Source organism: Orbicella faveolata, unplaced genomic scaffold, assembly GCF_042242905.1.
Source record: "Orbicella faveolata isolate gen_17 unplaced genomic scaffold, um_ofav_v1 contig_2, whole genome shotgun sequence".
NCBI lineage: Eukaryota > Metazoa > Cnidaria > Anthozoa > Scleractinia > Merulinidae > Orbicella > Orbicella faveolata.
The window spans coordinates 21,706,216-21,835,000 of NW_028301547.1; the positions used below are offsets into that span (position 1 = coordinate 21,706,216).

Below are 128,785 nucleotides of genomic sequence, written 5' to 3' on the forward strand. Positions count from 1 at the left end.
CGGCCGACAACAAAATTGCTCTTCGTCGACGAAACAGAAGGCTCTTTCCAGGTGCGTTTTGCTTTTGTGTGCTTTTTGCCCCCCTGGTTGCCAGTGTTAAAAGTTCATATGCATAATTGACTTTCAAAACAATTATTGAAATTCAAGTTGTTTTTTGTTACCCAAGTATAAAACCACGCACACGAATAAGACCCAGGATAACAGAGCAGTGTGGGTGGATCAACGTGAAGCCACCAGGCCGTGCACGCAAAACGCAAATTTTTGCTCGGACTCAACAGTTCGAAGATTTCTTTTATATACGAAGTTTCACCGATGTCTCTGTTTTTTTTTTTTTTTCAAAATCGTCGTAGGTCAAACACCACAAGACAAGCGCGATGAACCATGCTGAAGTTCCATGCTGATAAATTATTGATTTCTGATTGCCTACGTTATAAGGCCCTGGGCGCCGTTCGCACCAATCCCCAGCCACAAGCAATATTGTAAGGGCCTTATTAGACTTTCTAATCACGTCTCTAGAAAGATATAGAGACAAGCGACTTGTCCTGGTTGCACCTGTCTTGGCCACTTCATGCTAGGAGCCCATTACTAGGAGCCTCCATACGTACTATAACTAAGAGTCTACCCTTCCCCGTATCATTCTATTTTTAGAACTGTATTTACCACAGGGGTCTCTGGTTTCCCACAAAATATCTTATCTCTGCAAATAAAAAATGCAACGGTGGGCGTTCAGTTAGGGCGCAGCGCAAAAAATGGCTGGCAAAGAATGGGGGGAGAACCTTGGCACGGGAAGGCGCAGTGCCCTCTTCTCACCAAGCCCCTCTCTTCCTCTTTTGCTTGCCGTTTCTCATGCTAAGCCTCAACCATATGAACGCCTGGAAGAGGCCAGGCCAAAGGGGAATCCCAGTCCTGCCACAGTTATGTCCAGTTATTAGAAAGGGTAATTCTTAGCCCATGGGCTCCTGCTTGGGTATGATTGACTATTTAAATGGGGTTGATTGAAAGCTTCCACGAGAGCTGTTTCCTAAAGAAAAAGAAAGATATTGGAAAACGTTGACTCAAAGGGTTAGCATGGGAGGTGGAGGTTCTGGATAATGGACGCATGTTCATGCCCGACTAAAACCTGATGCAAGGGTTAGCCTGCTGGGGTCCCTGTTGGGCTCGTTGGCTCAATTGCAGACTTAATTTGCCTTTCTATTCAACAAATATTATAAGAGGGTACTCAGATAAATCTTTTTTAATACTGGGGGGAGAGAAAAAAGAAAACAAAAATTATTTTTAGTTCTGCTCCTAAACTACTCGTAATTATTCTTAATAAGGTAAATTATATCTACCTTAATATACAATTTAATATTACAGAGATTGTGTTGACAACATATTTGAATGTTACAATTTATAGTAATTATCGTAGTCAGCAGTTTTTAACAAGTGATATTAACTCCACTTATCAAGCCACCAGGCCCTGAGGAGTTTAAAGGGTGGATAATGCAATCCACTAGAAAACTCACTATCCAGAGGATAGTGTACTTTGCTTCGCCCATATCTATTGGATAGTCTTTATTTAGCAGTTAGAGTTACTAACACTTTGAACAACTGGTTCTGGGACCTTATGGTATACAAAGACCTGCTATAAGTGCACCCAGGAGGGAGGCTCCCATATAAAAATGACAGGGATGCTCGTCAGAAATTTTGAAAAGAACCCCTAAGAGGTACCAAGATCCTGTTTTGTGGGCGTGGCCTGAAATTTTTTCACCCCTAAGAGGTACTAATTCTAAAACAACACATTATCCCCTGCTATATTTTTTCGGCTCAGTACCCTAAAAGGTACTGTAAAAGCTCCCGTTCTGGACCTTTTGAGGTTGAACACCCTAAAGGGCACCAAACCTGCTTTTTTAACCCCTAAAAAGCATGAAGAGCACCCCTGCCCTTTTTAAACGGATGATCTCTCTCCCACCCCAGGGAAGGGCATCCAGTCTACCAGTATCTTGGGATAGGCAAAATGGGAGAGGAGAAAACAACAGAAACAACTAAACAATGATTGTTTGAAAAATTGATCCAGAACTTTAAAATCACAATAGTAAATCTTAATCAAAAATGCATACTCATAAAAATGTTCACCATAATTTAATTTATAATTAGTTACAAATAAGACCATTTTACAGAGGGTGAACTCTTCAATAAAACCTTTTGTCTCTTGATCTGATTTTATCCTTTATCTGTTCTACATACATTATCCTGCCAATGGATGTGTCTCCTTCATTAGCTTTGACTGTGTAGGAGTGACAGATCAATTGGCTCAGGTCGTGTGTACTTAAGGCATCTGCGGTCATGTGTTGACTGATACCCGTGATCAATCCTCGATTGACACTGCATCGACATCTCAATCAATACTTAATCAGCATTAATCCATCTATACTTGGTCAACACTCGATTGACATCTTGGTCAACAGTCTGACGACAGTCAACTACTTTTTGCACATGTGCAATCGAGTGTCGGTCGACACATGTGAGTCGGTTGACACTCTGCCAACTATTGAAAGACTATTGATTGAGAGTTGACAGAGATGTTGATCGAGTGTTAATCTAGTGTTGCCTGGGTATTGACTGAGATGTCAGTCAAGTGTAGATTGAGATGTCAATTGCGGGTCAATCGAGGGTATCGATCAAGGATATTGAACGACACTCAACCATGGATGCCTTGAGTACATATGATCCAATATCCAATGGCTCAAGCTGATGTTGTAAATACCGAGAGTATAGCCAGCCAGTGTTGACTTGACTTGACTTGACATGGACTGGCCTTTCACAACAGAAAGGCTGATTCACATCATCAGATCACCCATTATAGTGACTACAGAAACTCTAACTATAAAAATAACACTATAACTTAACTACTGAGAGCTAACAATAACTTGACTCAATTCATTGTGAAGGCCAAAGCAATATTACAAAGTTAATTAACAAATACTGAACTGACAAACAAACTGCAGACATTATAACGATAAGACTACACACTACCATCACTGATCTTTTGTTATCATTATCAATATTAGTGTATCATTTTAAAAAATTGTGTTCTTACAATTTTTACAAAAGCTTTAACAAAGAAAAGAAAATAATGACATTCATCTAAAAGCATACCCGTTTTCAATTAGTTGAAGTACCCAGTTTCTTCTTTGAAATCATTTCACAACTTCTCCTAACAACTTGCAAAACTAAAATCAATTTACTTTTCATGTTACCACATTTTTATAGAAATCTTCCCAGGGGCATGGCTCAAGAGAGTACCATCCGGTCATCCAAGACGAGTAGATTTTCATGTCAGGCAAGTAACTTTTCCTTCTTATTAGTCTATGGGTAAGGGCCTAAGCAAGTCATCTGCCAACTTAATCAATGTAAAAGTAAACCAAGATTTGTCCAGGGCAAGAAAAAATTCGAAAGCTGTTTGTCCGAAGGGCAAGCTGGAATTCAAGTTTTTCCAAGTCCTAATTTTTTTCATGTCAGGAAAACATTAGAAGACATGTTATATACACCTTAACAATAGTCACTGGAATGTCAAGAGCATGAGTAGAAGATGGCAAAGGGTTAATTAACCCTTTGCCATCTTCTACTCATGCTCTTGACATTCCAGTGACTATTGTTAAGGTGTATATAACATGTCTTCTAATGTTTTCCTGACATGAAAAAAATTAATGCGAGACACACAATGAGACGTGATGAGGGCAAGAATTAGCGTGTGACAATGAAAAGCAACTAAAAGACACATGTGATTCATGAATTTATGAAACAACCATTGTTAAAAGCAGCTAAAAGTATATATGACCATGAATTTTCTAAAAATTTGTGCACAAAACGTGATCATACCCCCACACCCCTTTGCTGCCCTCTGAGTACAAAGATTTAGGGAGGGGCACTGCCATATATGGGCTATATGGGTATGTGCCGCTGTGAAGGGTATGGTTTTCAAGCAGTTTACTCTAGGATAGGGTATATAAATCAGAGCGTTTAGGTCTAGAATAGGGCATCATTTTTTACAAAACTGACTACTTGGTTGAACAGTTTATCTAGACTAAGGAAACCAGGAATTGACACTCAAAAATATAAAAAAATCAAATCAGCAAGTTTAAATTTACGCAATTCAGCCTCAACAGTGCTGATAGATGGGGGGATTTGGGGAGTTCACTCTAGTTTAGGGTAGCAAAGTTCAGCTGATTAGCTCTGGTATAGGCTAAGGGTCCCTGGGTCCCAGCGGCACATCCCCACCCAGAAATTCCCAAAGTACCCCCCTTCCTGGGATTTAGACCCAGAGTATTAGAGAGTTAAATTTGCATTCTTTGTAACTTTAGTGCCACAACTGCTTGATGCAGGCTACAAGAGGTAACATAGAAAGCATTCTTGCTTCAAAGGAATGCTGATAAGTGAAAGCCTTCTATGTGGTTTTCTATGATTCCCAACTGAGTGAATTGGAGAGAGAATTTATACCCTAAATCTCAAAAAAATTTAAAGGCGGGATCATTTACCCGAAACATATTTACATTCATAATCTTCTAATTACTAACTAAATGTACAAGAATATTATGTTACAGGATGTAAATGCTTTGCCTTCTTAAAAAATATTACCACGGCTACTGAAATAATTTACCTTTCTTACAGTAAATTAGGCAGCCAAAGGAACTGGAAGTCTTACTGTTGGAGCTCGATCTGTTTTAAACAGTTCAAGTCGTAACAGAACAAGTATTTTTACAGGTGTTAACAATATCACACCCTTCGTCTGGCGTCTTGTTGTTGGTCTCTGAGATTTCCTCGGTTTCTTCCCTTTCCTCTTCGCACTCTTGGATAACTTGGAGATGGCATGAGTTTCTACTACTCCCGTGACTTTCTGTGCTCAACTGACGAGAAATGCCGTGTTTTGGTACTACTGTTCCGTGACATCGTTCCTTTAACATGTCGATACGAAGCTCACCACGCTGTGTTTTGGGTTTCTGGCTCTGTCCACTTCCCGTTTTATTATTTATTACTTTAACAACTGCAGGCCCTTGGAATTTACTTGGACGTTGCCAGTTTGGTTCATAATATGAGGAAGAAATCGGAAAGCCTCCATGAAAACAGTAACCAGCTGAATATGGGGACAACCCCGAATAACACTCCTCGTCGTAACTATATTTCCTCGCCGTCCCAGTGGGATATGAGCGTGAAGTGAAACTTGGCGATCCAGTACTTGAGTTTGAAACTGCACGTTTACCTTCTGCGTCCTTTCGTCTTTGTCTCTTTGGCTTGAAGTAACAATAATAGTAGCAACATCCGAAGACAGTTAACAGAAACAATAACGCGCTGGCCAAAGGCCCAACAAACGATGGAATATTCATTTTTACGATCAAGTGTGAGTATAAGTTAAATTGAAGTTCTAACAAGTTGTGTCCGCGGAAGTCACGAACTACAAATTTTCCATGTCGTCTTCCTTTTGTTGTGTTGGTTCAAGCCGTCATCAGTTGTTCATGTTACGTTGGAGGCTTAGTTTGCCAAATAAGATTGAATGATACCAAGTTACTTTACAGGATGAGTTTGTTCGTCTTTCACGCTGAATACTTGATACGTATAACCTCTCGGCAATGTTTTTCTTCTTCCGTGTCGTCAACTGTTATTTGTCAGGTCTCATTTCGATAGAAACCAATGCAAGACAACCAATATCACTTCCTGAACATCACAATTTCACCAGAGGTTCAATAACATCAGAACTGTACTGACAAAGTACGCAGAAAACTGCATGATCATCCACTGTAGCGCTTACGTGAGATTCCAAGGCTTTACATGCTAAAGAAGTCCCACACTCCATTTCGGTCGTGATAGTCACGTATGTTCGCCTCCTACGCACGCACGTAACACGCACACAATTGTCTGGACAAGTCATGCAATCTTTCTTCGACGGCTGCCTACCCATGCAGATCACATAAATACAGAGGGATATAAAAAAACAAGGGAAAACGACCGAGGGAAAACGATTCTCCCGTGGACATGGGGGGTGGGGAGGGTGGCGGCGGGGGGGGGGGGGGGGGGGAGAGGATAAAGCTCCACGCAGGCGACTCGCCGGATTCACACTTTTAGGTTGTGAAACCCTTATGTTTCTCTTACCTCTTGTCGCAAAGTTTGGTCTACCTCTTATATCACTGTTAAGGGGGTTTGGTACCCTAAAATATGGCGATGTTCATGAAAAATTCAATTTCTTGGAAATACAAGACTTAAGACCCTTGAGGACGTGTCAAAAACATTTTGAAACGATCTTGCCGAATTTCCCTCCAGTGTGAAATTTAAGGAAAGTACACAGTGGTATAAGTTTTTTCACGTGGCAACGGCCATAGCAACGACTGTTTACTATAAGAACGTGACCAAAAATATAGATTATTTTTAACTTATATGAACGAAACTATCTAGAAAAAATTTTTTTAAGACATGCACAACTCGATTGGTATAATTATATGTGAAAAACTTTGCCTCAAATTGCCATCACAGGCTCATTCATTTCCCCTATGACAAGGAATATTTCCCACAACTGCGGTAACTTTTTACAAAATAGAACAACCATTGCACCCCCTCCCCCGAGATCCAATCTGCACCCCCCCCCCCACTATTTGTGGCTCGTTAAATGCTTAATACTTCGTGTAAGAAACTTAAAGTGCATTTTTCTCAAAAGTTTACTTTTGTGCCGACTGACTTCGCGCCAACATTTCTACTTTGCAAGGCTTTTAAGTAGAATTCCCGAAACTTGGGCTGATCAAAAAATCGTAACATTTTAAGGTCTGTCACGTGACCTGAGATGATCTGTCCACTGGGTGTGGTAAAAAAATAAGGTTATTTCCAAATAAAGCTGTAAAAAGCACTGAAAATAAGAGTTAACTGTCAAAACTTAGGTTCATTGCACAGAACAAAACAGGAACTTACATGATATGTTTATTTGACAGTCAAATCTTGTTTTGTAAAAGAGCAGGAAGTGTTGGCGTCAATACTATAAAACACTACTTCAAAAGGCTGTGGCTGGTTTCCATAGCAACCATTTTGAGTAAAACTCTAGAAATTTAATTTCTCTTCTTGAGTGCAATAGCACACAATTGATCTTTCTTCACCATATTTAAACAAACTTTTTGGTCCATTTGAGGGTACCATACCACCTTAACTACAGTATATTCAGAGGTGCTGCGGTGAAGTTCACCACAACGTTGCTGCTTGATATATAAATTTCTTGATTAATACTTAGCAACTGGGTATTTTATTTGCTACACTAATGTTCTCAAAAGTGAGACGTTCCTCTTCACCAACGTATAGGAAACGAGCGATCCTAGAAAATCATAAAATATGGGATTTCCGGATCAATTGCGCATACGTAGCCGAGAAACGCGTGACTCGGTCGGCTCGTTCGTGCTTTACTTCCGGTCAGTTTTCTTATTTTTAAAATCGATCAAAATTGATCCTGTAACGAAACTCTCGAGCGTTGCTCGTCCCCTCAAACTTGCACAGTAAGGAACGAAGAAGACTCGAGGTAAGAGATTGTTCCGAAGATTTCAGAAGACGTTTCGAGGTCTACATAAGAGCCAAGGGGCCCATCAGGCCAGAGCTTATCCCGGATTCTGTAGCATGAAGTGACTAGGAGTATTTCTACCCCCCCCCCCCCCACACACACACACCCCTTGATGGGATACTAGTCCATGGGAGTGTTACCTCCAGCATTAAGTTCGCTGTTACCCATTTATGCGTACCTGGGTGGAGATAGGCAAAGTGTCTTGCCCAAGAACACAACGCAATGTCGCCGACCAGGACTCGAAGGGCTTGAACCTGGACCGCTCGATCTGCAGAGGAGTGTACTAAGCATGAGGCCACCGCGCCGCCCAAATCCGATGCTTTTAAAATCGGGCACCGTCATCCAAGTTTTTGATCCACAGGTATGACTCGTGACTAAAGCATCAGATTTGTCGGTGCACGATTATGTAAAAGAAGGCGCTACATTTACCGAGAATTTATTTACCTTTATTTACCGTTTATAAACGCGGCTGATTCTTACAGCAATTAACTTGTAATACTAAAAATACCCCTTAACTACACTGAGATTTGATTTATTAAAAAAAGATACAGTGGAATCCCGCATGTCTCGTACCCCCGATTTTTCGGACCTCCCCTCAGTCGAACACTGCAATTTTACCCCTGATTTCTCGAACAACCCTATTTTTCAAACCAATTTTCGTTTTCCTTGAAGGTCCGAAACATTGGGATTCTATTGTATGTAAACTCACTGGTCGGTTGTTTTTTACCATAGGTATGCTTTGGAAGCTAATTTGAACGCGGATTATGACTGGTTAACAGAATAAGAGAGTTAATTCACCATATTGGCCTTACTCCCAACGAAATCCCTCATAAGTTATTTTTAGGTCACTCCCTCGTTCGGAAATCCAGGGATGGTCTAGAAAAAGCCAATCTCGTGACGCAAAGTTTTCAGCTGGACGGTCCGAGTGGCTTTATGAGAATTTCGACCCTAAGGAATACTGTACGAAACTATTCACGCATCGCGCGTGGAAAAGGTAAAAATTTCTGTGCTGACTGGAAGAACTGGGTATCATGTCTAAAAATGACCTGAGAGGATCAGACCTAAATGGAGGAATAAAGTCTCTTAGACCTAATTCTAACTAGCGATATAGAGCGGTTTTCAACTGAGTGTCGTAAAACCAAAACCAAAGTAATCACTCTAGCCAATCACAAAGGACACAGACAATACAGCGAACCAATCAAAACTCGAAGTAATTACATGTAGCTGACGCAAAGCGCGGGAAAACGTGGGCGAATCTGTTATGATTGGTCTTGGCTTGACTTCTGATTGGATGAGAAAAAGGCGCGAGTTGTTTAAGCCAATCGTGAAGCGTAGTTGATGCAAAACCAATTACTTTTCGACACTCAAATGAAAACCGTTCTAACGACATAAACATAACGACATCAGAAGGACGTTATGTCTTTATGTTTGCAATGTGAACATCCTGACACAGTCACACAATTGCAACAAAACAACCTGAACATAACGACACGAGGATAAAAAAAAAAAGATCTTTTCCTTATGTTTTTATGCCGATGTTCACATAAACTATTTTGTTGTATAGCTGGTGTTTTACCCGCTACAGCGCACCCATTCATTGGCTAGTTCATGGTCACATGACATCTAACGATGAAACTGTTTCCCACCAAAAGCCATGAGCGGGCAGCATTGCGAAAACTATGACTTCAAACGGACACAGTTCACGGTTACCCGCGAAATGTTGACCGCTGTTGCACGTCATTTGTCAATAAAGTGATTATTGACCCATTTGTTTTGTTAAATATCAATCACTTAATGACTGGTCCCCATTGGAACAGTAAATTTTGCTTCCCTCCAATCTCTATGTTTCCCTCGACTTCGTCTCGGCAAATATTGAGCTTCTCAGGAAACAAAATTCACTGTTTCCCTCGGGACCCGTCATTAAGTGTTAAATGTCGCTGTCATTATGTCGTTTATGTCGTTATGTCGCTAGTGTGAACTGGCCTTTACTTTTCATCCTCTCTATTCAAATCAAACCCCATTCTCGTCCCCAGAGTCCGCGCTCCTCTTGGTCAGCACCAAGAAACGCTCACTTAGAGGAGCGCAGACTCTGGGGACGAAAACGAATTAAGCTAAGTCAAGTCCTCTCTATTCATGCGGGGTGACCCCTTCAGCACTGGGCTGAAATCAATAGGGGCCGCCCGGCGTAACTTATGGCTACAACAAGATAAAAAGCCTATCAATATAAAAATATCACAATATAAAAAGAATATATATATAACTTTAAAAAGCTTATTAAATCTGTACAATAATTGTTACTAAAACTAGGACTGAACTACATTTTCTAACTATCGATTAAAACCGGCTACAAAAGAACTGGTCAACGTTGTTTTCTTGTTCTTAAAAAAGAGCGACGCAGCTTCTTCCATTATTTTCAGGAATTTAAGAGAAAGGACCGAACACAGAATATGCGTTTTTTCCTAAACTTAATTTATGGTTAGGCAACTGAATGTAGTTTCTATGTCTAGTGTTGTGACGTGAATGTTATTTTTTATACGACTAAACCATTCAAAAATCTCAAGACTAAAATACGCCTATGGATTTTTCACTGTTTATAAATTTATCCAACCTAACATTGGATCGTAACCCTTCTTTCTATTATAAATGTTGCTCTATTCTGGAGACGCTGTAAGTTTTTAATGACAGCTTACCCCATACAGTGCCCGTAATCAGTTGTAGTACCAAACAGTTGTATACGCATAACCCTAAGCCCAATCCACGCTGAATAAGAAACATGTTTTGCAAAAGTGAACCAGAAACGTTCATAGAAATGCTTTGATTCGAAAACTTTTAAAACCTTTGTACAATGTACTCTGTCCTCACCTGCCTGAGGGCTTAATCTGGCAACCAAGCCGACTCATTTGTTACCCTTTGGACACCGATCGCATACAAATTTTGTTTTCCTACGGCTCTATATTTCTTAACTTTTTACTATTTTCATTTACTTTACTTATGAACTATATTTAATATTAATTGATGATCGATGATAATCATACATACAAACATAAACTTTATTAACATGCCGAAATGTTTAGGCGAGAGGAAACATCCCTCTACTAATCGGGACACTTAATATAATTAAAACCTACTAATGACCTACTAAATGACTAATCACTACTTAACTGATTACCAATCGACTACCGAGCGATTATTCATTGATTTCATTGATGTCATCACTAAGTTACGTCTGTATCTCAGGACAGCTGATGAATTACGTCGCAGAGTCGTTTTTATAACGTAAGGTCAGCTATCAGGGGAAAGCCACATTCACTTAACAGGTCATACAAATCTCCCACAGTTATGTGACGCTGCTTAGCAACGAAAGTCAGGGCAGCGTCAAGAGGGTTCAGAGTACGTTTGTCAAGGAAACGTATCTCTTTTGGAGTGAGGCCCAGTTCCTCAGCAACCAATTTCCACTCTTCTCCACCTACGACACACACACAAAATCAAACATTCATTCCTGTGATCTAGAATAAGTCACGAATACAAAAAACGTTTTCGCTCCACTAAATGTCTAAATCAGACACCTTTTCTACACAACTTACCACACAAATCAACTGTGAGGTCTCTTCTCTTAGAACCAGGGATATTCTGGACATCAAGGTGCTCAGGCATCCGAGGACCTAAAGAAAAGAAAAGAGTATAATAAGAGAGGGAAAAAAAGGGGGAGGGATGTTTCCTGGGCGCACGGACGTAGGGTCCCAGAGCAAACCATATCACGCAAACTTCTCCACCAACCCAAGACACGCCGGGTAGATCCCCTAGAGATGAACGAATAGTTGAAGGTGGTACTGCATGCAACCTCTGAGTATGTTGTCAGATTATAACGAGATTGGTTATTGACAAACAGCGGAAATTCTGTCTTTCAGATCATACTTAATATGAAATGCTTATAAAGCACAATTTAACAAACAAGTCACTAGAACAATTTAAACTTATTTAACGTCAAAGAACTACAACACACAAACGTATTTCCATTGGCCCAATGTTAACTGCGATGAAGTAAAAACCAAGATATAAAAGCCCTTGATTTTCGGCATCAGGCTGAAATGTTTCTTAAATGATGGATGTCTATAGGGAAGCAAGAAGCCTAAAGGCTTTCACGCGGGATGCTTTGGTCGATGTGCTAATGCCATTAACTTTGAATAGCTTTCCGCGTAGAAATAAATCCAAACGGAAATGCAAACATGTACATTCAGTTTTGCAGTTGTATTTTCTTCAACAAAAAGATAACAGAATGTGATTCGCCTTCAAATTTGTACATATTTGATAGTAAGAGTATACATATTGTCCACATTGTTATTGTTGTGTCAAAGAGACATAAAAATGCCCCCCTCCCCCCTCGGTTCGAATTTTAAATTTTCATGTAGCTTCAAAGTTTTCACTGTGGAAAAGAAATACACTGAAATCGCCTTCCCTGGCTTTGTTTATGTAACTCGTTTCTATGCTGTTGGTTTAGGTAGTGTTGGTAGTAAAGTCGAAGTAAAGCGATTTCAGGAAGTTTTGGCGTCATTGTTTTCCAGTGTTTTTGACCCAGGTTTTGACGGGCAGCGATGAGAAATATTCGTTTGCCTGCCGGCTATCAAACATGTTCTTATATAAAGGTGAAACCTGGAGGCAATGGAAGCTTTTCAAGCAAATTCATGGCTATTTTCCGCCTTCGGTAAATTCGTTGGGCTTCGCGATGGGTCGCGATGAAAAATGTCCGTGAGATTTGCGAGCTTAAATTCCCACTCGGTCCGCGATGTAGGAAAGCCATGGTCAGGGCAGCTACCGAGCATGCTCTTGGTGAAATCTCGGAACGATGGGAGCTTTTGGCGCGAATTTATGGTTAAAATAATATGTTCCTTCGACCCCGACATGAATTCAATTTCGCATACTTCCACGCAAAACAAACACAAAGACCCCCTGGTCCAGCGGGATACGGGTTAATTGGAAGATGTTACTACGAAGACTAACCAGTCGTTCCAGCTGGTGTAATCTCTCTCAAATGTTCGAGCACATCAAGCCTGTCTGAATCTTTAGCTGCCCTTGCTAGACAACGTATCAATTGTTTGGTTTCAGGTTCTGGCTCTTTCAGTGAGGCTTGGTCCGGCTGTAGAGTCTCTTGCAGTTGACGAACAACTTCTCTGGAATCAGACGTCTGGCACAAAAGGGATTCTCGAACCTCACAAGGAAGGGCAATTGCTTTACTTCCTACGAATGAAGGACAGTTCACAAAAATTAGATCTTTCTATAGTAGCTTTTCAGATGAAAGTATTCAGAGTTGATTGTGTCACATATTTCAAGTTGACATACTACAGTAACACACAAAAGTTAAGTAGTTTGGTCCTCCTGATCCAATTTGCAGAGGAAAGAATCCTTAAGCAGTATAAGCTGAAAGCTTTGAAAGCTGTCTTCACGAACGTATGAACATATACCGGCCCTTACAACACATATTTACACTAACAGAAGTGTTGAATGTATTTTTGAAGGGTCGGCCATTGAGCTCGAAGGCTCGGTTATCCAAGGGACCCTTTACCTAAACAATACACAAAGGGGTTATAAAGTACTATACTAAGAAGCTAGAATGAATATATATATTTCTCAAACTTTTTAATATTTCTTCAAGTCGAAAGGAAATCATAGCCATAATAGATATCTGATCAGTGATGTTGATTATCATAGATTTGCACGACTTTATTTCTCCCTTTTCTTCTTAGGTTTAGCTTTGATTAAGAGTATGCAGTGTTTAATCACATTTCCACACAACTAGAAGTTCTGCAAAAATACTCCGCTGCCTGTAGTATACAGACTCTCCTCTCTGTGTTTGGTAATGTGATACCACATGGTCTCTTGTGTTTGATATAATACCTTTAAAAGCTACACTTAAAAGCATCTTCACCAAAATGGTCTTTACCAGGTGGAAGAAAGTCTCCACACTAATATCCTTGGTTAGATTTGGAACAACTGTATATAGTGAACTTTCAGTTGCACGGTTCTTTGCTTCATTACGGAAGGAATTAAATAAACGTGGAAAGTGGTCCAATGCTTCCATCTTTAGTTCAGGCATTTAGATCCTGATCACTATCAAACTAGGGTACCTTGCATATTGGCCAAATCTCCTCCATTATGCTTATCAACAACTGTCAGCTGTGGAAAAAATAACAACAGAAAACAGGAAGATTGCATTCCGGCCTTATTACACATTATTATTCACTTAGTAACCAATGAATACATATGGGGTGTCAAACATGCATTTAGGACCTACCTTTAAACGATAAAACTGTTTTGTATTCAATGATAACATATCATAAATTTATCATTAACGTTGTACTTTAATCTCTGGGACTTTTGCATGAAAACATGAAAACAACTGTGATACAATCATGATAGTGTTTTGCGCCATTTACCTGATTTCGTGGAGGGGCAAACCATGGTGTAAACTGCTTGATGTCAACTCTGTTACTCTGTGCAACAGCTGATTTGGTGCAACAGACGACCTTCTCGACATCACACAACTGAGTCTCAGACCAGAAGTGAAGGCATTCCTCTTGCTTGCAGCCTTGCGTAGCATGCTTACGACAGAAGATAACCGCACCTCCTTGACAACAGACTGGGCAGATGAAGCTGACTTCATATTTCATATTCTTCAGCCAACAGAACTCATTTCGAATGGACTCAAGCATCAATTCCAGCTGCCTACGCACTGCATGAGCACAGGTCACCTCACATGTGTCATAGCTGACATCAGCAGAACAAGAGAGATTTGATTGTAGACTGTCTGCCAAGTCTTGACTCGTGCCTTGGTGAACAACAACTTCAATGGAAGATGAATGGCACAGAAGGATTACGGAGCAGTCTTCCTCTTGAGAGGTGTAAAATCTGGCGAAATTGTGGTACAGTTGAGGCTTCCCTTGTTCTTCTTGATCCCACTGAAAGAACTGCAGCACAAGTCGGGGAAACAAGCCAGGCGGAACTTGACCAGATTCAAATTTAAGGAAAAGTTGGGGAATACGAGCTGCTGCAACCAAGCTCATTATGCCCTCGGGTGGATGTGACATCAACATGGACGGTACCAGATACTGCTTGCTACATGAAGCATCAGATGAAGGCCAAGAACAAACCAAGCTAAATTTCTCCATGATCGCGATAAGACTCTCAAAGGTTTCTCTGTCGCCAAATAAAGGAGCCCAAACACGCTCTAAAAGTTTTTCCTCCAGGATTCCATCATTCTCAAGCTTATCCCAAAGTGTTACAAATTTCTTCTCTTTAGGGTTATAAGGCCTGACGGTTATCACCATTTTGAACACGTCAATCAACCATTGTGGGTCCAAGACTACCAATTTATCCAGCTCTGGAGTGTCATTGAAGTGAATCACAATTCTTTTGTCATGCAAAAAGTTCAGTAATGTCTGGAATTCTTGATCATTAAAAATGTTGCAAGCTTCAGATGCGATTGTTGTCGCTGCGTCTCGGTCTATCCATTTCTTACCACTTTCTTTCATGACCTGGAGTTCCTTCTCATATTTCAGCCACTTGATTGGAATTGTTTCCGTCATTTGAGGCAGTGCTTTAGAAACGACAAGTACTTCTTGACGCAGGCGCACGACTTCTGGACACTCGTGACCATGACCCGACATGGTGTTATCCACAACGAAGAGATCATGCAGGTGGATTTTGTATGGTTTGGTCTGCAGAGACCCAAATAACTCCCTGGCTAGTGTAATTGGATCAGACTGGCTTTTGTAAGGTGTATCAGCATGCGTACACACTAACAAAACTGCAGGAAGTCTCTCTGGTAACACCTCAGATTCAACATTTTCTTGATCACTTTCTTCTTGACTGGCCAGAGAAGCAATCGAAGACATCCAAAAATCCAAATAATCAAAGTTAGTTTTCAAACCAAAACTGTCTAGTAATTCCTTGTACATTCCTTGCTTCACAACAGGTTTCGCCTTTTCACTGGGATTTTGGCTGAGGTCATTCACCAGAAGATAGATCGCTCTTGGAGTGAGAAAAAGTGGGTGTGTCGTATAGTAAACTGATTGTCCAGCAAAATCCCACAAAACGGAATGTACAGCTTCTTCGTCTTCCACTTTACTGTCATTTTCCAGTCTCTTTGTAATCTCGGTTTCTATATCTTTTGGTATGCTGTCATCTTGTTCAGGATATCTGAAGGCCTGAACAGACTCTGGATCGTTGGAAGTCTCATCAGATCTGTCGCCTTGGTTACCTGTATCTTTTGTGACGTCTGGCATTATGCTGTCATCTTGTACAGGATATCTGGATGCCTGAGCAGATTCTGGATCGTTTGACATCTCATCAGATCTGTCGTTTTGTCTTACTGTAGAACCGGTTGGACTTGCTGGGACTTTGTCCACCATAGGGATGTTTCCAGACTGTTTGGTCTCTGGAACCCTCTCCTTAGGACTGGGAGCCATTTGTTCCTCCTTCAACTTTTCAACAGTTGCTCGTGCTGCATGATACTCATAGGAAATAGACGTCTCCGAATTTCTTTCTTGATCCTTCTCCCCTATCTTCCAAATCTCAGTTGACACTTTGAAATGAGAAGGATCAACATCTATCCCTACAGTGCTCTCTTCATCTGGGTTGAAAGGCTCTCCCCTGAGTGACTTCTTTAAGCTGGTCTTTCCTGATCTGTCCTGGCCAATCAACATGACTGGCACTCTTTTGTCACAAGTCTTTCCTTCAGCAAGGGCCCTTTTGTAGGCTTCCAAAGCCAAACGTCCTCGTACAGTAATCTCTGGAGGTACTACTGTGGAAATAAAGGGTGCCACATTAGGTGAACGAACTCCAGTCAAAAACAAGGAAAGCATTTCACTTATCTTTAGAAGACCTACCTAGCCTGATGGAAAGAACTGCTTTTAAAAACATAATGTGTATGTCTATGGCCTTGTAAAACCGCGTTTGCTAAAAGAACGGACCGCGGCAGCTGCACTTTCAGAATATTTTATTTAAAACAGAACTTTTTTCTTTTCCCACGCTTGTGACATAATGGACAGTACATCTTTCTCATTTCACCACCAAGGATAAAATGTTCCATCTTTCTTCATTTATCACAATACGGTATGCTGTAGAAATTGCTGATCCTAGCACTAAGAAGCACGAAAGTCGCCTATGAACCTAGTAAACTGCCTTCCTTATGATGAGTATTTTCATGGCACACTGAATAGAACACCTGCCCAGTGTTTGGGAGCTCTTCGGTTCAACTATCCTCGGATACTCGACATTTTTCTTTGTTTCACGTTCGATGGTGACATGATGAACATTTTATCTTTCTTGTCCCAATACCGAACTTAAAATTTTGCCTTTTCTTTCACTTACCGAGCAGGAAAGTGTTAACCTTTAAATGAACATAATTATTGATATTAACAATAGATTATCAAGGTAAGAGAGTGTATCCCCTATAGAGGCCTTCTACCCAAAGTAATCCCTCTTACTTATTTTTAGACACGGTACCCAGTTCTTCCGAGGATGTTACTCGCGCAATGCGTGGCAGCCGAAGCGACTTTTTTCTCGAAACTACCTGAGACGAAATGGCGGGAACGTCATTTCATATGTTTTGGTTTCGTTTCATACCAGAAATGTTTTCTGCACTCTCAGCCGCCTTTTTGTTCGGCCGGGCTTTCCTTTGTTTTGTGCTCGTTTGGCTGTTCATTATTTTGCGGTTTATTCGGTTTTAGGGAGTTTAAATTAAGCTGAACTTTAACGCAACGGCAAGGAGTACAATGGCTGTGTAAGCGTGCGTTATAATTCATTGTTCATTTTTTTGCCGTTGTTTACAAAAGGTCATAAAACAACAACGTGAAACAGCCACATTCCGCATATTCGAGAGAACGTGAACTATACGACGGCCAGCATTTAATTTTTTTTTCGAACTTTGAAGCTGTCTTACGTATTCTGTTTGGGATATTTCTGACAGTATAGAAAAACTGAATGAGTATCAAGTCATTTTTTAATCGACGTTGCCTTTGGCGTTGTTGCCGTTATTGCTTAAACTGCCTTTTGCTGCTTGGGCGGCGAGCGTCTGCCTGCACTTTCGACCATCTGTTTGTTCGGTTGCCTAGCTTGTGTTTGGGCGTTTGTTTGCTTTGCACGCGTTTGTCTAAACATTTCTCTCCCGTTCATTCAGTTATTATTGTTTGAGCAGGGGACATCCGTCTCTAATTTAAACTCCTATTAAAGTATAGAAATGTATTAAAACACAACGACAGCCGAAGCTCCATTCCTTGTAATCAAAACATCAAAGAAGATATCTCCACAGCGTTGGAGGTTTTCCTTTGCTTTGAAACGAAACGAAACGAAACGAAACATGAACAGATCCTCCACGAAAACATCCACGCAACACGCGGGTAATATCCGCGGAAGAACTGGGTACAATGTCTAAAAATAACTTAAGAGGGATTACCTTGGGTATAAGGCCTATGTGTGGGATTCAATCTCTTATCTTGATAATCTCTTGATAGTAATTATTACAATCTAGTGACAGAAGTTTATCTTCTGCTAGTACTGAAGGAAATACGTCACCTGGGCAAAAATATCTACGTATTGAGTTATCTCAATGAAAATTGCAAATGATAAAAATACAATTTACAATTTAACCTCCCTGTGCGAACACCTTCCATAAGCGACCACTTCTCACAAACGCCAAAATTTTGCTTGTCAAATCACTATAGTTAGAACTCCATGAACGCGACCACCTCTTGTGACTTGACCGTAACCTCTTTTAGGGCTGACGGTTTGAAATTTTCTATTGTTTTTAACCTCTGGTACGACCGACAGTCAGTCGATAGACGGCCAACAGTCGGCCGACAGTTTTTTCGGAGCTGTTTTTCACAATTGGCTGGGTGATTGAGTAACAAGACGCCTTACAAACGTGATAAGATCATAAGGTTTGTTCTTCCATGAAAATATCCGTTGCCTATTTGCGAGGGACTTTTGATTCATTTAAACGCTGTCAGTATTACAGCTTGGAAAATGCACTGGACGCACCGAAATTTCTTCAAATTACTAGATGTGCTCTTGTACTATAATACATTTTGGGTTTGAAATTAAACGACTACGGGCTTTGATCCAAAATTTAGATCCCCTGTGGTCTGACCTCTTGTAAGTGACGGTTTGGCATTTGGTGTGGTTGCTTAAGGGAGGTTCGACCGTTTTGATTTCAATTTTTTATCTATTGAAGTTATATTTACTACTAACTGGGCTGTTCCAGTTCTTGGAGAATAGTTGTTACCCAACGTTTAGTGTCAAAATTGTTCTGTGCGTTGCTTCCTTTTATGAACGCATGTTCCTGGTAAATGAGGAAAAAGAAATAGAGTAAATTAATTAGTTATAATGGAGGAAGGGCTGGAATAAAATAAGCATTTCTTTCTTAAGTTGGGGTTCCGTGATCTAGTGAATAATGTTACCTCCAGTCCACCACCCTGGAAACTCAGAGATATATGAGATATCTCAGTTCCTTCACAAATGTTTCCTTCACAAGGTTCTTAACTTAACTGTCCCTGGGAGGGGTTGTTTCAAGTCACGACAACAACCTTGCCGCCGATTTAAGTCTAGCTTAGTTTCGATGTATACTCACCAAAAGTAAGGCAAGGTTAGGTCCTTCAAGATAACGCGTCTTTAAGCTACAAGTCAAGTTAATAAAAGAACAGTTTATTATATCCTCAAGTTCGCCATCCATCTCTTCCTTACTGTTATTCTTTCATTATCACGAGGTTCCTATTTGAATTTTTTATTACAAACAAAGTTAAAAGCACTCAAATTTCATGTTAGTAGATATTCTTGAAACCAGCAACAAGGAAGATCACATAGGACAGATGTTTACTTATCACAGGGAAGTTTGAAATGTAGTGTCTCTACAAGGTATGGTTGGCACGAATGGCTGACTGTTTGCATGCCTACAAAATGTCAGTACTTTATAATGTCTGGGAAATTGGCTGCTAGTTTCTAACATTTCTCAGAACTTTAAATTCTTAGTGCAAACATTTGCGTCTTATTGGTAGATATCAAGAGCACAATGGCGTAGCACCATAGACATATGGAATACTAGACTTAAAACATACCATTGAACAACAAAATCTCTTAATTCATCCGAGTATGACCCATCAGCAAGGAGACTAGGTAAATGATGATAGGAATCAGAGATCTCCCATGTTGCGAGTCGTATCTGTTAAAAAGCGGACAACGCAATATTAAATCAAAATATTTCTAATACGTTTTATTAGTTGTCAGATACCATGAAGATCTGAAGGAAACATAAGCAAACATCAAAAGATTAGAGTGCTCTCCTTTAGGCAAGTAGAACTTAGGCAAGTGTGGTACAGTTTTGGCAGGGATGGCCAGCGCTGTGGTGCGAGTGCTTGCCTCCCACCTATGTGACCCAGGTTCGATTCCTGCGCCATACACGGGTTGCGTTTGCTTTAATGGTTCTCGCGACGGTTTTTCTCCGTGTTCTCCAGTTCAAGTTTCCTTTCTCCACAAAACCAACACTCAAAATTCCAATTTGACCAAGATAGAGGTCACCCGCATGAAAACCAGCTAAGGCGGATGTGGCTTCCTCTCTAAATATCATAATTCATTTTATTTTATTTCTTGAAGTAGAACTGTTTTGGGTAATCAATCTGAACAAAATGGTGTCCAAAACCAGAAATACAGGAAGAGTATTGCAAATAAGAGCGATGTTATTCTGCAAGGGCTGGATGTGGTCTAACTGATAGCTGAGATTGTCAGAATTACAACTGTTAAACTGAGAGAAGATAAGTTTTCAAGTTTTAAAGATGAAATTCCAACACCTCCATCCCCACCCTCTTCCATGTTTCAGGTGTTTGTTGGTGTTGGGGGTGGAACGCAGCAGTGCTGGTGGACGTGGCAGTAGAGGTGGAGGTGGTGGTTGTAGTGGCAGTGGTTGTACGGGTGGTGGTTATCAGGAAGATAGCAATCCCGACAAAGCAAGTGCAACTGGTGCCCGTTTTGTGAAGCTCGATTTGGCGTAGAAATTTTCGTAGAGCTCTACGACTCTACGCTCTTGTCACCAGTCCCCTCCTATGTACTGGAAAGATACATTACCTCCTACTTCACAGCTTTTACCGTAGTTGTGTATTGTTACTATGGTTACCTGCCTATTTCGTAAAATTTGATTTCAATTTGTAGCATATTCCTCGCATATATCTCATATATATTAAAGTGTTATTACGCCATCTACGCTCGACGCTCTATGGTTCTATGTACGGGCGTAGAGGCTTACAGTTATTGTAGCAAATGTTAAAGCGCACGGGTAATGTTTAGTGTTATTACGGTTTACAGTTTTTTAATAATCTTTTTAAAGTACAATTCTGTATTGAGTTAACCCTCTACGCTCTACGCTATATGTTCTGCCATCTACTTTCTACTCTCTACGTTCCACCAGTTACTCTCTTCAATCTACGCTCTATGCTCTGCGATCTACCATCTACCCTTTAAGTCCATCTACGCTCTACGTTCTACCAGCTACTCTCTTCGATCTACGCACTACGCCCTACGATCTACCATCTACCCTCTAAGCCCATCTACGCTCTATTCTCTATGTTCTACCAGCTACTCTCTTCGATCTACGCACTACGCCCTACGATCTACCATCTACCCTCTAAGCCCATCTACGCTCTATTCTCTATGTTCTACCAGCTACTCTCTTCGATCTACGCACTACGCCCTACGATCTACCATCTACCCTCTAAGCCCATCTACGCTCTACTCTCTATGTTCTACCAGCTACTCTCTTCGATCTACGCTCTATGATCTACCCTCTAAGCCCATCTGCTTGGAAGGTTATTGGAATTTTTTAATTTCCCTTTTTTAATTTTTTAGTTTTTTAACGAAGACTAGTGAGCAGCACACAGGAAGACTTCTTCTAGTTGTAAGCTTTTTCGTTTATTTCGCTCCGTTTCGTTTCGTCTCTGTCTAAGACTTCTTCAGGGAATGATTTAAGCGTGCCTAATTTTAACCTCCCATGGAAGTGAATAACTGCTGAAACATGCTGTTAACGCACGTTACAATAAATGCCTTTATGCACATGTTATTGCATGTTGTTATATTTTAATGGGCCATACGATTAGCGCTAACTATATGGCCCCCAAAATATAAAAAAAAAAGTTAAAAAAGAATCAAAAATTAAAACATTGCAAAAAGACATTTTTGGTTTGGAAGGGTCCCAAAGAAATCCTATTAGAGTTTCTTAGTTGTCTCTATAGAAAAAACGATCGTATCAAACTTACGTACTATGTTATTGACGAAAGTAGTATTTCGTTTCTCGATTTATTTCTTTACAGAGATGTTAATTTTAGCACTCTGCAGTTTTCTACCTATCATAAGCCACTTAATAAGTATTTGTACATTCCCTTTGAGTAGTTTCATCCCGCGAGCAACAAGGGGGCCTTTATTAGACCCGAGCTTATGTACTATACTAGAAATAACCCCACTTTTTAAACCCTTTAGCGAAACGCGAGAAATTCAGGAAGCGCCTCCGGCTTTGTGGGTTTTTACTTCCTTTATTCAGGGAAGTTAAATACAGTAACAGAACTAAATGGCTTTCGCTAAAACGTAAATCCGCAACGGTAGAATGGTAGTCTTTAAATCTACATTTAACTGTAGTCATGCTAACTGATGTGGAGGACATTTTGTTATAGTGTACTCAAAAAGTGCGGATGCTTAGGTCACGTGACTTTGAATGCTTAGTGGATGTTTTGCGACCACGTGAAGATGTTGTTTAATAGTTTTTAGGGTCGTAATTCGTCGTAGAGATTGCTGTTCATTTCAAGTTTGAATAACTGGTTTAACTCAGAACCACTAACATCAAGCTGGTTATCCAGAGACATTTACCAGACTGTATTGTCAGTTATAAATCTACTACTACTTTAGCACATCTATGTAAATAGTATGTTTTTTGGGGGCCATACAATTAGCGCTAATCGTATGGCGCCCAAAACATAACAACACGCAATAACATATGCACTAAGGCGTTTCTTGTAACGTCCGTTTACAGCATGTCTCAGCAGTTATTCACTTCCATGGGAAGATAAACTTACGCACAGTTATGTGCTTATATGCTGTTCAATGTTAGTAGTAATCATTCCCTGAAGAAGTCTCGCGTCGGAAATAAACGAAAAAGCTCACAACTACAAGAAGTTTTCCCTTGTGCTGCTCACCAGTCTTCTTTAAAAAATTAAAAAAAAAAATTAAAAAAAGAGTAGCATGAAGATGGTAGAACATATAGCGTAGAGCATAGAGCATAGAGGATTAAAATACTGTAAACCGTAATAACTCTTAAATAACACTTAAATATATATGAGCAGAAGCATATCACCTAGTTCTAGGTGATACGCTTCTGATATGAGATAATAAAGAAGGCCAATAAATTATAATTACAAATATTACAGTATCGCAGATGATCGAGAAACGCGCACTCGCAACCCAATATTTTTTATGACTCTACTGGTTTTTCAGGCCTCTAAGCTTGTGTAGAGAATAGTCAAAAATTCTTAAATTGATAAACTCGTAAATATGTAGAGCGTAGAGCGTAGATGGTGGAATATGGAGTGTAAGAGCTTTAAGAGCGTAGCGCGTTGACCGTAGATGGAAGAACATATAGCGTAGTGCATAGTCAGGGTAAACTCAATACAGAATTGTAAATTGAAAACAATTATTAACACACTATAATCCGTACTAACACTCAACAATATCCTACGCGATATAATATTTGCTACAATAACTATACGCCACTACACCTTTACGATGTACGCATATCCAAAAGAAACAGAGCTTAAACATTCAAAATACTACCGTAGAGCCGTAGAGCTCTACGAAAATTTCCATGCCTAATCAAGCTTCATAAAACGGGCTGGGTATAAGCAAGTGAATTACTGAATTCTTACCATGGCCATCCCTAGGAGCCATATGTGTAAGCCACTTTCTCGCAGCTCCGCAGAATGGAAAAGTCCAGGCTAAAAAGGAGAAAATAATTTACCATTAAGCCCTCCTTGAAAATTTTTATTTTCTAAAGTATATTGTCTGACAAATTAATACAGGTCTTGGAGTGTTAAGTTAAAAGCCTGTTCTAAAAGTTGAAAAATTAAACTAGACTTACCTGTAAGTTAAAGTTTGATTGGAATTCTATCGAGTTATCAAACTGCACCAAGGGATTACATGCCCACCCTACGGCATCCATCATACTGGCATTTGGCTATACCTTCCCATTTATCTGTTGTGCTACTGACATTACCGTCCCTACACAGTCCACTTTACTTAGACTTTACTTTATGGTGACAAGACTTTCACATTTGGCTATAAATACCGGTGATGCGCCTGCATCTAGCTATCTCATGTGATCCCTTGGTTCAGTTTGATGACACGATAGAATTCCAATCAAACTTCCACTTGCAGGTAAGTCGTGTTTAATTTTTCAATTCTCATCATCACTGCCCGAGGAATCCCATGGGATTTCAAAACCAAGACTGTCGCAGGAGGAATGAACAATGAATGATGTAGTTACTAGAATCAGTTTATTAACTGAAACATAGCACAACCGAACAGGTGTACATGACATTAAATAACATAGCAAGTATCTTCTGTGCAATAAATGTCATAAAGAAGCAATGATTATGACCGATACAACCTAGTTACGACAATCTGTTTATCAACTGAAACAGAACACACCACATGTAGGTGTACATGACATTAAATGTTAAGTAACATAAATGATAAATAAGGGTTCTCTCTATAAGATATTTCTTTAAGCTTTTACAGTACAAAAGCCACTTGCCAACAAGTCCAACTTATGCTGCTATCTGATTGAATCCTTGAAATTCGAGCGTCGAAATTTCTGCCTCCCAGCCTTTAGGTAGTTATGGCTGGATGTACACTACAAGTGTCAGAGTTTGTCTGCATCCGCCGAACTGCCCTCTTTGCTTCGGCCATATCCTTAAGATGTTCTGATATGTCATCCCAAAACAGCTTTGTAGAGGGCTTAATGTCCTGTTTGCATAACCTTGCGTAAGGGTGGTTGAGGTCGGGATTAATGACCTCTTATCGTTTCATATTATGTCCATTATTGGCCACAAGCTAAGGGTAATGCTGTCCATGACCTGGTCCAGGACCTGACAGATGTTAGTGGTTTTGCCAGTTGAAATGTCTCTCACCAACTGGTCCTCCAAAATCGACAGGGATGACAACCCCTGAACAAGCAGTTCTTGTACCTTCTGAAAGACAAAGTCAACTGTCCTGCTCCTACTAGAAAGCAGATCCTAAACTTCCTCCTTAATAGTTGTGGTACACAGGAACTTACAATGTTCTGGTGGAGGGTATTTGTTAACCCTTTCCTTCACCATTTCTGGCGACAGGCCTCCAGTAGCCATACTATCAATTAGACTGGCAATCTTGGCAGGAGATTTTTCTTTCTCCTGTACAAATGCCTGGGCATCGAAAAAGCCTCGAAATGACTTCAAGGACATCATTCTACATCTCTGAGTGAGAGCACCAGATTTTCTCCACCAAGTGAGAGTAGCTCAGGTTGAGCACATTACATGTATCTTAGTGGCGGAAATATTTAGTTGTGTATTGCTCGTGTTTGAGTCTTTCTTTTCTTCCTCCTCAACTGATTCAGGACAAAGGAGGATGTCTTCTTTAATACTGGCGAGCGTCACTGTCTGCGTTTCTGAAGCTTTGGTCACTTATGCCACAGTTAGTTAGTAACTATGCTTGTACAGAAGTGTCATTGAGACCTTTGAGGATCACAGCCATGCTGTTCTGTGAAGATTGATCCACGGCATCATTAGTGCCGGCATTGAACGTTTCCTACTTAGCGATCTTCTTTCGGACCCGATATTTACAAACTTGAAGGTAGAAATAAAGGATTTTCTGCGCGTAAATAATTGCATGCCATGCTGAACTGATTTGTGCGCGAAAAGCACTGGTTATGTCCATCATTTAGCTATCTCACGGAATCCCTGGAGCAGTAATGACGAGATAGAATCCTCTGTAACAGCCAAACAGATTTTTCTCAAGCCTGAATTGTACCTTATATAATAATTAAGTTTTTCTTTATTTTAAGAGTTTGAGTGCTTACAGCAAAGTAGGATAAGTTGTCTTGCAATGTACGGGTCACAAGAGCAGTTACCTTAAATTGAAAACCCACACGCAGCTTGAAATTTCCTTTGTCATCTACAAAAATATTGGACGGCATTACAGCTGTAAATTTAATAAACAACAGATAACAAAAGATAAGATGATGTACAATGATTTACTGGCAGGGTTTAATTTTTAATTACTACAGTGGAACCCCGATAATACGGTCACCAACGGGCCAATAATATTTATGAAATAGAAAACATGTACCGTGTTTCTATCGAGTTTTAGTAGAATTCCACCTGAACACTAATGCAAATCCTGCAATCTGATTGGCTGAGCCATTGCACACTCTCAGCCATTAAAGGGCAGTGGCTGGAGGTCGTCTTCGAAAGAGCGACGTTTTTTTCGTTTTCCCAAAGTTTTGGAGGAATATTTTGATGCAAATGGCTAATTAAAATTCCCGAGATGACTAAAAGGACATTTATGGTTTCGAGACCTTAAAACTTGGAATTACTGAAAAAATGATGCGCGCGTGCACACAACTGCAAGTTCAAATGACAATTCAATCCAAGCGATCTTCCTAAGGCACGAAGTTTAATAATACGTCGAGAAAAAACTGGAAACTGTTATTTGAGATAAATTTCAGTTAGAATTCTACTGAAACAATTGGATTATTCGCTCTCGATATCTATGAAGTGATAAAAGATTCGGCCTTCGGCCTCATCAACTATCACCTCGTAGAAATCTCGAGCTCATAATCTAATTGTTAAATAGAAACACGAGTGAAAGTTTGGGGAGAACGAGAAATGCTGTGGGAACACGAGCCGCAGGTGAGTGTTTCCACAGCTTTTTCGAGTTCTCCCAAACTTTCACGAGTGTTTCCGTAACTCGGTAGAAACACGGAGAACGTGTTTTCTATTTCTTTTAGAAAACACCGCAACGAAAAAAAGGAAAACAACTTGTTTACTTTGATTATCAAAATGTGAATTCTCTTTTCTCGCGCCATCATTAAGTCAACAGCTCATGCTAGTTCTGTGTTTCTATTTAACAAATAGATTCCATGTTGCCGTGCGTCTGTTAAGCAACAGATCACAGATGACGTCAAAATGTGGTAAGAACAAAAAAGTGGCACACGAGACGATAGCCGAATGTGTCACTGATGTTCTTGACGTCTTCTGTGATCTGTTACTGAACAGACACACGGCAACATGGAATCTATTTGTTTCATATAATAACGAAGCAAACTACTACAGATAAAGCTTTTTTTATTGCAAAATCTTTCAACATAACTCGAAAGCTGGCCTCTGCCCATTTTGGCGAACACGAAAAAAGCCATTTGAAGTAAATCTATTGTCTATACAAAATGAAGCAATCTCATTAGTTGCTATGCGTAGCAAAGAATTGTGATTGGTCCAGGAAAATCACGCCACCGTCAAACTTGACTCGAGCGTCGCTTCTCGTGGAATGAAAACTTACAGCGTAACAGAACGTAACTGCAAAATCTACAAATCTTTAAGAAAATGCTGGAAAAGTTAAGTCAGTTTTTGTCATCAGAGCAGCCCTGTGAGCTAAAAAGCTTGAACGTTGCCTTGAATATTGCACGAGTTAAAAAAAAATACGCTCGGAAAATTTGCGGTTGCGGTCAACCTGGAGGCTATTCGATATGGTTGGCGAAATGGTGCAAAAATTCACAAAGTTTATATTCATTCACATTTAATGTTGTTATTATTATTCACGAATACATTCACATTCACATTCAACAACTAAATTTATATTCAAGAAATATATTAATTCACATTTAACGACGCATTTCGTATTCACGAATATATTTACTCACTTTTACAGGATGTATTCATTCACTGTCAACGGTTTATATTCATTCACATTCACGATCGAAATATTGGTCGAACACGGTGCAATATTCATTCAACATTTTCTGCGCATCGCCTTCGCGCATCATTAGGCCCCAGCTCACGCTCTATAATTTCTGAATGCAATATGGCGGACGAAGGAAGGCTTATTATGTGATCTAATATGAAGGGGTAGAACAAAAACCAAAGACCCCAAATACAAATGTTATGTCGGCAGGAACTTTAGATCTCCTACAAGAGTGCGAACGGGAATGGAACACCACGGAAGTAGGATTGAGAGAGAACATCCAAATAAGGCTCGAGTGTAGCTCTCCAGTAATTACTACCTTTCGTCAGTATCATAGCGCAGTACTGAATGAAATACTGGCAAATATATGTCTTTTGCATGGACAATGGTGGATACGACACGACTCATCAAACTGCACAAACCTTGCAGTGTATTCTGTAACCAGCCCTGAGGTCTTCCGAACTCGATATTCAATATCGGAGGTAGTTCTTGGGGAACGGGGATGGCGCAGTGGTGAGAGCCCTCGCCTCCCACCAGTTTGACCCGGAGATGAGTTTGTTGTTGGTTCTCGCCATGCTCCGAGGGTTTTCCTCCGGGTTCTCCGGTTTTCCTCCCCCCACAAAAAAAAACAGCATCTCCAAATTCCAATTCGACCAGGCTAGAGGGTCTGAATGAAAACCCTCTCTTCCTCTCTAAACATTTTAATTCTAATTTTTATTTATCCTTCTGCAACAAAAATCGTCGGCTTTCAAGTGGACAAAAAAAGTTCAAATGCTTCTTGTTTCAAGGTGGACATTGAAACGTCGTATTGTGGAGTACGGGCTTCTCGATGATTTCGGATGAGCAACTAGACAATCTCGTAGAACGTTTCATGATGAGTGATCAATCAACGGGATGGAAGAGGGAGAGTACTGGCCACGTTGACCCTGGAGACCCTAGAATCAGCTGGGCTGTCGTAAGACACCCTCACATTTTCACCCCTATGATCACTTCGCACTCTTGATGGCCACTCAAACCTTTGCGTCGCTGAGGGAAACACATCTAGGACAATGCTACAGTTCTGTTATCAGTTGAACATTTAGACAAAAAAAACAACGCTAGTATAGTTTTTAACATTATTTTAGGAGTACCTTGTTATACATTAAAGCTTAAAGGAAAATCATCAATACCCTCATGAATGACAGTAACCAGGCTATGATGTCCGTCAATATGCCACAAGTTATTTGGAGCAGCCACAGAATACGCTCTCCTAGAAATTACGACAGCCCAGCGGATTCTAGAGTTTCCAGGGTCAACGCGGTCAATATACTCCCTGATTCCATCCCGTTGAACTCTGAGACCTATAATGATCGAAGATGTTCGGTCACCAAGGAATACCCGAACAAAGTTCCATGATCACTCATAAAACGTTGTATGAGACTATCTATTTGCTCATCCGAAATCATCGAGCAGTCTGTTATCTCCTCTAGCCCATGTAACGTTTATGTTCAGTTGCGTATGTTTGGGGTGTTTGGTCTTTGTTTTACCCCTGCATGACCCTTCATATAATAGGCCTTCCTTCGTTCAGAGATTATAGAGCGGGAGCTGGGACCTAATGATGCGCGAAGGCGGTGCGCAGAAAATGTTGAATGAATATTGCACCGTGTTCAACCAATATTTCGATCGTGAAGGTGAATGAATATAAACCGTTGAATGTGAATGAATAAATCCCGCAAAGGTGAGTAAATATATTCGTGAACACGAAATACGTCGTTAAATGTGAATTAATATATTTCTTGAATATAAATTTAGCTGTTGAATGTGAATAAATATATTCGTGAATAATAATAATAACAACATTAAATGTGAATGAATATAAACGTTGTGAATTTTGCACCATTTCGCCAACCATAGTTCGATTCGAGTTTTGAATGAAAGCAGTGTTAGTGACGGTGGAAATTTGTGTCCTCTGATTGGTGATTCTCAAATCACTTTGAATTAGTGTCGAAGACACCTTTTAGCTGCGATACAGTTGGCCGTGAGCTGAAGTGAGCTGTACTTTGCTTGCTGCTGTGCCCTGAAACGGACTGAAGCATTCGCATTGGAAAGCAAGGTTGTGTTTTATATTTTAACTGATTTTAAGAAGTGATCAATGTTTTGACGTTTCATTCCTGACATCAACCAGTGTGTCAACAGTTATTTTGAACTGAGAAAAGTTGAATTTTTTAAATAAATCAATCTCATAAACATTTTGTTTACTGGGTTTGTTAAATTCGAGGTAAAGCAACGGTTCTCGGCTTACCAAGACCAATTTTGTACTTGGTTTAGTATCGCTCGACTACCGACTGAGACTGCTCGATTATTTTTTGAGTCATTTTCTAAAAAAGAAAGGCTGTGTATTTCTTATTCCTTCTTCTCGCACCTGTTCAATGCTTCGACAAGACTTTTTTGTACCTTATCTTTTGCCCAGTCACGTAAAATATTATCTTAAATCTCAAAACTTTCCGCCATTTCAAAACACAGAGGGAAAAACTATGTAATGATGACGTCAATCGTGCATCTGTCCTCTAATAGATCACAGGCGAAAACCAATCAAAATGCGAGAATAACTTGGGTTATTATATCGAGTTTTAGTATAAATCTACTAGCGTTCTATCACGAATGCCGTCCTCTGATTGGCTACGCTTCTCACGTTCTACTCTGTGATAGATAGTGAGTAGTGTAGCAGCGTGCGCTGGGGGCCGCTTCTTTGTGTTTTCCAAGTGTCTGTAAAGAGGATTTTGATGAAAGTTTTGAACGACTAGTAGATTCATACTAAAACAATTAGATCATTCACTCTCGATTTCTATCGCGCGATAGAAATCTTGAGCTCATAATCTAATTGTTTAATAGAAAAACGATTTTTAACCAGTCAGCGCGTGTATTTTCTTAGGGCTGTTTTCTATTAATGGGGTATTAATGGGGTAGGATCAAATTTCACGACTAGTCAAAATGGAATTAAGTCTTAACAGAAGCTAACAGATACGTCACAATTGCACTTCTAAACAGCTGTTCTTTAATTTAAGGATCCGGAATGCAGAATGATATAATTTTTCAAAACTAAAACTTCAATCACTACATAAAATATTAACAATGGAAAGATCAACATAAATGCTTTGAGTGGCCACATAAATGGGGTAAAGTTATAATTAAGAAATAGGAAACATGTACCGTGTTTCTATCGCGTTATAGAAACACGAGTGGAAGTTTGGAAGAACGAGAAATGCTGTGGGAACACAAGCCGCCGGCAAATCTTTCCACAGCTTTTTCGAGTTCTCCCAAGCTTTCACGAGTGTTTCTATAACTCGATCGAAACACGTAGAACATGTTTTGTATTCTTTTAGAAAACACCGCGACGAAAGAGAAGAAAACAACTTGTTAGCTTTGATTATCAAAATGTAAATTCTCTTTGCTCACGCTATCATTACGTCAACAGCTCGTGCTAGTTCTGTGTTTCTATCGAGTTTATAAAATAACTGAGATACTACGCACGCTCTGATTGGTCAAGAGAGTTGCTAAACCTATGTTCTATTGTACCGGTGAACCATGATTCCCAATCTATGGCAGCTCTAGGCTGCAACTGAGAACTCGGAACTCTAGCGATAACAAATGTAACAAACAGTTAAGTCTTTCACTGGCTGAGATATCAATAACACGAATATCTTTTCACTCAACATATACATGGAAATTTGCAAGGAAAAACAGGACCAGAAGTTGGTCATCATATAAAGCTTTATCTTTTTTTTCACGGCAAAACTTTTACGCTGACTCTGGTTACGCTTGAGATTAAGATTAAGGAAGTTTTGAACCCTTATTTCGGTGCTTTCCACGGTCTGTGGAGGACGAAGTCAGCTGGGCTTGAGTAATCAATAGGCCCTTTGCAGCTGGGGTCACGTGACCAAATTTCTCCTAAAAAATTTTATTATGGGCTATAACTTAAAGAATGCCTGAAATGGAAAGAGCGCATCGAAAATACCAAAATGGCCAAGTTTGAGGCCCCTGGAATTTAAGAGTAAGTTAATACGACAGTTTGAATTTTCGGAAAATTTAGAAAATTTGTATGTAAAATGTTGCTGGAGAGCAAGGTCTTGCTCTCCAGCAACTTTTTCCATACAAATCTTCTTATTCTTTTAAAAATTCGGACAGTCAGAAAATCTCCTTCTTTCATGATGGGAGCCTCACACTTGGCCATTTTGATATTTTCGACATACTTTTTCCATTTCTGGCATTCGTTAAGTTATAGCCCATAATTTTATGAAAAGTAGGTCACGTGATGGCTTAGCAGCAAAGGGCCCATTTGGGTTGTCAAAAAAGCAGGGAAAATATCTCTTCCTATCAGAAATTTTGAGTTTAAACTCAATGCATCCATGCATAACACGATAAATGAATTTGATTTCCATAAGCTTAGCTTTCAAGCAATAGTTTTCATTTAGCAAATTACAGAGAGAGACACGGACTTTATAGCCTTCAGCATAAGTAAATAAATTCTGAATAAATTTCCGAAGCAAAGTTTCTGTTACTAACATTTATTACATTCACCAAACATTGGAAAGTTATCGTTAAACACTGCATTGAATCGTTTCGCCAAGCGCATGAAGTTTGGACTACTTGTACACTTTTCGTGCAGCCTTTCACTTTCGTGATGACCGATCCCACCTACGAATCCCTGCATTTCCCCGTGAGAATACTTTTGAGTTAATTAATATGCTTTTTGCCTTTTACCGATAACCTTTTCCTTTCCTTTCTTAAAACTTTCTTAGCATGAAATGTTTTCGTCACTTTGCTCTGCGGATTTCGTGCCCGGCGCGGAGTCTGTGCTTTCATTCTTTCAGTCGCTGTGATTGGTTTGTCGCGTTACATGTATCTCAAGAATTTGATGAGAATAAGTAACTTGATCACGAAAGTACAATAAATTTTCCTCTCATTGACAGACTTTTTCCATAGTTATTTCATAAAAGCGATAGACCACTTGGGATGTTGGGAGAACACTCAAAAACCTTGTAAATCACGAGCCGTTAGGCGAGTGATTTACAAGCTTTTCTCGTGTTCTCCCAACATCCCGCGCGGTTTATTGCGCCAGTAAACCCACAGAAAGAGTGGTCTATTGCAACTGTCTATTGCATAAATAGAAACATGATTTTTAACCAATCAGCGCGCGTATTTTCTTAGGACTGTTTTCTAAAGGATTATACAGGTTGGGATTTCACAATGTGGCCGTTGCCCGTATTAACAGAGTGGCCGCATTAAGAGGATTTTCTTATAACAAAATGTATTGGCGTTCCGCCGGGACAAAAATAAAAGTGGCCGTGATAACAAGGTGACGGTATTAATGAGGTGACCATTTCTCTTGGTGGTCAGGCACTGCATGCTTAAATTATAGTATTAATTAGTTATTGCATAGAGTAACATGCTTATTAAGCATTAAGTTCAACTTACATTCTCCTACAGTTCTCAGTTTGCACCTAACCAGATGGTTTGAGGCATGAAAAAACTGTGGGTCAGAAAAAAAATGAAACTGCATAAATAAGTCACAATTTTATAACTTACAGACTTAATTGACAAGTTAAAAAATGGAATTTAACACCTTGTGCATTGCTTGTGTGCAAATATTTATACAATAACTCTGCATGTGATGTAAGAAATGCAGCTGGCTTTCACTCTCAAAGGTTACTTGGTAAGTAATAAATTAATCTAAATTAACTAATATTTACAATTTCCTTCATCACTAATGTACCCTTCATTGAAAATCCACCATAATTATTGGCTTTCTGGTGAACTCACTGAAAACACTACTGCCAGGCTAGACGGCTTGGGACTCAGTGATACATTCAATGGTTGAATGGTGGGTAGTGGTGCATAGCATGAGGTAAAAAGACCATTGAACTGTAACACTCTCAGCACTTCTTCGCATTTTAGAATTTAGCTATGTAAAAACCAATGTATAAGAACCTAAAATTTAAGAACCTGTTAGGCTCAAATTTCCCAGTTAAGCACCCTTCACATATTAGAACCATTTTAGGCTAAAATCTCAATTATGCAGGGTCTTATTTTCAAAATATTATAGTTTTTTCAAATATAATACTAACAGTTCTTTGACTGTGATGTGGCTTCTGTATGTCAAGAAAAATGTGTGAATGATTCAATTTAAGGTCCATGAGTATTCACACACGAGCACAATTTGTTTTTAAACCAATAATTAAGAACCTGATTAAGAGCCTAGAGGGCCTAATTTCAGAGTAAACACCATTTACGTGTACATGTAATACAAGAACCTATAATAATCATAATAATAACGACAATAATAATAATCATGATAATGATAATGATAATGATAATGATAATAATAATAACAATAATAAACATTGATATTGTGCAAGCTGCATGAATATGACCCTGCACATTGACAAAAGTAAGCTATAAAACAATTAAAAACTAAAAAGTATAAAAAAGTAAAATGAACTAAAAACTGCAATGAAAACTAGATAAAGATTTTATACTTATATTTTCCTGTGCTGCTTTTATAGACTTAAAGAAAGCATTAGATACCGTAGATCATGCCACCTTACGTGATAAACTTAGCCATTACGGTTTTCGTGGAATAATAAACAATTGGTTTTCATCCTATTTGCAAGACCGGACACAAACAACACACGTTGGTCCACATATTTCTGAAAGACCTTAACGACTTGTGGTGTTCCACAAGGTTCCGTATTAGGCCCATTATTGTTTCTATTGCATATCAATGATATTTACACCTGAAGAAGCTAATCATAAAAGGGGATAAGGGACGATTTTGGTTGCTTTTTTATTTTTGCTCCAAATTAGCTGAATTTTTGCATGTGGTCTTCAATGTAATAGAAAAACGTGGTCCTATATTTTTGCCACTGGTTTTTGCTTCGCTTTATAAAGACGCCGCTACGAAAACCGAGTGGTTTTTTGCATACGCAATATCTCGAAAACGAAGCAAAGTTTAGCGGAAAATCTACGGGACATTGCTAAACATACCTAAACAAAACTGCATGCGAAATTTGGAGCGTTTTCGACAGAGTTCACTTTTGAGAAAAATACCTAACGCCCTTTTTCAGCCAAACCCTTCAGATAAACGAAGCCAGGGCCTTTGTTATAACAAACCGAGCCGATACTTTGTTATATTAAACCGAAGCGAGCCTTTGTTATTAGTCAAAGTCTCACCTTGGTTTATTATAAGAAAGGATTCATAACAAAGGACCGGCTCGGTTTCTTATAACAAAGCCCGGTTTCGTTTATGTGAAGGGCTCAGTGGAAAATGGGCGTTAGGTATTTTGCTCAAAAGTAAACTTTGTCAAAAAAGCTTCAAATTTCGCATGCGTTATTTTTTAGGTGTGTCAAACAATGTTTTGTATGTGTTTTTGCTGAAGTTTGCATCGTTTCTAAGACATTACGTATGCAAAAAACTTATATTTGTTGTCACGTCAGCGCGCGACCGCAAAGATGTTCATTTCACTTAAGGTCATTCCTCACCTTTGCATTGCGCATCCTTACTGCGCATAATTTATGGCGTCATTAGCGCGCGCTCGTGCACGCGCATATTGAAAACATGACGGATTTCCCTTGATATTGAGCTCTGTCAGTTGAAAAATGGCTCTAGCTCACAAACGAGCACGGGCACCCCAATTTTTTTTCCAGTCATTGTAATCAACTAATCATAAGCTTTGCGTGAGAAAAGACTGATCTAATTTCTATTGGTGAAAATTGAATAAATAAGAAAAATAGCAGACACACTGTGGTCTTTTCTATTTTGCAGTCGGTAATCACGTCAAGAAATTTGGTTCAAATTTTTAATCAAGGATTTAGCCTTCTGCCTGAATCAAACTTAAAATGTTTATTTGTGTTCGACACAATGCATTGACTGTAGTTCAATGCGTATTCTTTTGAGTCTGGGTTCACAAAGATTTTACAATTACTGGGAATGCGTTCTTATAATAAGCATCAAATAATGCCAAAATGGGGCATTTTCAATGCCTCACTACTCCTTAATGAGCATGGGCACTCCCCTTTTTTATTTCAAAATTGAAGTTACAATATGACAAATATCCAGCGGACAAAGTTTGAACAAAACTCTATTGTCACTTTTATTTCAGAGGAATTACCTTAAAATACAGCGAAATGTTGATTTTTCTCGCAACGCGTAACCTTAAAAAAATATTAATTTCAGCTCAAAAACAGTTAAAAGGTTGATTTCACGCTAACGCGTGACGGCAAGGATGTTGATTTCACTAAGAAACCAGCAAAATGTCAATTTCACGCAGCGCATAAGCTCAATAATGTTGATTTCAGGTCTAAATAGGTTAAAATGTTGATTTGACGTTAACGCTTGACGGCAAGGATGTTGATTTCACTAAGAAACCAGCAAAATGTCAATTTCACGCAGCGCATAAGCTCAATAATGTTGATTTCAGGTCTAAATAGGTTAAAATGTTGATTTGACGTTAACGCTTGACCGCAAGGATGTTGATTTCACTTAGAAACCAGCACAATGGTAATTTCACGCAACGTATAAGCCCAATGATGTTGATTTCAGGTCTAAATAGGTTAAAATGTTGATTTGACGTTAACGCGTGACGGCAAGGATGTTGATTTCACTTAGAAAACAGCAAAATGGGAGGAGCCCATGATGGGTCCCTGAAAATGGTAATTTCACGCAACGTATAAGCTTAAAAATGTTGATTTCAGGTCCAAAAAGGTGTAAATAAAAATAAAATAAAACAAATAAAAACATTTCAATACCGTGATTTCAATAAGCACTTTTCCAAATACGGCAACGTCTTAAATGGCTAAAAATCAAGAGATAAATACATATTTTTCGACAAACGCGATCGTAGCTTTATGACACGTACCGCCATAACTTCCAAGTTCAAAATGCGCTGGTACCTTTTATACCTGGTGAGGATAACAACTCTTGTGGCTCTTTAGTTTTGGATTTAAGAATTTGATGACTTCACGTGAAAACGATCTATAAATAGAGCTGACAGATTAACAGATTAACCTTTCTGCGCAACGTACGGGTCTCCAAACATCTGCATTTCCGCTGATCCCAGAAGCTCAAACGACACATCATGCCGATTTGAAATAACATCAACGCAACCTGGATCACAGATCTATGTTACAATCGATCGCTACTTGATGGCCATTATTATGTTTAAATCTAGTTACCAGTTCGAGAAACGTCCGCAGAACGTAATCGCAATGCATGCCGGGAAGGGTCTCTACACCTCGTGCGCGGGAAAGGTTATAGCGAGTTTCGCCCATAACGAGTTTCGCCCACATCGTTTCGCCCAGAACGTGAATGGTTTCGCCCAGAAGTAAAACGTCTACAATCTAACTCAAAAAACGTTAACCTAAACGTGCGTATGCACAGAATGAAGGTTTTGAAACGAACACGTTATCACTTTCACTGTTGAAACGAACAAGTTATCACTTTCACTGTTGAAACGTACACGAAAGATAAGTTACTGACATAGGTAATGGCAACATATATTTTGAAATGAGATTAAAACTAGTATAGTTCATGAGTGCGCGCGCGTGGAATAGCTTACTCCGACAAAGCGTGCGGTATGGAAAAGGAAATTAGAGGCCTGGGAGTTTTCCCACGTATGAACAGAAAACAAAATTCGTCTGGGCGACCGTGTCTATCTGGGCGAAACCATTCTCGTTCTGGGCGAATTCTGAATAATATCTGAGTCTCGGTCTGGGCGAATCGAGTTTATGTCTGGGCGAAACCATTCTCGTTCTGGGCGAAGCGCCTCATGGGCGAAACTCGTTATGGGCGAAACCCGCGGTTACCAATGCGGCACATCTCTTTTTTGTTCGATGGTATTTCGTTTGACGCTCGATCGATTCACGTGTTGTGTTCACGTCACAATAACCGATGTAAACAATCTGTTCCCAGATTTCCACTATATATGTATGCTGTGGGATTTGATTTTGACTTCATACACTATAAACAGTCTGCCTGTTTGCTGTTCAACAAATAAACTCGTAAAGACATGGCTAGGAAAAGCCAAGTATTGCATACATTTTAACTCGAAAACAAAGCAAAAACCAGCGACAAAAATACAGCACCACGTTTTTCTATTACATTGAAGACCACATGCAAAAATTCAGCTAATTTGGAGCAAGAAAAAAAAAGCAACCAAAATCGTCACTTATCCCTTTTTATGACTAGCTTCTTCAATATTATTGTCATCTATCAGTTCTGTGGCTGCTTAGTCCATTTTTCTAATATTCCCTTTAACACTGTCAATTCCACATACACATCTTATACAAGGGGGTAATTTTTGCCATAAATATGGACCTACTGTAAATATGTGATGCAAGAACTTATTTTAATCCAGGGATCTACAGTACAAAAGTTAGTATGACTTACAGCAATGGCTATTTCTCGTAGGAGATCCTCAGGCATCCTTCTACCGGGTGTGGCATATACTCTATCGTACAATTCACCTAATGATGCTTTCATTAGCTCCATACAGATCCAGACTTCTCCCTGGTTGATCAGATAATGAATCATGTTTATTGCATGGAGAAGAAAAAATTCTTAAGGAGCAATATCAGGCAAAACCTCTGCAATTCTGTTACACAATTTTGTTGACCAGTTATTATCAGGTTAAATGTAGTGTGAAATAGGTTCCAGTAATGAGCCAGCTCATTCATGTAACGGCTGATTTGCATTATGCTCTTTGATTATGAACAATATTGGTGCAGTTGAACCCTGTTAATTCGTGCACTCAAGGGAAACAACAGTTCGAAATAGCAGGAGTTAAGTTTGAATACATATCATTATTCTTAAGGACTTGTGTGATGGTTTGGGTAACCAATGTGAGCTCTGATTGGTCGATGGTTGCCTTTGGAAACCATTGATCAATCATAGCTTGTGCTAAGTGTCCAAACCATTCCAGAAATGCTAGTACTTCACGCTGGAGCTGCTCAGTCTCCCTAAAGTTTCTGTCATGGGCTTAAGGTTGCTTAAGAGTAACAAAGTGAGGGTGTCCCAAACTCTAAAATAGGATACTGGGTGAAAAAGTCAGGATATCTAGTTGAATGACAATGCTACACTCATTGTTAAGGCAGAAAACTGAAATTGGTTTTTGAGACATGCTAATTTGAGTGTTAAAAAGTCATTACCCTTTTTAGAACCAAATTTCAATATTAAGGATTTCCAGTAGGACAGGTAATATCCTTGTTTCAGCCATGAGGCTTGGGTTTTTGTTAATGGACTGTTAACCATACCATTATACAGTTGTTTGTTAAAGAAACAAAAGTTAGTTCTTGTAAGTAGAACAACTTTAATAAATAAAGCAACATTACAAATTAACTACCTCATTACAAATTAAAAAAACAAAAACAACAGCTGGTATATTTCGTCCTTTTTGCAAAGAACTTGCCAAGGCTAATGACGTCACACACGGTCATGTATTTCTCATTAGCTGATTGTTTAGAAGCATGGCAATGCATGTGTTGTTCCACAAAATATTCATGCCCGTCCCGTGGAAAGTTTTTTAGTTTCAACCTTCCCCCCCCCCCCCCCCCCCCCGCCCCCAAACTGCCCAGGAAATTCTTGTTTAGCTTCATACTTTCCTGAAAAACTTTTGGCTTTTGAAACCTCCCTTCCCCTTACAATTAATGTCAACCTCCCTTGGGGTGGGTATAGATGGATATTTTTTGGAACTGCACGTTCTGCAAACAGACAGCAGTAACCATAATATACAGACCACAATTTAACCATGTCTATAATTTAAACTTCCAAACCAGCTTCATCTTTATAAACTTGATAACACTGCCTGAGATTGATCTAATGTGACTGGTGGCCATGTCATGATCAAGCAACTCAAAGCATTTTAATACAAGATGGTCTTGTGACCACACATTTTTGGCAGATTGTATGTTAAAGCCAGATTTGAAATGACCTTATGTTCTGAAAATTATTCCCTCTTGAAAAGAATTTCCATGTGACCAAGAAATTTCCTTGATACAGAATCCAATGTCTGGAAGAAAAATGTGGTAAGGCATACAGAGCAGATACATGTACCCAATAACCTCCATAGAGAAGTTCAGTGTTGTCCTACTTTTGCACACTCCAAGTCAGATTGGAATCTGTTCAGACTTTGTAGAACAAGAAGTTTTAAATCATTTCGTCATTTATCCATCTTCAATCATAAATTCTCTTGATCTTCCAAACTAAAATTTCCAAATTCCTTCATATTACCACTAGTTTCCCTTTCAAAAATAAATTTCAAAAATTATACAGCACACTGTAAAGGGATCCTGAGGGACACCCAAAAGTACATTTGGAGGGAAACTGTTATGTTAGAATCGTACATAGGGTTCATAACTGTAAAGTCAGCAATTTCTTATATCTCAAGTGAACATACCTCTCTAAACAATGAACCATAAAAAGGCACAAGATATGGAAAGTTAGAGTATATCGTCCTCATTAAGACATCCAATTCCTTTGAAACCAGCTTTCTTGAGTGAATAGCCCTCATTCTCTGTTTAAAGTGCATTGTAAACAACAAATAAACTTTAAGGTTAAAACGTCTTGCTTTCTCATGAACGGCATTAAAAAAAGCAGCCACAAATGTCTATTATCCACACTTATTTAAGATGTACCTTGACTGCCATAATGTGGCCCGTGGGCTTATGTATCATCCGGTACACCCAACCAGATCCTCCATGCCCAAGAACATTTAACTCTTTTAAATCCTCTACATAGCAATTAAAAACCTGCAGTAAATACAGAATGAATAAATTAAATTTTCAAACTTACTTGTACTAGCTGTTACTGACAGAAGTGTTCTTGGTTTTAGTACAATGTACATGTTGGTCACACTTTACAAACATGTTCTTGCTTTATTTACACTTGGTCACTTAGCAATATTTATCGCAATTGTGATAAATATTGTAACCCTAGAATGTATCTCTGCTTTGGAGAGCAGGGATGGTTTAGTGGTGAGAGATCTTGCCTCCCACCAATGTGGACCTGGCATGATAACTGGGTTGAGTTTGTTGTTCAGGTTCTCGCCTTGTTTCAAGGGATTTTCTGTAGGTTCTCCAGTTTTCCTCCGTCCACAGAAACCACCACCTCTAAATTCCAATGGGCCCTTTGCACGATCCGCTCACATGGTACGGAATTAATTATGCTGAGACACAAGTTACACAGTGGGACTTTCAAAATAAAGGAACTCGTACCAGTCCAGCCTGACTTTCCTTTATTTTGGAAGTCCCACTGTGTAACTTGCATCCCAGCATAATTTATTCCATACCATGTGACCGGATCGTGCAAAGGGCCTATTCAATCTGGAAACAGTGGACGAAGAGCCTCTCTGTGGGATGTGCCACTGCAAATTCCTATTGACTGATAGATTTATTGATTTACTGATATTACTGATTTGCTGATTTATTGATTATGTATTTTATTGATTTATGTACAGTGTATAATAAGTCATTTACATATTTATGTATTTATACATGTATGTATTTATGGAATTATTTTTAAAAAGTATTCGAGAGAGGGAAGGGCATTGTTCTACAGTGGTAATGCTATAGTGAAAACTATATTAAGCGGACACTCTTGGGACCCTCACTAGTGTCTGCTTAATACAGGGCGGGGGTAAACCTGAAATTTGCCCAAAAACTCAGTTTCTTGTTTTCCTTGGAATTTGTAGCTTTGGATATTTAAGTTTGCTATGGACAAATAATTTTCCACTGATTTTCATGTTTTTTATCTTTTTAAGCAATTTCAAAATTCCCACTCTTTCTAATGGCATGGTTACCATGGCAACGACAGTAGCATTTTTCTGTTTACCAGTTGTTTATAATGTTTATTCTGGCAATCAAGCACCAAACGGGCAAGATTTAACCAGAGACACTTTATTAAGCCTTATTTGAAGTATTTCCCTCATATCAAACTCATTATGGGATTGATCCAGCGGCCATTTTGGTCAGCACAAAATCATTGGCATATTTCACACAGTGACATAGAGCTTCTTAGCATAGTAAATCAACATGAAAGTTATTGAAAATGGTCCGAGAGAAAGGAAGATCTGTTTACAGGAAGAAAAGAAAGGCAAATTTTTCCGGAAAGCAAAGACAAGAAGGAAAGTTCAAAGAACCTGCTCTTGTTGTTGATGAAATCACCTGCTCAACTCCAAGCACTTCTCAAGATGGAAATAAGCTTTCGGACTCTAACGAAACTGTTGGTTCTTCCAGAAAGAAAATGAAAATGGAGGCAAGATGAAGCAACAGGAACTTCAACATACAATGTTAATAACTGTTTGCCTGAGGTCTTTCTTGAAGTCTTGAAACCAACTTTTATGACTTTGAGGGACTCTAAATTGCTTGAGAGATGTGTGTTGGGAACAACACAACATCCCAATAAATGCATCAACTCCATGGTGTGGGTAAGATGTCCTAAACATAAGCACCATGGTGTTAAAGTAGTTCAGTGTGCTGTGGCATCGGCAGTCTGCCACTACCATAGTGGAGTTTCTAGTAGGCTAAATATTATGGAGAGGCTATCTATCCGTGGTGGTGAATGCACAAGAGAGGCAGCACATGCGAAAGACAGTAAACGGTTGACAAAGTCTGATTTGCAGGCTACGCAGAAGGAAAAGAGACGACGTCAAGGCGAGCAACTTCTGTGGACTCGTCAAGAAGAAGCCCTTCAAGAAGCTGAAGGAGTGACATATGAACCAGGAGGCTTTTAAATTACTTTTAGACACTCCTGTGGTCAAAATACGGACACTAGTGCCACTATAATGGTTACATATTTTAAAAAATCAACTTTGATTGCTACCTGTAAGTTTAAGGTCAAGTTCCTCATTATGCAATAATTTCATCTTCAAGAAAGGATATCTTGAGAACTATTTATCCGATTGATCTGAAATTTTCAGCATTAATTTTGTTCTTCTTGATAAGTTTTGTGTTATAGGCAGAGCAATTTTCCATATGATGTATGTACTTGAAGTTATCAAGTGAGACACCCCTTCGATTTCCTGTGTCAAGTTCAATCAATCATTATTTGAAATGTTTTCAACATTTTAGAAATCCTTCTGCCTATAACAATAAGCAAAATGTGTCACTTAAAGTGATACAAAAAACATTAATTTTTATCAATTCCAGAAGGAGCTATGTTTTCTCAAGTAAGCCTTGGTAGAACCCAGCAGGTGGCAGAATTAAATGAGTGGTATCCTATTACAATTGACAAGTGGAGTGTGAAATATTTTTTTTCATGATAGTCAAGTCATAAGCTTTCCAGGAATATATAGTTTGCTTAACTTTTCAATTAAATCCCTGCTGTGAACAATTGTTAAAAAATGGCCAGTTTATTAGGTTTACCCCCGCCTTAATACAGGGTGTCTGCTCAAAACAGGCTCTAATATGTTGTGCAACAATAGTTAATTATGAACCCTTTTGTAATTCAGTGTAAGACAGAATAAGATCAACAACTGCTCAAAGCACAATGTCCAGTCACTTAAGAAGCTTTAAAACCACACCACTGAACAATGTTAAGGGAGTCTCAGCTGAACCTTTAGGGGTAAAAAGCCCTAAAAGTGTCTGCTTATTGCAGGTTTTGTGCAACAAAATGGCTTAATATTGGTGTCCGTGTCCGCTTAACAGAGGTGTCCACTGAATGCAGGTTTATTTTACAGAAAATGTGGGAAGAAAATTTAGGGACTCAAGCTGGTGTCCACTTAATAAAGGGTGTCCGCTTAATATGGGGTCTGCTAAAACAGGTTTCACTGTAAAAGAAAGCAGGTGGCAGATCAAAAATTTAACAAACAGTGATTGTATAAAAAATAAAAAATTAATAAGAATTTTACAAACCTCGCCCCCAATAATGAGTGTCCCATCACCACTACTTCCAGAACGAGTGGTCCTGAAAAAACATATAATAATGAGTAAAGTTTTCTTTTTTGTCAGACAAGAGTACATGTATCTCTTGTGATGTGATCCTGTAGTACATATCATAAATGTTTGGTTTTTGCTAATTAAGCCAAGGCTCAGGATGCAGATTTTAAATATTAGGTTTAGTCTAGAGCACTAAGGTAAGTCAGATCTAAAGGAAGAAACAGTGAGGCTGGACCCAACCCAAAAACCTGAGGATTAGAAAGAAAGAACTGAACTGCTCTTCAGGTCTAAGCCATTAGGCCTTCCTTCTAAAGTATGAAGAATATAAATTTAACAACAATTATTGGATGAGGCTTTTTATGGCACACATTGAAGCTTCATACAATAAAACATTATAATTAGTAATTGTCGCAGATATGTAACATGTTCTCCCGGAGATGTCAAATGATCTATGTGCCCGCAAAACGGCAGAATTGCGATGGAAAGTTTAACCAGTGATGATCAACTGATCCTAATTTGCATAATCTGATCCATCACTGAAAATGTTCGTGAGCGGTAAACAGAAACAGTACTCGACCAAAACACTTCAAAATCAGTAAAACGGTAAACTCTAAATGGCACAAAACTCTCTAAAAGGCACAACAACTGCTCACTGGTAACTGTCTAAAACTCTGCCGTCTAACCTCCACCCAACTTAAATTCGTAAGCGTAACTAACGTACGCGTAACTTAAATTCAAAATGTTTCCGTGCGCGCGCGCTATTCGCGCGTCACGCCACTTTGGAACTGTCTTCTTAACATGTAACTTGCTTAGTATATGCAATTCAGGAGTTAAAAAGGTGTTTTAGTGCTAGTGTAAATGTAGTACTACACAACTGTAGATGCTACATTTAAAGTTCAAATATTATCTCTTCATAAACATTACAATATGTAACTTACCGAGGTGATGGAAGTCCTTTTGGGTTTTTACCCCTCTTTCCTGGAATAAAATAATTTTTATAAGTGAGAAAAGTCTCAATAACAATGAATCTTCTCACTAGAGATCTACAAACTTTGAAGATCACTAAGTAAGAAGAGAAACCCTAGGAATATGCAAGGAATGGTGCATTTTTTAAACAAAAATTATCCCATAGGATGAAGACATTGTTTGGTTTTTGAAACAAATGTGCCAGACCACTAGGATGCACCTACGGGATTTGTTTGAGAGTGGTCAGCGGTACGTCACTTTCAACATCCTGAATGAACATGTAGATGAGCCACCTTGTGGCCATTTACATGAGATTTTGTAGAGATCTTCAAAGTTTGTTGCATGTTTGTTGTTCATCATGCCGTTGTACAAAGCCTGGGACATGATATGAGTTTCAAACAAGAAGAGAGTAAGAAAAATTGATAAAGTTGTCTGTTATTATTGTAAATGAAGGGGTTCTGTCAACAGCTTAGCCTCTTGGCGAGGGAAATTGGCCAGTGTAAATTTTATGCTCTAAAACCCATGGAGTAATTCAGTAGGTTTTTGTTTGATGCTGAAAACTTAACAAATCCCAGGGGGTGTCCCGGGGGTCAACCGCGAGGGGAAAACCCCCGGGAAAGCTATTCATTACAAAAAAATGGCAAAACATGTTATCATAACTTTCCTTTTCTCAATAGCTAAGTATCGGGTACATAGTTATATATGCAGTTGTATATACAGATATATAAGTATCCGTACAAATTATTATATGGGTTTATATTATTAACCACACCCTTAATTAGATCTAACTAGCTGTGAATGTAATGTAATGTAAATTTGTAATTAGTGTTAGTAATTAGTGCTTGTAAGTTTGTAAATTATTTTGTCATTAGTGTTAGTAATTAATTGTAATTGGGGTAGTGTAAGCGTTAGTGTAATTAATTATGTAATATTGTTTGTATCGCTCTCATAATTGTGCTTTAAGTAACAATAAAATGTTAAAAAAAAATAAAAAAATAATAATAAAAATAATGATAAGAGCATAGCTCTTTAGAAATCAAAATCTAATGCTAGCTTAACTAATAAGTAATGAGTCAATTTCCTGGTAAACTCAACCTTATTAAGCTCTATTATCCAACTGCAGCGAATACCGTCCAAATACTGTACCAGTACAAATATACAGCAATATTGTTCAGTTACATGTATTTGTTCCATAGAAAATCTGTTTGCTGTACAGGTCGGCGCGTATACACAAAACTGTCAGACTCTCCCTCCTTCATTGATAAATTTATTGACTACAGCAGTTGGATAATAAATCTCTTATGAAATGTTTTGGTGTGTAGTATCGCTTTGCATTTTTACTCATTGTTAGGGCAAGTCAAAATACAGCACAACCCGTAAAATATATAGAGGATGTTACACAGTGGCCAGAAGATATGAATTTTATGTTCTGGCCACAAGAACATAAAATTCATATCTTCGAGCTAAACGTGTAATGTTCTTTTTGTTATGTAGACATACTGATGATGGCGTTTTTGACGATTTTCCGAAGATTTCCAACCACTTTCCGAAGATTTCCGAATATTCTCCAAAACTTGTCCGAAGGTCACCCGAATGTTGCCAAACATTTTCCCAAAATTTCCAAAGATTTCCGACGATTGCCGAAGATTTTGGAGGAAGACCCGTAGATGTTACCATCATACACCAACGAATTAAAGTACAATTTAAGAGACAAACTTGATATCAGTGAAATCATCGATATCTTCACTAGTGAGGATTGGAAAATACGCCACTCGAATCGCGGATGTGGTTTCGTATGAATTTTACGAGTGATGTATTTTCCAGTGAAACACTCGTGTCTATATAATAAACAGCGATACTACACACCAAAATATCTAAAAAGATATATTTAATGTGGGCCAGGAAGCAAGAGCTACTTAAGCTTAAATATTCAGCTAAAAAATACAGCGGTTTGTTCTTCTTACCGCTTTTAGATGAACCAGACATGATGATTCTCTTCAGATCTTCTTCGGAATCAAGACAACGAAAATTTAAGTGAAGGGGTTTAATCTCATCAGAATCACCGAGCACCGAGTCTAACCTTCATGTCCATTCCTCACTTGTGCAAGTCTGTCGGTTTGCTGCAAAGCTTCAAACCGAAATAACTGACTCAGGGATTTCCCTCCAGCTTACCTGGCCCAAACAATGACCGAAGGACTGTGCCTGTTGCAAAGTTTAAAACGAGAATGCGAACGGTCAGTGGCAAGAAAAGAACGTTCGTCGAACTCTATGTGGTGTAACAATCATGGATTTGGCACAGTTTTAAATTCACGGATAAATAAAAGAGGGTCGTTAAGGGAGGTCTCTGGCACGATTCACGAATGGAAAAAAATAGAGGATCACGAATCACGGATATAAAGATTTCGTTTTCCCGAATCACGAAAATAAGCCAGTAACATAATCTTTTTAATGACCTGTTAATACATACTAGAAATAGTGTTTGAAGAAGGAACAATAGCGACTGGCTAAGTCAAGGCTCCATATTACAAATCGCACACCTACTGGGTCACCCTCTATAGACAGTACAATTCTAACCATTCGGAGGACTCGCGTCTCAAAATCACGTAGAATAGAGCGGTAAAATCAAGAATATCGGTTGTTAATTCGGGTTCTTCACGGGTCACGCAAAACTTTCAGGTCACTAGTCACGAAGAATAATCTCCTAAATTCGCGTTTCACGGAAAACAAAATCAGCTAATCACGCATCACGAGAATACTCCTCCACGACCCTCATAAAATAGTGGGACCCCCCACAAAATAGGTCAAATAGCGATATTCAAAAAAAAGTAACGATCTTATTAGCCAAGCACGGGGGTTGTATTACCATTATTCAGAGGTAGCGTGGCCGAGTGGTGAGGGCGCCAGACTTGAGATCGGAGATCGCGGGTTTTTGTCCCATTCTGACCACTAGCTGGTGGCAGGTGTTGTTCCCGACCCCGGCCACACTTGCAAATAGCCAACTGATCTGCCTCTTGCCAGTTGGGATTTTTAACCTTTTTTGTCCATTTATATCGTTTGTTCCATTGTTTGTCTCCATTAGTCAATTAAGATCCTTATCTATTTATTATTTATTAAAGTAGAAGAATATATCACTAGTCCGAGATGTTGACAGTACGGATCGAGCGCAGAGGCGTCCGTACAAGGAAGACCATGGGAAGATGCTTGGCCCCAGAACTGTCCCGAGCCCGTCAGGTTCAAAACGCGTGTTACAGGTTACAAGTCACATTGTTGAAAGTTAGCCGTAAAAATGCTTATTCAGGCTAGCCGTGAGCATTATTCAGGCTAACTGGAGTGCTATTCAGGCTATACCTGCCCGTTTCAAGCAAGTTCGGTTCTAGTTAAGTTAGATAAGAATCAAATGATCTCATACTAGAACGAGACCGCAATTTGAGCCTGGTCTAATCGCACCCCCTCCCCCCCCCCCCGACCGCCTGACCCCTTAACCTTTTTATCGGCGTTCCAAAAGAAAAGGAAAGGAAAGGAGAGTTGGAAAAAAAAAAGAATATGAATCGCTCTGGGACACACATATATAGTGAGGGTTCTGGCACAGCACTCACGCAACACAGTGCAAGCGTAACGCAACTCCGAATCTTCAGATGAGGAGTTGCGTTACGCTTGCACTGTGTTGCGTTCGCTTGTGACCAGAACCCTCATTATATATGTGTGTGTGCTGTGCCAGAACTGCCAGCACAGCAGTAAAATTTGGCGAAATAACGGGTCGCGAAGCTGCAACGTCCGTAATCAATATGCGCGGATGTGCCCTTCACTAGTATATACAAAAATGTGCCCGAAATATTTTCGTATTGAACAAGTATATGCACAGTGTATACGCCGACATGGCTGCCGCAAGATATTCGTCCGATGTTCAACTTTCCAAGGCCATTCAACACCTCCCCCCAGAGCTTCGCGAGATGATTCTCAAGGAGTACAACGAGATAAAAATCAAGGAAAAAAAGGCGATGGGGTGGGGTAGGGTCCACGAGAATATCTTAAAACTACCCTTCTGCGAATTCAAGCAGCGAATTGTGCGAATGGTAATTTGCTTTGAATATCCGAACTGTTATTTCGAGGGTTGCTGTTTCCCCTGTTTCGAAAATGAGGGAACTGTTCATAACGCCTCGGTTAGGCCGCCGAAGGATACAGAACACCTCATTGAAGCCGACCCCGCTTACAAGAATTTTTTGCAAATATGTTCGTGGAACGGTTACGATTGGCACGAGTGGTTCCTTTTTGGCGGGGAGCGTTATTATTAAAAAAACCTCATCATCCGCCTCAAGCATAGCAGCGACGACCTCGCGCGTAATATCACGAGCCTCTTTTTGCCACTCAGGTGTGAAATATTCATTTACAAGAAACGCGACCAAGTGGAAGCAGACAATCATGTTTTTATAACATGCAAACAACACCGTTTGTTTCTAAAACTTAGTTCGAAGCGGGAGGGTTCGTTATTTTTTTTATCATTTCCGCTTCAACTCTGCTGCGGATGTCTTTCTCCAGTTTCTGGACATCAACATCAGGAAGTTTTCTCGTTGATGGTTGGCCAAGCATCCTTGCACGAACCTGGTCTTTCAGAAAGTTGTACTGCTGAAACTCTGAAAGGATGGTATCAAACTCGTGGGAAGACACTTCGTTGTTATTCAGAGCGTTGGAGAGCAGTCTGTTGACGGTATCCCTCTTGGCAACGGCGAGCGTGGTTATCTCTTGATGCTTCTTGATCTTCGAGTCGAGTTTTTTGCTGGCGATTATCAGCTCCGACGAAACGAGAGCGAAGCACCCACCAGCGCCGCCAAGAGGAACAGCAGCCGGCAGGCCAACCACAGACAGAGCGGAGCCAAAACTCGCGCTGGAAAACGCTGCGGAGAGAATGCTGGAGCCGGCGGCGCCCCAATTAACGAACTTTCTCGCGCGTTTGTATTTTTTAGCAACGAGGCGATAGTGATGGACCTCACCGGCCAAAGCGTTGGAAATCTCGTTGACCTTCTGCAAGCGGAAATTTTGAGAAGGCTGCGCCACCACTGGATATAGAGGGTCGGCAGGCGGCGCGCTTGGTGGCAACAGATTCGCCGAAGACATTGCGTATATATAGAAATTTAATTTAACTCTAATTCAAAAAGAAGAGGGAAGAATAAGTGTCACACATGGCCATTTATCGATTTAAATATTTCGTCCTTATTTATCCCTTTTAATTTCTTATTATGTTTATTGACATTCTTAAAGTTGTTATCACTTTGTTGCGATGGGCAGACTGTTGTCTTTATTCGGTAATGGCCATCACAGATTTCCTTTTTTTTTTTTCTATTTTTGCAATTAAGTTCCTTCAGTTATATGATGCCATGCGGATATTTGACGCCTTCATTCTTAGTATACGTTTCCTTCTTCGATTTCATATTGCACAATCGTTACATTTGGCCATTTCTGATTTCTAAAAACAATATTGTTTAGATTTCATTGCTTTTGTACCATCCGTGAAGTTTGCACTGTGTAATTGTGTTGCCTCAACTCCATTCATGTCTAATTTGTGTACCTAACGGCAGTATTCCGTTATTCGTATTCTGCCTTCTGTAATTATGTTGCCCTGATTCCATGTCCATTCCGTTTTCCATATTCCGCCTTCTGTAATTATGTTGCCTCGATTCCATGTCTAATTTTCCGTTTTGGTAGACTATTCTGGACTTCTGTAATTTTGTTGCCTCGATTCTAGGTTTAATTTGTTTACCTAATTCCGTTTTTGGTATTCTGTTTTCTGTAATTATGTTACCTCAATTCCATGTCTATTTTATTTACCTAATTAAGAATTCAATTCCGTTGTTCGTATTCCGCCTTCTGTTGCCTCAATTCCATACCCAGCTTGGTTATTTTTTCAACCTCGAATACTCTTTTGGCGGGAAAATGTCACGTGACTAAAAAGGCGGGTTAAACAGCATGGCGGATCTTGTTAACCGCGCGGCCATGGGCCGAGCGCGGTTCTAGGTTTACCCGTGGTTTATTTTTTTTTTTTTTGTCGGTGACCAGACGCAGACCTCCGCTCGGCCAAATTCCGAGTCACGCAACGTGTGATGTTTTTTCCGCCAGAAGCTGTTAAAACATTAATACACGGATAATTTTACGGATATTGTTTCCTTTGTTGTGGGTAAAATATATTTTCTTTTGGTTTTATCGAAGCGTTGGATTCAAAGGGATTAATAAATACGCTAAAAAAAGGTATTACGTCAGCCATGGAATGCGTTAACGTTGCAGCTTTCACTTTCGCTACGTGACTAATAAGATCGTGTTTACTTTGGAAGTTTATTTCGCCAGAAGCGACGGTCATTAATTTATTTGCAAGTTTGCGAGTATTTCTTGTGGTTTTAGGCAAATGAAGTAAATTCTTTGGCTCTTTCATCGCAGCGAGTTCATAGATCGGAAGGAAAATGAAATATTTGCAAGCCAAGCAAAGAACATGTCAGGACATGCAATGATTACGTCATTGGTAGGGAAATAACCACCGTACTAAAGATAGCCGTCGATAACGCAATTCTTGAATTATGTGACTCGTGTGACTTCTTTGCTAGCCCTTTACTCAAGGAAAATATTAAATTTAAACTTGACTTTTAAGAAAGAAAGCTGTTGTTAATAGTGGTCGTATCTTCATGCCCATACATATCCCAAAGAAAGTTCCAGATTAACACTATTACGTCATCGGAGATTTCGCAACGGCTACGACTGATGGTGCAATAGTATAGTCTGTGTTGATCCAGTGATGTGATGTCTACAGTAATGAATGAATCATCAAGGATTACTTTCGAATGTACACTGCGTTGCGACTGTAGTGCTAAGAAAATAGTTAAATTTTAAAAGCGCGGTTTTAAGATCAAACAGATCTTCTTGTTTTTTTTTTTTTTGTCGGTGACCAGACACAGACCTCCGCTCGGCCAAACTTTGAGTCACGGAACGTGTGATGTTTTTCCGCCAGAAGCTGTTAAAACATAAATACACGGACAATTTTACGGATATTGTTTTCTTTTTTGTGGGTAAAATATATTTTCTTTTTTTTTTTTATCAAAGCGTTGGATTTAAAGGGAATAATAAATACGCTGAAAAAAGGTATTATGTCAGCCATGGAATGCGCTGACGTTGCAGCTTTCACTTTCGCTACGTGACAAATAAGATCGTGTTTACTTTGCAAGTTTATTTCGGCAGAAGCGACGGTCATTAATTTATTTGTAATTTTGCCAGTATTTCTTGCGGTTTTAGGCAAATGAAGTAAATCCTTTGACTGTTTCATCGCAGCGAGTTCATAGATCGGAAGCAAAATTAAATATTTGCAAGCCAAGCAAAGAACGTGTCAGAACGTGCGAAGATTACGTCATTGATAGGGAAATAACCACCGTACTAAAGATAGCCGTAGATAACGCAATTCTTGAATTATGTGACTCGTGTGATTTCTTTGCTAACCCTTAACTCAAGGGGAAAAAACAGTTAAATTTAATCGTGACTTTAAAGAAAGAAAGCGGTTTGTAATAGTGTTCGTATCTTCATGCCCATACATATCCCGAAGAAAGTTCCAGATTAAGACTATTACGTCATCGGAGATGTCACAACGGCTACGACTGATGGTGCGATAATAGAGTTTGTGTTGATCAAGTGCTGTGATGTCTACAGTAATCAATGAATCATCAAAGATTGCTTTGGAATATGCACTGCGGTGCGACTGTAGTACTAAGAAAACAGTTAAATTTTAAAAGCGCGGTTATAAGATCTAACAGATCTTCTTGTCTCGCTGGATTTCGAAGGAAAAACAGTCGGTTTAACGGCGTCAAGCCTTTACAAATCAACGATAGCTCGATTTCTTAATGTCCACGAGAACGGTTTACACTTAAAAGTGAGTAGAAATGGCAAAATTGAGAATATATGGCCTTCGTCAAATGGGAAGTTCTTATTACCACCCGGGATAACGAATGCCACTGTCATCGCATTTAGTGCTGAAGAATATCAAGACGAGGAAGAATTTGCGCCCTCTACCTTTGGCTTTCGGTACGTATTAAGTAATTTTATTTCCGTATCGTTCATTATCCCTTCCTCTCGAGCTTTCTTCTCGACCTTTATGCGCTAGGTAATCAAGTACGGGCGTTTGACATTTTATGAAAAACATTCCTTTAAATTTTCTGCTCCGAAATTGTAGAACATGTTAACTGCTCAATCAAGGACAGCTAACAGCTACATGTTTATCTTTTTTTTAAAGAGTAATATTTATTTATCTCTAATTTCTGATATAATATCATCCAGTGTTGTTTCTTAGTTTACTTATTCACATAATTCACAGACATCATCAATGTACTTTTGTGTATTTCATTCATTTACTTATTCATTTATTTTCTCGACGATATAATGTTCATGTGCTACTCTTAAATCTGAGTTGAAATAAAGTTGTGTATATTACATATGTCTGACTGTTGTCTTTTGTTATTGCTAGTTACAGCACTCCCTCATTCCCTCGCAAACCAACCCCAAGCGGAAGTAAATTTGTTCCTGCAGGACCATCAGGGATGGGTGCTGGCTTTGGGAAAAGACCAGCACCGGGTCTTGCTTTTATCAAGAACAAGAAAAAGAAAACAGCGAGCCTTGTGAAGGACTTCACTTTTTCATCTGTTGATGATGAGGGCCAAATGGTGACAGTCTTCCCAATTTCAATCAATTTGAGTGAAGTCTCTGAGAAGTTTGGTCAGTTGTCTGTACCAATCATCTGTAGCGCTGTGGAACAAGAGCTGCGGGATCAAGGAGAGGTGGTAAGACTGGTAGTGGTGGATGCAAGGGGGCAACCTATCATGGATTCCTCTGAGACAAGAAGTAAGTTCTTCAGTTTTGTTTCATTTGCACCCTTACAGTCACAATGGACTTATCTTGTGGTGCAATGACACTGAAGGGAGTTTTGGTTTTGTTCTTGCCAGTGAACCAGGGTATTGTAGGTAGAAAAATAAAGTTTCCTTTCACGGACAGGAACTAATTTAAACTAAAACTGTATTTCACTATTTAACAAAGTGAGAAAAAGCTGTCAGTGTTTGGGGCAATGCTGTGGCTTGAGTTTTTCTCTATGGCTCTCTAATGACAGGAAAAGAAATGACAGGGCAGTTTGAACTCACTCCCTCGACCCATGATTCCTGCTTCTTGACATTATTTTTTGGTGCTTCTCTCCCTGTCTTTGGTGGTGATGGTGTTGTTGTTGTTGGTGGTGTAGTAGTAGTAGTATCCCCTTTCACCCAGGTCTGCTAGTACTGCTCTTTATTGCTCAGAAAATCATGCATATATCATCATCATATGTAGGTGTTCTGCAGGCCACATGTCACTGCCAACTACTGAAAATGTGCATTGGTTCCTTGCCATAACCTTATCAAGCTGCATTGCTAACTATTTACATAAAGAATTGGTGTGACCGTGTTTATTTGTCAATAGCTATTTTAATTTTGGTGCAAAAAGTTGCATACTCTGAAAAGTTTTTCTCACCTATGCAGAAGAACAGTTTTGGACATCTCAGCGAACATTTCGTGTGATATCACAGCATACATTCAAAAAGTGGAAACCAGGAGTCTGGCAAGCTCTTAACACTGGTCTTTACACTCTTGATGAGGGGGAGGAAGATGAAGCAAGGCAGGGAACAGTTCCTGAAGAACATCATTTCTTCTCACAGAACTCTGTAAGTATTCTTCAAGGAATCATACATGTAGGTGTATCTTTATAATATTCTGAGTTTAATAAAAATAGTCATTAGTAAAAAAAAAATTCAAACATACTTTTCAGGATTTCTTTAGGTCACACGACCACATCTACAACTCTTGAGCACATGAATTAGAAATACAATTAAGAAAAATCGAGAGAAATGTGATTAAAATGGCAGCTTCTGAAATCGTTTTATTTCTATTTGAAGCCTAATATAATTTCTAAAATTCAGTGCAAAAATATTAAAAATCCAAACTAATTCTCTAAGATGCATTTTTTTATTCTTTTTAACCTCCATAGGCTCAAACAGGAGACATGTCTGAGATAAAGAGTATGTTCCTTGAAATTAAAGATAATATAGAATCAAACAAGGAAGTTAAAAAAATTAAGCAGGTGTTTACCTGTGTCATCTGCCAACAAACCAGTGCTGCAGTAATGTATTTTTGTGTGACTGGCTGTGGCCAGCTAATAGGCTGTTTTTTATGTGCATCCAAAATAGAGGATTGCCCTTTGTGCAGGGTTAGCCTGCCTGATCCACAACTGAGGAAGCCACTGAAAGTCAGTGGACTAGCTGGAATCTTAGGGATTCCTGACTTTTCTGTTACTTCAGCCTTACGGGAAGCAAAGATTGATGTGCAGGATGAGGAAGATGTGGACAATGAAATTCTTTAATTTCTATACATCTGTTACTGATAGCTTATAATAGTTTGTTGATATTTCATTAGGATATGCAGATAAGCCTGGAACAACATTTGGAGTTTTAATGCCTTTGTTGATTAACTTGTGTGTGCCAGGCATTGACTGAAATTACTAATTATCAGTTACTCTTACTTTATGGAAAAAAGTTTATATTTTCTTTTTGATTGCAGTTCAACTTGTAGTTAATGTTTTAGTTCTCCAGTTATGAAGTGGCCTCTGTTTGGGCAAGGAATTCTGTTATTTCAATAAAACTTTTAATTGCAGTAACAAATGTGTCAATCCTGTCATGAACAACATCACAAAATATGCTTGCAAAAGAGGAGTTTCGAGAAAGAAATAAATGCTCCCTTGACTCTTGAAGGTGATCATAGCATGCGATTGGATCATAACCAATGCTGGGGTCAGTATTCAGCCTTCCGCCTCGTTCTTCATACATTCGTACAGCCTCTGGAGTTGTAGGAATCAAATGTGGTTCCAATGGCACAGCCTGATTTGTCCCTCTCATTTTCTCAATGGGTATACATCCTTTGGGTCCTGTAAATGAGAAGGAAATGTTTTCTAGTGTGTAAGCCATTAAATACATTCAGAATATACCAATGAATTGCTACATTCCACATTGATGCTCGAGCCACAACGCGTAATGTGGCTATAATGTACCCTTTCACTCTAGCTGCTTATTTGTTTGAAACACATTTTGAGCCAAATACTTCTGTAGATAACAATGCTGTATTGTTATGGTTACTTGTGGTTTCAGTGAAGTTCAAAGTGCATGACTTTCTGACATGAAATACCACCACTCACCTGGAATTCGGTGATGGTTCCAAGAATTAACAAAGTTTTCAGATCCCACTTTGCTGACATTTATGGTCAGCCAGGATACAGCAAAACTAACCATAGGATCTTCCATGTTGAAGATCTCTTGCTCTTTTATAATGCAGAGTGCCTTTTTAAGCGGATAGTTTACTCTGGAATTTTCCTCTGGCCAAAGCCTCTCTGCCCTGTGATTCTTGGTGGATGTTGTTTACCTCCAAGGGGCCCTGCTGTTATCATGACGTCTATTCTTGAGTAGCTCCTGTACAAAGATGCAGAGACAGAACTCTGTGCCATGATCAACACGCACCTGATCAAATAACCCAAACTGAAGCAGAAGAGGCCTGTATTAGATAAAATGAAAACTAGTCAGCAAGGAGGATTGTTAAAAGGAAAAGGTTTGAAATCATGCGAAACAATATCACCCCCAGTTGAGTTACCAACCAATCCAGCATGAGCTTTTAAAAAGCTTTGAAAGAAAATGAAAGATCTCTCCAATAAATTATAACCCAGGCCCAGTCACTTATGAAGTACTGCAAGACTACCTGATCATGAAGAAGTCTCTTTAATGTTGGGTTTACTTTTTGGATACCTCATAATTATTTTTGGATTTATACAAAGAGATGTAAAATTCATACATGTATATCTTCCAGATGCAGAAGGGGAGGGTACAATCCAATGATAGGGAGAGCTATAATTTTGAATTGTTTTTAGTTTTTGAGAGATTGGATCATAAAATTGTTGGTGAAAATAATTCAGATCTGATAAGTTAATCTTTAGGACATGTTTTGATCTGAAGAAGGTCTAAAAGGAGCACCTACCGAAATAGATATTGGTAGATAAGCACAGGGTTCTTTTTAGGTATTGTAATAAATCCAAGGACCATCCTACTACAGCCATCCAGAGCATGGACGTGGGTGACCCCAAACTCTTGGGCTAACTTCTCATTTTGGTCCATATGCAACTTATAGCCAAAATATGGTGCATAGTATGGAACTGGATTTGGTCTATCTAGTAGGTCATGTGCCCTTTCGTTGTGGGCGCTGGGAGCAACTATTCTCAGCATACTTGATATTCGCCGCTGACTGATTTCACGACCGCGTGAACCTTGTTCCAGCTGATATCGAAGGGTGCCCTGCATCATGCGTCGCCCATGTGTATGTCCATACTGTGGATCGAAATACACACTATTTGGGATAAGTTGTGAAGGGTAGGGGGTGAGGGCTAAAGCAAGTTAAGGGCATGAGGGGTGTGAGTGGGGAGGGAAGATGGGGAGGGGATGAGGGATAACATAGCTAATGTACGGGGAAGAAGTAAGACAAATTCGTAGCGCAAATCACATGAGGTCCGTGTTAATCTTTGTTGTTGGGTTAAAGCATAGTAAACCGAATAAATACGTAAATATACGGGTACCTGTTCAATGTTTCTTACGACCATTTCCTCCAGACATTCCTCTGAAACCCAGCGTAAAGCTGAAACATTTATGTTTCTCTTCTTACAGTATCTTCTGATACTTCTTGAACTAAGTCCCCGTGCTTCTATCAATCAAAACAAAGAGCTGACATAAACATGACATTACACGTTTAATTGGTTCAAACTGATAAATCAAGACCTGAATAAACCGGCGTTAAAAACTCCAGCTAAACACGCTAAACCTACCAGGATAGAGTGCTTGAAGTCTTTCACTTATAGCTTGGTAGGATAACTTCCTTTTAACGAGGTCTCGTATGAACTCCTCTTCAACGATTTCGTCTAGATTCATTTTGGGCCAATTTTCTTTTCAAAAATGCCCGCCCTATTTATGAGCACGTGATCTCAGGTTCAGTCTCCTCTCGAGCAACCTCATCCCCACTTTGCACTGGGATCGAGGCAACATACTTGCAAAATGAGGAATGAAAAATACGAAATCAAGATGAAGAGGACCGAAAACAAACCACCGTCGAGTAGTAACAATCTATTCACCCACCAATTACAAGTACAATATAAAGAAAAAAAAAGGAATAAATAAAATCACGGGACTTTACCTAAGGGAGTCACTAGTACGGAATAAGAAATAACAGAAAAAGATAACAGTAAGATAAGAAGACGAAGCAATCACGATAATGATGTAATAACATCATTGCTTGATAGGCAAGACGATCCGAAGAAACTCAAAATACGGGCAAAAATATCGAACTTCATGACTACAAAATAACAATTAATAAATTAGAATTTCAGCATATAACCGGCCAATTTGGACATAGAATATATTGCAATGGCCACCTGGTACACTGATCCAAAACCCAGAAAATAAGCATGGAATCGAGGCAAGATAATTACAGAAGGCAAAAGACAGAAAGCCAACACGGAATCGAGGCAAGATAATCGCAGAATGCAAAAGACAGAACATAAATATGGAATCGAGGCAAGATAATTGCAGAATGCAAAAGACAGAAAGTCAACACGGAATCGAGGCAAGATTATAACAGAAGGCAAAAGTGAATTCAGGCGAATTTCAGAATACATTTTGAATAACAACATCAAAATTTGAAATGGCCACGTGGTACACTCATCGGGAAGCCCTTGAAATCAAAGAGTTCGCTGTTTTCATCTTTCACGCTAATAGTGATGCTATTTATGAACTCGTCTGTAGAGCAGTCTCGCAAAACCTGTTGCGGAGAAGCCTGGTAGCTTACCTTTTCATAAGGCTTCCCTTTCACATCCAACGAGGCCAAGACATCTGACCTTTTGCCATTGAACAGATTCCGTTCCTTGTCGATCAAATTACAATGAATAAAATATGTCGTTGGAGCTGTAAGCCTTTTTACGAATGTTATAAGATTCAACTTTCGCCCAATACCAAGCAAACCGGCTAAATCGCGATCAAGTTCTATCGGCTTTAACCCAAAATTTTTTATTACAAGCTGGCCAGCAGGTTTGTTTATGTCTGTTTCCAGTTCATATGAATATTTTGCGAACAGATCGTTTATTTCTTTTGCCAAGCTTTCTAAATTATAATGCCCTGGGGTTATTTTACTAACCGACAAAGCTCTATCTTTGTTTTTATCTCCCATGGAGCCTGAACCTACTTTTTGTCCCAGCTGTTGTACAAACTGCAAGAAATGAGTTTCATGAAATGCACTTTCGATATCGGTTTTTCGAAATATATTGTCCCTCCGTTCCGTTGCGTGACAATAGTGAGAACAACCATTTCATATTCAACAAATAAAATTGTGTTCAAATAAGATGGCTAATTTGTGGAATGGTCCTGCGTTAAAAAAAGCGGAGGCGGCGAAGAAAAAGGCGTGGACAAACTTTTTAAACCGCTTCTCCAAAGCGGACAAAAGCCGGTTCGTTTCGCAAGGAAGCGTCGACGAGAAAAATAACGTGACCGCGGAGGTGTTCTTCAAAGAAAGCGAAGACTCGTTTCTAAAAGCGTCTTCGGCTCAGACAGAAAATATTGGAGCGCCGAAATGAAAGAAGCGCTTGGTTTGGGAGACAGCGGGGGTTTTCCTTACCAATTGTCGCCGCTTGGCTCAAAAATTTCATTGGCCATCCCTGCGGTACCTTTCGAAGGCAAAGCGCCAAGCTTGAAGAAAATATTCGACGATACAATCCAAATATACGTCACGCCTGACCAATATTTCACAACAAAATTCCGAGAAATATTTCAAGAAACCAAACTCAGGCACACTTCTGCAGCCGAATCAAAACACTGGTTAGGAGGGCCTGACATGAAATATTGGCCGCAACAGCTTAACTTCGCGGTTTTCTGCGCGACACAAGGTTGCGGAGTTTCTCGCGAAATCTTTGACAGCGGGATGAATCTCCCCCCGCAGATAAGAGCTTTCTACAAATTCCACGTGTATTTCACGGTCAGGCGCATTTTGTACCAGCTAGGAGGTATTCAGAGCGTGAGCGCTTTGCCCGGAGATCCGCCTTTCAACCAATTCAACAATCATTACGACGTCGCTTCATACAAAAGGCTATGCAACGAGTTTGGTATAGATCCGTCGAGCGATTTCCGCTACACGCACGAGGCAAACCACGGTCTGGGAAGGGTTTACGTCTATGCGAGCGGCGCATCGAAAACTGACTACCTATACCCGGGATGGAACAAATTCAGCGATGAAGGCGGGAAAGCGATAAAAGGGAACTTGATTTATTACATCGAGCCGGGTCCCGCTTCTGATACCCAATCGGACTGGTTTGCACCCAACACCGCGAATGGTTTGACGCAGGCGGGCTTGGCGCGAATCAACCAGTCAGTCGAGGCTTTCGTTTACTGCATCCTGGGCGCGCAAGTCAACGTCCGCAGCAGCATTCTCGGTTCGGGCGGTCGGGCGAGAGAAGCCCAAAGCGAGTTCCTGGTGCTGATGGAAAGCGCGATCACACAGCCCGACCTGGCCGCGAACGTGCAAAGGTACCAGCTCGCGGTGGATCAAGCGAAGGTGAGGCTCAATCTCGCTGTAGCCCCCCTGGCCTGGCTCATGCCCGCGCAAATGATTATCAACACCGCAAGCACGATCGGTTACAACAACAAGCTGAAACAGGCGGTCTCCGGGATGAAACTTGGGGTCAACAACGAGGTAAACCCGGAGACAAAAAAAGCTGGGCTCAAACTCATGACAGGCGGCCCGTCAAAAATTAACCCGCCCAACAGCCACCCGTCCAACCCGATACACAAAGCCGCAACAGCCGAATCAAGGAGGGGCTTGCCCCTCGACCCGGGGCGTGGGGTGGAACCAGCTCCGTCCGAAACTCAACAAGCGCAGCCAACGGCGCAAAAAATAGAGCCTACGGCTCCAGATAAAACACCGCAACACGAAATTAACAAAACGGCGGTAATTGTCGGTGTAGTCGGCTTATCGGCGTTGCTGTTCATGGCTTGGAGGTAAAGTTAACGCTGCTTCTTAAAATATTCTTCGAACAAAAAGGCCACCGCGGCAAGAATAAGCAGCCAGGTATGCTCGGCTAGAAATCCGACGACTTGGCCGGCGGCTTTGAACAGGAAGCTCACAATCGAGCCAATCAGCCCGGGCAGCAGAGAACCAAGTTTCGCGGTAATATCTTTGAGGCCATTTCCCAAAGCTTTGCCGGTGGCTTCCAGAGGCCGCCCCCTTTCCCTTTCCGCGATCTGAGTTTGCAAACGCGCGATCTCCTCGTTTCTTTCTGCCACTCTGTCTTCTGCGGCTTCTTTTTCGGAGGGCGAGGCATTCTCATCTGGTCTTCCTCGTTTTGGCACTGCAGCTCGCTTTCCTGCTTTCTCAGGTCGTCCAACGGTTTTGTTTGGTTGAGCCTTTCTTCCATGGCGTTTGTTTCACTTTCTTTTGCTGCGATGCTGGCCCTGAGTCTGTCTACCTTTTCTTGTTCTTTTTCTATGTTTCTTGCTTTTTTTGTTAGCGAGTCCAATTCTTTTTTCTTGTTTTCAAGATCGTTTTGATAGTTCTTTTTCAGTTCTTTGAGCCTACGCAGCTCTGCTTCACTTTCAAGATTCGCACCATGTTCATCCTGGATGTCATCAATCTTAGCGTCGGTTTGCTCGATTTTACGTCTCAGAACATCCAATTCTTTCTTTTCTTCTTCTCTTTGCGAAGCGAGTTTTTCCGCCTGTTGTAGTTGTTTCTCTGCATCTCTTTGTCTTTGTTTCATTTCTCTGATGGTATCCCGGTCTTCCACAATGACATCTGCAGCTCTTGGCCCAATTTTGTCTGCAAACCTGTCTAAAAAACTTTGCGTGAAGTTTATCCCGTCATCTTTCATAATCTTGTACTCACCTCCACCCGTACCTACTGCAACAATGTTACCCTTGGTTTTCCCTTTGGTGCCTTTCATAATTGCAAAACTACTCTCTTTAAAGTTGGTAAATACTCTTTTTAACCGGTCTATGATAAATTCCCGTTCCGAATCTGGTTCAAGCAAAGGGATATCTTCTCCAAAAAATGATGTCTCGGCATAAGAAGTGTCAGGCAGGCCGGACTGCTCGTGCCACATAGAAGACATTTCCGTTTGTTCACCCTCGTGGTAGGGGGCGCCAGGTTGGTAGGGAGTGGACCTAGCGACTGGTTCAAAAGGTTGGGTTGTGTCATTGTCGTTGTCGAACTTCTTGTCAAGATCTGGGTCTTTGTAAGCAAAATCGCCACCGCCTTCCGCCATAGCGATATATTTCAAGCCTATTATTTTTTAAATTAGTAATAATCGCCGGTGTTTTATACACAATGCCAGTTATTCCAGAGAACCTTCGTCCAACGTACAGCGAAAAGACCGTACACGCCATGAAGGCCGAGCGCGCGGTCAACCGAATCGCCTCTAACCCCTCTGAAGCCAACCCCGGCAATTCGCTGTACGTTTACGTGCCCAAGCTGAACGAGAACGAGGTTCTGGTGCCGGGCTCGCTAGCGCTTGTCTTTGACATCGACCTTTCTGGAGGGCACGCCAACAACTTCCTCGTCCAGAACGTCACGCGGGCGCTCGTTGACAGACTGATCGTGAAGTTTGCGGGAACAACCCTGCAAGACACGGTTGGGTACGACATCTACAAAACTTTCGACGACCTTTTCCTTTCGCAGGAAGAGCGCGACAACAGGATTCTCGAAGACATTCAGAGCGAGGATCTGTGCAAGATCCGCTCAGACGCGGGAGACAAGAACGAGGTATACGGAAAAAAGTACCGGATCAGGCTTGACCATCAGATCTTAACCGACCACGGAATTTTCTACCCCCAGGCCCTTTACAACGACCTCATGTTCGAAGTAAAACTTGCCGAAGCTATACACGTGGTCAAAGGCTCCGACACAACCCAGCTGAAATACAAGCTGAAAAACATCCAGTTCGAGTACAAAATGATCCGCAGCAAGAGTCTGGCAGACGAGCCGCGGAGCATTTACTACAACGGCAAAGAGTTCCTTTACGACCACGTGTTGCATGACAAAGAGGTGCCCTTCAAAAAAGACATTGACCCGAGGCTCACCATCAAAGTCAACGCCCAAAGAACGTCACTGAAAGCCCTCCTCCTCCTCCTGTTTGTAGAGCCGTATACTGCTGGCCAAAGAGATTCAGAAAAATTTATCTTCCCCGATCTGACGAAAGTCAGCGTCACGGTCAACGGCTCGCCCAACATGTTTTACAACAGCGGCATCGAAGGCAAGGACATGTGGGAAGAGGCCCGCAACGTGTTTGTGAAAGAAAAAACTAAAACGGAGCACATGGATATGACAAAGTTTTACACCGGTGATAAGTTCGGGCTTGTGATTGATATGCGCTCCATGGTTAACCAAGAAATGCACGGCAGCGGCACGCAGATTGTGAACAGTACGGACGGGGTCTAGCTGGAAATTGAGCGGAAAACCGAAGGCTCAGGCGACGTGAAATGCCACGTATTCGTCATCGCCGACACCCAGTTCAACATTATAAATAGTCAGATGGAATCTGTACAGGGGGGAATATAACATGGACCCGAGCAAGATACCCTTCAACGCTCTCATCGTGGGGCCGACCAATTCTGGCAAATCGAGGTTCGTGGTGGACCAGATCTACGGCCCGTTCCGTGGAAAGTTCGACTACATCGTGCTCATCTGCCCGACGTTCACGCACAACAAGACCTACCACCGGCTCGGCGAAAACGATCCAAGAATGGATGTGATAGTCTGCGAGCAGCACGCCGTGGAAAAGTGGTTGAAGCTCGTGAGATGGCTTTTCGTGGGCACCAACACGCTCATAATCCTCGACGACTGCGCGGCCTCCAAAGACGTGAAAGGGCGTACAGGCGAGCTGGTGAATCTCGCCTTTTCTGCCGGACATATGGGCATCAGCGTTTGGGCGCTGACCCAGAAGATGACCGGCATAACAGCTTCCTTCCGGGAGAACGTGGCGGCGATCGTCCTCTTTTACACCCCCTCGGCCAGGACCACGAAAGCCATCTTCGAGGACTACGCCGGCGAACTCTCCCCGGATGAGTACAAAGGTCTGGTTTCAAAGCTGAAAGAGCGAAAGTTCTCTTATCTTGTGTTCGCGCTTCGCCACCCGTACGGGGTAAAGTTATTTGAATAAAAAATGAAAGTTGTATATAGCCTTGCACAATGGCTGGAGAAGACGCCGCGTTAGCAGACGTTATGAACCTTCTTCAAACGGAGCCCGAGCCGTCGAGTGGCCCCGCAGGTGGCCTTGTTCCAACCGCCCCAGGACCTGACATTCCCGCTCTTCGCGAGCAGCTGGCTGTGCTCGTGTCCACAGGCAAAGCCAAAGAGGCAATCGGAGTGCAGTTGACCCACGAGCAGGTGAAGCGCCTGAGCGACAAAGAGGTCGAGAAATTCACCAAACGCTACGAGACGTACGTGGGCTCAAAGACAACGGAAAGCCTGATCGACAGCTTCATTTTTCATGCAACCAAAGTGGTCGGAATGACCGTCAAAATCAAAGACATCGACGCTTACCAAAAAGAGCTCAGAGACGACTACATCTTGAACAAAGAGCTCTCCAATCTGGCCGGCAACCTTGTATTGAAGTACGGCCGGTTTCTTGCTGCGGCCAACGTGGTGTTAATCACCACGAAACATGTTGATTTTAGTCCACAGTTGCCGGAGCAGAGCCACCCTTCTCGTGATGAACACGGCTATCCACTTGAGGGCGTTGATGAAGTACCCGGCTCAGCAACTGCAGAATAACTGGTCAGCATTCATCAACAACTGCTGAGGGAGTGCTGACAAATTGTTAACAACTTTTTTCATTTGCTTATAATACGGTTCGCTTCAGAATGTCAACCGAACACGCACCTCTGGTCGAGACCAAGGCAGCACCTGCCACCGATGCCACACAGCAAGCGACAACTCCGACTGCAACCACGCAGCGCGTAAAAAATCCAAAGCGTGTGGCCGCCGGAAAAATGGTTGCCGAAAGAACGCGGCTGGCACGGGAAGAACAGAAGAAAGCGGCTGAGGCTTATCACGCGGAAAATAAAGCGAAAGACGCCACAGAGGCCCCTGAGCCACCCCCTGAGCCAACCCCGACTACAGAAGGCGAAAGCCCAAAGAGCGGCGGCCTCAGCGCCAACCGGATTGCTATGGGCGGCATAGGCGTTTCACTGCTCGGGATCTATTACAAAAGTGAAGAGCTCAAGGCAATGGCCAAGCCCGCGTTCGACAAATTCAAAACGCCGGAGCCCGCGCCTGAGCCCGCGAGTGTCGAGCCAGAACCTGCTCGCGCGACACGGTCAAAAGGATTTTAAAAAATGCTTTGAACATTTGCGTGTAATGTATATCGCGATGCCGAAACTTCACCTTGGGCATTGTCTCTTCAATTCAATCGCAATTTTGGAATTGCGGCTGTATGGTACGACATCAACAAAAAGGTTTACGAAAAAGTCTCCCATCTTTTCGACTTAATGTGGTGTGAAACGGCCGAAGAAAAGGAAACAAGATGGAAAAAAGAAAGAGAAGAAAGAAGAAGAAGAGAAGAAGAAGAAGAGAAGACAAGGATAGAAGAAGAGATTAAAAGACTTGGAGATAAGAAAAGGATAGAAGAAAAAGAAGATAAGACAGATTAATTTTGTTTTAAACTTTCGTTCTTTTCTTATATCGAACGCGCCATGTCCGACAACAAGCTTGTCAAGACCGTCATTGACGCCACAACTCTCACGGGATTAGCCGCGGGCATCGGCTGGGTCGCAAGAAAGGTTGTGAAAGAGGATTTCACTCCTGATCCCAGCAGAAGCCCGATGAATTTCTTTAAGTTCACCGCAGTCATGGCGGGAAGCATTGCGCTCAAAAAGTACCTTGAGGACCAGAAAATCCTCCCCGACAGCGTTTAGAAAAAAAACATTATAGCGCAATGCCGCGTTCTTATCTCCCCATCAAAGCCCTCACAACGGCTGCGCTGTTGTATTTTGGATACAAGATATCCTGTTATACCGCTGATGCCGTAGAATTTGTTTGGAAGGTTAAGATTATCACCCATGAAGACACCGATTCTGCGTGTCAAGACTCCGATTTTGAGGATCTTGATACTGAGGAATTCCCATTACCGGAGAAATGCCCTTCACCTCCTCCCTACGAACCCCCGCCGCCGCCATACGAGAACAATTAAAAATAGATTTACAAGATATACAATGGCGAGCATCGCGATCATGATTGGCGGGGCTGTGTTGAACGCCACGGCTTTTATCGGCGGCAATTATCTGGCGAGGGCGCTTGGCGGGGGCGGCAAAGCCGCGCTTGAAGAAAAAAAGCGCCACGACAAAGCTCTCGAAGATTATCAAGCGGCTTACGCCAAATACACGCGAGACCGGACACAACTTCTCGACTGGATCGCGACCAACGCGCAAACAAAGGAGCAGACCAAGCAGAACTTCACCAACACCGACTACGCCTTCAAACTCTACAACCGGGCGCATCCTGACGAACAGATGGTACCCCCCAAGGAGCCCAAGTTCTCGGATTTCTATCAGCCAAGCGAGCTGCAGAAAAAAGGCGAACTCGCGTTTGCGGGCGTCGGGGCGCTCGCTCTGGGCTACGCGGCCTTCCGGTTCCTTTAAATTTTCGGCGCTCTCTGGGCAGAAAATTTTTCGTGTTGAAGAAAAAAAAGATCATTGTATACCATGGACTCTTTGCAGAAGTCTTGTTACGCTTCCATATTGAAAGCAAACCCAAAAGCAAATGAACTTTTTTGCTTCGAAAATTTCGAAAATTTCAAAGAAACTTGGGAGGGTTTGCAAAAATTATTGGAATTACCTGAGTTTTATCAACTTTATAAGAAATGAGCTCCAAAATCAATGGAGTACACTTCGGAAAACGTTGGTGAGACTATCAAAGGCAAAGAAGTTGAGCTCTTAGAAGATTTTATGGCTGAAGCTTGCAGGGATGAAACTTACGTGGATGAAGCGATTAGCTTCTTAGAACAAGCCGTGGGAAAGTTGAAAGAAAAAACAGCTGCAGATTGCTGAGACTTTCGGTTCTCGGTGTGGTTCCTTTAAACCTTTTTACACCTTACTTATATTGACGCCAAACTCGCGAAGATTTACTACGGCCCCGGGGGCTACTGGAAAGGAATCGCCGCGATCAAAAAATTGTCCGAGGCCGCCAAGGTACCTGAAGAAACCGCAAAAACGTGGTTGATCAGGCAAGCGCTGTGGCAGATATTCCTCCCCGCACCGAAGCGAATTTCTCGGCCGAAATTCGACGTTCCCACGCCCAACAAGGTCCACCAGGCGGACCTTCTTTTTCTACCGCACGACAAGCTCCCTCGCGGCCGCAAAGTTTTCAAATATGCGCTTACCGTTGTCGACGTGGCCAGCCGCTACAAAGAGGCCGAACCCCTGACTTCGAAGAATTCTGATGAGGTCGCCCAGGCCTTTCAGAAGATTTACAAGCGCTCGCCTCTGGAATGGCCTGAAATGCTTCAGGTTGACCCCGGGCGCGAATTCATGGGCGCTGTCACAAAAGAGATGGACAACCACAAAACGTATATCCGGCGCGGGCGCGTTGACATTCACCGCGACCAGGCCATTGTCGAACGTTTCAACCGCACCCTGGCGGAGCGCTTGTTCGGCGACCAGTACGCCGTGGAGATGCTACTCCCTGAGGGCCAGCGGTCCACTGCCTGGGTGAAAAGACTTCCTGAAGTTGTTTCGGCTTTGAACAACGAGGTCACAAGCCTTATCGGCAAGAAACCCGCCGTCGCCATCAAAGAAAAATCTGTTTATGCTCGGCCTTCGACACCTTACTCGAGGCCTGTCGGAAAACGTGAAAAAATACTCCCCCCTCTTGTCCAAGTTCGTTATCTCTACCAGCCCGGCGAGCTTGAAGGCGGTGTAAAGAGAGCCACGGATCCAATCTGGTCTTTGAAAGTTTACGGCATTGAAAGATCTTTTCCCAAACCGGATCAACCCGTTCTCTACTATCTGCGCGACGGGCCCAAGCGCGGCTTCGTCCGTGAAGAACTGCTCGTTGTCCCTCCAAACACACAGTTACCCCCAGAGCAACTTTGAAACTTCGGCTTCCAACCCTCTAAGTTCGTCATCTGTTAATGTTGACAATATATCCATGCAGGTGTACCCGTAAGCTTTTGTATGGATACCATCATCACCTATCCATCGCTTTGAATCAAATGGCGAAAGCGAAATTTTGTTAAGATGCATGCCGTAGATCTCGTGTCCCTCGCTTCGAAGAATGTTCATTCCATGCCATTGCTGCTTCGCACCGAAAAGCGTTTCCTTGTACTGTTCATGCGTTATTTGTTTCTTGACAACGCTCTTTTTTACGCCCTTCGCTTTTTTGATATTTTTTCGTCCGCCTTCAAGATGGAGTACATTTTCGGTCTCAGACCAACGTACTCTGCGATGGGGGTTCCTGCACATTCGTCTTTCATTTTGCCCAAGACTTTTTTGTTGGTGTTTGAGTGGAGTGGATGCTCCTTCGCGTAGTCGCTCGTGTCGTAAAGGTCCATGTTGTTTTTCATGTCTTCGTAGGCGTCTTCTGTTTCGATCAGAATCAGAAGGCTGTCGGTGTCCGTGTACAAGAGCTCGCACTTCGAGCCGTACTGTTTTTTAAGCTCGTTGTAAAAGAAGTCGTACATCAGGATCTTGCTATTGTCAAGGATCGTCATCCCCGTGTAGACAGGCTTGTTGAGAAGCAGCTTGCTTTTTCGCATGTCGATTCCTGCCATGTCGTTTGAAAATAAAACATGCCTTGAGTACAAAGGGCTGGCGATCAATTTCCTTATTTTGTCCGTCTCGTTGCTGCGCACTATTTTTATGTCAACGCGGTTACGCAGGTTTTCCATGGTTTTGCCGAAAACAGAGTTGTTCATGAGCTTGTAAAAGTTCTTTTCGAAGTCGCTCTTCGCTTTCTTCCTGAACTCTGTGCTCATCCGGATGTAAGGCTCCATCCAGCGTTCTTGTTCGAACTCCAGCACCCTGTGCACACGCTTCAGTTTCATGCCCTGCTTCAGATAAAACTGCAAGTTTCTGTAATGCACGACATAATTCTTTTTGTCTTGAAGCGTTAGCAGCAGCTTCTTGCTGTCCGGGGGTTTCAAATCCAGGTCTTTCATCAACACCTTTTGGTAGTCCGACATCCACTCCTTTTTTACGGCTTTTTTCTCCGGCGCCAGGGGATAGCTGTTGTGCTCCTCGTGAAGTTCTTGCGGGTATTCAAGATCGACCTCGAGAATGCACCCCTTCTTCGCGTTTTCTTTCATACAAAGAATCTCCTCCTCTGTGGGCATGACGCTTTTCCACTTAAAACCTCTTATCGGGAGGGGCTTGCACATCGCCCATCCGTAAAGGTTGTTTGCGTCGAGATAGATGATGTGTTTTTTTGGCTTGCTTGGGTCGTATCCCGGTACTAGCGGGTTGTTTGCCTTGGCGTACCTATTGCTCACCATGGAGATTCCGCCCCGCATTCCCCTTTCCACGAAGAGATGCATTTCGTAGTTTGTGAAGAGCTCAAGCTCGACCCCCGTCTTTTTCAGGAGCGCATCCCAAGAGAGGCCTGGCGACGTGTAATAATGCGCCGGATCTAACCCGTACTGCTTGAGGCACAGGTTTCGGAAGTTCTCAAAAACACCCGCCAGCAGCGCGACGTCCGTTTTCACGTAAAGATCGTGATAATCGCCCAGCGTTTTGTATCCAAAAGCCTCCCAGACGGCCTGCGCGTGCGCGTGCGCGTACTCTTCGTCTGTTATGTGCTCGTCGTTCACCTTGCTGTAAAACTTCTCTTTGTCAGGAAGCCTCGTCTCGCTGAATCTCTCCCGTGAGTCCATGTACTCGTAAGGGTAGATCCCTTTTTTGAAAAGCAGGTCGCTGCCTTTCGAAATCTTTGATGTTATTTTCAATGCCTCTTTCGGTGTTGCGCTTACAAGTGAATCGAGGCTTCCTTGCAAAAAGTTCAAGCTGTCGATGAAACGCAGGCCTCCGACCGAGAATGTGATGTATTTCTCCATGTTGTTGGCGACGAATTTCACCTCTTTCTCCAGCTGCGACATCGCTTGCATCAAGTGGTGCGCGTCGTAACCTCTCAGGTTGTGGAATACAACTAGTATTGGGTCCGTCTTGGGGTTAATTTGCAATTTTTTGTTACATTCGCTGTGCGCGGCTCCGCGGAACCTGCCATTTATGTGGCAGTGGTCCTTTACCGCGTCTCTGAAGTTTTTCTGAAGTAAAGGTTCTGCGCAGAACAAACATGTTTCCTGATTTTCTGCAATCCATCGGTCAATTTTGTCTTTTTCTTTTCTTTCTCTTTTTGGCCCAACAAATTTCATTTTTTTGAGTGCCTCGTAATAACAACCTTTGTGACTTTGGCCGCAAAAACGGCCTGTGTTGTGGTCGCAGACTGGTATTGAGTCCAAGAATTCGTCTTTTATCAAACTTTTGTTACAAATGTGGCAATCTCTTGCATTTTTGAATTTTTCTCAGTCCTTCCGCGTCATATCAATCGGTTTTGGTGTGGCCAAACTCTCTCTTATTTTCACCTCTTCCTGCAGAATGTCACTTAAAAACGTTCCCACTGCGTTTTCCCCCCTGTTAACGTTTGAACCTACCACTTTACCGTCGCTTCTCACAGCAATGTATGAATACCCACATGCCTCGTGCTTTTCGGTCTTCTCTGTGTAGCTTGTTTGCATTCTCTCACGCTCACAGCCCAGAATCTTTCTGATAAGAGCCTCAAAGTCCGCATAAATCACGTGGTGCATCTTCATCTGTTTTTTGTAGTTTTGGAAGGAAAGGATGTTTTTCCCCTCTTCTGGCATCTCAATCCTTGTCGGCTTGCCATTCACACCGTTGCAATATTTTTTGTGACTCACGAGCAAGTCTGCACTTGAGAAACCGGTCAAACACAGCATACAATAGTGTTTTGCGTTTCTGTTCTTGCTCTGATCGAACAGCAAAGCGTTTTCTCTTTTTACGTAACAGTAGTACTGAATTTTCCCTGACTCGATTAACATCAGGTTTATCCGCGGCACATTTGCCTGTTTTTTGCTTATCTGGTGCACAAGGACACAATCGTTTTCCCAGCCAAATACGTTTATTGCGAGTTTTGGGTTTTGTGCCTCGAGCTTTTCAATCTGTTTTACCGGTGTAGGGAAATCGATGCCTGCGTAGTTGATATCGTCATTGACCGGATATTTGCTTGGTCTTTGCGGGTTCTTTCCATCTTTTGGAGGGAATAAAGCGCCTCTGAGTGCCCACTTCAAACATTCGTTATCACTGTTTTTCACGTTGATTATTCCTTTCTTTTTTGCCATTTTGGCTGGAAGAGGCAAATAAGTCCCTCCACGAAGTGGCTGATATCGTGCAACATTCACATACGCGATTTGTATCCTTTCAACCACCCATCCTGATCCCTTCTCGGACCAGTGTTCTATTTCTCCTTTTGCGTTTTCAATGAATTCATCAAATTTTTGTTTTATCAGGTCCTCATCATTCCTTTTGAAAACGTGCGGTTCATCGTCTTTGAAATAATGCTCCATGAATTGCGTTTCACCGTTTCTTTCTATTGAGAACTTTACTTGTAACCCGAAACTTACTTTAACGTTATTTAACCTTTGGGTTTCTTGTCCAACCAGATCAGTGATCTTTTCTTTGTTTTCTCTTGCGAACTTCAAAAGATCTTTATTGTTTGGATTCCTTTCGGATACAGCCATTCTCCACACACGGAACCATTCTTGGAAATTGTTTTGGGACATTTGGAACCCGTCATATAATGTGGTTAAATCGGGTTTTAACGGCTCGGGAAGGTTTGTTTTTTCCTCTCTCGGTATTGGGTCGTAGAACATTTGCAGAACATCAGACGAATATCTTGCGGCAGCCATGTCGGCGTATACACTGTGCATATACTTGTTCAATACGAAAATATTTCGGGCACATTTTTGTATATACTAGTGAAGGGCACATCCGCGCATATTGATTACGGACGTTGCAGCTTCGCGACCCGTTATTTCGCCAAATTTTACTGCTGTGCTGTTGCGTTACACACACACATTTCTGGCACAGCTCTCACACCGCAGTTCTGGCACAGCACACACACGCAGTTCTGGCACAGCGCACACACGCAGTTCTGGCACAGCACACACACATATATAATGAGGGTTCTGGTCACAAGCGAACGCAACACAGTGCAAGCGTAACGCAACTCCTCATCTGAAGATTCGGAGTTGCGTTACGCTTGCACTGTGTTGCGTGAGTGCTGTGCCAGAACCCTCACTATATATGTGTGTCTGGGTGTAAGTTAACTTTTTAAAAAAAATGAGGCAGAAAAAACATTCTCTAGAGGGCAGAATTAAATATGAAATCAAATGAGATTTGGAGAGGCAGCAGCAAAATACGCATGATCCAGTAATAATAACCAGGAATTTAGTTCAAAACTACTACTTCAACAAATGGGAATACCTATTAGTCTTGTTCCAGTTTACGGCTTGTAATAAACAGCGAGTATACAGCCAGTCTATGGGAGGCGCGGTGGCCTCATGGTTAGCGCGCCCTACTCTGGATCGAGCGGTCCATGTTGGAGTCCTAGCCAGGGATGTTGTGTTGTGTTCTTGAGCAAGACACTTTACTCTCACAGTGCCTCTCTCCACCCAGGTGTATAAATGGGTATCGGCAAATTTAATGCTGGGGGTAAACCTGTGATTGATTAGCACTCCACAAACGGGGATATGCTCCGGCCTGATGGGCCACTTGGCTCGTATGCAGACTTTACCTACCTTTTACTGATGATTATCTACTGTATGTACCTTGTGCTTTACTATTTCAGGAAAGCTGGCGTCAGGTTACCTCGACTCGATTTCTGTAAGGCAGACACCTCTCTAAATTTCTGACACAGATATATATATATAAAGTTGGTGCTGGGCTCGAAGGTGTCCGTCTTAGGTTTAATTGACTGTATAACTAACCACTGTCACGAGACATGTTATGAATAAACCGCAAATGAAGATCAGTGACAAATTAAATAAGGGTAATATTGAAAGTAAGCCAGTATCAGAAAAGAACTGCTCTTGCAAATGGCTACTCAAATAAGGAGTTCGATAGAGCTACAATCAGTGATAAACTGAACCAAAATAAATGTCTATAACATTGTGAATTAAAATACCTGCGTAAACTGCACACGCACCGTAGACACGAATTAACTTCAACCATTTAAAGAACCTGTGAAACTTAGTAATTGGTAAAATTTTAGGATTTTTGGGTGTACTAACTGAGGAGAATTTGACTCACAAAAACTTCAAAATTTCTGGGCGGCCAAAGCGCTAATGAGCTCATGCATTCTGCAAGTAAAATTTTGAGTTTTTAAACCCGCGTCGCCCAAAAAGTGTTCAATACATCGGGTCCAAATTCCTTGGGACAGTTAATCATGCTGTGTCGTTTTAATATTCAGAACTGATGTTTTTGTGCTCCATCAGAAACTGTATCGTTTATTCTAATTCTAATTGGACAAATATTGTAAAAAGAGATTCTCCTATACAGTGATCATGATGGGTCCACTAAAGAGGCAAACAAATTGGTCAACTGCGCGCAACGTCTGCCACTCCCATCCTCTTATTTTCGCCGAGACGATGATCTAAACGAGCTCCTGCCAAATGATCTAAAAGAGGACCTTCCAGATGACACTTTGGGGCTGCCAGATGATCTAAAAGAGGACCTTTCAGACGACACTTTGGGAATGCCAGATGATTTAAAAGAGGACCTTCCAGATTACACTTTAGGGGTGCCAGATGATGTAAAGGAGGGCCCTGTTGATACCTTGAGTCTACCGGATGATTTAAAAGAGGGTCCTGGTGATATTTTAGAGCCGCTAGATGATCTAGAAGAAGGTTTTGATGATATTTTAGAGCTACTAGATGATCTGCCAGGCGATGCCACTTTAGGCCTGGCGTGTGACCTAGGAGACGACCTGCTTGAAGAATGCTTCTCAGAACTTTTAGCGTTGCTTTTCTTTTGGCCCTCTGTACAGGACGCACAGCCATCTCCCTCGCGCTTATTCAGCACAGGGCGGTATCCAATCTTCTTTGTCAGAACTTGCATATACTCTCCTTCTTTCGATTTCTGTCTTTGTTCGGGAATTTATTTCATCCTGAGGTCTATTTCTTTATGATTTTTAAATTTGCCTGCTACCTTCTTGTCGATATCCTGTTGCTTTTGACTTTTATGCTCTTGTAGTCCTCTCCTCACGTCGTTAGATCGACCTGCATAAATGTATTTCGTTTCACTTCCTTGCTTTTCGCCGATAACATAAATGCCAGGTACCTTGTCGACTGAAGACACGTCATACGGCAGCCAGGGGTTCTTTGATAGCTTATCACATATTTGGCCGTCCTAGCGACAAAACAAATTCAACAATGATTACCGTAATGATTCGATTTCTCAATTATAATATAGCTGAGACACTATGCGCGCTCTCATTGGTCGATAGTTATGTTTAGATGAGAGTATGTAAACACCGTAGTGATGTTTTAGATTCGCGCGTATTCTTGAGAAATATTTTATAAAAGCAGTAGAGTACTTATTCCATTTTTACATAGCCTCATCTAAACCCTTGGGGTGTTGGGAGAATTCTCGAAAGATATATGTAAATGTATGAAAACATTGCTTCCGAATGAAAGCATGCGGCCTTGTGTAAATACAGTTGTGCTGCAGTTAATTTGTTGTTAACTTTTACATCGAGCATGCAATTCCTTTTGTATCATATCTTGCGTCGTTGACGTATGAATCGTGAACTGCGACATTCTTGTTGGAGGCAAATAGCCATGTCAACAAAGATGAATATACGACCTTGTTACTTACTATTGGAACAAGTGATATCACTGCTGCTAGATATGCTAATTTAAGGCTGATCATGATGGGGCATTTGCTTCCGCCCTGGGTAAGAAAGAAGATGATTAAAATGCTGGTAAAAAGCTACATACACGCCACACATTGCCAATGACAGGAGAGTTAAAATCGAAACAAGAAAACAGGAAAAATAGCTTTACTACATCGCTACCAGCAAGGGGACACTTAAACACACTTCCATTTCTGTTTAGGACAACAATGGATCCGGAACAATTTCATCAAGTTACAATAAGAGCGCTTGTTTTTAGACGTACCTGCGCGCTAGGGGCCTCTCTAACTGGGTACGATGCTTCAAAGCCTAGTGGGTATCCCATTGTAAAGTTAAATAAATCGAAACAAACTACGATTCCTTACCTCCTTTTTAGTACATCAAGTATTTCTCCCAGACGTGTGACCTCAGGCTCTCACGCATGTCGGAGGTTTCCGTGTTTTGGCTTTCCTCCCGTTCTGACCAATGGGGAAACTGCTTCCACTCCTGTCGCATGCCATGTCGCTGCCAGAGCCCTCGTTCCCTATGGTCAGTACCAAATCACAGGCTTGTTACGTAGATACGTGGTTTGACCGAGTTATGTAATGATTTACCAAGCATGAAGTAAAGATGACTGAATATCGGTCGTCCTTCTTTTGCGTTATGCAATATGAACTAACACCGCAAAAGCTATTTAAACTGGCTTTTTTCTTGTAATTTTAGCAGTTTTATTGTCAGAACACTATGTATGGTAGCTACGAGTGAGCGACGACACAAACATTGACGAGAAAAACATTTTTTTAATACCTACAGGATGTAGCTTAGGTTTATGTTCGCTAACGTTAAGGAGCCAATTTAATCAGGCGTCTACATGTAATTTCTTGATAGATTTTTGGTAGTACGACAAAGGCATTGCAAACAATACATTCGTGAAAAACATTGTTTTACCCCATGGTTCATGCTTTCCTGGTTTGAAATAGAAGTTTGTTGAAGTTTATGTTCAATTTGAATTATTTGTTTCGGTTGTTTGCTCGGTTCCACTAGCCTTTATGCTATAAACACTGCCGAGGGTGAAATCTAAAGGTTATTTATTATAATTTATTCTATTTTATTTTATTTGCCGGGTTGAAATGTAGATTACTACTCTTTCATGCCAAATTCGCGCGGGAACGGAAAGAGCACGTGAACCCGCAGAACACCCCACTGAATCTCAAGGATTATGACAAGATGGTTTCTTAATTTTCATGTTCTAGAAGTTAACCTGTGGTCATCGCTGAAGGATCCTTCAGGGCGGTATGAGGCAAACTGAGGCACTTGCCTCAGTCATTTTTTTCGTTTTTCTTGTTTTTTTCTTTTTGAAGAGGGAAAGTAAAACACTTCCAAATTCCTAGGATGAGAATTTAACCATGGATATTGCCTCAGTCATAATTTTGCTCTGGCTCCAGCTGCCCCTCACAAGCCAGCGGTAAATAAGTAACGTCCGGTCATAATTTTGACTAAATAATTAATAAACTAACGAGTTCTTTGATGTTCATGTTTACAAAATGTAAAATAAAGCAGATATTAATAACTCCAGCTTGAGTTATAAACAGAATAAATTATGAATGATCACGACTTGGTGACTTAACACACCTGCAGTTTTATATATGACGAAGTTCAGGGCCACATGTGGCCCATCTCAGGTCTAGATAACTCTGGAGTTACAACTAGAAAATGTACGAGACTTTAGAAGCGGGCACAGCGCAAAACACCCCCCACCCCCTCTCCCCTGCCAGCTGACGAATTAACATCATCATTTATCTGTCCTAATTAGGGCATCTATCGTGAATTGCTGCCTAAATAGTAAAATACCGGATGTGTATAAAGCTGGTTAACTAAATATCCATAAACAGGAGGGTTTTTTTTTTATCCCTATCCTGAATAAAGCTTCGACTATGAAACGTGATATATTAAAGAGGCTCAAGGTTTTCGTTTACATCCTGACCATTTAACTTCCAGAAGTGGGTGATTTCTCATCAAAGGATATTTTTTGATGTACTACCAAATTCTCACAGCTAACATTACGTTAAATGGCTTGGAATCATTGCTGAGAATTGGACTTTAAGCTCGTTGGAAGATCTTATTTAGTCGTTTAACATCATTTTTATCAACAAACTCTTCACGCGAACTAGTCATACAAAAAATAGTCGCCGCTAGCGGCGAGCTTAAAGGAGCTCAGCCACGGTATTTTGAGTTAATTTGGCCATGTGCAAAACTACTATTAAATTGAAGGAAACCTGAGAATATTAGTTTACTAAGAAAGAAAAACACCAAAGACGTTAATTAACTATAAAGGAACAAGGATGGTTAAGGATGGAGAAGATTAACACGGATTACAAACGACGAACTTGAAAAGTTTACAATTAACTTTTCACGATGCGCAAGCCGTGGCATAGCACCTTTAATGAGCACGACAGAAATGCCAACTCAGTAGACAGAACTATTTATATAATTATAAGAACCCTTACAGCGGTTTAGTTAAGATGTCTCTCCAATTGCAGGTGTAGCAAAGACGTTAGGGGGGATCTAGTTTGCCGGTTTATTCAACAAAAAAGCCACGGGAAGCCCCAAGAATATGAGTCACGGGGAAAAAACGTTCTAAACCTTGTTCTCCAGTTCATAGGCTGAATCAGATCGCAGAGTTAAGTTGTTTCGTGTCATTAATTAGCGAACGGTACCTAAGTAACGTCCGCTCATAGTTTTGACCAAATAATTAACAATCCAAGGACTTCTTTGATGTTCGAGTCTACAAAATGTAATATAAAGCAGATAATAATTCCGATATTAATAACTACACCTTGGGTTATAAACACAATGAATTATGAATGATCACTGACTTGTCAAACTTCACGCTCTTGCGCTTATATTTGACAAGGCTCAGGGATAAATGTACCCCATCTCAGGTCTGGAGTGACTCTAAGATTAACACTGAAAAATTTACGAGCTTTTTGTAGCGCGCACCACACAAAACGAAGTTCACAAACACCCCCCGGCTGCAGGTGAATAAACATAACATCAGCCATAAGTCCTTTATTGCACCATCAAACAATTTACAAACCAATTAGGAGCTCTTTAACATTGCAAACTCCAAACAAGAGGGGAATAAATGAAAACAATGATTTTAATAACAGCAATACTCTGTAACACCTTGAAATAGAAAAAATAAAGAATTTCTCGTAGTGTTTTTAGTATTTTCAGACAAAAATGTCGACGGTTTTGGCATTACTGCCTTCTTTAGGGCTCAAAAGACTGTCTAGGTTTTTGAAAACACCAGCTGCTAGTTTGTTTGAACTCTGAAGGGAGCCAGTAGCAATGCGTAAACGTCGGTATGTTTAATTTTCTGACAATAAAAGAAAAGAACTGTTTGCCGAAATGAATGAAAGCTTGCGTTAACTGAGTTATATAACTCAATGTTTCAACTATTAATTAAATATGAACATCACCTGGCATATAAGTCTGTCCGTTCTAGATCAAACGAATAGATAAAACAGCAGCGAGCTTTGGGTGCGTTGCACCTCCGGTTCTGAAAAAGGTTTTAATTCCATACTTTGACAACTCCATGGCTGGCGCGTGGCTGATTCGATCGGCCATTGTGTTTCTAAACATTTTCCTGGTAGTCTTATTTGTGGTGGCAAACACAGACTTTTGCGGAAGCGTTTTTGAAACGGAAGTTGGTAAGTAGGCACAGCTAAACCTAAACGTCGCACTTTCCTTCTATTCAGTCTGTTTGCATCAAGAAAAGTTTTATTTTCTTTCCTCTGTTAGACCATGCCTTAGTTGGTCACGTCATGTCCACGGCTACAGTCCTTGACGAGTTTGCATGCCACCTTAAATGCATTGGAAATAGCAGTTGCAAGTCGTTTAATGTCCGTCCGGACGGCAGCAATGCAGGGCAACGCATTTGTGAGCTAAACAACAAAACCCGACAGATGAAGCCAGGAGATTTTAAATGGAAGAAAGGATCCACATACTTCGGTTCAGTTAAGGTCAGTTGAAACCTTCCGTATATGCATTCCTTATCTCAGTTTAGCTACCTTTACTTGGAACAGGAAAAAGGGTTAACGCGAGGTTGTTAAAGAAAAATATGATTGTCAGCCGGTTCGTACAGTTAGCAGGAGCGATCAAAAGCTGATATTTCCTTACAGTATTGATAAATGATAAAATTGACCCTGAACAGCATTATTTTTAACCCAACCTAGGCCTCTTGCATCGATGTTTCTCGTCAGCGTAATGACCAAACAGTAAAAAGTGGACAGTGTCATCCGGGATACAAGGGGAAAAAATGCGAAAAACGTGAGTCGTGAATATTTATTTGTGTTTTGACGATTATATAACGCAGAGTGAATCTGATTGCAAAATGTATCCTGGTCTATTTTCTTCTTTTATAGAAATAAAAGGTTGGTACTCGCATCATCCTGGTCATTCCTGTAAGGACATCCGGGACTCAGGAGACTCTAAAGCAGACGGGGAGTACTGGATCGACCCTGAGAAGAGTGGAAACCCTTTAAAGGTCTTCTGTGACATGACAACTGACGGAGGTAAGCTGAGAATGGCGAACAAGAAATATTCTTACACATTAAGATTACACAAACTCTCATTTATTTGGAACACGTGCGGTTGAAACATTTCCCGCATTATTTTCCTTCTCTTTGAAAGTTTTCGTTTCGTAACAATGCTTTATTGTAAGGTTCTTACCTGGTTTTGTTCTTTCCAATTAACGATCATAAATTTACCTGATTTCAGGAGGCTGGCTTCTTGTCTCTAACTATGTGGTTGAGAGCTCATCCTCTCCATCGGGGTTGACAGTAGAGGCATCCTACAGAGGAGTCGGCGGTTACCATAACAACAAGACGTTTCTGACGAAGAATGCCATGAAGGAGCTGTGGACTCACTTGTCTTTCACTCAGCTGAGATTCCACTGCAGTAAACAAAAGGAGCGTACATTCCACGTGACTACGGTCGCTAACAGCACTGGTGAAGCTGTAGTCCAGTACTTCAGCGGTCAGACGAATGTCCGGCCCGACGCTTGTGGCTCGTTTGTTAGAATGGAAAACGACAACTCCAGATTAGCAAGAGCTTGCGACCAGTGGGGATACCTGGATGATGGTAAATGGGGTTGGGGAAGAGATGCAGATAGATTGTACTTTCTCCCCGCTGGTTTTTATTATCTTTATTATTGGATGCTGCGACCAGACGATAAAGATTTGAGATGCGATGACGACTACCGTTCTGGAGTGTCCAATGGTGATTTCTGGAAAGTCTTTGTTCGCTAGGAACTTTGTGAATAAACTGCAACCAGAGTATTACTGAATTTTGTTTCAGTCATGGACTTCAGAGAGTTGTTTGTTCGATGCCAATCACATGATTATCGTCACAAAATCACAAAATCACAAAATTAAGTTGAAATAGAAACACGAGGTTATTAAATACTTTTAAATAGGTTCCACCTGTATTCCAAAACTGCTGAACAAACTATAAGGCTTTTTTGCCGTGGGGGAGGGGGGGGGGAGGCAATTTCTATAAGATTGTTGAGGTGCTTGCTGTCTTTAAGACTTTTTACAGGAACATCTTCTAATACACAGATTTTGTTCACACCTATAATAAGTCAGATGATGATTTAGTCGCATCAGGACGGGGGGCACCAACTTCATTTCAGAGATATAGTGAGGGGAAAAATATGCAACTTATAACTTTGCCCGCCTAAGCATCGACTAAGTAATATAAAATGAACACCAATAGTGACAAGTCTAAGGGTAGTAGTCACGTCTCATCTTTGCGTGGATTTAGCCATCTTGGACGTTCGGTGACCCAAGTTTTTCTTTCGAAGGATCACTGACAGCACCGGTTTCCTACGTTTTGAGAGAAAATATAAAAAGCCTATATGTTTATTAGAAGTTTGAAATTTTTGCCCCGCGCCCTTTATTTTTAGCTTTTTGACGCTGTAAATGTCTCTTTAAGGATTACCTTATGGGAGACGCGGTGGCCTCATGGTTAGTGCCCTTGTTCCCGGAGCGAGCGGTCCGGGTTCGAGCCCTGGCCGGGGACACGGTGTTTTGTTCTTGGGCAAGACACTTAACTATCACAGTGCCTCTCTCTCCTCCCAGGAGTATAAATGGGTACCAGCGAATTGTTGGGAAAACCTAACAAATTGCAGGGGAGTGACCTGCGATGGACTAGCATCCCGTCCAGGGGGAGTAGAAATACTCCTAGCCGCTTCAAGCTATAGAAACCGGGATAAGCTCTGGCAGCTATGAGCCATCGGCTCCAAGGCTTCACTCTTTTATGAATAGGATGGAAATATCTAAAATTGTTAATGCAACATACCCACTTGGACTAAATAAATTGGTTTTAAACCAGAAATCCTGGAGACCTTTCAAGATTCTTTCGCCAGTTTTTTATACTCAGGGTACCAGAAAGACTTCAGTTCGCTTTTTCCCTAAATAATAAACCGTACAAAAGTAGTTAAATTCCTTCATTTAGAGTGTGTTGATAATGGAATTAAAACAAAAGAGAAGATGTATATTACAATGACTAAGTAAGTGGTTTGACTAGTTTTGTAGCGAAAGTATACTCGAGCAAGCTCGCTTTGATTAAATGTTAGCTTAGCCATGCACGGAAAAATAGCACTGGAATGTTTACAAAGAGCCATGCTTCCTCTTCATGATGCAAACATATGTCATCCAAGGCTTTCTTGAAATAAAGTCACAATTTCTTGCGATTATTGTTGTGTTTTCCTTCATATTAGGGATAAATGTAAAGACAAGGTTCAAGAATGCGGGTAGCCCACCTCAGGTCTAGAAAACGTAAAAGTTAATAAGATTTTTGAAGCGCGCATTGTGCGACGAAACGGAGATAACGATACCGCCCCCCCCCCCCTCCACCTGCCCCCTGCCCGAGAGCGGATAAACATTCCCATTAGCCAACCCGCCCTTATTACACAATATACCTTAAATTGTTGCCTAAACAGTACTACTATAATAATTACAAAATGGAGGATACATGCAGGTATTAGTCATCAGTATCAGCGATCTTTCAAGCAAAGAAAGTCATTTAAAAAAGGACATTTTTTATGTACTAGCAGATTCTCACAACTAACATTACATTAGGTGACTAGGAATTGGGATTGGAAGATGTTACCCAGTTAAGCACCTGGAACTGATGAGAGAGGCAGTGTGACAGCATAGTGTCATGCTAACGTCACAACACAGAGACCCTGGCCTGGGCTCGAACTTTGACTGCTCGATCCGGTGTCTCGTGCACAAACCTTTAGGCAACCGCGCCCCCGACAAAAATCAGACTGAGAAACCCAGGAGAAAAGACTCATAAAACATAATACTATAGTAGTGTTTGCACGGACCCTTAATTAACCGACCAATACTTTTATTTGATTCGGTCTTTAATAGCCACCCCCCCCCCCCTTCCAACCCCACCCCCGTAATGTCTTTTCATAAACGCAGCTATGAAAAATACTGGTACAAACTAACGAAGATACAGAAAAGGAACGTAGTCAATTGAGGCAATACACGCAGGCCATACTGTTACCATGTGCACATGCTAACGGATCATGGCTGCTCATTGTTCTTCCCAAGAAACGTTTCTACGTGAGGCTACTAATAGTCCTTAACAATACACGCCTAAATCGATACCAAGCTTTGCTTGCTACCGACGAAGTACAAACTAGAAACGCTGCCATGGATTACTCCGAAAAAAGACAGGACTACCTTCAAAGATGGTTTATTTTTAATACTGGCGTAGTTTCCACTTACTTTTAACTTCTTTTATAAGGTATAACATTATCATCACGGACGTAAGGGACTGTGCAATAATTACCTGGAGGGAGGGGGGCTGGGAAATGGGTGAAATATGCCCCAAAACTAAGTCATACCCCCCTCTCATTGAGCGAAAATTAATTTCAACCCCCCTCACATAATGATAATATTAAGGCTAACCCCCACCCCCACTCCCCCTTGAAAAAAGTCTCCTCCCATTGATTCCCTCATACCTAGTTTACTTGTTGGAGTTCTTTCTCCGGTACAAACATCACTTGAAATGACTCTTCGACGTATGTTGAAGAGTCATTTGAAGAGTCATCAAAATCACTGGACTCTGAGCTTGTGTCTGAGCTTACTCTGGTCTGTTTCAGTGAAGCTCAATTTGATCATACTGTTTGTATTTACCATACTTTAATATGAGATCTTTTGAATTCCAGAAGCTTTGTTGGAGAAACTGAAAATATTATTCAAGAATTCTTGTCTGATTAAACTTTATTTGAAGCTCAATTTAATCATACCGTGTTTTATCTACCGTATTTTAAATTTGTATTGCTATTAAAAATTCAAGTTGGGTTTTTCATTCTGCTAAATTATGATGCCATGTGTGCTAACATTGGCATATTTCTTTTTCATTGAATGACATTATAGTGCTACTTTTGCAACTTTTAATTAAAGTTTCCTGTTTCATTAAATCCTAGTGCAAATAAAGTAGCACTGCTTTAACATATATGACAGAGGCATTCCTTTCCTACTGCATGACAGATAGGAAAACAACAGTTCATAGATCAGAACACCTTAGAGTTGATAAATTTGTCAGTTTTGTTCCAATGTTAATATTTATATATTTGAACTCTAATCACTCTTCCACTACTTTTCCAGTTTGCAAAATGGAATGCAAAAGTAATACCCTCTCCCTGCATGTATTAATTTTACATCCAACCCCCCTCTATCTTGTTGTCATTTTCTCCTATGCCCCCCCCCCCCACCCCTCTAATTTTCCAAACCCCCTCCAGGTAGTTATTGCACAGTCCCTAACCAAATAAAAATAAATTACAGACAGGAGCCATAATCGGGGACGAAGACGGTAAGTCTTGGGATCCGTGCGCACCTATGATATGGGACAATTTTTCTATTTTTAGAACAAATTGCGCCATCCTGACGTCATATATCCGCGCGGATCCACGCACATGTCGGGGGTTCTCGTGTGGATGTTGTCACGTTGCATGATCAAGTGGTGAGAGTTGAGAGATTCTCTTGCGTATTTTTCACGGCGATGGCAGGGAATAAGGCAGGGAATACGAACCAGGGCGCTTATATGTAGTTTTATGCTTTGACCCAACGGAAAAGGTGGGTTTTTCAGGGTCGAAAACAAGACTTCAATCTCGCGCTGGGAATGAATGATAAGATCTGCTCGCGCTAGTTGTAAGCTTACGCGTGTGCTTTAATTTTGCGTTTGTTCTGACTTAAGAATATAGCAAGAAAACTCTCTACTCTGGTATTGAGTTAATTTGTAAGTTTCTCAGACAATGCTTAATCACAACCGAAACCTGTTTTGATGGTTTCTGATTGTTTATGCTTGTTTGGCGAGTTTGCAAAAGTTTTTGAAAGGAAAGTCTGACGCGTACAAGTAGTCATTTGCATAGTGCAGCTCGTGCACTTTCAAGACCGAGTCGGTGTTTTCAATTGACAAAGATTTGTTTCGTTATCTTTTGTGCTGAGATGCTGCAACAAATTTCACGAACGCAAAAAGGCTACTAACATCATGTGTGTTTCTTCAACATGGTGGAATTTTCCACTGCGAAAATGAAAATAGACAAGGAGTTTTGATAACTCGATCAACAAAATCGAAATCGTTATTCGAAGTTGATTAAAGAAAGCGTCATCGTAACTTTGCTGATCATTTCTGCTTCATTCACATGTTTTCAGCTTAGCTTTTAATATGTTCTCAAAGATTAAACAAATTTAAAAACTATAGAGTTATTGTTTGAGTTCGATGTACGTTTTCACACGAAAGTGCGGCGAAAGTACAATTTGTCATGTTTACTGACTGTACAAAACAGGCATCGGCGGGCGCTCTCATTCATCGACAACAGACAATTTACTGGATTTTTACACAAATAAAACTGAGCAGTATCTACGGACGTAAAGTTATTGGGTCTTGATGAAACATCAAGCGTTGCTTACAATTCAGGCGAAACTCAAACTAGCAATTATTTTGTTTTACTTTTCGGTCGCGATAGACTGGCAAATTCCTCGCAAGCGTGTGGCAAGAGGAGCTAACAAACTATGAAGTCCTGAAACTCTGCTATATCTAAATATATCCAGCTAGTTTTTTGCCGTGTCATGGAAAAGCTGTTAATCTTCAACATATGTGAAATTTAAAGCGGAGTAATGTACAGCTCATGTAAAAGAAGCATCGGAACACAAAATTCGACACTGTCTTACTTCACTCAAACTGGAGCAGCTTACGACGAAAATACTTAAGCAAAATTCCAACAGACGTAAATGCGTTGAGTTGTGGGCCAAAAACATGAAAAATTTTGGGAATTTCGGACGCCATTTCCCCTGCGCGACATCCGCAAAAATCCTCGCAGCATGTACGCGCGTGTGCTGCAGGCGATGGCGCAATTTGTTCTAAAAATAGAAAAATTGTCCCATATCATGGGGACAGCCCCGATACTAAAAATGGCGCGCGCTTACGGTCTCCGTCCCTGATTATGGCTCCTGTTACAGAGCAATTTCTACTTAAACTTCCAGTGTTCTAGTTTTAAGGAAAAATTTATGTGACCTTTGGAATGGATAATTTTCACGATGTATTTAGTTTTTTCGACCGTTCTTGTTATACTCCAGCTCATAGCCGAGCAGGTTTTCCATGCACCTAATGTATCCCCGCTCCTTCGACTTATGCCTTGGTTCGTTGGTCCATTTTACTCGTAGGTTCTTCCCACCATTTCTTCTGTAATTTCGCCTGATGAAATCGTCGATGTCTTGACGACCATATTTATGGTCCTGTAATCGTTTGTGGACATCATTAGACTGCCCGAGATACAAATATTGTATTGCTCTTAGTCTTGGCCGCTTTATTCCAATCACATAGATTCCCCCGACATGGGGTACTTTAGAGGCATCGGCGTAGAACATCCAGGGTTCGTGTATTAATTTGTTACAAATCTCAGTGGCCATCTAAAGAAAGATACAGTTTTAAAATTAAACAAACATCTCTGTTATTGAATTCTACCATAGGTATAATAGACACCCATACAACTGGTTACAACTACAGCTACTTTCGGATTTAGCAGGCAAAAGGGGCCGCTACTTTCGGGTAGGCGATATATACGGGTAGCCGTTAATTTCGGATAGTTAAAAAAACGTTTCTGGCGGTGGTAGTCGTTTCAGACAAAGCGGACGTGTAACACAAGAAATTAAAAGTTCCGTTTATGTATGTTCCTAACTTCCCACATAAACAAAGCTGACGGCATAAACTGAAAAGGCCTAACCGTTGGTAATGTAGGGCGAAAGTGTAATGGTCGCATTATATCGCGTTTATCATATCTATATCATTTGACTCTGCTGCTAGACAACTGAATACAGTTCATAAATCATAGTTTCAAGAAAAATTCAGGTAAGTTCGAAATAAAATCACAAATAACTCTTCAAGTTGTTCAGTCTTACAGTCAGGCTGTTCCATCCGTATTGCGCTTCATTAGAGACTTTCTCTTTTAGTGACTTCTTTAAAGGGCCGTTACTTTCCGGGGGACCGTTACTTGCTGGGTTCAATAGGAAGGTAAGAAAACTAACGTTAGTTTCGGGGAGCCGTTATTTTCCTGAGGGGGGGAAGGGGGGAGGGGGGTAAACCAATGACCAAAGTAAAGAAAAGTTGTTACAGAATGTGAACCGCACGTGCTTTGGTATCGTTTCCAAGACTGCTCTCGAAGGTTCTAGAAAGTTCTCTAAAGAGAAGTAAATTCCATTTCTACCATACAAAATACAAGACTACGTTTCAATGATTACGCCGAAATGTTCGTGAAACCATTTGTACAATTAGTTTTATTCCCTGGCACTATCTCGGTTTTGCACTGGGATCAAAATATATCCTACACCTTGATAATGCTCGAATTATTAGCCACTGTTTCGCTCTGAACGTGATCAAGAATATCAAACAACAAATTTGTTCTCACCTCTGCTTAAAGTTTCTGGCGTCACAAGGGAAACAAGTAAAGGCTGTCTTGATTACTAGAAAGAGAAAAAAATACGGTTTGCATAATTAAGTCGCTCGCAAGCTGACAGTCTGAGAAGTGCAATTTTACAAAATAGAGGTCACCGGCTTTGACATAAACACATTGATATTTCAACTTGGACGAAAGATGTTTTTCGTTTTGAATTTACGGATTACAACTGTGAAAACATTTTACCAAGGAGCTCAGCTGTCTTTAAGGTTGCTGTCTGATGTTCGTCCGCAAGATTCATGACCAGATTTATAACATGTTTGACTACACTAGTTAGATCGTCCGTGACACGCGATTGTTGATATCGGCCTTGACAACTGCCAGATTATAATTTAGAATTTTCCGTATAAAGAAGGTGTGCTACTGAAAAATATATATGTGAGAACAAGGGGAAATAAAGGTTGTTGCTGTTTTTGAAGAGATGCAAAGGATAAATTCGATTCAAGAAACTATAACTCACATCTCTCAAAGCACTGTTCACTGATCTCGTGAATAGAAGTGTTCTCGCTCATTTGAATTTCGCGCTTCTAGCTCCCTAGTTATATAGACTGCATGACGTCACGTCTATTTCAGGTTATCCCAGCTTTCTGACCAATGAGAAAACACTTTGTAAAATTCTAAAATCTGATTGGCTGATCAGCAAAGGGTTATTTCTATTTACCAGATTAAACATTTATTCTATTCCACACGATTTTATACACCAAACTTTTAAACGATGTCCTTACAGTCCAAGTGTCCTCGATATTCGAAAATGCCCAAGAAGTTCCAATTCGTACCGCACACACCGAGGATTAGAATTTAACTTTATGAACGAAAAACTAATAGATGAAAAAATGTACGATGGCAAGTAAAACAAAAGGATTGCGTAATGCCTAAAGGTATTGGTAAACACTAACGAATGCAATTGCCCGTGTTCATTGCGCAACGTCCAAAGGTATTGGTAAACACTGACGAATGCAATTGTCCCGTGTTCAATTTCCCTAACTCTAAGCGTTTCAGTTAATAGCTATACACAAAGTAAAGGGATTCTTTCCCTCATAAATATTATTTGTGCATTATTGTTGTTATATGATGCAATTTTTGTAGGTCATTTTTTATGAAATTTTTTCATCACGAGATATAATTACTTTAGACTGAATGTCATAAACCTCGACCGGGAGGTAACCCCAAAACACTGACCCCCGGTCCGCGGACCCCCGGTCCGCGGACCCCCACTACGGACCAGGTTCATGGAGTACCTACGGACGGGTCCACGGACTACCCCTACGGACCCCCTCTACGGACCCCTCTCCCCCCCCCCCCCCCCTCAAAAAATAGAATAAAAATAAGAAACAAATATTTCACTTACGGGTTGTCTAATAGATTACTCGTGTCGGCAAAACTTCGAACGTTAGTGTGCAAAAGTAACATTCTTGGGTTCAGGCTCGGGCACAAGTTATATCATTACACATTGCCATTTCCTTTGCTGTGGCCATACAGTATATGAAAGACCGGGAAGCCTCTGGGAAGCCTCGAAATTTGTGCTCTTTCCCCTCTGCCATTTTTTTCAGCCCATTCTCGCGCGGATTCGTGAACTCGTTCCAGGCTTCTTAATTTGCTCAGCGGAATTACAGATACGAACAAGCTTAAACAACGTCACAACATACCTCCCATAGTCCGATTGAGCCACGAATGAAAGTTAATAACGTTCCTTCTTTTTGTCATCGGCATCTCCTTACGCTGAAAAAAGCTTCAAGGCATTTTTTTTAGGGGGGTAGGGAGGGGGGCGTGTTAATTACATTTTCACAGTGTAACACTCAAAATTTCGCCGATATGAATAATCTATCGTACAACAGATTAGTGAAATATTTATTTTTTATTTTAACCCTATTTTGAGGGGTTCCGTAGAAGGGGTCCGTAGGGGTAGTCCGTGGACCGGTCCATGGGTAGTCCACGGACCCGGTCCATAGTGGGGTCCGCGGGCCGGGGGTCAGTGTTTTCGGGTTACCCCCGACCGGGAGCTGTCCTGACTTCCATTTGTCAATTTTTTTTTTTTTTTTTCATATATTATATTATTCACCTCTAATTTTGATGTATGTGAAACACTTGTAATTTAGCTTGTGTGTCGTACTGTCTTTTATGTGATCATGTAGCTAAGTGTATTACAGAATAAACTTCATGATTGTACTGAGTATTTTATTGTATTGTAATCTATCACAAAGAATGGGACTTTTCCCCACGAAACCACAAGTGCTGGCATAGCACATACTTTCGGAATGATGTAATTTCTCTAATATTTCTGTCAGAGTATCTAAGATTGACAGTTTAAGAAAGTACCAATGAGTCATTGCATTCATACTCGTTGGATTCTGGCAGAATGCCCTGATCTTGTCAACTTTTCTCGCAATGTGTGATTTCTTAGAATTTGTCAACGTGTGCATGTTGATTTCTTTCGCTGACTCGAACTCGGTGTAATGACACAACTCATGCACTGTTTGTCTTTGATTCGTTATCTGCATAAAGAGAGAGGCAGTTACTGTATTTTATTTGGACAGAGCTCGTTTTCTTTCCCATCCTCGGAGACCCAGGGGCTACTAGCCGGGAAGAAGCGATATTTTCGGGCAGAAGTTTACTTCAAGAGCTGAAGAGCCCCTGGGAACTTATTCTTACCGAACCAGTTCCAGAAGTGGTCGAATTCCGTCCCTCTGACTAGAAAAATATTTTTCTGGCTAATCAGCCAGGAGGTCCAGCTGGGTAACTCTGTCGCCTTCTTACACAAAGTGGTTTTCTTCATCGATCGACCTGCTTGGCCCGTACAATGGGAAGATTCTCGTGGAGAGTTCCAGAAAAAAAAGATTCAAAGAAACCAAGGCAATCGCAAGCCGTAACATGGGAGTCAGGAAGCAATACTCTTCCATCACTTTTCTCGGCGGATTTATCGAAGGTATATCGTAAATTTTTATAGCTAATGTACGCGATTTCTGCACTGTTGTTTTTGACTGCGGGGAAAGTTAGTCGTGTGCACAAGCTTACTTATTATGTCTCCTCGAACGTTGAACAACTTCTGAAACTTTCTGCAATGTGCAAATCGCCGTCGCACGGGCCACACAACTATATCAACCGAACGTGGGAACGATCGGCTAATTACTGCTAATTTCAGTGGACGCACCTTCTTGCTATCGCGCGTACGAGTAGCTCAGTGGTTTTAGAGCTTCCGGTTAGATCACGGAGGGTCGTGGGTTCAAATCCCATCTGGAACCCGGATTTTTTTCCGAGTCAGATATTCCAAACATCAGATATGCATTTGGCTGCCAGAAATGTGTCAGAAATTTAACTAAAGATGGGTGGGGGGAGGGGGTCACCAACTCTGTTTCAGGGATACAGTGTGCGAAAAAAAAAAAAAATGCAACTTACAACTTTACGCGCCGAAGCATCGACTAAGTAATATAAAATGAACACCAATAGTTGTAGGTCTGCTAGGAGTCACTGCTACTAACACCTTCGGATCTAGCCATCTTGGACGTTCGGTGACACCAACTTTTCTTTTGACAAATCACTTTCTTTCCCGGTTTCCTAAGTTTTGCGAGAAAATAGAAAAAGCCTATTATTTATTAGAAGTTTGAAATTTTTGCCCCACGGACAATCCAACTCTGCTTTTCTGATGAGCTCTGTTTTTAGCTGTTCGACTTTTTAAAGGGTTAACTTTTACGAATAGGATGGCAACATCTGAAATTATTAATGCAACATACCCTCTTGGACTAAATATATCGGTTTTAACTGGAAATCCTGGAGACCTTGCAAGCTTCTTGCGCCAGTTTTCAAACTCAGGGTACCAAACAAACTGAAGTCCGCTTTTTCTCTGAATAGTAAACCTTACATAAGTAGTTAAAGTCCGTCATTTAGAGTGTGTTGATAATGGACTTAAAACAAAAGGGAAGATATATATTACAATGACTAAGTAAGTGGTTTGACCAGTTTTGTAACGAAACTATACTCAAGCAAGTTCGCTTTGATTAAATATGAGCTTATCCATGCACAGAAAAATAGCACTGGAATGTTTACAAAGAGCCATGCTTCCTCTTCATGATGCAAACATATGTCATTCAAGGCTATCTTGAAATAAAGTCACAATTTCTTGCAATTATTGTTGTGTTTTCCTTTATGTTAGGGATAAGGGTAAAGAAGAGGTTCAAGAAAGCACGTAGCCCACCTCAGGCCTAGAAAACTGAAAAATGTGTGAGATTTTCGAAACGGGCACTGTGCGGCCCGACCTAAACCGTTAACTGATTGGGTCTTTAACAGCCCCGCCCCCCCCCTCCCCCAACTCCACCCCCGTGATGCCTTTCATAAACCCAGTTATGCGAAATAACTAACAAACTAACAAAGATACAGAAAAGGAACGTACGGCGTAGTCAATTAAGGCTATACACGCAGGCCATACTGTGATACTATAAGCCTGTGCGCAGGCTAAAGATTTGCTTCATGAAAACGTTTCTGTGTGAATACTGAGGCTACGTAGACCTTAACAATACACGTCAAAGTCTATACCAAGCTTTCGCGGTAGGAGCGAAGTTAACACTAGAAACGCTTCAACAGATTATCCACAAAAACGACAGCATTCCAAGCTTCAAAGACGGTTTATTCTTAACAAGGTGGTCTCTACTTACATGTGACTTCTATTATATAATTTATCACATTGCCCTCACAAACTTAGCCAAATGAAAATAAATTACAGAGCAATTTCTATTTTTAATTGCAAATGTTCTAGCTTTTCTACTGTTGAACTAGGCTTACAATTACAACAACAAATAAAATTGATGCGTGACTTTTATCATAAATATATATGTAGTAATTTTAGGATACATTTTCACGGAGCATATGTATTTAATTGTTGCCCCCTTTCATGTTATATTTGAGCTTGTAACCAAGCTTTTTCTCCATGCACTTGATGTACACTCCTTCCTTAAACTTATGGTTTTCCTGCTGGATCCATTTCACTCTTAAGTCCTTTCCACCATTCCTTCTGATGTTTCGTCGGATAAAGCCATCTATCTTTTGGTCACTATACTTGTGCTCCTTAATCCGGTCATGGACATCTACGGACTGCCCCAAGTACAGGTATATGATGGCTGTTTTAGACGACCTCTTTACTCCAATCACATAAATACCCCCAACATGAGGTATCAAAGAGGAGTCGCTGTAACGTAACCATTGCTTATGTATCAGATTATCGCATATGTCGTTAGCCATCTGTTAACAAAGGAATAAATGCTGGTTGATTGCACTTGTCTTTTTCTTGTTTCTTTTTTACCCTTCGCATACACATGCACGACCATTGTAGTTACTCCACTTATTAAACGGTATTAAGAGCGAAAAGAGTACTAGTTAGGTAATGAATTCAAGGGACCGGAGGGGAGGGGTGTGGATGAACTATGCGGATAAAGGTTCCAAAATTACAGTTCGCTGATGAGAAAGTTGATAACATTTTACAATACGCGCGCTGATTTTGCCCGTCACGCAATCTTTCCTTCTAACGTTCGTGGGGAGGAAAAGACTGCGTGACGTCTGCGCAGGTCGTGACCATCTGAGAATCGTTTGGGCAAGTTCAAGCAAGCCGCGGATGCGTCATGTTTGAGGGCCAAAGCTCAAAATATTTTGCTCAAAATCGTTTCCTAAAGCCCTTATAGAACTAAATTTTTCTTTCGCGAATTTTTCGTGAATTTTCTTCCGTAAAAATTTTCTTACTATTTAGTTTTTGTATCAGGATAAAGACATCTCACAGTTTCATAATATACTGGACAGTCGAGCCTCGGCATGCGGCGGACGGAGTTTCAATATTTTATGATTATTTCATGAATACTTAAAGGCAGAGAAGAACGTTGTTCTCACCTTCGCTTGAGTTTCTGGAGCCTTAAGATGGGCAATCAGGAAGACGTTTTGGTGTCTCAGCTATAAGTAAAGAGAGAAAATACGGTTTACAAATCATAACAAGTCACTTCACAGAGTACACAGAAGTCACGTATATAGATATTTTCGGCTGAGATGAAATACTTTTCGTTTTTGCAAACATAATACATATTGTGATTTTTGTGGATATTATTCTATGAGGGTTGACCCCGTGAGTCAGAGCACGAATATTTTCCAACATATCGAGATTTTATAGTGTCTTGAAGCTTGAAAACTTCCTCAACCACAAAGCCAAAATAATACATGAAATCGCTTGATATTTCTAAACAAAGATCTACTAGTCTAAGGAGAATTAAATGAGACTTTTCGTCAAAATTCTATAAGAATTTAAGACTGCCAGATATCTGAATTTGTGAAAACACTTCCTGGCTGCCGGGTATCTATACAGATCTATACACAACGTTATAAATATGTTTGGCTTTTGTCACACTGAGATCGCTCGTGGCACACGATTAGCCATGATTTCGGATACTGTAGGCTAGATAATTCGCCCTGTTTTAGGAAATAAACTGTGTAATGAAAACAAGGACGGAAAATCGAATCAAGAAGCCAACTCACCTCTCTTAATAAGCGTAGTTCCAGCGATCTTGTGAACAGAATGTTTCAAGTTTTTGGATTTGAATTTAGCGCCTCTGCTCCCAAGTTAAAATAGACTCCATGATGTCATGTCTATTTCAGTTTATCCCGGCTTTCTCACCAATAAGAAAACACTTTTTGTTATATTCCAAAATCTGATTGGTCGATCAGCAAAGGGATATTTCGTTAACTGTAATATTTAATTTTAATGGTTATAAGAATTTCATAAACATCTCTTGATATGATACAATAATTTCTGCAGGTTTATGAAATTCTTTATCACTGCCAAAGGATGGGACTTTCCCTCCGAAACCGCAAGTGCTGGCTTAGCTCTTACTTTTGAAATGATATCATTTCTCTAATACAGTTACAGTCATAGTACCTGATCGATCTATTATTTGGTTTGCATTGCATTCATATTTGTTGGATTCTGACAGAATGCCCTGCTCTTGTCTTCTTTTCTAGGAAATGGTCACGGTGTGTGATTTCTCAGAATTTTTTTACGGGTTGTAGCGAAAACTAAGACCCCCGAAACTAAGACCTAAGACCTAAGACCCGAAAACGAAGACCCGAAAACGAAGACCCGAAAACGAAGACCCGAAAACGAAGACCCGAAAACGAAGACCCGAAAACTAAGACCCCCTTATTTTATTAATTTTTGGCCTTTGTTTATCTTTGTGATCTATGATCACGGTGTTCACTTTTGTTTGATTATCGTTTCCTTCGTCTTTGAGTGGGAACTAAGACCCCCGAAAACTAAGACCTAAGACCATAGATCATAGATCAAAAAGATAAACAAAGGGCAAAAATTAATAAAATAAGGGGGTCTTAGTTTTCGGGTCTTCGTTTTCGGGTCTTAGGTCTTAGGTCTTAGTTTTCGGGGGTCTTAGTTTTCGCTACAACCTTTTTTTACGTACGCATATTGATCTCTTCGCTGAGTCGAAGACAATATAACGACCCGACTCATGTACAGTGTTTCTACATGATTCAATTTGATTTCTGACTTACATCAGAGAATACGAAGGAGAGAGAGTGATGGTGCATATAGTATTTGAACAGTGTTGAATTTGGTTAGTTTGTTTCGGCCTTTCCACCCAAGTACATGTAGAAGGAACCTTTATCAGGATCAAGGTAACATGAACGAGGAATAAACGTGGGTTTAAATGATTGCAGTTCCTGCTTTTTTGGAGGCGAGGGAAGAGTGAATCGTTCTTCAAGTAATTGTGATTGGATTTTGACATAGTCTGAGATTTGCATCGGCATTTTGTGGATGGAGAAAGATCGACAACAAAAACAACATCTTTATCTCCATCGATATATCATTCATGGCCGATGGAGTGACTGTTCATCAGGAAAACCCCTTGGGAGGAAATAAACTATCTCACAAGCAGCGGATCCAGTTAAGTCATCTGTATGAAGTTACGAGTTTATCAAATCTCAATTCTAATTTTATAATAGAGCTTAATAAGAACAACGAATAGTTGCTATATCTCAGATGCTTGGCTTCGGTATGTAAGTTCTCGTGAGACTTAGTTACATTTGTTTCAATGCTTTTTGTTATATTCTGGCCAATAACCGATTGTTTTATGTATACAGTCGAGGTATTCTCCTTCTATTGCTTCCACATGATCGTTAGCCTTCTCTTCTACCCATTTGAATCGTATGTCTTGCCCATTAGTAAGAAGGAATTGATCCAGTTAACAAACCCATTGATATCCAAATCCTGCCGTTTGTGCTCCTGTAGTCGCTTGTAAATGTCGCTGGAATGCTCCACAGATGTAGCCACATCTACTAAACACGGGCGTCTGTTTGCGCAAAGCCTATGGCATAAATGCCTTTAGCCTGATGTGCTTAATCGTATAACTGGAATAGAATTTGATTTCTTTATCGAGAAGACGTTGACAAATATTAGAGGCCATCCGAGGGATCATAATAACGTGCGTATTAATAGCTCTGATGTAGTTTTCGCCGTGATCGTTTTTCTTCAGTAAAGCATTTCTGTTGTCGTAGTAACAGTTTTTCTCGTACTGTGCGGCCAAAAAAAGACTGAAAATGTCAATGTGAAGCACTGCGGTTGGCTATAGCTGATCTCTTCTGTGAACTCAGTAAACTTGATCCAAGTGAAACGTAGGCTGTTTTAGAGATCACTCCGAGAAATCAAGTTAATCAGTCAGTTAACTGTGGAGGTCATTATTAATAGGTAATTCGCCTATTACCCATTCCCAACATTCTGCTCTGGAGGTTGAAACAGAGAAGTAAAGAAAGACGCATCGTTGTTATTGAATGATGAGAGTTTCATCAGCAACTCGAGTCGGTCAATATTTACTGAACATGCTTCATATTTTGTAATTAAGTTCACTTTCGCTTTTAAACAAGGGATGAGTCAAATTTATAGAAAATATAGAAGGAAACCTCGGAGAGAAACCTTTGAGGCCCTTCGACAAAGGAAGATGTGGCAGGCGCTCTGTTTAATAAGGGAGACGTTGAATACAGAGAGCAAGTTCTTAGACTTCCTACACCACAGTCAGCTTTGCATAAACAATTCCAAGCAAGCTAGACTTGAGCATATAGCAAACATGACTACTGTACTGTTGGACTTACTTCGCATAGAAGTCGGCGGGAGCAATTACCTTAGTTTTTGACCTGTTCAGTTACGCGCAGCCTTTCATTTATGTGTATTTTTTAAGAGTGAAGGAATGATTTATACGACCAACCATGACAATGCAGTCAGACTAACACAACAGTTGTTATAGATAACAAGATCGTCTGCTAGCTAATTTTTGGCTTTTATATAACAGAAAACGAACCTTTGGGAGACTGAACAGGAAAGAATTAGCTTTAATTAAGATCCACATTCCATTTCCCTGCCAGCAAGTCTCCTCACTATCCCAGAGGTCCACTGTACCTTACCACTGCTGTTCACAGATTGACTTCTGATTTCTTTAAACAGGTTTTAATAAGCTTTCTCGAAAGACAGGGAGCTCCTATTGAACTTTGTAAATCAAATGTCTTTACAAACTTGTTCCTTTTCCTCTCGAGTCCAATATTAAGCCATGATTATCAAGGTCACAAAGAACGAAGGATGAATGCACGGTTTCGTGATTGTATTTTCATTGTTCGAAAGGTTTGAAAGGGTGACTTGCCGAAGTCAGTTTTCTGTCGAATTAGCACTCCAAAATCAAATGAGCCTTTGGATGCGAGGTGGGTGAAGGGAAAATGCGCGCGACCGAGTGGATGATACCTATTACTATTTTGCGTTTTCGTTCAAGTTGAAAGTAATCTATACATCAGAAAATTGACTTAAAATATTCTGACATAGCTCACGTCTGATCAGCTACACATCGGCAGGAAAAAGTTAGTTTATTGAACGTAATTGATTTAAATTTGTCTGTTATGCTTGTATAACTCTGTTCATTGATATAAAAGTGATAAAATACCAAAAAAAAAAAAAAAAAAAAAAAAAAATACAATAAAAGTAATACAATACCAAACAATAACAAATAAATGTTTTAAATATTAAAGACAACACTTTAGGCTGGCTTGACTCACAAGCTTGGGTAATTCTTTCCAACAATGACACTGACAGTCTAAAGCCTATGTTAATGTTTACCCTCTACTTTCAATGCTTTATGTTATACTTAGGCCAGTATTTTAATTTATGTGCCATACATTGAATATATTCTTTCTCAGTGGCCTCTTTATTGTTCTCCTTAACCCACTTGACTCACAAGTCTTCACCTCCATTTTCCTGGAATTCTGCTTTCACAAACTCGTCAATCTTTAAGTTTTGCCTCTTGTGCTCGGCCAGTCGTCTGTGGACGTCATTCGTTCGGCCCACGTAAAGAACTGTTGGCTCTCCTAGTCGCAACTGTCGCGGGGCGCAAGATAAAATACCGATGCAATATATACCTTCAATGCCTCCGGGAACATTTTCGATATCATATGCCCTCCACTCCTTTTCTAGTAACTTCTGACAAATATTTGATACCATTTTCTTTCCACTAAATCCATAGATAGAAAAAATACAACATTAATATTTAGAATTTAGACAACTATGTGGTTCAGATTAGTCTTGGAAGATTTGAAGCGATCATTGACCGATCGATGGATTGATAATTTCAAAATTAATGAACTGATTAATTGATTTTACACGTGACATGCGTGACTCACTATATCTTTCCAGGAAAGATTGGATTTCAGATTAGAGCTAAACGTTCTAAGAAATAATACTCTTTATCCGATTCGAGCTCATATCTATCCCTCTTTTATTTTAACAATGGTTTTGTGTCGGTCGACCACACTGAGTAAGTACACACGACAGCTTTTCAGTCAATCAGTCGAGAAATCAGTATTGTAAACATGACAGTAAAATAAATACTATAAATATAACGTATTGATCGTAAATAACAAATGTGATAAGAAGATATTTATTATATTCGTCCTTACCTGATTTATAATTGCTTCTCGATCCGGGAACAGCGACAGCATTCTTCTTGCCGTCTTGCAGTCCTCTTCCTCTTCTACTTCTTTATACACTGTAAGCTGCTGAAAGAAAACAAGTTGGCATATCTGGCCGTCTCTTCGTTTGGCTAAGCCTTTACGAGCTGAAGCTAGCTGAGACTCCCTGATTCCAAACAGGAGTCCCTGGAGTCATATCGATGCAACAACATTCAATCGAAGAAATTAGCTATTTCAATGTTTTTATCGCCTCTGGAAGGGCTCCCGAAGGACGCTTCCGTTCAACGGTCGAACCCGCCAAAATCTCCTGGATGTTTTCATTTTATTTCAGCGCGCTATGGAAGCCGGGCTCCGGCCGTCAAGAAGAAACACTTCCAAAACGACCTCTAGGAGCCTCCCTGAAGCAATAAAACTATAGAAACAGACAACAGGTGAGGCTTCTAACACTTTCAGTCAGGTTATTTCCAACTTTACGAAGGAAAAGCGAAATTTCCTCTATCGAATTTCACGCACATACAAACCAGTCTCATAGTACAGACTTTTCACGGGAATGGTTCGATTCGGTTACACATTCAGTTGAGCTGAGATCAATTTCATGAAACATTGTTTCACGACCCCTACATTCTCAATGCTTGTGAGCGCAACTGACATAAGATAATGGCCGACTTTGACTACACAGATATTCAATCTAGCAATGTATTTCAATTATGTCAATAATTTCTTTTGACTATTGAAATGAATTGAAAATTGCTTTCGAAAGACACGAAAACAAATCAAGAAAAAACTTACATGAAGCTCTGTCAAAGTACCTTAGTTCTATCTTGTGGATGAAAGTTTGCTGATTTGAACTTGGCGCGTTAGAGGCTCAGGAATTTATAGCCCGCATGACGGACCTCATGTTTATTTCTTCTTTCTAAGCAAAGAGAAAACTTCATTTTCGAGATTCTAACATCTGATTGGTCAATCTGTGAAGGGTTCTTTCCCTACCTCTTTAGGTCTCATTTGATAGCTATCAACAAGTTAAGGGAATTTTCCCTAAACAAACCGCTCAATACTTGCTTATTTTTGTTGCTATACGCATATGATTCAATATCTTCAGGTTGTTTCTTTGTCAAATTCTTGCGTCGCAGAAGATGGGACGTTTTCCTCGAAAATCGAAAGCGCTAGCTTAGCACATAGTTTTGAATAGTTTGTTTTCGAATAATATTTAAACTATAATATACAGTTTATGTTTCGCCCGCCTTTTTTACCTGATTGAATTTTTTGTGCGCTCTTTTGCTTCAATTCTCACGACCTCGTTACCAGGGCCACTCTTGAAATTACCACTCTGTTATTGCCACTACTATTGCAATTTATATCTCTGCTCCTAGATATGTTAATTTGAATTCATTATGATGAAGCATTTGAGTTTTGCCGATGGGTTGAACTCATACAGTTTGCCTCCACTGACTGGTTTCTGATTTCCGATCTTAATACATCAGTGGATAATATACCAAGGAGTGGGATCTGGAGCTTCTTGTGCAGTATTGTATTTGGATTTCACATGAGTATATTTACATAAGATTAAATAAGATCAAGGTCATATAGAAGAAGTCAAATAAAGCTGAGTTTACGATCAACATGGTTGCATTTTTATATTGGGGCCAGTTGCGAATCGTCCCTCTTCCTCGGTGTAACTGCTGACAACTGATCCATTTTTTGACTGAAAGAGTTACATCACTGAGAACTCGTGGATGTAGTGAGATCAATAGACGCTTGGGTTCGTCGATCGATAATCAGACCACAATTGCCAGCGAGACTGCGCCAAAACATGTCATAAAACTTCTGGTTGGCAGGGACAGAAATTGCCGAGGGAGTGAAACTTCTCCCGCGAAACTCCTTCTGGAAACATTATTCGTACAAGCAGTAAATATTATTTACTAGCACTTCAACTTTCTTAATAACTCGTGACCCTCCTTAAGTTATATCTAAGAGGCAGTCGAGGTCCATAAGCATGCAAAAATAAATAAATAAATAAATAAAATAAGAACTTGTAGCTTGCTGTACCTCGTTCCCGGAGCGGGAAAAGCCTTCGGAACGAGGTTGGCTAGGTTAATAGAAAATCTTTTTACGTGGCATAAGAAACACGCTTTTCTTGAGAGATAGAGTGGGTAATCCCGGGCGAGCAGAACAACCTTATCCTGCCCTTTAGTGTAGCCAGACCCCTAACTCTGTTAATATATAACTTTTTAAAACATTTTTGTGGGGCCAAGGGGAAATAAAACTTGTGTTGTAGCCAATCACTACACTTCTACAGGATTTTGTTTACCTTGCCAGCGCGCGGATATTGAAGTGGGGTACATGTAAGTTGTAGTGATAAGTGCAAAGCTGACGCACATTGAGGCACATTTGACTGAAAAGAACACAAAGAAAATACAGTTTGACTGCACATGAGGTCTATCACCCACACTGAGTGTTGACCAACGAACTGTAATGGATAAAATGAAAATTACCAGTTTATTAAATCTCAAGTCTAAGCTAACTCGTAATAACTACAGAAATGAAAATCGCACAATGATGACAATGGCAGCGATTTTTCTTTTCTATAGTTATGTCCACACTAGGCCAAAACATGATTAGTCTGATCACGAATGAAAAATGTTTCGTTATGAAACGAACCAAAATTGGGTCTTTTATGAGGCCAAATGTCTAGTTGAACCACGGGCCGATAAAGAAACACAACGGCAATTATCGGCGATGGGTAGAAAGCAGAATATTTGGGAGAACATTGCCGCAAAACTTAATGAGGTGTAAAACATTTATGCGAGTACATGAAACAACATAAATTATACAACCATGCATGAAACGTGTTTGAAACCAACATCTGATGTGAACAATGCAATAACAAACATGTTTAGGCGAAACATGGTTTACTGTAATCACGTTTCGACTTTGATGTGAACACAGCTTGTGACTCTTACTATTCTTCGATTTATGACCAAGCTTAACCTCGTTCCTAGGGCCCAAGGTCAGTTTCCCTTCTAAACGTGAGCCTTTTATTCTTCACTACTTAGTTCATTTTATTCAATAGTTTCGCCCGTTATCTCAATCAAATTACTGTTTTTACTAACGCACCAACATCCAAATTTTGTCGCTTTTCGAGGCACCTACAAATATCGTCGGAGTATCAATCTAAATGTGTTAACATCATTTTGATGCGCGCGACCTAAAACATCAATTTCATCACATACCAAGCAGGCAAATTTGTCGAAAACTTGACAAGTGAACATTAGCAAAAGAAATTAGAAACATGCTTCCAGAGGAGGAAATGAATGGTTTATCACGGAATGTAACAGAATAATCAGTGACGCTTGCTGGGATGGAGAAGGGGAGGGCGAATGAAAAAACAAGCCACTAATAGAAGCCCATATCACTAACAATTGTTTTAAGGAATGGTCAGACTTGTACTAAAATCCAATGCATATGATTACTAATAATGAGCAGTGGTGGTGCCAAATTAGACCTATTTATGGCATGGTAGTTATTATATTTTTGCATATATAAATACAAACTAACACTATTTTGAGTTTGATCAATAGAGTTTTTCACTTGCAATGACTCAGTGTAAGTGGGCCACTCACTATTTAACAATTAGATTATGAGCTCGAGATTTCTATGAGGTGATAGTTGATGAGGCCGAAGACCGAATCAACTATCACCTCATAGAAATCGAGAGCGAATAATCTAATTGTTTTAGTAGAATTCTAACTTAAATGAAAGCAAATAATGGTTTCCAAATATTTTTCGACGCATTATTCAACTTGACGCTTTAACAGAATCGCACGTATTAAATTGTCCTTGGTAAATTTGCAGTTGTTTACGTGCGCGCAACGGTTTTTCAATAATTTCAAGTTTTTAAAGTCAAGAACCCGTTTATGTCCTTCCTTTTGTCTTCTCAGGAATAAAATTATCCATTTACATCTAAACTTTCTTCCAAATCTTTGGTAAAACGATAAAAACGTCGCATTTCGTGGACGATCGACAGCTACTGCATTCTAATGGCTGATAGTATATGAGTAACTCAGCTAATCAGATTGCAGCATTTGCATTAGTATACTAATAGAATTCTACTAATATTAATTAGGTTATGTAAATGGAAGACTCGTTAGCTAACCAGGTTTCTTTACTCTCAGATTACTCATTATAAACTTGCCCTCAGTCTTCCTCTTATTTTCGTCGGTGGGCTCTAGTCAGATACGTTTTCTTTAGTATTCCTGGTCTCCTCCGCGTTTATTCAGCACGGGGCAGTATCCAATATTCCTCGCCAGGCATCGAACATATTTTGCTTCGTTTCTTTTCTGCCTTTTGTCTTTGACGTACTAGATCCTTAGTTGGGACTGTTTATGCTGTTTAAACATAGCTGCCACTCGCTTGCTGATAGCCTGTGTCCTTTTCGTTTTGTGTTGTTGCAATCGTATCTTTACGTGTTTTGATCTTCCAGCATAGACGTATTTTATTCCTCTTCTTCGTTTTAGACCAGTAAAATAAATTCCTGGGATACTCTTGACTGAAGACAACTTATAAGGACTCCAGCGTCTTTTTAACAGCTTAGCACAAATTTGTTTCATTGCTCTAAGAACCTGGGGAGAAAACTACCAGCGTCACGTTACCTAGATTTCCCCAACGGCCTCAACAATCTCCCTTTATCACACGTCAAAACTTCCAGGCTTAATGGAAGCCTGTAAAAACTCATTACAACTGTGTCGAACTGTGAAAATATTCTACCAAGAAGCTCAGCTCTTTTACCGAGCTACTGAACATGTCCAAGGTTGATCTGCTTCTAAATAGACCTAATCACGGTTTTCGACGCCCTCTTGACGGATAGGCAAAGCTGTCAGAAATTAGTGTTTGTATGGGAATCCGATGGCAAATAACTTTTTCCAAAATTGAATTTTACACAATTTGTGAATCAAAACGTTAAAATACTAGGTAGAAGATTGTGTTCACCAAGTTTAAAGGATGTGGCTTGGCTAGAAGACGCTCAGTTAATTTTTCTAATTTTCCATACATTTGTCTGTAATTTTTTTTCCCGCGAACCGCGTCTAGGCGTCCGTCCATCTTGCCACATTTTGCAGACAAATGTATGGAAGATTAGAGAAATTAACTGAGCGTCTTCTAGCCAAGCTACATCCTCCAAACTTGGTGAGAGCAATTTTCTACCCAGTACTTTAATGTTTTGACTCACACATTGTGTAAAATTCAATTTTGGCAAAGTTATTTGCCATCGGATTCCCATACAAACACTGTAATTTCTGACCGCTTTGCCTACCCGTCAAGATGGCGTCGAAAACCGTGATAGGGCCTATTATATTATCGACAGACTGTATCATAATTCACGGTTAGATAGCTCGTGGCAGGCGATTGCAGATATCAGCTTTAACAACTGCCAAACTATAACTTGTTTCTATCCGTGGGAATAAAGGTGTCCTACATAAAATATACGAAGGGTAAACTCGAATCAAGAAACTTAACTCACCTCTCTCAAAGCATAGTTCACTGATCTCGTGAATAGAAGTTTTCTCGTTGATTTGAATTTCGCGCCTCTTGCTCCCTAGTTATATAGACTGCATGACGTCATATTTATTTGAGTGCATACCAACTTTCTAACCAATAAGAAAATCTGATAAAATCTGGTTGGCCAATCAGCAACGGGATATTTCCCAACTCTAAAAGCTTCCATAAACAAAGTGAAGGGACTTTTACCTCATAAACGTCTTCATTTCTGTATTATTGTTGTTACATGATGGAATTTCTAGAGGTTGTTTATGAAATCATTTTATCACAGAGGATGGGACTTTTCCCCTCGAAACCGAATGTGCTGGCTTAGCACATACTTTCCAAATTATGTATATTAATTTTAGTACCTGAGATTGATCATTTTAGAAAGTACCGATAACATTCTGCATTGCATTCATTCTTTCTGGATTCTGGCAGAATGCCCTGTTCTTGCCTACTTTTCCAGGAAATGGTCACAGTGAGGGATTTCTTAGAAATGTTAATATGTGCGTATTGATTTCGTTTGCCGATTCGAACTCAGTATAAGACCCAACTCTCTCATGCACAGTTTGTCTGCATTGATTCAATTTTGATTCCTGAATATCAACTAGAAAGAGTTTCCTTGTAGTATTCCATTTGGACAGAGCTTGTCGTCTTTCCACACAAGTGGAAGAAACCTTTGTCAGGATCACGGTCACATGGATGAAGAATAAACGTGAGCTTAAATAATTGCAATTTCATTTTATTTTTATTTAGGGGAGTTGCGAGTCTCTCTTCAATTTATTGTGATAAGGCTAATTGTGATAAGGCTGCGAGCTAGAAATTTACATTGACATTTTGTGGATGGACTGAGATCGAAAAACGCGGTTGGCTTCGTCAGTGTACCAAAACGTTCCATGTCAGCGAGGCTGATTAGGTTCTTATTAGGTCCTTATTCATTTTATAAGATATTTAGATTTTCAATCGTCTATATTGCACTCTAGCTTTATGGAAAACACATTTCTAGAGAAAACCCCAACAATTGTAAATCAAAGAAAACATATACGTATACACAATCAAAATTCAGAATTTAGACCATCAAAATTGGAGTGATATTTTTGTATAAGAACCTAATTTTCTTTGCTAAGCTGAACAGGTTCTTATATTTTTGAGTATTTAAATTCCAAATTTCAGCCTGTAGGTTCTTAAATCACTAGGTTCTTATATGCAGGTTTTAACTGTACACGCACTATTTAATTATGACTAAATAGGGAGCAAACAAAATAGGATTAACAAATGCACTTGTACGTACTTTATCCATCGAGCGTTGTCTAACAACACTCACCGGAGCTGAATAAAGACAAGTCATCTATAATGGACAAAAGTCACCCCTTTATTAAGTCTCAGATCACAGGCTTGTATTAAAAAACAATAAATAACTACACTTATTACTATCGATGAGGCTTAGTTGCATTCGTTTCCATGTTTTGTTATACTCTGGCCAATAACACGACGAGTTTTTCATGCATACATTTTAGGTATTCTCCTTCTACACATTTGCCACTTGTCTCCTCTACTCATTTTATTGGTAAGTCTTGTCCAACATTCCTTAGACTGAAGTGTTCTTTACAAAACTTGTCAATCGTCAATGTTTGACTTTTAGACTGCCGCAGCCGCCTACGTATGTCTTTGGAATGTCTCACGTAGATATATCGAACATCTACAGATCAGTTGAAACCTATGGCATAAATCATGGCCTTCAGCGCGACGTGCTTTATCAAGATTGATTGTTTTGTTTGTTTGTTTTAGTTTTGGCCATTTATAAATATATACAAAATATCAATGTAAAAGGCAAAGAAGCCCAAGGATGCCAATATGACTTATGTAGAGGTCTACCTTAAAAAGGATACCTAGGACTTGACAAAAGAGTAAAAATGCTGTCATTGGCGCACAAAATAATTTCGAGTAAGAAATAGTTTAGATTAAAAAGTAATTTACCCTGAAAAAAGATCATTAATGTATGATCTCCATGCATTACTGAGTAGACCTTCAAAAATACTGGAGGCCATCTGAGGAATAAACACGTGCGTATTAGAAAGATCTAAAAACTGCAATGTAGTTTGTACCTTATCGTTTGTTTACATTAAAACATTCATATTGTCACATGGAAAGTTAAGTCGACTGTTTCTGGCCAAAAAACAAGTCGTGTAGGGCATTCAACGTTGGTATGTTAAGCTAGCAGCCAAAATTTAATACACGTAGTTTCGCTTTGTTTTGGAAAAGGCAATGGCAAATAAGAGTTCACTTGTTGCCTTAAAACATGCTTTGTATTATATTTGAATAAATTGACCTTTCTACCAAGCCTCATGCTAGTCCCTGACAAACCCCTATTAGGTTAGGGTTAGGGTTAGGTCACCTCCCATTTTCCCGATGGTGGCCCCCTAATAAAGGTTAGCCCATTACAAAAAAGTAACTGTTTTTCACTTAATTTCCACGTGACAGTTGAATTTCTACGAGTCTCATGTAGGCTAGTGGCCACCGTTAGTGTCGAGCCCGGCTGATGTCACATATACACGTAAATAGACAATCCATTGAACTTCCTCTTTCTAACGTCCATCGAGGTTTCTGAGTTAATCAAGGGAATGAGCCCATTTTCAAGACATCAAAACAAAAGTGAAATAATCTGTGTGCGATGGACGTGTTAGGCCTGCTTCACTACACAGAATTTTTCTGCTAAATCTCGACGATTTACAAAAGGATGACACAAGGCGTCATGTAAGACTAGGAAAGTTGCAAGTGGGCCTCTAGCTCGTTTCCATTTTAACAACATTTGGTAAGCCTTTTCACTGTAGTCCTCATTCTCCTTATCAATTGCAAGTAGTGATGATTCATCACTTTCCAACAACCGTCGCCCAAGCTTCTTCCATACATCGATGATTTCGTATGCCAATTCTTCCAGGTCATTATTCGTTGGTGAGTCTTCTTTTACTGCAACAGAAAGAACATAACATACCCGAATAAAAAAGTCTACCTTCAAAAAATTGAGTCGATTTGATTTCCACAGAGTTTCAGGGATTGTTATTCCGCCAAACGAGAAACAGATGTCCCTGAAATAACGACACTTTTGCCTGCATCTGATTCGCTGAGCGGTTCAAGACTAATATTTAAACAAAGATTTCTTACGTGAAGTAATTACAGCCTCATATTTTCAACGAGATGGGAATAGAGAAACCTCGAATCAGAAAACACGAAACTGGTACACTTTGTAAACAACTCATGATCAGGCGGCGCTGTACTATTCTGCCAAGTTATACTGCTTTTATGTGAACGATGCAACAATTTCAGGACTGCAGCCCTCTTCTTTTATACAGCAACATGAGGATAAGGGGATGATATGTTAAATAAATTGTAGATTGAAGTTCAAATGCGAAACAATTGAGTTTGTGTGTGTATGTGTACATTTCCGGCCAATAACGGTACCGTCGAATCGTTGCATTTTCATATAACTTTCAAATGGCTATCTTTAAAACAAGGAACGGGGAATCGGAAAGCAGGGAACGGGGAACGGGGAATCTTTAAAATGAGGAATCTTTAAAATGCGTAATGTTTAAAATAGGGAATCTAACCTTTCTAACCATTTTAAATTCCCCATTTTAAAGACTCCCGTTGTTGAAGATTCCCCATTTTAAAGATTTCCGCTATTAAAAATTCTCCATTTTAAAGATTCCGCTTTTAAAGATTCCCGCTTTTGAAAATTCCCCATTTTGATAACGATTCCTCTTTTAAATATTCCCCATTTTAAAGATTCCCACTTTTGAAGATTCCCCATTTTAAAGATTGCCCGTTCCCCATTCTCCATTCCCCATTCCCCTATTCCCCTTCCCCGTTTTAAAGTTAGCCACTTCCAAATTTGATTTAATCGCGCTTAATCACTTCCCCAAGAAATCCTTTGGAGAGAGAAAAGAACTACCCATCGCCTTCCAAAAGCCAGATTTTGAGACAATTATGTTTTGTAGCACATAGTTAAATAACGCGTCTCTTTTGAACTATTTTTAGTGTCGTTAAAAGTAGGTCGGATAAATTTAATTAGATTGTGGAAATATATCGACAAGAATTGCTCAAATTGCTCTCAATGTTTTGATATTTCAGTGTTTATCGGAGTACTCTGTAAAACGGGGATGCGGATGGCGGACGGCGGGTAATGAAAAAAATAACACTAAGAAAATAATGTTAGGAAAGTTTCGAAAATTGCAAAAATGTTCACATTCTTGAGCTTATATACTAGGTATCACTAAAGATATTGACCTGAAGACAGCGTTTTGATAACTTTCAGAAATCTTCGGAAATTCTAGAAATACGACTCTAATATATAATTCCTGTAACCTTCCTGTATCTTTTTTTATTTCGTGGTTTTTGACTTAAGGACGTTCGCACTAATTGTTTCTGCGCATCCTTACTGCGCACGCAAATTCACACGCCATGTCATGCATGAGAGCGCGTGCTAAGTAATAAAATGAACAATGATAGGGCAGATGGCCATTGCTGTAGCTTTGCCTAGATTTAGCGATCTTGGACGTTCGATGACCCCTACTTTTCTTTCCAGAAAAAGATTTTATTCACAATTATCTCCACATTGTCCAAAAATGAACAAAACACCAATGTGGGAAGTTAAAAAAATTCAAGATTTCTGTCCACGGGACATCGAATCCTGCCATCTCGCGGCTGCGTGAAACTATGGTCACTAAATGAGGACTTAAGCTTGTTCTTTAAGGAACCTCACCAGTTGACTAAATTCACTTAATAGGTCCACTTAAACAATATTTGGCAGAGAACATTTCCTTCAAAGATCTGATTGCAATATTTTTGGGCTTACAGATAGTGTGGCCTTATTCGTTAACGAAGCCCGATTTTTTTCAGATTTAGGGTGTTCTTCCGTGCATGTTCTCTCCAAAACAAAGTCAATGACCCCGCATTTTTTGTGCATCTCTGACGTAACTAACTCATCGTCGTACAGTGATAAAAGTCCCAGAAAAAATCAATGTTGGAAAATTTTCGCGCGAACGTCCTTAAGAGGAAAGGGAAGATACTGGTTACTGGACTGGTATCTCCAGAACAAATTTAAACTCGAACAAACAATATCCCTGCCATCTTATAACGTCGTATCAGTTTATTTTGTGACCAGGCAAATAACTGCATCCTAACAAAAGAGGGACCTAGCCCTCTCAAAAACGAATTTGAAAACAGAGAAAATAAAAACAATGAAGACCACAACATGGAGCTGGAGGAACAATCAGAGTAAGAACTCCAAAATTCAGAGCTGGAAGACAACGCTTTCCCTGAACTGCAAACCACACAATATCATATACAACACGCAAAACAGTCGACAGACTTGCGCGTGAACATCTATATTTGCAGTGCCAGAAGGAGCAAACTGGAGATATAAACCTAAACATCAAGCTCCAGAGACGAAAAGCCTGATGAATTGATGCAAGAAACATAAGAACGTCTCTCTAAGACAATCTTATAGTTTCCAAAAGGAAAGCGACAGCTATCTCTGGCGAAGCCGGACAAAGATAAATACATGGTAAATATGGCAACCATGATAAGAAGCAGCACAGTACTTGCGTCAGGCGGGCTCGGCGGGTCAACACGAAATGCAAGTAACCAACATGTTCACGGAATATTTCAAACTTTGTCCCTCCTGAGCTAATATCTAGAGAGCTTAAAACACATCTTGCAAAATTAATGAGCCTAAAAATACCTAGAACATAGCAAATTACGGAGTTGTCAAACTCTACAAATTACACGCAAACAACAGCGGAAACCATGCAAACTTTGACTTTTAGAATGCCACGCAACGCTCCCTCTACTCCGGTAAAATGTCTCCTAATAACACAGCATAAAGTGCCCTTCAGAAACAAGTGCGAGTGAAAAAATAGGTCGCGATACCGAGAAGCGTGAGAGTAGTCCTCCCTTGAAGTCATCCTCATTTAACTCTAGCATCTAATCCAAAATCAACCATTGCTTAGCGAAATATTCAAAGATCCCCCTATCGTACTATATAAAAGGGGCCTTAGGGATATACTCGTGCGAACAAAGCTTTAAAAGCGGCTATTACACGTGGATAGGAGTTGTGAAGGCCTGTCACCCTATTGTTATCACCCATGATCTTATCGTAAACGAATTTTGCGCACCCCAAAAACAGATCTTCTGTTATCAGGAGTTAGATATGAACTTCGAGCTAGCGACCTTTGACAGGGAGAAGTGACAACACTAATACATTTGATTGGTTTACAAATTTTAAAAAAGACGAACTATTGATTGGACGTTATACGTTCTACATGTTCTATGGTAACCGATCAATAGCGCGAGTTTCTGAGTAAAATGTTGTTAGTTAATGAAAGTTATCAAAACGCTGTCTTCAGGTCAATATCTTCAGTGATAAACTCGTATATAAGCTCAAGAATATGAACATTTTTGCAATTTTCGAAACTTTCCCAACATACAACGAGTTCCTCAATATATTTCGACAAATAGTGATGTGGTTTTTCATTTTACTATTTTTATTTTTATTTTTTTTTCTGATTGTCCGCCGTCCGTCATCCACCGTCCGCATCCTCATTTTACTGAGTCCCGTTTATCGGTCTGGGTAGTGTCATTTTGTGACGCGAAGCATCGAGATTCGTCTTAAATTTTGAGCGCCAAAAGCGGCATTTTGACGGAATTTGGTTATTTACGATTTTCTCGTAAACAAATCGATATTCAGCCAAACGAAGTATGTTGCGAATCGTTTCACACTAACGCCTACCTAACCTGAAAATAGAAGCCAAATTGATTTTTTGGCTGTTGCCGTCATGTTTCACCATTGGCAGCATTCGCTCTTAAAAAGGAAAAAAATAAACAAAAACAAAACGAGATGTTGTTTAGGAATTTTCTTGGTGTTTCCACAACATTGCAAAATCTTTTGGATTTACTTCTAGGAAGATCAACGGAGACTCTGCTTGCAGGGTAGAGTTACAAATACAACAGTTTTTAATAGTGAAGCGCTGAAATGAATCTGTTGCGGCCGCTCTGAGTGTGAAAGTATGTTGCCCCTTAATTAGGATTCTTATTGTTAGAAATATTACCTGCTAGGCGCTCAGCCGTGAGTTTAGGACGTTTTGAACTGGTACATGGAGCTTCTTTCCTTCGCTTTAGAGAAGTCTCTAGAAAAGATAAGGCAGAATTGACGTACAAATAATTTAGACAGAAAAGTGAATGAGCGATAAGCAGGTTTCGAAAGGCTAACAGCAACTAAAATATTGAACGCACTTGAATTAAAGTAAATTCAGTACTACTCCAACTTGGCTCTATGACTTATTATTAAAACTCTAATTTAGATTACTCATATCAACAAAAACGAATGGTTATTTAATCAAAGGTGATCGTTTATCCTGGATGATCTTTATCTTGAATGTTGATTACAGGCTACGATAAAGATAACTGAAAGCTTAAGGTGAATCAGTTTGTAGATGTGCATCAACTTATCGTAATGCCACTCCAACTGTCAACACTTAATTTCCCTGCCAGATTCCATTTGGACGGGGAAGGCTGGAACTGTTCAAGTCAGATTCGCAATGTAATATAACTTGTGAGTACAGGTAATCGTATGAATCCGTGTACAATTACGGATTTGCATAACGAGTGATATTTGAAAATTCTCTCAAAATTGCACGAGCCTTTAGATGAGTGCCATTTTAAAGAATTTTCAAATATCATGAGTGGTTTAAATCCTTAATTGCTCAAGCTTTCATAGATTATTCATTTATTATACGACTGAGAAAATTGCGAACGCGCGCGCGTTAATTTGCAGTGCAGTGCAAATTAAGAATTAACGATAAATTGGGCTGCTCTCAGCCAATCACAGTGATGTAATTCTCACAGTCATATTATCACCTCGGGTCCTGGCCTTTCTGTGGTAGTTTCCTGTTTTAGGACAACTTCAAATGTCTGACAGAGGTAATCCCTAGGGAATTCCTAATTTACGTTCCTGAACTCCAGAAATGAATAGTTCTGACTATTCTCATTGGGGACATAAGAAATCCTTTTCTCCTTATTTACAAGAATTTAAGGCTATTTCAGTTTGCTTCTGTATCTCATGGAAATGTGTGCTATTCAAAGTATGCACTGTGTTGTTCAAGGCTGGTTTCCATATGATCGCTATGATCAATGCGATCACCCCGAGACGATCGCTGCAGAAAACGTTGAGCGGTCCTTACGACTTCCATTATAACACTATAACACTACGATCGTCGTGACAGAACTTTAGTCTATCTCAGCGATTGTTTGTGGCAACGATCGCTATGATCGCTGGAGAACTGTTTTCATATGATCGAAACAGTCGCTGAGCTTTTTTTTATATAGGTATGTGCAGCCCCTAAGGGTATGGTTTTTCAGCCGTTTTGGTCATAAATAGGGTATCGATTTTTAGCTGATTTTAGCCGTTTTGGTCATAAATAGGGTATGGTTTGTGCACTCTAGCCTTGATAAAGCCTTGATTCATTTAACAAAAAGCCATTTTTTCGTCATTATCGAAAAGAAAATCAACAAAAGCCCTTCACCAATCCACCATAGGAAAAAAGATGGCGGCTGTACATTTTACCACAATACCTTGCGAACCTAACGCAGCCTATAAAGCACAAAAAAAAGCCAAATTTTTACAATATTTGTCCTCGTACTAAGGACATTGTGAATGCTAGGTTTGAAGATTTTAAAGCTCTTCTGTACGTTTTTATGAACGTTGTTAAGGTTTTCGTGCGCTAAGAACTGTGGGTAAATGTACCAGTCGCCATCTTTTTTCCTACGGAGGATTATGTTTACGGTAATTTAACATTGGTCTGAACTAGGGAACTAATTGTAAAAAAAGTCTGAAACAGGGTTTTCAATTAAGGGTCAGGTCATAAAAAGGGTTTCGAATTTATGGTCAGGTCATGAGCGGGGTAGGGAATATCGCTGATTTTGGTCATAAATAGGGTAAGGGTTTTTGGAAGCGGGCCGCACACCCCTGCCCAATTATTCTGGGACCCCCCCCCCCCCCCCACCTCCGCCCTCCACCCCACGGGCGGAAGCAGCGACAGTAGCGATAATATGGAAATCAGTCATTAGAAATGCAAATAACAGATGAGAAACATTTCCAATAAAAATTTTAAAAACTAATCACTTGGTGAGGACCATGTCCAATAAAATGAACTTCGCTACGACTGCAAAAGCCTTACACATTGGTCAGTGGGATCACAAAAAGTTCAAACAGTAAGCGAAGGAGTGAAGGAGCGAGGGAGCGATGGGGTGAATGTTCCATCGATACCTACAACTTGGAAGGTTAAAAAGACTATCGCCATTCCAGTAGTCAGGGATAAGTTACGACATAAGAACGTCTTCTGCTTTCAAAATTACCTTTGCTGCTAGATTGACGACAACTGCCAGCCTTCTGAGAATAGGCTGACTAAGACGACTCAAATGGAAAAAAGCATGCATGATTGACAGATACCAAATATGAGACTCATATGTGGTACGGAAGTGTGGTGGCAACCGCAGGCTCAATTCGGTCTTGCTTATCAACCAAAAAATATCAAGATTCCATACTTCATTCCCACAAGGAGAGAATGATAGAGCCTTAAAACTATCAAACTAGGTTACCTTGCACATTGCCCAAATTTCCTCCATTATGCTTATCAACTGTCAGCTGTGGAGGAATAAAAACAGGGAAAGAAGATTGAATTCCTTATAACATTCACTGAGCCAATGCATACTGCATGGAAGGTCAGTCATGCATTTAGGACCTACCTTTAAAATAAAACCGTTTTATATGCAATGACAACATACCATAAACTACTTACCTACAAAGCAATCTAAGCCATTAATGTATACTGGATGCATTATACAAAAAATGGAAGCATTGCATATAAATCCAATGTCAAAAAGCTGGAAGATCTGTTAAGTTTATAATTCTTTAATGAACATTATTTGTAGTTTGGACGTTTTACTGTTTTGCTGTACTTATAATCTTTGGCACGTTTCCATGAAAACATGAAGACGTTTAAAAAAGGAAAAACAACATTTTGTGATAAAATCCTATGAAGCCCTAAAATCAAATATGACTGACACGAATTAAGCTCATCCTGAACAAAAGCCATTTATTTTGATTTTCTCTCTTAAAAACAACAACACAAAACAAAACTGTTTATAAAGCACCCATTTAATAACAATTCTAGGATGTATAGTTAATCCTTAACTACGTGGGGTAAAAAATGCTTTGGGCTATGTACCTGATTTTGAGGAGGGGCAAACCATGATGCGAACTGCGTAATCTCGACTCTGTTGCTCTGTGCAGCTGCTGATTTCGTGCAACAGATGACCTCCTCGACATCACACAACTGAGACTCAGGCCAGAAGTGCAGGCATACCTCTCGCTTGCAACCTTGTGTACCATGTCTGCTACAGAACCTAACCGCACCTCCTGGACAACAAACCGGGCAGATGAAGCTGACTTCATATTTCATATTCTTTAGCCAACAGAACTCATTTCGAATGGACTCAAGAATCAGTCCCAGCTTTCTACGCACTGCATGAGCACAGGTTACCTCACACGTGTCATAGCTGACATCGGCAGCACAAGAGAGCTTTGATTGTAAACTGTCTTGACTCGTCCCTTGGTGAACAACAACTTCAATGGAAGATGAATGGCACAGAAGGATTACGGAGCAGTCTTCCTTTTGAGAGGTGTAAAATCTAGCAAAATTGTGGTACAGTTGAGGCTTCCCTTGTTGTTCTTGATCCCACTGAAAGAACTGCAGCACAAGTCGGGGAAACAAGCCAAGCGGAACTTGGCCAGATTCAAATTTAAGGAATAGTGGGGGAATATGAGCTGATGCAACCAAGCTCATTATGTCCTCGGGTGGATGTGACATCAACATGGACGGTACCAGATACTGCTTGCTACATGAAGCATCAGATGAAGGCCAAGAACAAACTAAGCTAAATTTCTCCATGATCGCGATAAGACTCTCAAAGGTTTCTCTGTCTCCAAATAAAGGAGCCCAAACACGTTCTAAAAGTTTTTCCTCCAGGATTCCATCATTCTCAAGCTTATCCCAAAATGTTTCAAATTTCTTCTCTTTTGGGTTATAAGGCCTGACGGTTATCACCATTTTGAACACGTCAATCAACCATTGTGGGTCCAAGACCACCAATTTATCCAGCTCTGGAGTGTCATTGAAGTGAATCAAAATTCTTTTGTCATGCAAAAAGTTCAGTAATGTCTGGAATTCTTGATCATCAAAAATATTGCAAGCTTCAGATGCGATTGTTGTCGCTGAGTCTCGGTCTATCCATTTCTTACCACTTTCTTTCATGACCTGGAGTTCCTTCTCATATTTCAGCCATTTGATTGGAATGGCTTCCTTCATTTGAGGCAACGCTTTAGAAAGGGCAAGTACTTCTTGACGTAGGCGCATGACTTCTGGACACTCGGGACCATGACCCGACATGGTGTTATCCACAACAAAGAGATCACTCAGGTGCTTATTGTATGGTTTGGTCCGCAGAGATCCAAATAACTCCCTGGCTAGTGTAGTTGGATCAGACTGGCTTTCGTAAGGTGTATCAGCATGAGTACACACTAAAAGAACTGCGGGAAGTTTCTCTGGTAACACCTCAGACTCAACACTTTCTTGATCACTTTCTTCTTGGTTCGCCAGAGAAGCAATCGAAGACATCCAAAAATCCAAATAATCAAAGTTAGTTTTCAAACCAAAATTGTCTATTAATTTCTTGTACATTCCTTGCTTCACAACAGGTTTCGCTTTTTCAAGGGGATTTTGGCTGAGGTCATTTACCAGAAGATAGATTGCTCTCGGAGTGAGAAAAAGTGGGTGTGTTGTATAGTAAACTGATTGTCCAGCAAAATCCCACAATACGGAATGTACGTCTTCTTCATCTTCCACTTTACCGTCATTTTCCAGTCTCTTTACAATCTCGCTTTCTATATCTTTCGGTATGCTGTCATCTTGGTCAGGATATCTGGAAGCCTGAACAGATTCCGACGTTGCATCAGATCTGCCGTCTTCACTAACTGTATTCGGAAAAAATACTGAAGTGCCCACATCAGAAGACCCGGTTGGACTTGCTGAGAATTTGTCCTCCTTAGGGATGTTTCCGGACTGTTTGGTCTCTGGAACGCTTTCCTCGGGATTGGGAGCCATTTGTTCCTCCTTCAACTTTTCAACAGTTGCTCGTGCTGCATGATACTCATAGGAAATAGACGTCTCCGAATTTCTTTCTTGATCCTTCTCCCCTATCTTCCAAATCTCAGTTGACACTTTGAAATGAGAAGGATCAACATCTATCCCTACAGTGCTCTCTTCAGCTGGGTTGAAGGGTTCTCCCCTGAGTGACCTCTTTAAGCTGGTCTTTCCTGACCTGTCTTGTCCAATCAACATGACTGGCACCCTTTTGTCACAAGTCTTTCCTTCAGCAAGGGCCTTTTTGTAGGCTTCCAAAGCCAACGGTCCTCGTACAGTAATCTCTGGAGGTATTACTGTAAAAATAAAGGGTGCCACATTAGGTGAACGAGCTCCAGTTAATAACAAGGAAAGCATTTCACTTATCTTTGGAAGACCTACCTAGCCCAACGAAAAGAACTGCTTTTAAAAACATAATGTGTACGCCTATGGCCTTGTAACTCCACGTTTGCTAAATGAATGGAATGCGGCAGCTGCAGTTTCAGAATGTTTTTATTTAAAACAGAGCTTTTTTCTTTTCCCACGCTTGTGACATAATGAACAGTACATCTTTCTTATTTCCCCACTGAGCATAAAATGTTCCATCTTTCTTCATTTATCACAATACGGTACGCTCTAGAAATTGCTGATCCAAGCTTAAGAGCCAGTTCCTGTAAATACCGAGAATGAGATGACAGTCGCGAAATTTTCGATTTCTTCATATTTTGCCCAAATAACCTCTGTAGTGAGTTGTTTTCGAAAATAACATTCAAAGGTCCTGAAGCGCTTTAGTTTTTTCAAAATTGAGGAAAGTTTGAAAATCGCCATTTTAGCTGCCTGACGCCGCCGAAAATGGCCGAAAATTGTGCATTTTCTTTTCGCTCGTACAGATCAACGCGATGATATCTAGCGATATACTTTGGGTAGCTCATAGTGCATGTCGTGCTGTTTCTAAAACATTAATTTGATTAGCAAAACCTCCAAGTTTAATAATATTTTAGGCCGAAGCTCGTGAGCGAAATGGCTAATTTTAGCTAATTTCAATACCATCAAAAGCCCACTGGTACATTGAATTTGAAGTCGAAACTTAAATTTTCTAAAAGCCCATACTGTATATTATGATGTGTGAAAGTCTCTTTCGCGGCCCGAAAAAACTAACCCGTCGAGAGACATAAACGTATGGTACATTTTTGTAAATTCGTCATTCGTGAAACCAACATGGAACTTGGCCAGCTACCTTCATCAAGAACAAAAATAAGCGAATGGAAACCTTTTTCGTCAATAAGGATACTTGTAATCTGTTTTTTTTCCCTTTTAGAGTAACCACATGATTAACTTTCGCAAACATTTGCAGTTAAATCAAAATAGACGCTGCTTTTGGTACATTGTAATGTTATGCAAATTTATTTCGATCACCGGCACGCGCATATCGCCTGAAACTGATTTTCCTTCCGCCTACTGTCTGTTTCTTTTTGAAGGTTACAACTGTAGCACACATTATTCGTTCAATATCGGCAGTTTTAACTTTTATGGAACACCCATGGCCACAGCCAAACTTGACTTCAAGTAAAAAAAAACATTTTGAAACGTGAAGTTTGAGTAAACAATCGATTACAGTTGTATCCATCATGTTTGGTGTAAATATTCGAACACAACCATTTCATGCAAACAGGTACACTCTACTTTAAAAATAACCGTCTCATCGCAGCATTTCTTGAAATCTTGATCTGAGACCAGGTAATGCCGATAACAAAGCGCGAGCAGTTGACGAAACTTGATGATGAACTGTCGAAACGTTGTACTCGTGGAATAAGCAAGATGATTCAACCTTTGTATTCCTTACCCGTGTGCTTGCAATTCTTATGGATACAATTGCCCCTGTCTGTTACCGCCAGATTTATGGATGAATCGTTCGTTTCTATCACTTAATATGGCACATACCTCTGAATATAACACATACTGTGACATCATTTTTCTTGGAGTGTTCCAACAGGCGTCTGCCAATTGCAGAACGTAAGCAGCAAGACAGAAAACTCCAAAGGCTTCTTCGTCAATCGCACTACGCTGTCCAGATTTCTTTCTTACAAAGTTTCCAGACTTCGCTCTCTTTTAAAATTCCAAGACTTCGCCGTTCTGTTGGCCAGTCCGAATAACTGTCATGGCGTTAGTTGAGTAAGTACTTGACTTTGTTTGGTGGTCCCGGTTCGGACAATTAGACAAATGTGGATTGCGTGACAATCGGCCACTGTACCAAATACGTCGATATCTGACGTTTTGCAAAGTGAGTGAAGATGGCGACGTGGACTTCGAGGGGAGGGAGACACCCATATAAGAAGGACGGGGTTGCTCCTCAAAAATTTTAATCCCCTAAGATCCCCTAAGAGGTACCAAGATCCTGTTTTTTCTCCTCTAAAAGATACCAATTCTTACATAACACATTATCTCCCCGCGTCATATTGTTTTCGGCTCAATACCTTAAAAGTCATCGCAAAAGCTCCCGCTTTGGACCTTTTGAGGCTGAACACCCTGAGGGCTACTAAAACTTCATTTTTAACCCCTAAAAGGTACGAGGAGCTCCCCCGCCCCTGGGGGCGTCGACAAGGAATCCAAACTGCTCCTTAATCGCCTCGTGTAGGCAGGGTGCTTTCTCTATGCCTGCGTGAAAAAATGGAAACTACAGTCGAACCTACACAGCCACCTCTCCACAAAGGACCACCTCTCTGCAACGGCCACTTTTTTCATTCCGGTGGACGGTCACTCTTTTTCTAATCTCTCTACAACGGCCACCTCTCCACAACAGTAACAGCCACTAAGACACGTCCCAACTGCCAAAAAAACCTCTTCACAACGGCCAGTTAATCAACAACTGACGGACGCTGTCCACAAAACCCCATTTTTTATTGGACATGGTCACGAAACTTGATCCATGCCGCAGGGCTTTGGTCTCTATTTCTGTTTGGTTTGATATATTTCGATTGTGTTACGAATTTACATGTAACACTAAGCCTTTTCTAAGATAAAAATGTTGAAACCCAAGAAAATATCGGTGTCATATCTCACCCCTACTGATACCGCTCCATAACGGCGACTTTCCTCTGTCCACAAGGTGGCCGTTGTAGGAAGTTTCGACTTTATTACCGTTAATAAAAAAAACCCACCCTTCCTATTGAACTTTAAAATACAGGTATATTGCTCCAGGTTTTTGGTATAGAAATGCACCAGGGACATGACTGGGATGGAAAAAGGTCTAGGAGGCACTAGTCTTAAATGGATACCTGCTGAAAATTTACGTACATATTCACTCCTGTTACCGGTTCTTTTTTAAACCTATAAAAACTATACAGTTGAACCTCCACTAACGGTCACCTCTCCACAGTGAACACCTCTCTACAACAGACACATTTTTTTTTGTCCCGGTGGACAGTCCATACATTCGCTCTTATTTTTGCCACTGAAATGCGGAAAATAAGGCTACAATTGCTGGTTTTCAGTGTCTCACCATTCAAAATAGATCAAAATAAAAATAGAAAACCGTTCAATAGATTAAGTCCAGAATCTGGGAAATGAAAGAAAGTAAATATGCAAAGACTCTCGCCTAGATTCTGGTCACAGCAATTTTTCTTATGCAAGATATGCGGAGAAATTTTTTACCCAAATTTATAGAGAATTGTATGGAGACGCCATGCTAGTGCCCATCCGTATGGGCACAAACATGGCGGCCGGAAACCAACAGAAACATCTGTCACTGAGTTTTGCTACAAAAGCGTGAATTTCTCCTCGAGGAACTCTAAAACATTAAAATAATACTTTTTCTACGACATGAACAGTTCAGATAGCCAAATTCCCCGAAATAAGTCACTTTTTTAACCATCATGACCCCGTCATGTACATGCCGCATCACGCAAAAGCTTCGAAATTCAAGCGTAGTGTATCACAAAACCAAGAACCCATTCGGAGCGAAACTTTGTATGAATATTAGTTTTCAGCTGCTCTTATACATCATTAAAAATCTCAGGAGGATCAATAGTTTTGTAGTTTGAATTTTAGTGACGTCATGTGAAAACCAGCTATACATAATGTCTAACTACTTTATACCGCCTAATTATTGATGGGAAGTTCGCTAGGTCTATAATTGTGAATTCTCAAGGTAAAATAAAGGAAAATTTTAGCTCTTCTGAGTGTCCGATTTTTGGAAAGCGCCCATATTATTGTCTATATAGCTTAGTAGAAGGCAACAGGGGTGAATATGTATGTAAACTCACACCGCGTATCTCAGATCTAATGCCCTCTAGGCCTCCTTTGTCCTTTTTGTATTCCAGCCCTATCACCGGTGTATTTCTATTCAAAAAGTACGGACGACAAACATGTATTTTAAAGGTAAAGAGGAAAGGTGTTTGCACAACTTTTGTGAACGCGGTAATACTTTCCATTAATCTACGTAGACACGCCGTGATAGCAGGACCCGCGGACGGCTCTGCCAGTTCGTCGAGTTCTGTCCTCTTGCAGAATTAAACAACACCCCCTTCCCCCTACATCCTTCAATTTCGTCCAAAAATGTTTATTTAGGATGACAGTGCGAACCACGTTACTTGCACGAGCAAAAAGTTTCGCTGGCCGTCATCTTCACCCCCCGGGGGAGGACTCCCATACGGAGTGGACGGGGATGCTCGTCGGAAATTTTGAATTTAACCCCTAAAAGAGACCAATCTGGGCGTGGCCGAAGCTTATGCAGACCCCTAAAAGAGACCAGTTTATAAAACAGACAAATAAAAAGTACAGTGACTTTAAATGATGGCGAATTTGTTTATATGAATTGAGTAAATATAAAGAATCAAAATTCTTTCTGTTTTGTTATTTCTTCGCGTGCAACCCTTAACGAGACCTTGACGGCTAAAAGTAATGACATTTTGCCCAGAACACCGTAAGCGAGACCAAAATCCGAAATTTATACCCCTAAGCGAGACGACGAGTATCCCCGTCCATTCCATATGGGAGTCCCCCGCCCCCCTCCCCTGGGCTTCACCCACTTTGGACACTTTGCAAGTGGCCGTCTGTCACGCAATCCACATTTGCCGGATGGTCTGAACTGGGACCACCAAACAAAGTCAAGAACTTACTCAACTAACACCATGACAATTATTCGGACTGGCCAACAGAACTGCGAAGTCTTGGAATTTTAAAAGAGAGCGAAGTCTGGAAACTTTGTAAGAAAGAAATCTGGACAGCGTAGTGCGATTGACGAAGAAGCCTTTATGGTTTTTCAGTCTTGCTGCTTACGTTTTGTTAGTAGCCGCGGACGACTGTTGGAACACTCCAAGAAAAATGATGTCACAGTATGTGTTTTATTCAGAGGTATGTATCATATTAGCTAAAGAAACGAACGATTCATTTATAAATCTGGTGGTAACAGACAGGGGCAATTGTATTCATAAGAATTGCAAGCACACGGGTAAGAAATACAAAGGTTGAATCATCTTGCTTATTCCACAATTACAACATTTCGACAGTTCATCATCAAGTTTCGTCAACTGCTCGCGCTTTGTTATCGGCATTACCTGGTCTCATACCAGGATTTCAAGAAATGCTGCGATGAGACGGTTGTTTTTAAAGTAAAGTGTACCTGTTTACATAAAATGGTTGTGTTCGAATATTTACGCCAAACATGATGGATGCAACTGTTACCGATTGTTTACTCAAACTTTACGTTTCAAAATGTTTATTTTTACTTAAAGGCAAGTTCGGCTGTGGCCATGGGTATTCCACAAAAATCAAAACTGCCGATATTGAACGAATAATGTGTGCTACAGTTGTAACCTTCAAAAAGAAACAGACAGTAGGCGGAAGGGAAATCAGTTTCAGGCGATATGCGCGTGCCGGTGATCGAAATAAATTTGCATAACATTACAATGTACCAAAAGCAGCGTCTATTTTGATTTAACTGCAAATGTTTGCGAAAGTTAATCATGTGGTTACTCTAAAAGGGAAAAAAAAAACAGATTACAAGTATCCTTATTGACGAAAAAGGTTTCCGTTCGCTTATTTTTGTTCTTGATGAAGGTAGCTGGCCAAGTTCCATGTTGGTATCACGAATGACGAATTTACAAAAATGTACCATACGTTTATGTCTCTCGACGGGTTAGTTTTTTCGGGCCGCGAAAGAGACTTTCACACATCATAATATACAGTATGGGCTTTTAGAAAATTTTAGTTTCGACTTCAAATTCAATGTACCAGTGGGTTTTTGATGGTATTGAAATTAGCTAAAATTAGCCATTTCGCTCACGAGCTTCGATGAAGGTACTTGTATCGGCCTAAAATATTATTAAAGTTTGAGGTTTTGCTAATCAAATTAATGCTTTAGAAACAGCAAGACATGCACTATGAGCTACCCACAGTGTATGGATAGATATCATCGCGTTGATCTGTACGAGCGAAAAGAAAATGCACAATTTTCGGCCATTTTCGGCGGCGTCACGCAGCTAAAATGGCGATTTTCAAACTTTCCTCAATTTCGAAAAAAACTAAAGCGCTTCAGGACCTTTGAATGGTATTTTTGAAAACAACTCACTACAGAGGTTATTTGGGTAAAATATGAAGAAATCGAAAATTTCGCGACTGTCATCTCATTCTCGGTATTTACAGGAACTGGCTCTTAAAATGTTCCATCTTTCTTCTAATACGGTACGCTCTAGAAATTGCTGATCCAAGCATAAAATGTTCCATATTTCTTCATTTATCACAAAACGGTCCGCTCTAGAACTTGCTGATCCAAGCTTAAAATGTTCCATCTTTATTCATTTATCACGATACGGTACGCTCTAGAAATTGCGGATCGAAGCATAAAATGTTCCAGCTCAGAACTTGCTGATCCAAGCTTAAAATGTTCCATCTTTCTTCATTTATCACAATACGGTCCGCTCTAGAAATTGCTGATCCTAGCACTAAGGAGGACGCAAGTCGCTTATGAACCTAGTAAATTGCCCTCTTTATGATGGATATTTTCATGGCACGCTGAATAGAACACCTGCCCAGTGTTTGGGAGCTCTTCGGTTCAACTATCCTCGGACACTGGACATTCTGTCTTTGTTTCACGTTCGCTGGTGACATAATGAACATTTTATCTTTCTTGTCCCAATACCGAACTTAAAATTTTGCCTTTTCTTTCACTTACCGAGCAGGAAAGTGTTAACCTTTAAATAAACATAATTATCGTAGTAACAAGAGATTATCAAGGTAAGAGAGTGAATCCCCCATATAGGCCTTCTACAAAGTAATCCCTCTCACGTTATTTTTAGACACGGTACCCAGTTCTTCGAGGATGTTACTCGCGCAATGCGTGAACAGCCAAAGCGACTTTCTCGAAACTACCCGAGACCAAATGGTGGGAACGTCATTTGATGTTTTGGTTTCGTTTCATACCAGAAATGCTTTCCTCAGTTTCAGCCGCCTTTTTGTTCGGCTGGGCTTTTGTTTGTTTTGTGCTCGTTTGGCTGTTCGTTATTTTGCGGTTTATCCGGTTTCAGGAAGTTTAAATTAAGCTGAACTTTAACCGCAACGACAACAAGTACAATGGCTGTGTAAGCGTGCGTTATAATCCTTTGTTCATTTCATTGCCATTGTTTACAAAAGGTCACAAAACAACAACGTGAAATAGCCACATTCTACATATTCGAGAGAACGCGAACTATACGACGACCAATATTTAAAACTTCTTTTTCGAATTTTGAAGCTGTCTTACGTGTTCTGTTTGGGATATTAAGTCATTTTTTAATCGACGTTGCCTTTGGCGTTGTTGCCGTTGCTGCTTAAACTGCCTTTTGCTGCTTGGGCGGCGAGCGTCCGCCTGCACTTTCGACCATCTGTTTGTTCGGTTGCCTAGCTTGTGTTTGGGCGTTTGTTTGCTTTGCACGCGTTTGTCTAAACATTTCTCTGCCGTTCATTCAGTTATTATTGTTTGAGCAGGGGACATCCGTCTCTTATTTAAACTCCTATTAAAGTATAGAAATGTATTAAAACACACCGAGAGCTGAAGCTCTTTTGCTTGTAATCAAAATATCAAAGAAGACATCTCCACAGCGTTGGAGGTTTTCCTTTGCTTTGAAACGAAACGAAAGGAAACGAAACATAAACAGATCCTCCACGAAAACATCCACACAACGCGGAAGAACTGGGTACAATGTCCAAAAATAACTTAAGAGGGATTACCTCGGGTATAAGGCCTATGTGTGGGATTCACTCTCTTACCTTGATAATCTCTTGATAGTAATTATTACAATCTAGTGACAGAAGTTTATCTTCTGCTAGTACCGAAGGAAATACGTCGCCTGGGCAAAAGCATGTACGTATTGAGTTATCTCAATGAAAATTGCAAAATGATAAAAATACAATTTACAGGCGAACCTCCCTGTGCGAACACCTTCCATAAGCAACCAATTCTCACAAACGCCAAAATTTTGCTTGTCAAATCACTATAGTTGGAACTCCTTGAACGCGACCACCTCTCGTGACTTGACCGTAACCTCTTTTGGGGCTGACGGTTTGAAATTTTTTACTGTTTTTAACCTCTGGTTCGACCGACAGTCAGCCGATAGACAGCCAACAGTCGGCCGACAGTTTTTTCGGGAGCTGCTTTTCACTCTTGGCTGGGTGATTGGGTAACAAGACGCCTTACAAACCTGATAAGATCATAAGGTTTGTGTTTCCATGAAAATATCCGGTAGCTATTCGCGAGGGACTTTTGATTCAATTAAACGCTGTCAGTATTACAGCTTGGAAAATGCACTGGATTCACCGAAATTTCTTCAAATTACTAGATGTGCTCTTGTATTATAATACATTTTGGGTTTGAAATTAAACGACTACGGGCTTTGATCCCAAATTTAGATCCCCAGTGGTCTGACCTCTGGTAAGTGACGGCTTGGCATTTGGTGTGGTTGCCTAAGGGAGGTTCGACCGTTTTGATTTCAACTGTTTATCTGTTGAAGTTATATTTACTACTAACTTGGCTGTTCCAGTTCTTGGAGAATAGTTGTTACCCAAAGTTTGGTGTCAAAATTGTTCTGTGCGTTGCTTCCTTTTATGAATGCATGTTCCTGGTAAATGAAGAAATAGAAATAGAGTAAATTAATTAGTTATAATGGAGGAAGGGCTGGAATAAAATCAGCATTTCTTTCTTAAGTTGGGATTCAGTGATCTAGTGAATAATGTTACCTCCAGCCCACCACCCTGGAAACTCAGAGATATATGAGATATCTCAGTTCCTTCACTAATATTTCCTTCACAAGGTTCTTAACTTAACTGTCCTTGGGAGGGGTTGTTTCAAGTCTCGACATCAACCTTGCCGCCGATTAAGTCTAGCTTAGTTTCGATGTATACTCACCACAAGTAAGGCAAGGTTCGGTCCTCCAAGATAACGCGTCTTTAAGCTACAAGTCAAGTTAATAAAAGAACAGTTTATTATATCCTCAAGTTCGCCATCCATCTCTTCCTTACTGTTATTCTCTCATTATCACGAGGTTCCTACTTGAATTTTTCATTACAAACAAAGTTAAAAGCACTCAAATTTCATATTAGTAGATATTCTTGAAACCAGCAACCAAGAAGATCACAGAGGACAGATGTTTACTTATCACAGGGAAGTTTGAAATGTAGTGTCTCTACAAGGTATGGTTGGCACGAATGGCTGACTGTTTGCATGCTTACAAAATGTCAGTACTTTATAATGTCTGGGAAATTGGCTGCTAGTTTCTAACATTTCTCAGAACTTTAAATTCTTAGTGCAAACATTTGCGTCTTATTGGCAGATATCAAGAGCACAATGGCGTAGCACCATAGAGATATGGAATACTAGACTTACTAGACATACATACTAGACATACCATTGAGCAACAAAATCTCTAAATTCATCCGAGTATGGCACATCAGCAAGGAGAATACGTACAGGATGATAAGAATTAGGCCACTGCCCTCTTGCGAGTTGTATCTGTTAAAAAGCGGACAACGCAATATTAAATCAAAATATTTCTAATAAGTTTTATTAGTTGTCAGATACCATGAAGATCTGAAGGAAACATAAGCAAACATCAAAAGATTAGAGTGCTCTCCTTTAGGCAAGTAGAACTTAGGCAAGTGTGGTACAGTTTTGGCAGGGATGGCCAGCGTAGTGGTGCGAGTGCTTGCCTCCCACCTATGTGACCCGGGTTCGATTCCTGCGCCATACGCGGGTTGCGTTTGCTTTAATAGTTCTCGCGACGGTTTTTCTCCGTGTTCTCCAGTTCAAGTTTCCTTTCTCCACAAAACCAATACTCAAAATTCCAATTTGACCAAGATAGAGGTCACCCGCATGAAAACCAGCTAAGGCGGATGTGGCTTCCTCTCTAAATATCATAATTCATTTTATTTTATTTCTTGAAGTAGAACTGTTTTGGGTAATCAATCTCAACAATATGGTGTCCAAGACAGAAAACCAGAAATACAGGAAGAGTATTGCAAATAAGAGCGATATTATTCTGCAAGGGCTGGATGTGGTCTAACTGATAGCTGAGATTGTCAGAATTACAACTGTTAAACTGCGAGAAGATGAGTTTTCAAGTTTTAAAGATGAAACTCCAACACCTCCATCCCCACCCTCTTCCATGTTTCAGGTGTTTGTTGGTGTTGGGGGTGGAACGCAGCAGTGCTGGTGGACGTGGCAGTAGAGGTGGAGGTGGTGGTTGTAGTGGCAGTGGTTGTACGGGTGGTGGTTATCAGGAAGATAGCAATGCCGACAAAGCAAGTGCAACTGGTGCCCGTTTTGTGAAGCTCGATTTGGCGTAGAAATTTTCGTAGAGCTCTACGACTCTACGCTTTTGTCACCAGTCCCCTCCTATGTGCTGGAAAGATACATTACCTCCTACTTCACAGCTTTTACCGTAGTTGTGTATTCTTACTATGGTTACCTGCCTATTTCGTAAAATTTGATTTCAATTTGTAGCATATTCCTCGCATATATCTCATATATATTAAAGTGTTATTACGGTTTACAGTTTTTTAATCGTCTTCAATTTAAAATTCTGTATCGAGTTTACGCTCTACCATCTACGCTCGACGCTCTATGGTTCTATGTACGGGCGTAGAGGCTTACAGTTATTGTAGCAAATGTTAAAGCGCACGGGTAATGTTTAGTGTTATTACGGTTTACAGTTTTTTAATCATCTTTTTAAAGTACAATTCTGTATTGAGTTAACCCTCTACGCTCTACGCTATATGTTCTACCATCTACACTCTACTCTCTACGTTCCACCAGTTACTCTCTTCAATCTACGCTCTATGCTCTGCGATCTACCATCTACCCTTTAAGTCCATCTACGCTCTACGTTCTACCAGCTACTCTCTTCGATCTACGCACTACGCCCTACGATCTACCATCTACCCTCTAAGCCCATCTACGCTCTATTCTCTATGTTCTACCAGCTACTCTCTTCGATCTACGCTCTATGATCTACCCTCTAAGCCCATCTGCTTGGAAGGTTATTGGAATTTTTTAATTTCCTTTTTTTAATTTTTTAGTTTTTTAACGAAGACTAGTGAGCAGCACAAAGGAAGACTTCCTGTAGTTGTAAGCTTTTTCGTTTATTTCGTTCCGTTTCGTTTTGTCTCTGTTTGAGACTTCTTCAGGGAATGATTTAAGCGTGCCTAATTTTAACCTCCCATGGAAGTGAATAACTGCTGAAACATGCTGTAAACGGACGTTACAATAAATGCCTTTATGCACATGTTATTGCGTGTTGTTATATTTCAATGGGCCATACGATTAGCGCTAACTATATGGCCCCCAAAATATAAAAAAAAAAAGTTAAAAAAGAAAAATCAAAAATTAAAACATTGCAAAAAGACATTTTTGGTTTGGAAGAGTCCCCAAAAAATCCTATTAGAGTTTCTTAGTTGTCTCTATAGAAAAAACGATCGTATCAAACTTACGTACTATGTTATTGACGAAAGTAGTATTTCGTTTCTCGATTTACTTCTTTACAGAGATACTAATTTTAGCACTCTGCAGTTTTCTACCTATCATAAGCCACTTAATAAGTATTTGTACATTCCCTTTGAGTCCTTTCATCCCGCGAGCAACAAGGGGGCCTTTATTAGACCCGAGCTTATGTACTATACTAGAAATAACTTCACTTTTTAAACCCTTTAGCGAAACGCGAGAAATTCTGGAAGCGCCTCCGGCTTTGTGGGTTTTTACTTCCTTTATTCAGGGAAGTTAAATACAGTAACAGAACTAAATGGCTTTCGCTAAAACGTAAATCCGCAACGGTAGAATGGTAGTCTTTAAATCTACATTTAACTGTAGTCATGCTAACTGATGTGAAGGACATTTTGTTATAGTGTACTCAAAAAGTGCGAATACTTAGGTCACGTGACTTTGAATGCTGAGTGGATGTTTTGCGACCACGTGGAGATGTGGTTTAATAGTTTTTAGGGTCGTAATTCGTCGTAGAGATTGCTGTTCATTTCAAGTTTGAATAAATCGTTTAACTCAGAACCACTAACATCAAGCTGGTTATCCAGAGACTTCTACCACACTGTATTGTCAGTTATAAATCTACTACTACTTTAGCACATCTATGTAAATAGTATGTTTTTGGGGGGCCATACAATTAGCGCTAATCCTATGGCCTCCAAAACATAACAACACGCAATAACATATGCACTAAGGCGTTTCTTGTAACGTTCGTTAACAGCATGTCTCAGCAGTTATTCACTTCCATGGGAAGATAAACTTACGCACAGTTATGTGCTATATATGCTGTTCAATGTTAGTAGTAATCATTCCCTGAAGAAGTCTCAGATAGAGACGAAACGCGTCGGAAATAAACGAAAAAGCTTACAACTACAAGAAGTTTTCCCTTGTGCTGCTCACCAGTCTTCTTTAAAAAATTAAAAAAAGAGTAGAATGAAGATGGTAGAACATATAGCGTAGAGCATAGAGCATAGAGGATTAAAATACTGTAAACCGTAATAACTCTTAAATAACACTTAAATATATACGAGCAGAAGCATATCACCTAGTTCTAGGTGATACGCTTCTGATATGAGATAATAAAGAAGGCCAATAAATTACAATTACAAATATTACAGTATCGCAGATGATCGAGAAACGCGCACTCGCAACCCAATATTTTTTATGACTCTACTGGTTTTTCAGGCCTCTAAGCTTGTGTAGAGAATAGTCAAAAATTCTTAAATTGATAAACTCGTAAGTATGTAGAGCGTAGAGCGTAGATGGTGGAATATGGAGTGTAAGAGCTTTAAGAGCGTTGCGCGTTGACCGTAGATGGAAGAACATATAGCGTAGTGCATAGTCAGGGTAAACTCAATACAGAATTGTAAATTGAAAACAATTATTAACACACTATAATCCGTAATAACACTCAACATTTCCTACGCGATATAATATTTGCTACAAGAACTATACGCCACTACACCTTTACGGTGTACGCATATCCAAAAGAAACAGAGCTTAAACATTCAAAATGCTACCGTAGAG

General features: G+C 40.3%; 11 protein-coding genes, 2 long non-coding RNA genes and 2 pseudogenes across 19 annotated transcripts in view; 6 read left to right on the forward strand and 9 right to left on the reverse strand.

Moving 5' to 3' along the window:
- Window positions 1-7,991: 7,991 nt before the first annotated feature.
- On the reverse strand, window positions 7,992-46,677 carry LOC110040898 (uncharacterized). Of its 4 annotated transcripts, none has more exons than XM_089290270.1 (17): window positions 46,423-46,677; window positions 44,431-44,470; window positions 43,469-43,520; window positions 40,253-40,366; window positions 40,015-40,131; window positions 38,010-38,129; window positions 33,041-33,095; window positions 25,758-25,801; window positions 23,518-23,586; window positions 19,675-19,778; window positions 19,191-19,236; window positions 18,812-18,902; window positions 13,999-16,364; window positions 13,690-13,738; window positions 12,566-12,802; window positions 11,152-11,229; window positions 7,992-11,033 (listed from the first exon to the last, which is right to left on the reverse strand). In XM_089290270.1, the coding sequence occupies exons 1-17, from the start codon at window positions 46,442-46,444 to the stop codon at window positions 10,837-10,839; spliced, it is 3,801 nt and encodes a 1,266-aa protein (XP_089146396.1). In that variant the 5' UTR covers window positions 46,445-46,677; the 3' UTR covers window positions 7,992-10,836. The 4 variants fall into 4 exon arrangements, with proteins under 4 accessions (XP_089146396.1, XP_089146395.1, XP_089146394.1 ...); XM_089290269.1 differs by having other exon boundaries at window positions 13,999-16,361; window positions 25,758-25,828; XM_089290268.1 differs by having other exon boundaries at window positions 25,758-25,828.
- Window positions 46,678-48,919: 2,242 nt separating this feature from the next.
- On the reverse strand, window positions 48,920-49,611 carry LOC149112411 (uncharacterized). Its single transcript, XM_089289324.1, has one exon. It carries the CDS (start codon window positions 49,568-49,570, stop codon window positions 48,920-48,922), a length of 651 nt encoding a protein of 216 aa, XP_089145450.1. The 5' UTR covers window positions 49,571-49,611.
- Window positions 49,612-51,927: 2,316 nt separating this feature from the next.
- Window positions 51,928-55,160, forward strand: LOC149112412 (uncharacterized). 2 transcript variants are annotated; one of them, XM_089290272.1, is made up of 4 exons: window positions 51,928-52,510; window positions 52,950-53,323; window positions 53,986-54,167; window positions 54,491-55,160. In XM_089290272.1, the coding sequence occupies exons 2-4, from the start codon at window positions 53,023-53,025 to the stop codon at window positions 54,860-54,862; spliced, it is 855 nt and encodes a 284-aa protein (XP_089146398.1). In that variant the 5' UTR covers window positions 51,928-52,510; window positions 52,950-53,022; the 3' UTR covers window positions 54,863-55,160. The 2 variants fall into 2 exon arrangements, with proteins under 2 accessions (XP_089146398.1, XP_089146399.1); XM_089290273.1 differs by lacking the exon at window positions 51,928-52,510 and having other exon boundaries at window positions 52,522-53,323.
- Window positions 54,841-56,856, reverse strand: LOC149112413 (uncharacterized). 2 transcript variants are annotated; one of them, XM_089290275.1, is made up of 3 exons: window positions 56,521-56,856; window positions 55,691-56,043; window positions 54,841-55,423 (listed from the first exon to the last, which is right to left on the reverse strand). In XM_089290275.1, the coding sequence occupies exons 2-3, from the start codon at window positions 55,794-55,796 to the stop codon at window positions 55,092-55,094; spliced, it is 438 nt and encodes a 145-aa protein (XP_089146401.1). In that variant the 5' UTR covers window positions 55,797-56,043; window positions 56,521-56,856; the 3' UTR covers window positions 54,841-55,091. The 2 variants fall into 2 exon arrangements, with proteins under 2 accessions (XP_089146401.1, XP_089146400.1); XM_089290274.1 differs by lacking the exon at window positions 54,841-55,423 and having other exon boundaries at window positions 55,794-56,043.
- Window positions 56,857-59,123: 2,267 nt separating this feature from the next.
- Window positions 59,124-60,578, forward strand: LOC149112414 (uncharacterized). The gene has a single exon (XM_089289642.1). The coding sequence runs from the start codon at window positions 59,152-59,154 to the stop codon at window positions 60,574-60,576; it is 1,425 nt and encodes a 474-aa protein (XP_089145768.1). The 5' UTR covers window positions 59,124-59,151; the 3' UTR covers window positions 60,577-60,578.
- Window positions 60,579-60,687: 109 nt separating this feature from the next.
- On the reverse strand, window positions 60,688-61,751 carry LOC149112415 (uncharacterized). Its single transcript, XM_089289643.1, has one exon. The coding sequence runs from the start codon at window positions 61,679-61,681 to the stop codon at window positions 60,710-60,712; it is 972 nt and encodes a 323-aa protein (XP_089145769.1). The 5' UTR covers window positions 61,682-61,751; the 3' UTR covers window positions 60,688-60,709.
- A 145-nt stretch (window positions 61,752-61,896) lies between these two features.
- On the forward strand, window positions 61,897-63,006 carry LOC149112416 (uncharacterized). Its single transcript, XM_089289644.1, has one exon. The coding sequence runs from the start codon at window positions 61,897-61,899 to the stop codon at window positions 63,004-63,006; it is 1,110 nt and encodes a 369-aa protein (XP_089145770.1).
- Window positions 63,007-63,754: 748 nt separating this feature from the next.
- LOC149112417 (uncharacterized) lies at window positions 63,755-64,341 on the forward strand. Its single transcript, XM_089289326.1, has one exon. It carries the CDS (start codon window positions 63,757-63,759, stop codon window positions 64,339-64,341), a length of 585 nt encoding a protein of 194 aa, XP_089145452.1. The 5' UTR covers window positions 63,755-63,756.
- Window positions 64,342-66,443: 2,102 nt separating this feature from the next.
- Window positions 66,444-67,801, forward strand: LOC149112418 (uncharacterized; annotated as a pseudogene).
- Window positions 67,802-69,366: 1,565 nt separating this feature from the next.
- LOC149112419 (uncharacterized) lies at window positions 69,367-71,774 on the reverse strand (annotated as a pseudogene).
- A 1,823-nt stretch (window positions 71,775-73,597) lies between these two features.
- On the reverse strand, window positions 73,598-74,565 carry LOC149112420 (uncharacterized). Its single transcript, XM_089289877.1, has 2 exons — window positions 74,451-74,565; window positions 73,598-73,982 (listed from the first exon to the last, which is right to left on the reverse strand). Exons 1-2 carry the CDS (start codon window positions 74,502-74,504, stop codon window positions 73,731-73,733), a joined length of 306 nt encoding a protein of 101 aa, XP_089146003.1. The 5' UTR covers window positions 74,505-74,565; the 3' UTR covers window positions 73,598-73,730.
- Window positions 74,566-78,004: 3,439 nt separating this feature from the next.
- On the forward strand, window positions 78,005-81,223 carry LOC149112421 (uncharacterized). Its single transcript, XM_089290308.1, has 5 exons — window positions 78,005-78,179; window positions 78,271-78,491; window positions 78,705-78,798; window positions 78,894-79,043; window positions 79,249-81,223. The coding sequence occupies exons 1-5, from the start codon at window positions 78,065-78,067 to the stop codon at window positions 79,776-79,778; spliced, it is 1,110 nt and encodes a 369-aa protein (XP_089146434.1). The 5' UTR covers window positions 78,005-78,064; the 3' UTR covers window positions 79,779-81,223.
- A 9,877-nt stretch (window positions 81,224-91,100) lies between these two features.
- LOC149112422 (uncharacterized) lies at window positions 91,101-93,082 on the reverse strand. The gene is made up of 3 exons (XR_016207369.1): window positions 93,008-93,082; window positions 92,372-92,431; window positions 91,101-91,732 (listed from the first exon to the last, which is right to left on the reverse strand). It is a non-coding gene; the product is annotated as an uncharacterized LOC149112422 (long non-coding RNA).
- A 3,284-nt stretch (window positions 93,083-96,366) lies between these two features.
- Window positions 96,367-98,386, reverse strand: LOC110040902 (uncharacterized). Its single transcript, XR_002295711.2, has 3 exons — window positions 98,273-98,386; window positions 97,472-97,567; window positions 96,367-97,026 (listed from the first exon to the last, which is right to left on the reverse strand). It is a non-coding gene; the product is annotated as an uncharacterized LOC110040902 (long non-coding RNA).
- Window positions 98,387-104,369: 5,983 nt separating this feature from the next.
- Window positions 104,370-128,785, reverse strand: part of LOC110040883 (uncharacterized) — an 86,167-nt gene continuing 61,751 nt past the window's right edge. Inside the window, exons 10-16 of one of the 2 annotated variants that reach the window (XM_089290287.1) lie at window positions 125,133-125,236; window positions 124,634-124,679; window positions 124,256-124,346; window positions 113,302-115,571; window positions 112,673-112,718; window positions 110,125-110,202; window positions 104,370-105,985 (exon numbers count right to left, since the gene is read on the reverse strand). In XM_089290287.1, coding sequence (XP_089146413.1) covers window positions 105,699-105,985; window positions 110,125-110,202; window positions 112,673-112,718; window positions 113,302-115,571; window positions 124,256-124,346; window positions 124,634-124,679; window positions 125,133-125,236 — 2,922 coding nt within the window. In that variant the 3' untranslated portion in view covers window positions 104,370-105,698. The remainder of the gene's footprint in view (window positions 105,986-110,124; window positions 110,203-112,672; window positions 112,719-113,301; window positions 115,572-124,255; window positions 124,347-124,633; window positions 124,680-125,132; window positions 125,237-128,785) is intronic. The other variant, XM_089290288.1, reaches the window with a different exon arrangement.

What these genes read in the sequence shown, in the direction of transcription:
- LOC149112412 (XM_089290272.1), top strand. Translation starts at nt 53,023, where the DNA reads ATGGGTGCTGGCTTTGGGAAAAGACCAGCACCGGGTCTTGCTTTTATC. An exon ending in GGATTCCTCTGAGACAAGAA is followed by an intron (nt 53,324 to 53,985) that starts GTAAGTTCTTCA and finishes TCACCTATGCAG; the next exon opens with AAGAACAGTTTTGGACATCT. An exon ending in ATTTCTTCTCACAGAACTCT is followed by an intron (nt 54,168 to 54,490) that starts GTAAGTATTCTT and finishes TAACCTCCATAG; the next exon opens with GCTCAAACAGGAGACATGTC.
- LOC149112415 (XM_089289643.1), bottom strand. Translation starts at nt 61,681, where the DNA reads ATGTCTTCTATGTGGCACGAGCAGTCCGGCCTGCCTGACACTTCTTAT.
- LOC149112411 (XM_089289324.1), bottom strand. Translation starts at nt 49,570, where the DNA reads ATGTCTTCGGCGAATCTGTTGCCACCAAGCGCGCCGCCTGCCGACCCT.
- LOC149112414 (XM_089289642.1), top strand. Translation starts at nt 59,152, where the DNA reads ATGAAAGAAGCGCTTGGTTTGGGAGACAGCGGGGGTTTTCCTTACCAA.
- LOC149112420 (XM_089289877.1), bottom strand. Translation starts at nt 74,504, where the DNA reads ATGATCAGCCTTAAATTAGCATATCTAGCAGCAGTGATATCACTTGTT. An exon ending in TGATATCACTTGTTCCAATA is followed by an intron (nt 73,983 to 74,450) that starts GTAAGTAACAAG and finishes TTTTGTCGCTAG; the next exon opens with GACGGCCAAATATGTGATAA.
- LOC149112413 (XM_089290274.1), bottom strand. Translation starts at nt 56,843, where the DNA reads ATGATGCAGGGCACCCTTCGATATCAGCTGGAACAAGGTTCACGCGGT. An exon ending in ATCTACCAATATCTATTTCG is followed by an intron (nt 56,044 to 56,520) that starts GTAGGTGCTCCT and finishes TATCTAATACAG; the next exon opens with GCCTCTTCTGCTTCAGTTTG.
- LOC110040898 (XM_089290268.1), bottom strand. Translation starts at nt 46,444, where the DNA reads ATGTCTGGTTCATCTAAAAGCG. An exon ending in AAAGGACTTCCATCACCTCG is followed by an intron (nt 43,521 to 44,430) that starts GTAAGTTACATA and finishes ATGTTTTTTCAG; the next exon opens with GACCACTCGTTCTGGAAGTA. An exon ending in TACACCAGCTGGAACGACTG is followed by an intron (nt 11,230 to 12,565) that starts GTTAGTCTTCGT and finishes TCTTTTCTTTAG; the next exon opens with GTCCTCGGATGCCTGAGCAC.
- LOC149112417 (XM_089289326.1), top strand. Translation starts at nt 63,757, where the DNA reads ATGGCTGGAGAAGACGCCGCGTTAGCAGACGTTATGAACCTTCTTCAA.
- LOC149112421 (XM_089290308.1), top strand. Translation starts at nt 78,065, where the DNA reads ATGGCTGGCGCGTGGCTGATTCGATCGGCCATTGTGTTTCTAAACATT. An exon ending in GGGGAAAAAATGCGAAAAAC is followed by an intron (nt 78,799 to 78,893) that starts GTGAGTCGTGAA and finishes CTTCTTTTATAG; the next exon opens with AAATAAAAGGTTGGTACTCG. An exon ending in TGACATGACAACTGACGGAG is followed by an intron (nt 79,044 to 79,248) that starts GTAAGCTGAGAA and finishes ACCTGATTTCAG; the next exon opens with GAGGCTGGCTTCTTGTCTCT.
- LOC149112416 (XM_089289644.1), top strand. Translation starts at nt 61,897, where the DNA reads ATGCCAGTTATTCCAGAGAACCTTCGTCCAACGTACAGCGAAAAGACC.